General features: G+C 42.8%; 6 protein-coding genes, 1 long non-coding RNA gene and 1 other non-coding gene across 13 annotated transcripts in view; 4 read left to right on the top strand and 4 right to left on the bottom strand.

The window, feature by feature from the left end:
- HTATSF1 (HIV-1 Tat specific factor 1) overlaps positions 1–10117 on the top strand; it is a 14520-nt gene extending 4403 nt beyond the window's left edge. The window contains exons 4-9 of the mRNA XM_066559469.1: positions 1106–1260; positions 2282–2445; positions 4038–4137; positions 4672–4761; positions 5241–5378; positions 5742–10117. Coding sequence (XP_066415566.1) covers positions 1106–1260; positions 2282–2445; positions 4038–4137; positions 4672–4761; positions 5241–5378; positions 5742–6026 — 932 coding nt within the window. The 3' untranslated portion in view covers positions 6027–10117. The remainder of the gene's footprint in view (positions 1–1105; positions 1261–2281; positions 2446–4037; positions 4138–4671; positions 4762–5240; positions 5379–5741) is intronic.
- A 5015-nt stretch (positions 10118–15132) lies between these two features.
- On the top strand, positions 15133–19167 carry VGLL1 (vestigial like family member 1). Its single transcript, XM_066559807.1, has 4 exons — positions 15133–15343; positions 15932–16348; positions 18443–18502; positions 19127–19167. Exons 1-4 carry the CDS (start codon positions 15133–15135, stop codon positions 19165–19167), a joined length of 729 nt encoding a protein of 242 aa, XP_066415904.1.
- A 20147-nt stretch (positions 19168–39314) lies between these two features.
- On the top strand, positions 39315–46043 carry CD40LG (CD40 ligand). Its single transcript, XM_066559670.1, has 6 exons — positions 39315–39470; positions 41643–41780; positions 42966–43008; positions 43309–43365; positions 43643–43705; positions 45652–46043. Exons 1-6 carry the CDS (start codon positions 39315–39317, stop codon positions 46041–46043), a joined length of 849 nt encoding a protein of 282 aa, XP_066415767.1.
- A 4087-nt stretch (positions 46044–50130) lies between these two features.
- ARHGEF6 (Rac/Cdc42 guanine nucleotide exchange factor 6) lies at positions 50131–87612 on the bottom strand. 4 transcript variants are annotated; one of them, XM_066559377.1, is made up of 21 exons: positions 87567–87612; positions 79836–79920; positions 75089–75216; positions 74494–74695; positions 71892–71962; positions 70622–70716; positions 69862–69957; positions 68906–69028; positions 67477–67615; positions 65539–65598; positions 63316–63462; positions 62368–62454; positions 61306–61384; positions 60333–60466; positions 59927–60052; positions 57172–57192; positions 56279–56372; positions 55082–55171; positions 54274–54373; positions 53389–53443; positions 50131–52477 (listed from the first exon to the last, which is right to left on the bottom strand). In XM_066559377.1, the coding sequence occupies exons 4-21, from the start codon at positions 74690–74692 to the stop codon at positions 52337–52339; spliced, it is 1857 nt and encodes a 618-aa protein (XP_066415474.1). In that variant the 5' UTR covers positions 74693–74695; positions 75089–75216; positions 79836–79920; positions 87567–87612; the 3' UTR covers positions 50131–52336. The 4 variants fall into 4 exon arrangements, with proteins under 4 accessions (XP_066415474.1, XP_066415473.1, XP_066415471.1 ...); XM_066559376.1 differs by lacking the exon at positions 87567–87612 and adding an exon at positions 82854–82944; XM_066559374.1 differs by lacking the exons at positions 79836–79920; positions 87567–87612 and having other exon boundaries at positions 50131–51867; positions 52312–52477; positions 75089–75195.
- A 3962-nt stretch (positions 87613–91574) lies between these two features.
- On the bottom strand, positions 91575–96674 carry LOC136562810 (uncharacterized). The gene is made up of 2 exons (XR_010784573.1): positions 94897–96674; positions 91575–92499 (listed from the first exon to the last, which is right to left on the bottom strand). It is a non-coding gene; the product is annotated as an uncharacterized lncRNA (long non-coding RNA).
- Positions 96675–96705: 31 nt separating this feature from the next.
- Positions 96706–107048, bottom strand: RBMX (RNA binding motif protein X-linked). Of its 3 annotated transcripts, none has more exons than XM_066559819.1 (9): positions 106964–107048; positions 105599–105728; positions 105295–105401; positions 99703–99874; positions 98517–98633; positions 98051–98165; positions 97809–97934; positions 97633–97736; positions 96706–97127 (listed from the first exon to the last, which is right to left on the bottom strand). In XM_066559819.1, the coding sequence occupies exons 2-9, from the start codon at positions 105705–105707 to the stop codon at positions 96820–96822; spliced, it is 1158 nt and encodes a 385-aa protein (XP_066415916.1). In that variant the 5' UTR covers positions 105708–105728; positions 106964–107048; the 3' UTR covers positions 96706–96819. The 3 variants fall into 3 exon arrangements, with proteins under 3 accessions (XP_066415916.1, XP_066415918.1, XP_066415917.1); XM_066559821.1 differs by having other exon boundaries at positions 97633–97721; XM_066559820.1 differs by having other exon boundaries at positions 105599–105725; positions 106964–107047.
- On the bottom strand, positions 105475–105546 carry LOC136562822 (small nucleolar RNA SNORD61). Its single transcript, XR_010784580.1, has one exon. It is a non-coding gene; the product is annotated as a small nucleolar RNA SNORD61 (small nucleolar RNA).
- Positions 107049–111216: 4168 nt separating the features above from the next.
- On the top strand, positions 111217–138934 carry LOC136562657 (transmembrane 9 superfamily member 2-like). The gene is made up of 17 exons (XM_066559607.1): positions 111217–111415; positions 111790–111857; positions 113148–113241; positions 114830–114957; positions 115182–115311; positions 116264–116391; positions 117580–117691; positions 119816–119895; positions 120810–120918; positions 124091–124223; positions 125214–125333; positions 125511–125568; positions 128433–128592; positions 129236–129387; positions 130345–130456; positions 130873–131044; positions 138295–138934. The coding sequence occupies exons 1-17, from the start codon at positions 111299–111301 to the stop codon at positions 138360–138362; spliced, it is 1941 nt and encodes a 646-aa protein (XP_066415704.1). The 5' UTR covers positions 111217–111298; the 3' UTR covers positions 138363–138934.
- The last annotated feature ends 2624 nt before the right edge of the window (positions 138935–141558 follow it).

The raw sequence follows: 141558 nt of genomic DNA, 5'->3' as shown, positions 1-141558 counted from the left end.
TATATATTTTGAGCTAAAGATGGTAAAAGAGACTCATATATGTCTCTAATATTATCTATTCAATCTGTCACTTGCAAGCTGCTTAATGTTATATTCATGACTGAATAATGTCTTTGTGACCTTTAAATTGCAGATATGGGAAAGAAGTAGAATGGACAGATTCCATGCTTTTATCTGTTAAATGGGGTATTCTCTGAGCTGTGTCAGCCAAGTCACTAATTTATTCTTCTATAGGAAAAACATTTTCTGCAGGCTTTTAAGGGATAGGATAATGACAAGTTTATGATGAGACAGCGGATCAACTATATGCATCACTTAATCTATAATTTTTATTTTCTCTAATAAATAATTATTAGGTAAGAAGGAGTAAACAGTAAAAAATGTTGGGAAGAGAATGAGAAAATAATGTGAAAGCTCAAATGAAATTATCTGTGCACTTATTTATTACAGTGTTTTTCTACTTCTTTTGGATGATGGGGTGCTTTCTTTAGATGCATATACTTAGGTACACTTGGTGGTTGTGAACAGTCACAGGAGTGCACATACTTGCATTTTCACAATAATTTTCAAAAAGATTCAAAAATCTTCATGCAGGCTAAACTAGCATAGGACATCCACATAATTTCCTCATCTGCTTTGGTTTTTTCTTATCCTCAATTCAGAGTTCAGTTCTTAAAATCTTTATACATTATCAGCTACTCTTTTTATTGAGTTTTTGAGTGAAGAAAACACTTGTCTGTTTATAGGTTGTGTTCTTATGGGTTTTTTTTTGTCTCTGATACCTAGAAGTGCAGTGGGACTTCAAGCTTGGGCAGGAGGGTTACATTTGCAGAGGTCTTTGTGTCTGCTGCAGTGTGGATGATGTGTGACAAGAAATCTCTAGGTGTGCATATTAGGGAGCACAGAGTACAAGGATTTGCAGAATACTAGTATGAAGTAATGCTTAGAAGGTAAGGCCCACGGGCAGTGGTTTCTTGCAGTGTATGTAAATTGTTGTCCTTTTTGATATCTTTAGTTTAAATAAATGCTACAGGAAGATTTGTTCTAATGAGGCTTTTTTAAAAATAGACCATACTTAAGCCTTCTGTTTGAATTTATTTTGCAGGTTTACCTCCAGACATTACAAAAGATGAATTTGTACAAGTCATGTCAAAATGTGGTATCATCATGCGAGATCCTCAGACAGAAGAACACAAGATCAAACTGTACAAAGATAAGGAAGGAAATCTTAAAGGAGATGGCCTCTGTTGTTATCTGAAGGTCAGGGTGCACTGAAATGAAGTTTTCCATCACGCTGAGGGCACATATGGCCATTATTTCAGAACCACATTCAGAAGACTTGAAAATGTAAAGCACAGTTTGGAATATAGGTGTCTGGTTTAAAGATTTACACAGAAATGCCCATTAAGCTCATTTGTTTCCTCTTCCCCAACCTCATCCTCGGCCTGGAAATGGCCATAATACCTGCTGAACATGTCTCTACATGCTTCTGTCTTGGGTGCCAGAGATGATGGACTGAAACGGGAGGATTTTCACCTTTTACTTTGAAAATATGCCACTGTGTAACCAAAAATAGAGAAATAATGAGCCAGGAAGAAACATACTGTAGTCCTGTACTTAAAACTTTTAATTGAGAACTGGCTTGGTTCAAAACTGTGCTTTCATTCTTTATTAAGCCTTAAAAGTTTAGGCCGCAGTACTATTTCCTTATGTGTTGCACTTGTGAATAGTTCAGAAAGTTGGTGATTGCAAGTGCAGCCGGCTTTAGTTCTGCAAGAAGCACAAGGCAGTACTAAATCAAATGGCTTGTAGTCTGTGCTGTTTTTGCAATTGTAGTAGTTAGGACCATGGAGTGCACAAGCATAAACGCTGTCCTCACTCTAAAGGACTTTTAGGAAAACATTAAAAATTACTTAAGAGTCTCAACATCTGCTGTTCTTGGAAAAGTGATACAAGTTTTATAGGAAATCAATTCCCTGAAACCTTTTTATTCTTGCTTTTAAGTTCATCAGCTTGCTTAGATATTGCAGATTCATGTCTATGACGTATTTGAATGAAATATGCAGCTGGTTTTGGAAGTATTAATCAATTACAACAGGAGTGAAGAAATACTGGGTTTTGATCAAGAAAACAGTGCCAGCTGTGTGTCAGAAGACAGCATTATGGTTTTCAGTGACAGGGACTTGATTCTTAGCACAGTATACTTAATGACATCTTATTGGAATACAGTTTGATTTTGCCATGTGCTTTAAAGTTTGTACTGTGCTTTATCTTCAAATAGAGAGAATCAGTTCAACTTGCTTTGAGGCTTCTGGATGAAGCAGAAATCCGAGGCTATAAATTGCATGTGGAAGTTGCAAAGTTCCAACTGAAGGGGGAGTATGATGCAAGCAAAAAGAAGAAGAAATGTAAAGACTACAAGAAGAAGTTGTCACAACAGCAGAAGTTTGTATTTTTTATTTCAGTAAAATATTGCTTGACTTCTAAGTGCTATTAGTAAAGCGATGCTTTCTTTGAAATACATTGCTAAGTTTTGCAAAGGTTAAAGTCTTGTCTGACAGTGAAATAGCTTAACTACTGCACATTTGAAAGGGGCTAACTCCTAAATTAAGTGTTTATAAAATGAACTTCTTGGCGATTCATGCATTAAATTAATACACAGGGAGCAATGATGCCTTCAGATGTAGAAGAAAATACTACAACTCTGGGGAAGTAAGACTCTCTTCCTCTTCGGTGGATGAGAGTGTGCAAGTCCTGCCACAATATCTGGGCTTACTGTTGGAAGGTCATAACATTCTGGCTGCTTACATATATTTAGTGTCATACTGCAGTAGTTGCAAAGGGCAAGAAATGCCTGCTGTTAGGAGCAAATACTAAATTATCTCTGTAGGTTTCCCCAGACGTCTCTCTCTGTTATAAAATACACTGGGTTTTGAGTTGTACCTTGATTCATTTTGTCTCTTAAAAATTGTTCTTCTGCCTCTTGGAACCAAGAAAATGCAGATTAAAGAAGAAAAAACTTTGAATATTTTTGGTATTTCAGTGAAAGCAACATTCACTAAGCATTGTAAATAGTAATGCAGAAATAGTTAAGGGGAGCAAGGCTACTTGATATCTTATCAATTAAAGCCAGAAATATATCTGCCCCAAAAATACACTGATGATTCCTGCTGTAAGAAGTCTCCAGTGTGTAGGCAGGTGTATGAAAATTATGAATTAGCATTTGACAGCAATTTCTGTGAATAAAAGGACTGTGTTCCTTTTGAGTTGAATTTACTGGTATAACTACTGTCATTGGAAATCCAAGTTTTCTTCAGCTGAAGTAGCAGGTACAAGAAGAAACTTAAGATTTCCCCACCCCAGTGTATGATCTTGAGATTTAAAAGTGTAAGTAAACATGTGGGGGTTTTTGTAATAGGATATGAAGTAGGCATTTCTACAAGAAGTAAGGTTTGCTGTGAGAAGGCAAAGTCCTAGATGTGCTGGATTTGCAGCACATGTGTTCTATGTGACTAGGTTGTGTTAGTGGCTCTATACCGGGGAACAAAATACATCTTCTGGTAATACCAGTGTAAGAGTTGATGTGTTCTTACATGTTTTTAAATAAAAACAGTTAGATTTTACCTAGGGGAATAGTGGATCTCCTTTTTTCCGGAGTAAGTTAGAAAAAAATGGTAAAATACTGACATTTTAATTGCACTTGGAAACAGCTGGTTCCTTTATCTGAGTTGATATTAGGAAGGAATTAATACTTCATAAATATTTTCTCAGTGTTTTAAAAAATACTTTACTTTCAAAAATTATTTGTATTCCTTCTATGAGCCTTTAAGTACCTTAAAATCTCAAATGCTTTGTAGCAGTAGTAAACCTGGGTAATTACTGTATTTTTTAGAAGAATAACTTAACTCTTTGTGTCAAAATATATGTTAATATAGCGCAAGAAATGCGGAATTAATGATTTTTTTTTTTCAACAAATACTTGTAGAAACTGAAGAGAGCCGCAACAATATCTTCTTACTGTTGCTTCATTTCATTAGACAGCTGGATTGGAGGCCAGAGAAGAAAGATGGGGCAACTCGAATGAGGCATGAACGCATCGTCATTATCAGGAATATGTTTCACCCCAAGGACTTTGAGGTAGGAAGATGCAGTTTGCTTCTGTAGATTGTTCTGTTAGAAGTTAACATGTCTCAACTTTCTGCCATACAAATTGTAGCAAAATTCTAAGCGGATGAAAACAAAATTAAACAAAATTAAATTGCTGTTTGGGAAGGATGTTCTCCTGTGCCAAACATCTGCTTTAAATTCATTAATCTCTCTCCAAAAGCAAGGGGAAAATGTTGATAAGAATGTATTTTTCAAGTTGGGGTTTTTCACTGTCTGAAAAACCTATATAACTGACAATACTCTTTTCTGGGATGGAAAAAGGAGTAAACAACAGTAATAGTTAGAATGGAGAAATAAGCACAGAATAGCTTTATTTACAAGTAGTATTTATTAAATGCAAATGAGAGCTGTCTGCCAATTCCTAAGTAGCTTTGAAAATGTAGCATAATAGCACTTCATTTATGGACTTTTAACAGATCGACATGTGTACCACATGCTGATGGATCTAAAATAGAGCTGAGGGAAGTGAATGCTTGTCTTTAAAGCTGTGTAATTGCTTTGTAGGAGGATCCTCTAGTGCTAAATGAGATAAGAGAAGATCTGCGGACAGAGTGTGAAAAGTTTGGTCAAGTAAAGAAGGTTCTCATATTTGATGTAGGTATTTTTATATGTTGTGTTGGCAAAATTGATGTAATGTGCAAAGGGGCAAAACGTTTAGGCTGCTGTAAATATGAGTGGAGCATTCATTTGGATGTGTTTACTTTGTGGAAACTTGACTTAATCTTTCAGTACTTTAAAACTTTTAGAACTTAATGTCTAAGCACACTCCTTCAGCCAATGTGAAGGCAGCTAGCTCTTCCTAGGAGCTTGGATATATGTTACAAGTTTGAAAGTGTATGGGTACATTATTTGTAGCTAAGCTAGCTGAAATAACTTTTGTTTTGTGTTCAAAAATTGTGTTGTGTGTGCCAGTAGAACAACATATGGAAACTTGAAAACTGAACTTTTCAAACATGATTATGTATGATCAGAATGGAGCTATATCCTGATTGATTCTCTAAGACAATATAAAGGGTATTGGAATGAATGCATTAGTTAGAATATTATTAAATGCAAGTTGCCTGTCCTTACAGAGGCACCCTGATGGCGTCGCTTCTGTGTCATTTAAAGAAGCAACAGAAGCTGATTTGTGCAAGCTGACTCTAAATGGAAGGTGGTTTGGTGGCCGTCAGCTCAGTGCTGAAACATGGGATGGTGTAACGGATTATCAGGTAGCTTTTTGTGGTTCCATTTTATCCAATGTGTCTTCCAAACAGTAAACCTCCTTGAATTCTAGGAGTCCTTGGCATTCCTGTCCCCATACCCTTCCCCTGCCTGCGTTATCTTGCTTCTCTTCAAAAGCTGTAGAATGTCTCCAAAAATCATTCTCAATTACTCAACTTAGCAAAAAATTAGAGGACCTGTTTGAGTACTGAAGATGTCAGCTTAGAAGATTAGCCACTGGATATACAGATCACTGGTTCACAGTCAGCATTGAGATATTTCTGTAATATAAATATTTGTTTATTTTCATCTGTGTAAATACTCATTTTGACAAGTGTGACTAATGATGTGTATAAACACTTCTTTAACAGGTGGAGGAGACTGCAAGAGAAAGGGAAGAAAGGCTCAAGGTGTGGGAGTCATTTTTAGGGGATCCTGATGCAAAGGAGCAGCAAACTACATCTGATTCACATTCTGCATCAAGTAGTGTTAAACTGCCCGAAGGGAAACAGCCTCCAGCGGTTAATGACACACCTAAGGAGGATGCAAATGATGAAACTCATAAGAGGGAGAATAATGGTGGGGGTATTAATGAAGATGGAGCTCCATCCACAGACAGCAGCCTTGCAGGCAGTGATGGTGAAGCTGATACATAACATCTTTAATGCTTTATGAAAGCATGATTTTTAGGGTGATGTTTGAGTGTATCCCTTTCTTCAGGGTGACTTCAGGCAATATTCATATGAATATAGGTGTCATTAGAATGTCATCAACTGTATGCTTTGAAGTTTTCATTTAATGGGGGTCTAAAAGTTTGTATTAATTGGCTGTTCAGGTGAAGTTACTCAAGTTTTCAAGAGCACAGTAAAACTCATCAGGCTTCTTTTGTTCTAACTATGCTTGTCAGTGTTTCATGATGTGAGTATGAAGTATGTTCCAGCCCTTAAGTTTATGTAACTATATGTAACTTATGTAATGCGAAGCTTTTACAAGATTTGTGGATTGTACTGTTAATTTTTCTGTTAAGTTCCCTTGGAACTCAGTATTTAAATAACTTGTGTCCTGGTATGTTGGATAATTTTATGGAACATATGCCATGATCCAGATAGGGTGAATGCATTGGATTTGTTGCTATGTATTGGGTGGCAGATGAGTAGCCTCAGGTCATAAGCTTAAAGAAAGTGGTAGACACTGTTGCCACAGCAACCCTAAGGCAAATTGAGTGAAGAGAGGTTATTAAATCAGAGCATTCAGCAAATGAAGTTTTCCTTCCCCTGTTTAGATCTTCTGTTGATATTAGAGAGTGGAATTGTCTCAAGGAGACTAGCAGTGCATGAACACACATATTCTGGGACATAATAATATTGTTTTTACACTCTCATGGTCTGTATGTAGTAGGTACCAAACAGGCTTTTGATTTTTTGGTGGCTTTATTAGTTCTTGCTTTTATATTAGAGTAAGGGTTTTTTGTAAACTTCATTAGCATGTTGAATGTGAGTTCTCCTCGACATTTTCATTTAGCTCTGTATGCTCTTCACAGTGGGGAGGATTTTCTATCTTTCATAAAATTTAAATGCTTTGGCAGCTCAAACTGCAGTTTATTGTGCAAAAGTTAGAATACTTTAAAATATGCTTTCAAATAATGCTCTTATATGGAAAAAGCAAGTGGTACTCCTCTTCAAAATATTTCCAAAAGCAAGGACTTAGAATATCTTCTAACTTAAGATATTTTAGTAAGTGGCAGACTTTCAAAAATAACTGGGGGAAACTGTTTTGGGCATAGTCATTCTTAATTTAGAATTCCACTGTTTTGATAAGTACGGATAGAAGAACATGGATTTAGGCACTAAACAATTCAAAATTTATAGCATACTGTTTATATGGGTGATCACCAGTACATATTTGCAAGGAGAATCCTTTTAACTTTTTTAATTCATATTGGATTGCAGGAAACTATAGATGCTGTGTTTCCATCATGAGGTAATCAGAATACTCTGAAAATGTTATTTTCAAACCTTGTGCTCTGAGATTACCATACAGATTTTTTTCCTGAATTCTAGATGGTTTTCTAAGTTTATTTTGTTGGAGTTTTTTTAATATATAGTCAGTATGTGTGGGTGGCTATGCCAACAAGAGCATCTAAGTTAACACTGCCATTGTGGTTATAAGTCACTTCTTTTGTGACAAAAATAGCTGTCATAATTAAATTTAGGGCTTAAAAATCCGGGGGCTCATCATATGCTGATATGACAAATTTCCCATTTTGAATTGCATTATAAAGAAGAGATGTAGCTCTTGCTAGCTAAAAAAAGTCAATTTTCTCATCTTTCCAAGTGTGTGGATTGTGTGTTTCAGTAAAGCAGGTGTTTGAAGAATTCAGGGAATCTGGAACACTGCCTGGTTAGTAGCTGCACATAGTGGTGTATTCAGGCACATTCCTGGGTTGTGTTGGTTCTGCCTTAGTTATTTTTATTGGTAATAAGCACCACAGACCTTTGAGAGCTGGAAGTGTTTGCATATGAGGAGTGTAGTTTAGTGTGGTGAGTATTGCTTTCAGTGCTCCTTTTTTCTTCCAGCTTCTGGACTTCAGGCTTTAGATGTCTTTCTCTTGTGTTTTGTTTGCCTTTTTTTTAAGGGAGCCCAGTTGTAACACTACACGGTTAAATCACTTGTTTTACAGTGGAATTACACCTGATACAAGGAAACTTGTGGAAATATGTGTAAAACTTGTAAAGTTCTATGAAGTTTTATCATGGTATCAGATATGGAGAACAAGGTTAATATTAATATTTGAAATAAGACGTTGAAAAATAAGGAATTGCTGTATGTGCTGTATGTTCCTCTCTCCAATTGATGTGCAAATTTGACTGGCTTGGTGTGGAAGTTGAATGTGCTCTTAGTCCTTTCACCTTCTCCTTTAGACCTCACACTAAAGTAGAGCACCAACAAAGACTGAGACCAAATGCTTTACTGGCTTTCCTATTAACTAGGATTCTTAAGTAATAAAAGCTCTTTTTCCATGCAAATATGTTGTTCTCAAGTGTGGAATTATACTCAAACTTGTATTTTCCTTTTGTCTACCTCCATTTTCCCCAGTAAAATGTAAAAATATATTTTTATAAACTATTCATTAAGTTATTGAGGCATTTAGTAGTCCAAGGAGAGGTTAATGCAGCTGTGACTCTTTTCAGCAGATTTTCATTAAAACCAAATTCTTTAGATATTTTCCTTTTTGAAATTATTTATGAAGTTATTTTGAATTTATGAAATTTGTATAAATCAGTCTGAACAAAAATCAAGAATTTTCACAGAAGTTAAAATTGCTATTTTGAACTATGATTATGAAATTCTTAGAGTATAGAGCAGTAATGTTTAATGAGAAATTTTAACAAATCTGAACAAGCGGAGTTCCTTTTTAAACTTACATATTTTTTCTTAGTAATCAGCATCATACATAAATTTGTAAGAAATTAAAACCCTAAAGGAATTCTCACTTTATTTTTTCTTTAATTAAAAGTGTTTCCTGTTTACTTTCCTTGCTCATTAGAAGTGAAACAACAACTGTTTTGCTCAGTTTCTAAGGTTATTCTTTTAGGTCCCATTCCAGTGTTCAAGTGTACTGCATGTTGTTCCATCCCTGTGCTTTTGGTGAGAGGTTCGTTTTAAGAGAATCTGTCTCCTTTCCTCTGTATATGATAGAAACAATAACTAGCAGCAGACTGAAACAATTTGTAGATAATTATTTTTGCTCAGTTTTGAACTAGAGGAATAGATGTTTCTACCAATTTTCAGTGTAATAATATGGATGTAAAGCCACTTAAATACAATATGACAGAGTATTAACTAATCCTTCACCATAATTTGGCAGAATCACTTTCTGAACCATCCAAAATAATTGCTGAGCTTCAGGATAAATTGGTAGTTGGCTTTAAAATCAAATCTGTTCAGTGGTTTGCAGGAAGGAGTTTCTATGGAGTTACAGGTATTCACCAGACATGACATGGCTGGAGGAGCATGGCCAAGGTAGACACCTGGAGATAAAAAGCCTCAAAATAAAAGGCTTTTTAGAAGGTTTTCTCTTTTTTTGCAGGTTCTCAAATGTTCGTATACTGGTGTAAAGAGAGAATTAGTTTCATTTTGCATCAAAATGTTTATCTGTTTCTCCTGCTGGCTTTTTAAAATTTTTAAATTGAATTTCAGTCCCTTGTATAGCTTAGGTTTTGTATAAGGATTGCAATTCACTTAAAGTCTTTAATATGCTAAATGCAGTGCATTTTAGCTAAAACACGTCCTACACATTATTCAGTTAAGGGTAACCTATTAACAGTTAAAAATAATTATCTTCATTCACTTAAGAAAATTGAAGGTGTTGGATGCTTCATAGAAACCCAAACTTGTCTTTCATCAATATTCATACCTGAAATTCTTGAAACTAAACCAAACCGAATTTGAAAAAAAAAATGTATTCCTATGGATTTTATTTGGATTTTTAAATTCTTATTTCTGCATTTGCGAAAACATACTTTGCAGTATGGTAAATGAATTCTGTGAGTTGTGTATTTGTGTTGATTTGACTTGTGTGTATTGTAGTGCTCGTCGTAGCTTGACATCTTACTGTCAGAATACTCAAAGTTCTGTAAAATATTTATAGAATTATGAAATCTTTTGCAGCAAGCTGTTTTCTTGCTCATTCTGTAATATGAAAAGTATATTGTTAGATTAAACTTTTCAGTAAGTAAACTCAGAATTTTTTCTGACGGGTGATTTTTCTTTCAATAAATTAATCATTTTCATTTATCCTTTAAAAAAGCAACATTACAAAGCAAAGTGCTATTTGAATAATGTCTAGACTTGTGACAGCATCTGAGAATACCCTTTGTTTGATTTGTTTCTTAAAGGGGTTGTGTTTTATACTACCTTTTTAATAAACAAACTCATGAACAGAACAAGTCTCTGCTGATTAGTTTCAAGGTAACGTATTTGTCTTTTTTTCCTCAGTAAAAGATACCATAGCATTGGGTGTACAAGAGCTTCAGTTTATAAGCCGCATATGTTAATGTGCCAGAGCTTCCAGCTGGACCCAGTAGACAAGTTGCTGGAACTGTGAGTGGGAATATGGTATTTGTTCCCTATTTATGGATTTGGTCTCAGCCTTCTTCCTGGCTTGGGATATTAACGGACCTGCACGGAGAGAAAAGGAGCAGGAGGGATCACTGCAGACGCTGTAGTTAAAATTGAGATTGTGAAGAAGTTTTTAATAAGGACAAGTAGAATTTTAATTTTTATTCTCAAAGGTTTTTAATTTTTTTTGTTTTGACACTTTGAATGCTTCAAAAGCACTGGAAATCAGTCGTTCAATTTCTGTACTGAAGAATAGGGATGAAAATCCCATTTTACCTGGTAGTTCTTTCTAGGAGCTTTAAACTGATGCCATCTTAACCTGAGGAGAGCTTTAACTGTCAGCACAAGAGGAAGATCTCAAATAAGGTCTTGAAAAGCTTTAGCAGAAGGAAATCTCTGCCATATGAGACAGTTTAGAAAAGGGAGTCAGAGAAAGAGCAGTGGAGATGTTGAAGACTCCTGCCCTGCTGGTGGACTGGAATCCAGTCTGTCTCACAATGAAAACGTGTTTGCGCAAACAGTGTGTCAATAAAAGACTAAGCACTGTCACGGGAACTCTCCTAGCCTGGTAGTTAAGTTGTTCTGGGAAGGGCAGAGGGTGGATTCATACATATTTAGGCAGAGGGAATTGGATTGTGTTCTCCAGCTTTCTGGGTGAGTAAACAAACTCCTAAGCTACTCTATAAAAGACATAATGTCACCAGTTTGGTGACTAGTTCCTCAGTGTGTTTTTTCCAGCTGAGACTGGCAAGTTTGACCCTGTTTCAGCATTTCTGGAATGGTTGAAATTTGCTAATTTTGGAAAACTTGGTACAAAAAAACCCTCTTTCCTGCGACAGCCCTTACAGAACAAGAATGATTTTTTTTTTTCTTCCCTGTAGTTACTAAAACATCCAGCAAAGAAAAGTGAGAAAATTGATTATGCAGTTTATCTGGATTGGAAACAGGTCTTTTTCTCATATGTGTTTGTTGTTACCAATTTAAGACTGAATATTCTGTAACATAGGAAAAATCCTTTATCATCCTGGGCAAGTTTGGTTCATTGCCATATCTCGTTTATCACCCTACTCCAAACTTTTCCAAAGTCCACAGTATCTTCTTTATTGTATACACATTGTCATAAAAAAAAAAAAAAAACCCAAACAAACCTAAACCTACTTACAATCCTATTTTCCTCATTCCTGAAACCTCCTAACCTGGTTGACTCGTTGGAGTGCATTTCATGCATTCTTAGCAGATAGGCTGAAGGAAACGCCTCGTTCAGTGCAGCTGGAGGCTAGAAAGTGTGGGGAGTTCATGAACGTGGCTTGTCTTCTGCTGCAGTCGCTGCAGTGCACACAGAGCTGGCCAGGCCCAGGAAGGATCCTGACCTGCTGGACACAACATGAGTGTCCCTCATCTGGAAAATCTGACTGACAGTGAGTTAAGGTAGGACAATTCACTGACTTCCTCAAATGTTCCCTTATTTGAGGAATAAGTTGATGACAGGGAATGCCTGCTTGTTAAATTGTGGTTTAATACTTGAGAAGTGGGAGTTTTTTGTTTTTAAAATGGTTTTGAGCTACATGAAATCAAGAATGAAGAGTTCCCTGTCAGATACTCCAGTGCTGCTAAATTAGTACTGCTGGCAAGTGTGGGGAATGTGGAAAATATTGTAAAGTATTAGGTCTTGTGGTGAGCTGTCAACAGCCACCACTCTTAAGCCTGTGTTGACCATGGATCCTTGTCCACTTGAAGGAGAAATAGCTTGGACAAATACTAGCACTATTTTGCCCTTATTAACCCATTCTAAGAGGAGTGAGATATGAGCTGAGTCCATTTCATCCTGAGTTCCACTCTATTTTGCCAATGGTTTGTGTCAGTCACAAGTTGGAAGGATTTCTGCTTTTTGCAGGCTTGTGCTGGGTGATGGAATAATAGGAAGTTCAGGTAGTGAAGACTATAGTGCTACAAATTCAGGTCCTGTCTCCTGGGACGTTAGAATCCTTATGCCCATACGATCACTGAGAGGACTGAGATGTAACCTAGGTTATACCTAGCCTTCCTTTGCCTACTTGTTGGAAAGTGCAGGAGATTTTTAAGGGAAACGCTGGAAAAAAAAAAAAGAGATAAATGACCTTTTTTCCCTTAAAATACTTTATTTTTCCAGTATTTTAACTGGTCACAATCACACAAGCTGCTGCGCACAAATAAATGATGCTAAAGGAGCCCAGAATAAATGTCAGGAGCTAGTTAAGCATGTTAATAAAGTGGTACAAAGACATAATGCCTTGTACTGAGTGAAGAATGGGAAAAGTGATCCTCTGGGCCAGCACTAATGCTTCCTAAATTGTATGTTGATGTGTAGTGCTGATGCAGAGTAGGAAAAGCTGCTTTGCTTATTGCTGTCAAGATGACTTCTTGTCCTTTCTCAGGCCATCTGGTTGCTCATGTCTTTGCCAATTCTTGGATTGGAATTTTCAATGGCAAGTGTTGGCCCCTGGCTGAGCAATCGTAAAGTTCCTTAACCCAAATTGCAGGATGCTTTCTAAAACAAGGCTGGGAAAAAAACAGCATCTCTTCCTGTGCTCAAAGTCCTTCCAGTTGTGTGGCTGGGTTGTGCTAGTTCCTGCTTCCCCTCATGGGCCTTGGAAAGGTGCCTGTAAATTGGGAGGAAGTGTTTCTTTAAGTTTTCTATGTCTGGGAAAGCTGGGTTGTTGAAGTTGTGAAAGTTGTGAAGTTGTGAAAGATTGTCTTCTGAATCAGTGACCTTGCAGTCCTGCTCCCACTGCTGTGTTTAGGTGAATCTAGGAGGATGGGATAAAGCAATAGAAATTTTAAAATAAGGACTAAGGAGCTCCTGAGTTTGGATATGAGTTAGCAGTTGGTGACAGGAGATTTGGGCTGGCTGAGCAAGTGACCATGAGTCAGGGAGAATTGAACAGAGCACATGCTGGTGGGAGATGGAGGTAAACAAGCAAAACTAAATATGGAAGCAAATGATAAACAAGGACAAGAAGTTTTTAGGTGAAGGCTTAAGCATCCGAATAGGGATAGATTATGGCTTGACAGCCTTAATCCTCATGTTTCCTAATACTTTCTGAATACTTGTCTTGCAGCCTGAGCAGTTTTTTCCATGTGCAAGAAAATTCTGGGAAACCATTTGAAGGCAGACTTCACAGGCACTTCAGGGTATCCTTTGAGACACAGACGAGTGTGGTGTTTATCGGGAAGTTTCTGAGGATTAGGGGATGTATGACTAGGAAAGAAATCAGATGAATGCATTGAACTGGGTTAAGCAGTGGTGTGTATTACAGAGTTAGTTGGATGGAAACACATATCTAATGATTCATGAGGTTTTATGCAGTATGGATGGCTATTGGCTAAAGGTTGCCCTGATCTCTGAAAAGTAACAGCCTTCCTTTTGCTACCGAGGTAAATCAATTACACTATGCAGTGTCACGACCTGACAATGAGACTGGAAAACTGAATAGAAACAACAGGCACTTCACTGCATTTGTAGCCTGAGTCTAAATATGATTTTGATTAGAGCAGGACTTGTGAGCTCTGGCTGGGAAGTTGCTCCCTTGTGACCAGAAACTGTACAAATGCATGAAAATGATACTTCTCCAGGGCAAGTAGTGACATTCCTTGTCCTACTCTTACCATACCTGGCAGCAGAGATGTTTAAAGAGAATAAAAAAGAGCCTTATAGTCTTCTGTTGACTTCCTGCAAACTATTTTAGTGGAGTTCCTGCCTTAAATCTGTTGTCTTACCTTAAATTCTGGATTGTCAACCTTAAATTCTGGTTGACCCACAGTGTGTGTTTTACAGCCTTGCTCCAAAATTTTAAGCAGCTGGCAGAACCACCATGTTCCTAGGTAAATTGTTTCAAACAAGAAAAGTTTATTTGTTTTGTTGTTGTTTTGTGGTGGTTTTTTACTTGAATTGGCCATGATTTGGATTTCCAATAATTTAATCAGAATGTCGTTTTCCAACAGGTGAAGCAACTAATTACTCTTAGAAGTCTTTTTGTTTTGGAGATCTGTGCTGACAGTGATTGAGGTACTTCAGACTTTACCTTATCTAAAAATTATTAATTTCAGCTCTAATGTAGTATAGTGTGGTTTGGGGTTTTTGTTGCTCCTCTTTTGTTGTTTTTTTTTTTTTCACTTTGTCATTGTTTTTTTGAACAACACAAAAACCTAAATTGGACAAAGCATTTTGATAACTTCACCCCCCAACTTCATTCAGGGATAGTGCCACCTCTGAATTATTTTTTAAGTGTTTCAGTTCTTCCAGAGGGCACATTCGAACAGTACTACAACCTAAGCCCAGACTTACAAAGTCAGGGTGAGAAATGAAAGCTGGTGGGTAGATATGCCCATCCTGCCCAAGCAGTTCATTTTAGAAGTATCTAATAGGAAAATCAGTAAAGAAGAGGTGCATGGAAAAAGCAGAAAAACAGAGAATCTATTCCTACTAATAAGTGTTCTTCTGGCCCCTACCATTTTTGGGAGGAAGCTGGGCTCACCACTCACTAGGCACTTGAAGTTGAATATTGTCTCTTTGACCTGTCTGGTTTTCTTCGTTTGTGTTTTTGGGTTTTGTTGGTTTGTTTTTTTTTTTTTCTTTTTTGCAGGGACTGTTGGTCATTGAAAATGGAAGAAACAAGGAAGCTTTCCCCAAAGCTGAGTAAAAGCAAAGAGCCTGTGAAAACAGAATGGGAATCTCAGAGCGTGGTGTTCACCTATTTCCAAGGGGACATTAACAGCATGGTAGATGAACATTTTTCTAGAGCTCTCAGCAATGTCAAGAATCCCCAAGACCTGAGCACAAAGCACAGGGGTGAGACTGTTGTCCTGAAAAATGGTGAGCTCCTTTCCCTGTGTGGGCCTGGTGTTGGATGGGATGACTGGCTTTTACTAAGGAATTTAAGATCCCTTGAGCTTAAATTTGAAATTGTGTGCAAACAGAAAGCAAGAGAATCATACTTGTAAAGCCTTAGGCTATGTAGCTGGGAATTCCTGGGTAAATCCCTGTGATTGGTGGAGTGATTCCTAAGCTTTCCATGGGCCTGTTGGCAGGACTAGGTCATCATTTTCCAGCCAAGTGTCCCCATCACTGCTGAATGCAATAAGTGCATTATGACTTGTCATCTTCACAAAAATATATTTGTCTAAGCTTGCAGCTGTCAAAAACCTGCCTAAGTTGGTGGTAGTGTAGTACACATACTACAGTAGAAATACTTAGTAGAAAGATTGATGGTGGTGGTTTAATCTGCTTTTATTATGAATTTGTGGTTGATTTTTAAGATAAGCAGCACTAAAGTGATTTTGTGTTTCTGTAAAAATGAATATGCAATCTGGTAGCATTCCCTTAGAAGTCTGCTGGAATTTGCCTTGGGAAAAAAGTAAGAACTGATGAGACTTCAGATGCTTTTTTTCTCTTTTTAAGTAGACAGCATGTCTCCCCATCAGTGGAATTTCTCTTCACATTGCTACAAACCATATCCATCATCTTCTTCAACAAGCATGGCAACTTCTGCTCTGAATTTTTCTGCTGCTGGTGTGGTAGGCCAGTGCCAGCCATCGCCTCTGAGGAATCGTCCAGCTCAACCTGCAGATTTATGGCCCTTCCCTCCAACTGGGACTCCCAGTGTCACTGGTTCAGTGTATCCTCACACCCTCCCTGACCTGCATGCAGCCGATGAGCTGATCTCTGACAGGAAATACAGTTCTCTTCTTGGCCTTCTGCAACAGGAAAGGTGCTTAACATCCATGCAAGAATGCACCATGAAGCAACACTCAAGTTCTGCTTGTATGACTGGACCTGCGAGGTTACAAAATATGAGTCAAAGTTCAGCTCCTGGGGGAGGTAAGAAAATACTATCACTTTATTCTTTGATGACATCTGATGTAAAGTGACAGAATAATGCCATCTGTTCCTAAGCTTTTCAAGCCGGATCCAACTTCTGGCAAACTCACAGAAATCTTTTACAGTAAATAACCCTGGTATGTACTGTGGTACTTGGAATCAATTAGCCATATAGTATGCGTTAATCAAAAAATGTGCAAAAAAATGTGCCTACTCACACAATATTTCACCTCTGGCTTACATTGGAGAGACATTTTAAGTGACTATAAGCATTATTCATATTGCTATCTTAATCTCTAACAAGCGTAGGTATTAGGTGTGGTGTATACCAGATGCTCCCTCATTGGGACTAGAAAGGAGTGGCCAGGAAAGATCCCTGAGCAGCCTCTCTCACTTTGCAGGCTGTTAATTATGGTCTGAGTATAGGGTGGGAAACTGCAGCCCTTACCAGCATGGCCAGGGGTTTTTCTCCCTCCCAGTCTCTGTCTGTAGCTGGAATGGTGAGGGTACAGGGGCTGGTGGACCAGCCTTGCCTTGTCCCCTGGCTAAGAGCTCCTTGCCATGAGGTGCTGCTGCCCTGCCTGCCGAAGGCTATGTCTGCTCTCTGCAGATTTCCCAGAGCTAATGCAATTCACACAGTGATGATTGTTGCTTATTATCGACAATTGCTAGGAATCCCAATCTGAGGTACTACAAGTGCACAGCAGAAAGAAGTTCAGCCTGAAGTTCATTTATGTCCCCACAGCATCTAGATTTGCTGGATAAAATGTTCTCTTGTGAGTAATTCTGCCTTTGAGAAGGTCTCTGGGCCAAAGTGCTGATGCCTGTTGGGGTACATCTGCATTGCTGTTCCTGGGCATTCCCCAGTCAGGCAACTTGACACTGGTCTGCAAGGAAAAGGGTTGTGAAATTGTTTAGGGAGTCTGCTGGAAAAATACAGTGCGTCCTTCCTGGTTCTTCTAATCAAAAAACATCAGGCATGTGAAGAAGCAATCTTGAGGCTTAGGTTTTGAAAAATAAGCAGCTGTGAAATACCTCCTGGTTACCAAGTTTCGAAACTGCATCAACAGGAATTTGGCAGAATGTGGGCTAAAGACTGCCTGCAGATACAAGCAGGAGTTTATCTACAGTTCCTCTTTTGAGGATACAACAGATCTATGTTGTTATGAGGACCCTGACCGTAAGTGTTTTGCTAACTCATTACTGCTAGAATGTCTAATGCCTGTCTGTTCATGTTAAAGGGAGAGTGTCTGTGTCTTCAGCTGGAATGCAAACTGTCTGCTTGCGGTATATGAGCAGAGGTTTTCTGTATGTGTTGCATAGGCACTCACCCTAGACTTTGTGTAGGTAGTGAATGAGAGTTTAATTTCTTTAAAGACACTGTCTGAGCTGGGATCTCATTTAAGAACAAGCTAAGGTGCCCTCTTCCCCCAAGGGGGAAATGCGAGCCTATCAAGGCTTGGGAGCCCCAGGAACTGATTCCTTCAGAAAAAGAGCTATTTCATTAAATTAGTCTTGTGTTGATAACAGGGAAGCACTACTAACAACAGCAGACTTTTTTTCCCAAAAATTCCAAAAGAAAATGAGTGAGGAAAAAATTGAAAAAGAATTTAAACAGCCCAGTATTCTCCAGCCATTACCAATTAAAGCTGTTTCTTTCAGGATGTATACAGGGCCTTTCTGAATATTCGGGACCCTCTAAGCACCACACATGTAATGCCATCCTTGTGATTATTAAACAACACAACAAGGATCAATAAGAAATGGCTGATCCATGTTGATAGGGAGTCTTTGGCAAATCCCTAGGATGTGTACATTTAGTTCAGCTGTAGGAGTCCTTGTTTCCTGGCTCTATCTGTTAAATATACTTCTTCTTGCTCTGTGTCATGTTTAAGAACAGCTGATATTTATATTTATGGAAGTGTATGTTGCTGTGCCAGACAGCACAGAGCTCCCCAGCACCTGTGCTATAGGCTGGGCTGCAAAAGCACAAGGTTTCTTTAGTAACTATGGTCTACTTTTAGCTCTGTGCTGAATCTCTGCTCATCGCCAGTAGTTTTTGGTTTTTGTTTTTTTTTTTTTTTTTTTTTTAAGAGAGGAAAGGAAGCTCTTACCAAGGCTCAGAAAATCCCAGTGTAAGCCATGCCACTGCAGGTGAGTAAAGAAACCAGCAAGTTTAGAACAAATCAGACAGCAGTCTTGCTTATGCATGTAGTATTGAAGATCTTCCTTGTTTGCTTTTGTATTTCAAAAGCTCATTTTCTCCCCAGATAGAACCACCACCTCCCATAACTACATTAACAAAGAAGAAAAAAAACCACTACATTATATTAAAATGAGATACATGGGGATTTTTTACCCCATTCACCTTTGTTTTTGTGCTTATAGCTTCAGGCTGCCATTTCACAATGCCTGTTTTGCACTCCCTGTCCAAGTTTCAGATCCCAGAAAGATAGAACAGCCCTTGCTTTATACCTCAAGCATGCATGTGGTAGCACTGCTGCAGTTTGCACCAACAAACCCACCATACTGCTGGGCTCTAAGAAATTACTCCCAAAGCATTCAGACTTTCTTAGTTTTATTAGTCTCTTGGTACAACCAACCGTTGGTGGTTCTTTGATGTGCAATGTTTTGGGCATACTTTGAATAGGTCATTCTGGTTGTTCTAGTAAGGGTTCTTTTGCACCAATCCCAAAGGTGTGATTTTATTTGCGCAACATCTTAAGAGGTTGCAAAGACTGTGCTGTTTGACTGTCCTGATGCTGCTGTGTCTTTCAGGTATTCAGATTCATGACAGAAGACGAGATTTGTACTTCTAGCAACTGAATGTTTCTACTTTATTCTGAAAGAGAAAGTTATTTCTGTGAACTTTTATTATTTGCAACTGTGAATCAAGAAGAAATGAACTGCAGCTATCCTGTGTTTTTTCTCTCAGCTGGAAGAATACATGTACTATTTACTGTCTGGGGAATGACAAAATAATCCTTTTCTATATAGTAACTTCTATACAATAATTTCTAATGTTTGAGGTATTAACCTGGGCAATATGTTTGTTGTGGCCATATATTGTCTATTTAAGACTTTTCATGTAGCCCTCTTGAAAGGACTCCTGCCCCTTTTAATCTTTCTGTGTTTATTAATTTACCACCTCCTGATAAGAAGTGCAATTCTTATCAATGCAGTTGATAACCCGTAAATGCAGGGATGCAGTTAGCATAATTTCAATGCTGCAACTTCTTAGCTTGATTTGTTATCTCCATATTGTTTAAAACAGTCTTAGGCCACTGGCAAGAGACTTCAACCACAGGCCAGCAAAGCACATTATTTATGCTGTGAAAGTGCTGCAATTTATGACCATACTTGCAATTCCTAGGGATACTCTTCAGAAGGTATATAATATACTTATGCCTGAAGGCTCTGTTTTGTCCTCTCACTAATGTATCATCATCCTCTAGAAAGCCGTGAATTCATAGTAGCTCTGAGAGGAAACCTTGATTCTCATTGGGTGCAATTAAAATACCATTCAGCAAAAATCTGCAGGTAGGAGTGTTCTATTTTCCCAGCCTCTCTGCAGATGTAAGAGATTCCTTTTGTAAATAAGCTCTGTGGGTTTATATTTTCCTTCTCCACTGGTTATACATTAATATAATATAATAGAGCATGATCAGCTTTTTCTGACAGCTCTATGTAGTTGCTGAAGGCAATTTGACCTTTGAGATGGCAGAGCTTGTGATTTTTATAGAACAAATCCTGAACTGGTATAAATGTTTATGACTGTTATATCAGATATCTCTGCTGCCACAGCTCCAGTTATAACATCTTTTGTGTAATTTTATAAATAATATGAGTTTAGTAACATCAGGAGTTTATGGTACTAATTCACAAACTGAGATTTTTTTTAAAGGATTTATTTTTTTTAATTTTACAAGTTTGCTCTAGCAATTACATGTTATACCTCAATCTGAGATCACAAGGGGAACTGTTTTAATTAATCTAATAAAAGATACACCAATGTCCTGTCTCGCTATAGATAAGCACTGAAAAAAAACCCCACTCCTTTTTAATATTTCTACAAAAAATCCCTTTCTTCTCTTTTAAGTTTAAAAATATTTATCCAAGTAGTTTTGTTATCCCAACTCACTTAATAACCTGATTTTTAAGGCTACATGATAATATAATTTGACTTCTTCTATGAGCCATAGCAAAGATTTCCTACCTGTATTGTGTAAATCTGTCATACTGGCATGTGCTATAATTCTATTGAATTATAATTCTATTAATTAAAAATATTTTTTTTTTCCTCCCTCTTCCGTCCCTTCCAAAGGAAAATGCTTATTTAATTTCCCTGCAAGGTCTGAAAAGATAGCCTATTTAAATGGTCTTAAATGCAGCGCTTCCCTTCGGGGGCTGGGAATATTCAAGATTACTTATAAAACCCTTGTTTCTGGTGAATCAGACAAATGGGGTTGGACAGTGTGGGGGGGGAAACTCTTGTTTTTAAATGCATGTCCCTTATTGCAAGAACAGGGAGGCATCAATGGCTCTGCCTTGACAGGGTCATGCTGAGCCATTGCTGCAAGGTTTGTGTCCTCATTGTCCAACTGTCTGGCAGACCTGGGGAAAGGGAACAAGTGTCCAAATAGCCCAAAGGTCCCTGGGACCCCTTGCCAGTGCAGGCTCCACACCAGGCACACAGGTGCTTGCTCTCTTCCCTGGCTTTTAGAGGAATAAGGATGGAATAGAGGGCTGTGGCCCAGACGCTCTGCTACTCTGGCATTTTGTCTTATACCATCACAGCACCATGCACCAGTGTGTCCGGGTTTATGGCATCTCACTGCTCTTCTGCAATAAACGTAGTTAACCCATCACTGCAATTTGCCTTTAATGATTTAGTATAAGAGAGTTTTGAACATTTCACAGCAATTTCCTACATCAGGTAGGCTTTTCTTTATACATGTATAGATTAAAACAATATAGATACACATATAGGCTCCTCTAGAATATTGTTTGTCCGGAGTGGAGTGTTTCTTGCATTCAGGATGTTCAAGCCCAGGATGTTGCTGTGTTCCTGTGCTGCCCTGCTGCTGTCGTGCTCTAATGACTGTCTTCACTCCCATTCAGCATGTATTCTCCTTGCTGGCCAGGACTTGGCAACTGGGATGCTGCATCCAGCAGCTGCCATCTGGTGTAGCATGCCATGAACTCTCCCCCCTTGGTCAATCTCCAAGCCCTCAGCCTTGGAAACATTAGCCACTTACCATAGAGTCATCCCTCCCAAAGGGAAAAACAGTCTCCCCCCATGGACTTGGTGTTCCCACTTCCTCGGGTTTCTCCTTCCCTGTCACTGGCTTGGCATCCCAGGTGGCCACCCCCCTACCCCTGGAGGCCAGGCCCCTCTGCCCAGCCCTTAGCCCCGCTCCCCACCCCTTCCCCTTTATAAGCTCCTGCTCCACGTGGTTCATCCTCTCTTCCCCGGGTTTGTCCTTTGGCAGCTGTGTTACTCTGCTGGAATAAAACCTTGCAAAAGAGCCTTTCTTGCCTCTATGGCTGAGGCAGCTGCGGTGAGTGTTGAGTGGAGGTTTGACTGCATTGCCTGAATGTTAACTCAGCCTGTCTTTCAACAAGAGAGGCTTGCTGGGGACAAGAGATAGGCAGCAGCACTTACCACTTTAACACCCGCATTTTTAATCTGGTACTTTCCAGTTGTCTTCGGTCCCTCCTCTGAATGCAGCAGTCCTGGAGGTGATGGGAGAAGGGATGCTGGATGTTCCCCTTTCAACAGCTTCTGATCCCCTGAATGCCAATGGACCTCTGCCAAGACCATTATGAAGAACAGACAGGGGCCAGGTGTTACATCCTTGTAAGTGTTCAAAAAGTGTGTGGATGGGGCTCTCGGGGCTGTGGTTTAATGATGGACACAGTGATGCTGGTTAATGGTTGGATTTGATGATCTGGGAGGTCTTTCCAACCATAATGATTTTATGATTTTCTATTAATTTACTGACCCTGTGAGAAACCGCTACTTTCCTTGAATTGGGTGTCCTCTAATCCAGGAATAACTTGTTTGCACAGATAGCTTTTCTCCTGTCTTTTTCTGATGGACAGGTGAGATGCCAACTGCATGCTTTATGAGCTCTGGTCAGAGATTAATGCATCTCTGAGATGCATTACTCTCAGAGATTGAAGCCAAGCACTGGACATACCTGCCCTGTGTGCAGTCTAGGCCTTTTTTTACTCAGCTGCAGGAACAGGTGTGCATTTTTTCCACCATCTGTGTCCCAGGACACAGACACTTGAGAGGTGCCTAGCTCTGACTCCTCACATGAGCTGGCTCTGATCCTCCTCTGATGGTCAGAAAAACCTTGTGGATGGCTGGGAGCAGCAAGCTGGTTTAGCTACTCCACCCTGCTTTAGTCACTCATTAGCAGTGTTAAAAATAGCCCCAGACTGTGGTGACAAACAAGAGAGATTCTTCTGCTGTAAAAGAAAAACCTAAAGTGTTACATATATTTTTTTAAAAAATAGGAATGCTCATTGCTTTCAAAGGGAACATGAGCTTTCATTTGCTTTCATTTCTGTTCAGGTGTCAATCAATTTGTCTCATCCCAGGCGAGCAAGGGACACCTCATGTACCCATGTGGCATGTAGCCTTTGGCAAACACTCACTCGTCACTGGAATTTTTTACTCTCTTGTGGTTTTTAATCCCCTTTTCTTGCAGGTTTTACCAAGTATGATCCAGGGTAAAGGCATTGTTGTACCACTTTGTTCTGTGTTCTGTTTTCCTGCAGTGCCTGGTTTAAAATATTGCATGTTTTGGGCTCAGGGCTCTATTCCACTTAGCCACTGACCCACTGAGAATTTGGTTTGGTACTCCTTTGAGCTAGCATATATCATTACACTTGGAGGATTTCAGCAGAAAACTGGTGCAAACTGGTGGTTTTGGTGCCTTGGTATCTGGGAGGGGTTTCAGTATCACAGGCTGTGTCAGAGGGCTGTGTGTTATTGGTCTGACAATATAGCTGCACAAGCAGCTGCACTGTGGTCATATGCTACAGATCACAATTTATTTACTGAGGAGGTGCAAAACTAGCTGAGTGCTGAGCAGGCAGCAGCTGGGCTGTCCAGGAAAGCACAGAGGATGTTTTCAGGTGCCTGGAGCCATAATGGAGCTGGCTGAGCCAGTGTGAGCCAACTCAGACGTGGTGATCCACAAAACAGGGTCCAGCAGGAGTGCCCAGGGTCCCCTGTGAGACACCATGGACCTGGCTGAGCCCAATGCCAGGAATTCACTGCTGATTCATGCTGTCCGCCAGCCTGGTTTCTAGGTGGGGGTCAAGTTGGGCACAGCAAAGCCCTGAGAAAAGTGGCTGCTTCCCTGACCTTCATCCTCACCTCTTGTACCCCCATCTTCTTCCACTGCCCCAGCCCAAGATTTGCAAGCTCTGGATTTGTGTCTGACCAGGGACATTTGTGTTTTCCCCATCTATCTCTTTCTAAAAGGCTAATGCTGGAATCAGCATAGGCTTATAAAAATATTATCAAGCAGCATTTCATTCTGGAATGCAACAGTATTACAGCTCTTGCTTATGACCTTTCCACCTGAGATAGGGATAAAGTAACAGCTCTTTCCCACACAAAAATAAAATGTTTCTATGCTCAGAATTATAAAGCAATCAATTAGCTCCCAATACCATGTTTTCCCAGAGCAAGGTGTCACTTTAGATAGATCTCTCTGCCAAACAGAAAAACAAATTTAGTGGATGGGAGGAAGCTGAATGTACTGAACTCCCAAAGGGCATCTCTAGTGACTGAGCTCAGCCTAAAATAATCCTGTACCAGCTGTCTGTTGGACCCTGTCACCCTAGAGAGCAGTGCAGAAGCACCCATGCTGCATGGGCTCCATGTGAACTGCCCAAACATCATCAAGTCTCAAGCATGTGCAGGATGAATGATATGTAAGAGAAGTTGCCATGTGCAGCTCCCAGGCCAAGGAACAATATGTGCAGTCTGGGTGCTGTGCTCGACCCACTCCAGGGGAAAACACATCAGCTAATTAAAAGTGATGGGCAATGAGGAAAGTCCTCCAGCTGGACTTTTTAATGCATAAAGTTGTTTTTTTTTTCTTTTCCAAGGTAGACTAAGTCGATTCTAAGGAAAACTTCCTGGCTTTAGTTAAACTGTCACCTAACCAAGACATTTGAGGCATGTGCTACTATCACAGTTCCACCCCACATTGTTGGTGCTGGATTTGTGCCACATTTTAAGAAAAGAACAGCATGAAAACACTCTTTTTTCCCCTCCTTTCCAAGGTTGCACTAATGACTGCTGACTGCAAGTGTGCAAAGGTCAGGCATTATTTTGCTTGCAAATGACAAAGGGACTATGCTAGAAAAACAGCATTAAGGATTGTGCCACTTGTGGGTGCCCAAAACCTGAGTTTGCTGCATAGCACAAAGGTGTGTTTTACTCTGAGTAAAAGAGCAGGGGCAGGAGAGGCTGGGCCTGTTTCCACTCTACTCCATGAAGGATTTAAGCACCTTCTTGCTGACATCTGCATTTGCAAGCAGAGCATGAAATGATTACCCAACACCTGCCCTGGACAATTTGGACTGTTTTTCTGGGTTTGTTCAAATCTGTAGGACCAGGATCATGGCTGCACCACTGTTTCCTGCAAAAAAATGATTACAGAGAATTTGGTTTATTAGATGGGTTTAAGGCATAAAATCCACATGTATCACCACTAAGGTGGTGCATTGAGCAGAGTTGGTCTGTGGGACTCCTTCCCCCTGCCCCTCCCCAGGCCAGGGCTGAGCTGCTGATAGGGCATGAGTCAGGACAGGGCTGGAGGATGAGCTGGGTCTGAAGAGGAGGCTTCTAGGTCTGCCCTTCAAAACACACTGCTGTGGAGCTTGTCTTGCAGGAACACCCGTGGGATGGTGGGACAATGGGGAAGATAAGGAGGCAAAGTCACAGTGGAGGTCACAGACGTGGGCAGACAGCGAGTCAGGGATGTGCCTCATCCCTGCAAGGCATCCTGGGCAGCATCCTCCTGGCACAGGTGCAAGCAAGAGCCCCCTGCCTGCACAGAAACCTGTAGTCTGCCCACAGACTGTGGAAGCAAAAAGCAGTCGCATTTGTTTGGGGTTTGTTGGTTTTTTTTTTTTCTTGCTTCACAAGAAAGCAGCCTGAAACTACTGTTGAGAAATGTCAGTTTGGGAAGCAGCTCTGGAATCATCCTGCAGGGTGCTGATGCTGCAGCAGGCTGCCAGGCTGCTCTGATTCCAGGCAGTTTTCCCACGCTGACAGGCTGCAGGGCACAAAACAACCGTGTAACAGTGACTAATGAGAATGGCTGCCTGTTTTTATGAAGAAGTTTGGGAAGGGAGGGGCTTCAGGGAAATGAGAGCCTTCTCTATTGCTTCTCCTTGACGCAGAAAAATGCTTTCTGTGGTTTTACAAACTGGGGAGCACAAAAGCCAGATTTATACCGCTGTGCAAATCCAACCCCTGGTTTCTCATACACACAGCTGCAGCAGACACAAAAATCTGCTTTAATACATACTGAAAGCCCAGGATTTCCTGGCCTGATTCTGCCTTTTATCCTTATGAGGGCAGACACAGGCTCCCTCAGATGCAGTGGAGCATCAGGAGCTGCAGCTGTGGCAGTCCTGCCCATGCCTCTGACTTTGTTTAAGTCAATAAGAGCAGGAATGTTGCGCATCTCTGTAGGAATTATCAAAGGAAGAAATTACTGTCCCTAGTGTCTCTGGCTCAGTTTGTGCATTTCTGGGATTGTGTTCATCTTTTTTAGCAATCTTGAAAGGAGGGAGAGAAATCTATAATTAAATCAATTCATATGTAAATGAGCATCTGCCACAGGACCAGTTTTACTTCTTTGTGTAAAACATGCATTTCTATTGATGCATTACTTGTGACATATTCTTTGTATATAAGGGTGTCATTACATTGGATTTTTGGCTTGATTTAAGCAATTAAATGAGTCAAACCATTCTAAGCATTTACAGGATTTTTTAAAGCTGTTACATTGGCTCTTGATGTATTCTTGATGCTGTCTCAGCTGACAACTACTTTGGTGATTTATGATTATTCAGAAGTAGGTTTGGATGAATTATTCAGGTAATAACCAGTTTTTGGGTTATCACTGATCAAATGTGGTTGGATGTAAAACTAAGAGACCTTCTTGCTAGCCTGCATTCAGATCTGGTTTGTTTCTGAACTTCCCTTAGAGCCCTTTGGAAGCAATGGCTTCACTCACTAATTCCTTGGTGGCTCTAAAATCAAAATGCTCTACTTAATTCATCTAGCATACAGGAAAAACACTGAGAGTGTATAGTCTTTATGCCATGAAAGAAGATACTGTTATTGCCCATTTAGGAAATTAGTCTGGTCTTGCATTTTTTCTGAATGCTGAGTGCTGCTGTATAACTGAATATTCAGGGATAAATGTGATCCATTATTTTTTGTTTGTTTTCAGAGCTTTGACCTCCCTAAATCTCGCTTCAAAAAATTTGATGTATTCTTAGCTGATCTCCTTGGAAAAAATAATAGTATTGCTGATTGTGCTGTCTGTGATTATTTATTCTGCAGGGACACTCTAGGGGTTGCTGGGCTTCTGTGTTGTGCTTGGGTGCTGCTGGTGTGTGGGCAGCAAGGTCAGAGGATGAGCATCTACTCCTAACTTGGGAAGTCCAGCTGTGTCAGTACAACTTACTCAGGAAGGTTGCTTGATCTCATCCTGTTATTATATGTATTTTTCTGCAACAGGTTTTCACACGTGTGTATAGTCTTCTGTGTCATTGGATCAAGCAAATGCTGCATCTCTCTTTGCTTTCTGGGGTTTTTCTCTTTATCTCCTGCCTTGTGTTACTTCCATCTCTAGGATGGAAGGAAAACAGTCATAACAGCAAATCCAAATGTCTGACTACTTCTGCATATTCCAGCACCTGGTAATTACCACTCTGTGGGCCTGAGGGTGTGCAAAGTATTTGCACATGTGCCATCAAGTTTGCCTCTGGTTTGTGAGTGAACTCCTGGTGCTTGTGAGAGATACATGTGCAGCTCCTGGGTGACAGATGCCATGTCATGATGCTGGCATATAATTCCAAGAGACTCCACCCAGACAAGTCTCATCTGCTGTGGAGATGTTCAGAATGAAAAGATGCTCAATGAACCCAAGGACTTTGACATTTGTCACACTCTACTACTTTAAACAGTACATTGGCTGTATAACCACAAAAGACCCAAGAATTAGTAATGGTTTAGGGCAAGGAACACAAATAATATCTTTTTGCCTTTTGATAAAGGAGAAAGATATTTGGTAAAGACACCAGCAATGCCCAGTGGAAGAGGAATAACGCAAAGTTCATGCTTGCTCGAGGCACAGTGCTCTGCACATGCCTTAGTCCTTGAAAGGTGGACTCTAACAGGTTGTAGGCAAGCCAGGTCTTCTTCCTAAGGTCCAGGCTTCAACAGCTACCACTGTTTCCCAGGGAACCACGTTGTGTCCCAGAGCTGCTGTCAAGCAGTGTAGTGTGGGAGGCAAACTTTCCATCAGCTTGGAGAAGTGCCACATTACTGCACTTCATCAGTAAAACCAGCAAATTCTCAGGGCTGAGGAAATGAAAGATGTAGAGCAGCTCAGCAAGGATCAGACTAGGTGAAGCAAGGAGAAAGAGGTGTTTCTGTTGCAGTGTGTGACCAAACTGTGATGCTTCCAGCTCAGGGCTGCTGTGGGGGACAGCAGGAAGCACAGGTCTCTCTGAAATGCAACTCTCTGGGTGTAACCCCCAGTGTAGGAAGTTACAAGCAAACTTTGATGTGCACAAATCCTTAATTTCCTTGGTTATCAGCTGCTCTTGGAGATCAGAATTGCATCTTTAATCCTAATGTAGGATGGGTTTTATGCCTTGTGTCTCCTGAGCCTCCAGCTCAGGAGACTGGGCTGGGCTGGAATCATAATCCAGCCCTTGCTCCATGTGATGGTGTGTACTGAGCATCATGCAACCCCATTTCGCATCCTCTGATGCTGTGTGTGTGGACCAAAACCACGGGGCAATGTGCTACCAATCCATGTGAGAGCTCCTGCCACCACCACACCCTGCAGGAACGCAGAAATTCAGGAATTGTGTCTGGTCAGTTCTTCCTTGGCCTTAATCACATCCCAGAGCTGCAAATGCTGGGGTTTCATACTCACCAAGGCTGCACATTGGACAGATGTATGGAACCCCCAAGGGCTCCTCATTAATTTTGTACATTAATATCCCCAAGACAGCTATGGAATTTCAAGAGCTTTTAATTTCCCATGCAGGGTTCTGGCCTTTTTCCTACCTGAGGCATAATTTTATGAAGGACTCACTGCCACGTGGCCACCCAGCAGAGCCACCTCATTGCAAAGGGTTTGTAGTGGTGGTTGTTAGGGAAGAAATTTCCTCTTCATTCTGGGGTGGAGCAGAAAGTTGCCCCATCCTATGAACACAGATTATCCACAGGCTATGAAGAGGACATTGCAGTGGAGGTTTCCAGGGAATATTGCTTCTCCTGTGCCATGCAAGCAGGATGGCATGCCCCCACCTGTGTGAAGGGATTGTAAATTGTGCTTCTTGCCAGGTCTGGAGAGATATATATCAGGGTTTTGGTAAATCTGCTTAGAGCAGGGAGTGATTATCCAGTTCTTTTCTTTGTGATAGTGCCTTTGGCCATGACCAAAGAGAACCTGGGGAACCTGGTGTGGATATCAGTGGGGACAGTTTTTGGCAGCTCCTGAAATGGGCTTAAAGGACACAGTTTGTCTGAGAGATACCCGTTGCCTGCTGTCAATCAGATCTGACCCTTCCAAACAGTTCTTTCCAAGGCATCTTAGACTTCAGCTCTATTCTCCTGGGAGATGCCTGTCCTTCCTCACCACACAGGGTGGAAATTTTGCTTTATGTCTTCTCCCTGTAATCTCAGGTATGTGAATGAAGGTGCTGTGAGAGCTCTGAGTTTGTACAAAACTCTTTCAGGATTATTTGAAAACTGGGGCTCATTCTCAGAAACCTGAATCATATGCTTCTACCCTCTAGGACAAGCTCAATGGGTTTTCTGGCTATTGCAGACCAAGAGATCCTTTCTACCTAAAGTCTTCTGAGGCTGCTGTAAGCAGTAGCCATTGCTGAGAAAATGAACCTAGTAAACATTGGAAGGAGATTGTGTAATTACCCGATTTTGTGGTTTGTGATAGTTTTGCATGGGTGGGCACTCTGGTGTGAACCTACTTTCGGTCCCATTGATTTTTTTGCCCTACAAAACTTAAAAAAACCCCACCTGGCTCCTCTTTTCAAAGACCCCCAGCAACCACTGCAGAGGTTGCATGCTCTGCTGTTATGAAGGAAATTTGGGATAAATTTGGCTTCCTGCACCAAATCCAGGCTGTGACTTAGTGTCTCTGCATCATGTGTCAGTGCAACAGAACTTCACAGCTATGTGCTTGTGGCAGCACTAAGACCCAGCATTGCACTACATCATTAATAGCTGTAGTGATTCAGCTCAGTTCTTGGAAAATTAGGATGAATTCCTGGGAAAGGAAGCCAGGAAGAGCAGTGATGTTCCTCAGGAGCTGCATTGCAGAGTAGGAACTCAAGGGTAGCTCATGGGAGGGCCGAGACCTTGTGGTGGGTTGACCTTGCTGCCAGATGCCCACCCAGCCACTCAACAAGACAGGGGAGGAAGATGAAAAAATTTTGACATAAGGGCTTGGACATGACTCTGAAATTACCATCATGTCCAAAACAGACTCAGCGTTGGGGGGGGGGGGGAAAGATTTTGCTTATCCTGCAGCCTCACTTCAAGATACAATGCACTTTGAAATTATAGTGCTCTGCAGATTAGAGCTGGCATAGTGATTATTTTCTATATAGGCTGAATCTATTTGGCTGTTTATATCTCTGTTTATATCTTTACCCACAGAGATGCCTCATTTCACCAGTGATGAAACTGAGACCAGGTGACTTATCTAAGACATCATAAGCAACCAGACACAGGCAGCAAGAGAAAGTGAGTGTCCTGCCTTCCAGATCTCTCCATCTATATGCCCAGATCCCAAAGGCAAATGGGATCCACATCCTGGCTGGCCCATGGCCTGCAAGGGGATGCAAGGAGACTGATGCTGAGGACACAAATTGGGATGTGCTCTAGGTTTGCTTTCCTTCCTGTCCAACCACTGAACCCAGTTTCCGGTATGGCTTCCCCAATTACTGTCATAGAGATGACAACACAATACTTACGTGGGTAGATTTCCTTGTGGCTCAGCAAAATGGTGATTGTTGCATGTTCATCTTCCCCTCCCTGAACAGTGGGGAGAAATGGTCCTTTTTTCCCTGTCCTTAGGCTTAGTGCCAGTAGTGTTTTCCTTGAACAGGGTGTCTGGGGTTTTCCTTTCACTGTATTTTACAGTGAAGTGGCCATTCCAGCATTCAAGCCTCTCTGACTGCATCACCTCTGCATAATACTTCCCTCCAGCTGTGCAGGGTGCTTCAGGCCAAAGATTTTCCACTTTGAAATAAGGTTGCTTTTCTGCTAAAAGAGAATTAGAGCCTCTGGGGTTTGGTGACTCATTCAAGTGAGTGAGAAGAAATATGTCCAACAGCTTGGGCTTATTAGGGAGCTGCTCTGGAAAGAAAATGTGGGTTCTGAAAAGCATCTGTGTGTCCCCAGGCCAGGTCTCGTCTGCTGCCAGGGACTCTGGATGAGCCTGGGCACCAGCAAAGAAGCTGAAATCCCATGGCCCTGCAATTTGATGTGGTGATCTGGACCCATAAAGTAGCATCCACTCATGAGGCATATAGCCATGTGTCTGATTTATTGTGCATGAGTTATGTTTGCAGAAGTCTTCTCCATGAGAAACTTGTTCCTCTGGTGTGACTTCATCCTGGGGGGACCTGCATGTGGATAATCATCTCTGGCTTGGGGTTTTTTTAGCACCATCATCTCCTGAAACAGAGTGCTTGAACAACCTATGTTTCTCTGTTTTTTCTACACAATTTTTTTCACATCTTATGGGAAAGCTCTAGCAAGGATGAAGCAGCTAGGGTTTACACACTTAAGGGTTTCCAGCCACCAGCCTGCCACAGCCTGAGTATGGTGGGAGAGAGGCTGGGCATGGGGATACAAGAAGGCTGGTGTTCTGCAGATGCTACCTGGATGCACCTCTGGCCGCTGTGGTAAATATGAGATGAGCTGAGGTCTCCAAGCCTCTGTAAATAGACAGTGAGGTCCAAGAAGCACCCTCTGTCTGCCAGTAAGAGCCTCTGGTACCTAGAAATTGTAGTGGCTTTGCTCCCAGCATCAGCAGGTTGCAGGAGCTGGGGCTGCAGCATCCTCCTGGAGATGACCTGCTTTCATGTCAGAGCCTTGCTGGCTGTGATCCACCCAGGCTGGAGCCATCTCTGATGGTTCTGTAGGGTATTGTGCTGCTCAGATGTCTGTACTCAGCCTATAGTCAGGAGTTTCTACAAAAGGGAGGACATTCACTTCTGTCTGGGGGCTGTCTATGTTCCTTTGGCCATCAGCAGAACCAGCTGAGCAGGGTCAGTGCTCAGCCCAAGCCCGGGTTTTGCACCCCTTCTGGTCAGGGTGTCAGGGCTGCCAGGCTGGCTTGGGGCTGTCACCCACTCTTCCCCACTGTGGCTGCCAGTGTTTGGTCTGAGCACACATTGAGCCAGCCCTGCTCCCATGGATTGTGGGGAAAGCCATTGTAAACCTTCACAATGCACTCACCAATCATGAGGTTCCACTTCCTTGCAAAGGAAAACTGCACCTGACGTCTCTTCAGATGGAGGAATTCCTGAAACATCCATGTTTTATGGAAACCAGACTTCTTATTTTCTCTGAGGAGGTTTTGTCCCTGGCATGAGAACAAAGTACAGTGTTATGTCAGCAGCAGCTTTTGCAACTTTTGCTCTTTTTGCCTTTGCAGCCTGAACTGTGGCTACATTCCTGGGCCACTGGGCAGGTGAGGCAGGATGTGGGCTTGACTGCAGGGCTTCTCTGGCATCTCCTGCGGCATCACATTCCAGCATGGAGACCCTTCATTTTTAGCCACAATTTTCCAGATGGCTGTGTGAGGCAGCGATGGAGATGTGGATCAGGCAGGGAGAGGAGCTGGAGGAATCAGTAGATGGCAGAGTTGTTCTCTGCTCTCTCACAGAGTTCACAGGGATTTTATGGGGGGTTTGTTACCAAGATATTTGTTACCCCAGAGCCGTAGGTATTCAGCCTGGCCAAGGAGCAAGCTCAGGCTGGAGCTGGGTTGAGCATTCCCATCATCATGCCACAGCTGAGACAGGAGTGGAAGCATGTAGGGAAAGGGCTCCATGCGATGCCAACATGACCTGCTCAGAGCACCCTGGCTTACAGCTCTGAGGCAAAAGGGCTGTGTGACACCACTGCAGTGTCTAAACATGCATGGAAGGCAGCACTGCTCTGCCTTTGCATTGCTTTGCAAGAGATTAAAGACTGGTTAACTGCCTCTGACCATGCACGCTGTGTCTTGGTTGGGCTCCCTGACTGAGATGGCTGCATGTGAATTGCCACCTGCCCCTGGTGCTGCCTTCTCCATGGGGTTGGTTAGTCCCAAGTAGGGGCTGAGGATTTCCTCCCCTAAGCTCTCAGGTCAGAGCAGTGTTCCTGAGTCTGCCCCTCACACCTTTGGCCACTCACCCTTCCTGGCTCATCTCCTGCCACTGACAGCAGTGTCACCCTCTCTTGCTCACCTTGGGGCTGTGTGTGACCCCAATGGCCCAATGGGGTCCTAATTATCTAGAGGTTGGAGCACAAGCCCCCCAGGGATCCACAATCAACGAGGAGAGAGGATAAATGACAGCAAAGACTGAAAGGGGAGGAGTGAAGAGCCACAGATGTGATTCCCATAGCAGTGAAGAAAGCCCTGTGATGAGAGCCTCGTGGAGCTTGATGTGTGAAGGGTTTGGGAAAAGATGGGTAATTTGCATTAATATTGCTGTGGCAGGGGGATTGTGGTGTAATGGAGAAGAAACAGGCAAAAGATTGAACAAGTAGCTGCCAAAATCTGCCTTGGGAGATTGCTTATGTCTTGGTAAGTTTCAATCAGGATCCAGATGATTTGCTGCGGGACGTGTCACTGTGCAGCCCCAGTGGAATAACCAAGCATGGCCAGCCCTGGACTCAGCCGTGGTGAAGGCTCACTGCAAACCTCAACCTATGGAGGGAGGGAAAGGAAAGAAAGACTGAGTGGAACAACAGCTGATTCAAGTTGTGTCTTACCCACCTCCCAGGACACGAACCCCCACGAAATCCTTGTGATCCCATCCATCCCAGAGCTGCACATCTCCTGGACTTTGGTCAAGAGCTGTGAAGCTATCCATGAGACTCAATGCCTCGATCCATTAGAATGTCCCTGCTGGTGGCCAGGGACCCTTGTGGGGTGGTGGAAGCTGAGGTGGCTCTGCTGTGGCAAGTCTGGGTAGTGGCAAGGTTTGTTTGTGGAGCCCAGCAAGTGATTGGAGCCAGCTGCAGTCGTGGCTGGACTGGTCGAAGCCCCACAGTGGGGAGAGGAATGGCAGCATCCTCCCTCTCCTTCTGAGGCTTTTGTTTCGTTTGTGTGTCCCACATGGATGCTGAACAGGCAGTCCTGTCTACCTTTTTGTCCCAACGGGACAGGCAGAGAGGAAGGAGAGATGCAAAGGTGATGCTAGGACCCTCCCCACCCACCCATCGTGCCATGCTGTGGGAGGCAGCACTGGTACTGCGAGCCCTGCAGCCTCCCCGGGTTTTGTTTTCCCCCACTCCTCCCTTCTCCTTTCACAACATGAAAAGGCAGAGCCTCGCCAGGACGTTTCTCTGTGGTTTTGATGGGTGCAGGGCCCCGCACCCCGTGGAGGGAGAGCAGCTTTCACCGAGAGTGGGGGAAGGCATGGGATGTTCTGCTCCCTTCCGCCGTGACTCAGGCAGGAGGGGCTTGTTTGGCAGGGCCAGGGCCGTGGGCCTCCCCACTCCCCACACTGGGCTCTATTTTTAGGAAGTTGGGACAAGTAGGTGGAGTCTTCACAGCAAGAAATTTCTAGTGCCATTTGTGGTTTTGCAGCTACTGCAAAGCTCAGCAGTTCCGAGGCCAGGTGCTCTTTGTGGCTCAGCACAGCAAGGCTGGCATTGTCACCCAAATGTGGCATGAAAGCCACATGCCCTCCAGGGCCCTCCATCCTCTGTGGGGTCACTGGGGCTTGTTTCTTTGCTGTTCCCTGCTCTCCACCCACCTCAGTTCCCCGGGGAAAAGTCTGGCTCGGGTGCAACTGTGGATTGTACAGAAGGGCAGGGAGGTGAGTGGGTAAGGAGGGAAGGGGGCACAGGGGACAGTGACCCTTGGAACAGGGTTGCTCAGAGGGACAGCAGCCAGCAGCACCCCAGTGCCACCCCCTGTTGCTCTTTTTCTATTGTTCTTTGCTGCTCTGGATGGTGGCAGAGAAGATGTCTAGAGAGGCAGATGTTCTCTCACATCTGCAGGGAAAATGCAGTGGAGATGACACTGTACATCTGATCTGATCTACCTGCTGTGTTCACATCTGCTGGAGCTTGGAACTTTTGCTCATCTCCACATGGGTTTCTCTATGGCTGAGGACCATGGCAAGCAATGGGGTTGCAGCCTGCCATTGCCACCATGGTGGCTACAACCAGCATATTCTGCTCTTCTCTTCCACAGGGAGATGTGGCTTTCACAATGATTGACATGTTTGTCACTCCCTGAAACTGCTTCTTGCTGCTCTGGATCCCAAGAATTTTATCTTATTCGACTGAAGTAGGTAGTGAACAGAAACCGTAATGCAACCTTTCCTTCTCTGGATGCTGGTGATGTTTTCTGCAGTGCTCTGGCTATATCTGTTCCCTCTTCCTCTCTGATGGCAGGGTGGTCCTGGAAACATGAGAGCTCAGAAGGTACAGGAGAGTGAAAAATCTAAAGAAATGAAAAAGCAAATGGCAGAGAAATTCAAATTTCCCTTCTGCCCCCGGCCCTGGGCTCAAGGGACTTAATTTAGGTTTCTCTCATAGATTCCTTTCTGCATCTCTCCCATGGCATTGCAGGAAAATTCATTTTCTGACTCAGAATAAAATCTTCTTTTCGAGTGTATTGCTCTTAGCACTGCACTGCACCCAGCTTTTGTTAATTATAAAGACCATGTGGGGCAAGCATAACATTTTAAAAAGCTAGTCAAGAAACCACAGCGTGCACCCAGAAAACCCCAAAACATCACTCTCTTCTCAGCAGCTTTCACCTTGCTGCCTTCAGAGATGCTCCCAGCCTTTGACAGATCACAGGGGCAGGCAACCGGATATTTTCTCAGTAAACAAAACTCAGAACACCGAATACGAATGGAGACAATTTGCTGATCAGTGGAAATACCACAACTCGGGCAATAGGAATGCAAGCAGCGGATCACATTTTCCCATTGTCTCACCCAGGGGTTATCTGGCTGGGGGAACTGTACTAGTTTGCGTTCACAAGTGGGTGGGTATGGTTACATTCAGAGAGTTTGGGACATGAAAGAAAACCCGATCGGTTTCTTGGTGATGGGCTCATCACCAGGTGAAATGTGACTTCATCTTCCCTGGGATTACCCCATGAAGGCAGACTGTTCCTTCTGGTGTTGGGTCCTCTCTTCCTTGCCCATCATGTCTCTGGATCATGTCCCACTTTCCCTAAGACTGTGTTCCCCACTTTGCTACCCTCCCCCATGTTCCTACAGCAGCCAAACAGTCAGGGATATGTATCCCCCCCCATCCCTACTATCCATTTGAGGTGGCAATAGAGTATGTCCCAAGGGGCCGACAGCTCCACATACCCTGCAGCAGGTCCCTGGGTTGCCTGGCTCTGAACAGTCACGGTGCCAGAACGGCTCATTGGGGGTCTGCCTGCCACAGGGCTTGGTCAGCTCCTCCTGTCTGATCCAACACCCCTGCTCTGCAGCTGTGGTGGTCCAGGTTGAGCCGTAGAAGCCTCAGGACCAGGTGCTGAAAAGTGGACAGCTCACAAGGGTTGCTCCCTGCCAGTTGCAGCAGCAAGGGGCTGGATTGCTGGTGTGGAGCAATGGTTTCCTGAAGAGGAGCTGCTGCTGCTGAACCTCTGCCAGGATCCCCACTGTCATATTTTCCACCTGGTTTCTCCTATCAGGGTGCTGTCAAGGAGCAACTTAGTTTCCTGGGTTGCAGCACCGGTGGCCAACGGTGATGTTCTGTGCTGGGTACTCAAAACTGGAGCTCTTCCCCATCCTCCTCACCAAACTTGTCAGCCCATCTGAGGCTCCAGCCTCCATCAAGGAGCATGCAATGGGACCAGTGACATGTTTGGTTTTTTCAACATTTCCTAGAGGCTCTTCTCATTTCAGTGAAGCAGGTGGCTCTATAGAAATGTCTTTGGAAAGGTTTTGTCCACTGGAGAAAGCCAGGGCTCAGGAATAGCTGTGCAAAAACTCTCTGCAACACTCAGCATTGTGGTTTCACACGTTGTTGGCTGCCTCTGTCCCAACACATTCGGGCATAGTATTAAATGATGACTTGTCATGTAATTTAGTTTCACACGTAGTGACTTCCCCCAGATGCGTTAAATTTAGAGGAAATGCCAAAGAGCCCTGGAAAATGCTGCTGAGTGTGGTGGGGCTAAGGCAAAGCATGAGAACTTCGGGGAGCTGATGCTGCTCCCCACTGTGGCTTCGTGGCCCTCAGCTGTCTGGAGTATTATTGGGGATTTTCAAATGGCTTTCTGCCTATGGCAAACTTGCCATGATAGGGACAGTATGCAGGAGCTTGATGTCAGACCAGATGCCTGAGAGGAGACCAGGCTGGGCCTTTCCAAAGATTATGGCAATTTTAAGACAAAAATAAATAAAATCAGGCACTTGGCAGTGGCCCCAGGCTGTGAGTGGGCTTGGTCCTCTGCGCAGCAGAGCTGCAAGCCTGAGGGACCAGGTCCAAAGCTCAGTGATACTGAGGAGACCCTCTTTGGGGACACAACTAATGTATTCCCAGCACTGTTTATGACACCTTGTTGCCACTGGGAGGACACTCCTGAGGAGACTGGAAAGCCCTGGTGAGCTGAGCAGCAAGGCAGCCCTTGGATGGTCAGGGTGTGTGGGCAGCCCTCAGAGTACGGGCATTCAAGGGGATGGACTTCAGCAGCTACTCTCTCCTCTAGGAGGCAAGAGGGGAGCTGACCTCGGAGCTGGCAGTCTCTTCCCAAAGGATGAGCCCTACTCCTCACCGCAGAGGTGTGACAGTCCTGGCAAGCTGAAGGGTTACATGACTCCAAAGCACCAGCTAGGACCTCAACCCCAAGGCATCCTCTGCCCTGTTACTCAAATGCTGCCCACAAAGACCCTGGAGCCATCCCACACTTGTGATTAGGATGTTATATTTAGGAGCACAGTGACCTGCTAAGTTCAAACACTGATTCAGTTGCAGAGGTGTTTGTGCTTTGTTACCAGCATTTGCATTTGCAACTCATAACACTTTAACCACACAGGGCAGGATGTGGGAAAGAAGGCAGATAGGAAAAGCAGATGCTGGACTCCATCCTGCAATGCTCTAAGCAGCCCCAGAAGGCACTGTGTACCCTCCTCTCCTGGGGCTGCTGGCAAGCAGGACCTGTTCAGCATCCCCCACCAACAGGATCCAACCCTGTATTAGCTGTGTGCACATCTGATAAGAACATCTCCTCTAGCATACCACTTTCAAAACAACTCTACATGATGGTTGATGAAACCTTCAAACCAGCACTCCAGTCCTCCTCAACACATTCTTGCAGCCCCCCCTCCTCTGCATCCCAGCAAACCCCCACATTTATTCTCTTTACATGGAGAAAATGAGGTCTGTCCCCTGTTGCAAGCAATGAGGACCCCCTGGTATTTACTTGGTGTATTATTTAAGCAGCATTACATATACTCATGAATGTTGGATTCCTGAAGAGCTCGGGGGCAGGACCTCACCTCCCTGCAGGCAGCTCGAGAGGCATCAGGGTGTAGAGGGGACATGGGTTTCTCAAGGTTGCATGGCAGTGATGATGGAAGGTCAGAAGCTGGCCGGAGTATCTGGCATTCCCAACACCCCTTTTCGTGCCTAGGTACATAGATACAGGTAACAGGAATAAGTGGGGCAGGGTACGAGATGGCTTGTGCCCTTGGGTACAGGGTGAGCACCTCACTAGTGTATCAAGAAAGCGACTTAAAACTTGTCTCTGCAAACTAATAGCCAAGCACCAAGCTCAAAGTCCTATTGTCTGCTAAGGAGCATGAAAGCTGTGCCCACACCAGGGTTACAGTGTCTGTACAGATGGTCCTTTCTCCCAGATCATCCAGCCTACCCAGGCAGAGACATCATCCAGGGGTGGCACAAGGGAAAGCAGAAACCAGCACAACCCACCTGCCTCAGCCAAGCATCTTCACTGCAGAAATCATCCTTCTCTTAGAGGAAATCAAAAGGAAAAAGCTATTCTTCCCCTTTTGAGAAACAACCAAATTTCTGAGTGCTTCCCAGCCCCTGGCAGCCCACAATACTGTTCAGCAGCTCTGTATTTGTATTCAGTGTACATTTCTTTTAAGGCAATTTGCCACAAAACTTTCATCCACAACAGTAAAAAAAATCCACCGGGGAATATTTTTGAGTGATTCAAGGGCAGATATGAATATACAAAATAAGAACCTTTCTCTGTTTCTGGTAGAACAGTAGGAAAAAGCATGGAAGTGCAACAGAAAGTCTAAGCAACTTTTTTGTTGTTGTTTGTTGTGGGAGATGGTAGTGAACAAACCTACCCACTATGAAGAGCTTTTTTCCAGGAAGTGTGGGTTGCTGTACCCTGTATCCCCTGAGCAGCAGGCGCTCGCACCACAGTTCTCATGCTACTTGCAAGCAGTGCATTTGGAGGAGCCCCAGCAACGTGCACGGAGGATGAACGAACCCTATAGCCCTGAGGCACCCCGTCCTATCAGCAGCACATCCCCTGGCACCATGAAAATGTTCATGGGCTTCCTCAGTGTATTTATTGTAGTGCAGACCATTGGGACAGTGCTCTTCTGTTTGTATCTTCACATGAAGATGGATAAGGTAAGCAGAGAGAGAAAGTTGTCTCTGTCCCTGCTGGATTGCTGGCATGCTTTGACTTCAGGTCTGGTGAGATCTGCTCACCAGGAGGATGAACATGGTGGAAAATGGTGCTGACCACTGGATGGAGGCAGCAGTATCATTTATCTCATCCATGTTCTCATTTCTGCTTTAATTTGCCATGAGAATATGTGGGAGATCTGTTCCCCTTGCAAACAAAAAGAGAATGACCAATTGCCAAGAGACACCTGGAATTAATCTGCTAGCTGGTGGCTAGTCTGAGGACAAGAGGGTGTGGTTTAGGCATGCAAGTGGCTGTTTAAGGCTGGTGGTGGTTTTTTCTGATTTTGTAGCACTTATTAGCACTGTGACATTAACTGAGAGAATGAAAGGTCCAGAAAAAATTTTTTTTTCATGTTTCGGTGATTTTATCAACATCTCACTTCAGGTGCTGTCATGTAGGTTAGGGAAGAAAAGACTGGACCCTAGTACTTCCTCTGTTTTTGAAGGTACACAGTACTAGTGATCCTGTCCCATACTTGAGACAATATCTACGAAAAAGTTAAAGTCCCGAAAGACGTTTTTGAGGTTGGTATGGCTGCAGCTGCACTGCATGATGCCTAAAATCACTAATCTAAAGCTACATTCCTTCAAGCCAAAAATGACTGCCTGCTAAAGAAATATGTGCCTAAAACCCAGAATTAATTTTTCTTACCTGATACACTGATACAGTGGATGTTACTGATTTTTACATGTGTCGTTTCAACTTAAATTGATATTTAGATGTGTGGTTTCTGATCTACAAGGGTGGAGAACAGTGTTGAGCTAGAGGGGCTTTAATATTAGAGGGGTTGAAGGGGAGTTCACTGCCTGGAGGTTACAGGCTCTCATGAAGGAATGTGTAGAGGGTCTCTGGCAGAGGGAAATGTGGCTACAGGGGGACATGGCTGAGGATCTGTAGAGGCAGCTGAAATGCAGTCACAGGTGGCAAGAAGATTTCAGTTGCCTTCAGTGCTTGTGGCAGGGCTTCAAATCTGATCCTCCATATCTTGGTGCTACCTGTGCTGAACTCTCTGCCCGGCTGTGTGTCTTCATGTCCAGCTACACTTCCTCTTTACCACTTAACTGAATGTTAGATTTTTACAAGGAACAAAAAACCAACAAAAAAAACCCCAAACAGGTGTAAATATAAAAATCAGTATTTGGATGCATTTAATTATTTTCTTATTGGCTTTCTGATTTTTTTTTTCTTTTAATCTGAAGATCTTGGCACAATTCAGCCCCAACCTACATGTTGTTTTGTTTTGCTGGCAATGCTTTTAGTCAATAAGTCAGTAGAAAAAGTTTTAAACCCCTCTGAGTGGACAGGGCAGTGAGGAGCTGAGTGAGCATCCCAGCTGCCTGCTAAGGCCATTGGGGAAGGACCTGCAAAACTCCTGAGCCACCCACTGCGATTTCTTTAGGAAAAGTTAGAGATGGACATTTAAATTAATAATCAAGGTGATAGAAGATAGATCCTTATTGAAAAAGCAGGGCAAGCCCAAGGAAGGCAAGAAATGACGAGGAGGACTCCATCTTATCAGAAGGCTAATTAATTACTTTATTATACTATATTATTCTACATTACATTACATCTAAACTGAATCTGCACAAAGCACTCGACTGCACAGAATCTTGTGACTGTCTGCCAACAGTCCCGACACACACACATGGATTCAATTGGTCAATGAATCAAAATACTCACACCAGAATTCAATTACCAATTTCCTTCAGGTAAACAATCTCCCACAGTGCATTCCACTTGTGAACAACAAGAGGAGTAGCAATTGAGATAAGAATTGTTTTTTTCTTTCTTTTCTCTCACTGATTCTCTCAGGTTCAGAGAATGTGAATCCCACAGATCCTTAGCAATCCTCCTGTCACCTAGCATTGCCATTCAGGGTGAGCTCCATGGGTTCAATTCCCAGTGGATGAGGGCACAGATGCTGTGTTGTCTGGTGGGAGCTCTTGCTGCCCATGGTTTGTCTGCCCACCTCATTCCAGTGCTGAACATCTGACCCTGATCTTCCCAGGCTGGATTTGTTGCCGGTAGGAATGCAGCATGGCTCTGCTGCCAGCCGTTGCAGGTTTCCTACTAACATCCCATTGACCCTCCCTTCTCTCCTCTGTCGGCAGATGGAAGAGGTGTTGAGCTTAAATGAGGATTACATCTTCCTGAAGAAAGTTCAGAAGTGTCAGACAGCAGAAGGTCAGAAGTCGACATTATTGGACTGTGAAAAGGTTATAAAGGGCTTCCAGAACATCCAGTGCAAGGTACATGCAGTTGGGTGGATACAGATCCCACTGAAGAAGGAGAGGGGCTCCTAATCACACACAGAGCTTCACCCCAAGCTTTTTTTAAAACCATGGATGCTCTTTACTTTTAGGCTGTGAAGCACATGCCCTTTTTTATACTGTATTCTTTTTACACGATATTGATATTATTGAGAAATCACATTGATTTTTTCCTAAAATGCTCTTGATCAGAGGACATCTAGCTGCAACATGCCATGGTGTGTTTGTGCCTTGTGGTGGGCAGGATGGAGCTACAGCCACCTTGGCACTTCTCCCTGATTCCGGTCTGAAAATAATTGATTTTCTGCTGTCTGGCACCTTGCTCCAGTCCTGTGCTGGGTGGCTGTGAGGATGCTTGTGGCCACCTGCCACTGGGAACACGTTTCTGCCCACTTTGCCCAGGTGTCAATGACAGTGCAAGGCTTGGGCCAGGAAACAGCTCCTGGAAACCAGTGAGAAGGAGCATGAGGGTGCTATGCAAATTGCCACCCCATGGACTCAGGGATGGCATCTCTAGTTGGATCAGGCTCCTCACATTTGGATGCAGAAGGGCCAGTTTGCATTGCAACATGCATTGCAATGAGGTGCTCTCATCCTGCTCAGCCCTGAATTCACTGCTCAGGAGTGGCTGTGCTGGCTGGAGTAGACAGGAGAGGAACATTTCTTCTTCATTGTCACTGCCTGATGACAACAAATGCCTCAGCTAAACCTGCCTCAGCTAAATCTTCAGGTTTGCAACAGTACCCAACAGACCACCAAAAATTGTGTCTGAGATAGGCTGTGGTCAGCAGTCCTGAAAACCCCAACTGCAGGGCAGGGGTGTACATTGGCAGCACTTACATCATGGCTCTCCCACATGAAAAGAGATTTTTTCTTGTTTGTTTATCTTATTGTTTTCAATAAACTTTACCCATCATTTTAATTGAATAAAACCTAAGATGATAAACCCTATAAACTTCTTGCTGCAAACAGCCCAAGGTCATGTGTGAAGCTGGGGAAGGTACAAGAGGGACTCTCTGGCTTCAGATATGCTCTGTCACGAACTGGCAGGGCTGTTGGAGCTAAATATCACCAACCTTAGCAATGACCAGAGCATCTTTTGTATAGAAACTTTCAAAATCGTTGATTTTGAAAAAAACCCATATATTTTTGCTGTTGTAACAGGACGGACCCCCCAAGGAGCAGCCTAAGTTTGAAATGCAGAGAGGTGAGTTTCCTGGTGTAGCCGGTGCACTCATGACTTGCTGGGGCAGGGTAAGTTCCTTGGCCTGGGAAGGGGTTTCCTTCAACAGCCCATGAGTTTCTCAGGGCATGGTGTGGAGGCAGGGTATGGGTTGGGGTTTGGAGCATCCCCATGGGTGTAGGACTGAGCTCAGTGTGAGCTGGCAGAGTGGGACACTGGGCATGGCTGTCTCCCCAGGGCAGGCGGTTCTGGGTGTCTGAGAAGACAGTCTGAAGTTGTTGAAATTGAGCTCAAAATTAAATCTGTGGCCTTTTTACGTGGCAGGTCCTGAGCACCATGAGCATCCCCATGTGACACACAAGAATGAAACATCTGTGGCAGGTGAGGTGTGGGCACATCCAGGTCCTGTTCCAACGGCGGGCGAGGTGGCACCATCTCCTCCGCAGGCTTCATCCATCAGAGGCTTTACCTCAGAGGCACCTGCAGGTCTTTGCTGAGTGGAGTCCTGCCTCACTCTGGGCTGGGGGTGGAATCTAGAGATGATGTCTTTGCCTGTAGAGAAACATAAAGGGCGGAAGGTGCTGCAGTCCCTGCAGAGGAGCGCTGGGGAAACAGTGAGTGCCAAGGCATTAATAACACTGGCCTTTCTAAATTGCAGCAGAGAAGAAGGAGCCAATTGCAGTTCACCTGGCAGGTCAGCAGAGCAGCAAGGCAGGCTCAGGTAAGACAGACTCACTTGGTCCTACCTTGACCAGGGAGCCAGAGGGACACAGCAATGTGCATTCCCAGTCCTGCCCTGTGGTTCTCTAAGGGTGGGGAATGGGACAGAACAACTCCAGCACAAGAATGTGCCCCCAAAACACAGCAAACCTCCCAGTAGTCACGTCACCACGTGCACCTGTGCCATGTGGGGTTCACGCATCCTGATTGTCCTCAGTAGCCCTATGTGTGCCTTCCTAGAAATGCACCACAAGGGCTTAATCTTTCCAATGTTTTTTATGAGTGGAAAACTTTTAAGCTTTGTATTTAAGGAAAGCAACCTCCCACTTTTCTTTTGTTCTTAAAATAGATCTTTTTGCTCTCCTGGCCATCTCTTGCTGGGGTGGCTGCTGCTGGAGGGCTCTGCTTGTATTTGCATCTGCTGATTTAATCCTCTTCTCACCCATAGCGCTCCTGGTAGTAAGATGGGCAGGCTGAGGGCTTTACAGTCACAACATAGGACTCCAAACTGGTTTAGTCAAGGTGCAATTATTCACAGCCATGGCCACATCAGGTTTGAGAGAAACACCTGAGTCCTTTTGCATTTGTGCATCCCACTGTATCGGCTGTGGTTGCTCTTGCTGCTTTATCCCTCGGCTTAGCCTTAGCTTAGGGACTTCCCACAACAGCAAGGCTTACCAAAGTGAGTATGAGCTTGCACAGTCAGTCACTCCATCTGGCAAGGATTTCACAATCTAAGCACTTCTGATTTAATTCTGGAGTGACTGACAGTAATCGGCAACTGCTCTTTCCGTCTCTGATGCAACATTTCACCAGTGCTCAGTCTACCTGTGGAAAGCTTAGTGCTAGATAAGATCAGAGAAGTGAGAAACTCACTGTATTTTAAAACTCCCTGCTCAAACACTTGTTGAGCCTATAAAGCAGAGTTCAGAGAGCAGCAGTTGCCTGGAGCTCAACTCTGTGTGGGGAAATATCCCTGTGGGATGCTTGGTCAGGGCCCGTGGGCTTTGTGGCTCCTCCAGGACTACCCATGGCGCGCTGTCTCTGGGCTGGGGTAGTCAAACCCATTATTCTCCTTGGAGCCAAGTTGCTCCCCCTGGCTGTTCTTCCAGGTGTCTCTGTAGGCTGGGGAAAGCAGATGTCCAAATTCCAGAGGTCATAGCTGAGCTCAGCCCCTACAACCATGGCTTCCAGGTCTCTGTATAGGCTTATCTGCACTAACCACATGAGCTACTGTGATGACACCAAAAGTGTCCCAAAATCCATGGCATCACCTGATCTGTGTGGGCCATGGTCCTGGCAACGGGAAACAGCACTCACTGTGCTAAGCCCTTGCTTAGCACAGTGAGTGCTGCACGTAGGTAGGGATAACTCTGCACTTAGGTAGGGATAGCAACTGTGCGATGTTAATTTTTGTACTTCCTTGGTAAAGCCTTGCCATCTCCAGAGGCCAAAAGGAGGAAGGACTCTAGAGGAAAGGCAGCCCCCAGACGGGAAAAAACTGGGATGGGAGGCACTGAAGAGCAGAGTTGCAGCATATTTTGGTAGTGCTCTGAGGGTTTGGAGGGTGTCCCACTGAAGTCCATGAAGCCAGCAAATGGAAGTGACACTGTTTTGTCTGTTGTGGTAAACACAGGCAGTCGTCCTCCCCACTAAGCATTTCCACTTGGCTGGATGAAGGAAGCTAAACGTACCTCCACTCACCTATCCTGTCAAGGCTGACAAAGCCAGTGATCAGCAAACAAGGGTTAAATCTGCTCTGGCCTTGGGGAAGGGTCCCCACTCCCCTGGGCTGGGGATGGTGTCCTGGGCTGGGTATCCCACTAACTGCACCTCACAGACAGACAGAGGCTTTGAGGCCAGATGTCTGTGGGTGTCGCCCCAAATCAGCCTGCCAAACTGGAAGTCTCCTTCTCTGATCTCACCTGCCATGCTCTCTCCCTACAGTGCTGGAGTGGAGGGAGACCATGTATGGCCCCACAAACAGCTTGATATCCAACAAGGAGGGGAAACTGAAGGTGGAGGAAGCAGGGGTCTACTACATCTACTCCCAAGTCAGCTTCTGCACCCCAGATGTGTCTTTGGCACCCTTCACCCTCTATATTTATTTACATATCCCCAAGGAAGAGGACCGGCTCTTGCTGAAAGGACAAAAGACACAGACCTCCTTGAAGACACATGATGAAAAACACTTGAAGACCGTCTGTGCACTCCAGTCCATCCGTGTGGGAGGTGTCTTCAACCTCAGGGAAGATGACATGGTCTTTGTCAATGTGACAGACTCCACAAAAGTGAGGTACAGCCATGGCTACACCTACTTTGGCATCTTCAAGCTGTAGTGAGGAAAGGGCTGTCCTGAGCTGGGAATTCAGGCCAACCTTCTTGAACAAAGTGCCTTTCCCTTTTCCCATTATTTATGTTCCCCTGCCTCTCTGTTTTTCTTGTTTTTTTAATTTGTATATTTTGTTTATTTATTAATGAGGGCCAAGGGGCCCTGAGAACACAAATGGAACAAAGTTTGAAGCTGTTATTATTTGCTTTCAGTTTTTATTCTTTAGCAGCCAGTGATTTGGTACATACTGGTGTTGTGTGTCTGGGTCCACCACGCCCCACATTCCTGGCAGAGTCAATGTCCCTGTTACGTCATAAGAGCTTTGTTTTCCAAACTCTGCCATCAATGTTTCTTTCCTAAAAATGTACGATGGCTCAGGGCACTTGAGCCAAGCTGGGTTCATGCATATCTCCGGCACCAATCTGCTTACAAACATCAATGGAAAAACATTAAAAGGCTTAGGAACATCTTCTCTAAAGGAATCAGTAAGTCCAGCACTGTCATTGCATGGTAGCTGCTGGTGAGGCAATGTTGCCACTCCAGCTGTCGGCTGTATCTGGAGAACCCCCTTTTTTCCATCCATGCCTGTCAGTGAAACTCAACCAGCTTCCTCAGGATGGCACTGCTTTGGCTGCGTTCATACTTGGTGACAGTCACTCCACACCAGAGGGGTGATTGGTGGCTGAGGGAGGACTGCAGATTTCAAGGCAAAGTAGGGCACTAGTGGTGGTCTGCTCTTGGTGACCTGAATCAATTCACCAGACTGTCCTCCCACCTCTGCAGGCAGAGGAACCTTTGCCTGTGGACATTTTCACTACCCTGTGGAAGGGGCACTGGGCACCACCATCAAAATTGGAACTGCATCTTCTCCTGAGACCCCTCCTACGCAAGGAGGAGGACCAGGAAACCACAGGGGTGGCAGGACCACCTACTTCTTCCCTCCAAGACATGCGTGCAGAGCATCTTCTGACTGTCCTCAGTGAGGACGTGTCCACAGAGGCATTTTTTCTGGAGCTCCAAGAGAGCAGGACTGTGCAGATGCCCCCTTGGGCAGGGGGTACCTGGGTGACACTGCAGACTAAGGTCTTCCCAACCCTATTCTCCGGCTTGGTCTGCAGGGAAGGTGATCAGGGCACAAGGACATTGATTGCATTTTAAAAAAGGTTTGAAGATGATGCATGTGACAAGCCTGGGGTTTTTGGTTAGACAGGTCACACTTAGAGTGTCAAAGTTTGGAAATAATCTTGGACACCAACAAGTTTGCAAATGAAAGAGCTTCTAGATTTGGACAGTCTTTAGGCTTTGTTGTACTAGAGGCTGCAGGTTTAGTCCTAACATAGTGCCCAAATGCCAGCACTGGTGGTACAGAAAGGGCATTCTTTGCACAGCTCATTGCAGAGCTCGGTGCCCAGCACAGCCCCCTTCCAAACCAATAGAGCTCAGGGACTGTTTGGTTTCACTATAATTTAGTAAGTATTTTTTGGATGTTCTCCAAAATTAACTTTTTTAGGGGCTGGACCACTCTTGTCTGACATCTTGTATGAAGACTATTTATATTAACTAAACCCATCTTATATTTGTAACCAGAGAGACTGAATGCCAGAGCACTGTGCATTATGCTGTGTTTTGCAGCATAATTCAGTGCTCGTGGTTCCCCCTTCCACAGTGTGGGGTTTCTTCCACTGATCATCCCACAATTAATACAATTCATGGATTCAGACATAGGTGGCTCTGTATGTTTTGAACGCTGCTCAGCCTTCACAAATCAAGGCTGAGAATTCACAGGGTCCTGCTTGGGGGTCTGGGGACCAAGAGGGCAGTGGGGTGGCACTGGGGGGTCACAGAGGGGACAACCAGTCCCAGAAGCCTCCAGGGGCAGCCATTCCACCATGCTCCTTGGGGCATGTTGAGGTTCCAGGGCCAGGCAACACTAGGGACATTTTGGCAGCAGAAGAAAACAGAGAGCCCCTGTCCTGGGAGGGCAGTGAGACACCAAGGCTGAAGCCCCTAGCACAGCAATGAAACAGAGGGGTGGGGACTAGTTTTAATGGGATTTAGGACACCTGACTGAAAGAGGATAATTCCTGCCTGTCCTGAGGTCATGGAGCCTGCAGGGATGTCTCTGCTTCAGAGCAGAGGGATGGATGCTGTGCATGCTGTGTGCGCAGCTGGGTGGCTGCTGCCTCCCAGGGTGCCCTGTGGTAGTGTGGGTCTGACCACATCCCCCTGCTCCTGCTGAAACACAGCCAGCCCTGTGGGCCGGGCTCCTGGAGGCAGTGCTGGGCTGCCTGAAAACCACAAACCTCCACAGGGGAGGTGGAGGTGCTCGGTCATGGTGGGAGTGTGGGTGGGAGCTACAGGAGAAACCAAAAATGGTGCAAACTAGCATGGTCTGAGACGGGGGGAGCAAGTGAATGGGGAGGAGAGAGCTGTGAGGAGTGTGTGTGTGTGGCCAAAAACGAGGAGTAGAAAACCTGCTCATCACAGGCAGGGAGAAACTGTGATCAGTGCACACTTTGAAGCCTCCTGCAGCCCCCAGCCTCAGTGGCCAGGAGCACCTGCCAGAGACCTTGGGCTGGGCTGTGGTCCCCAGCCCAGATCACTGAGCAGGGATCCAGAAGCTGCAAATTGCATGGTTGAGGAAAACAAAGAGGGGAGGAGAAAAACAGTCATTAAAAAGTCCATAAATTCTGCAGCAAGGGCAGCAGATGCCAGCTGTCATCTCTCCTGCCTGTGGGTTGCCTGACCAACTCCAGCCCCTGCCCCCACGGCTGCCTTTCTCAGGGCTTTTGTTTCTTGCCTCTGTTTCTTAACTTGCCAAAAATAGCCCATGGGATTCAGATGTGAGGTAGTGTGTGAGAGGGGACGAGAGGCAATTGCTGCCATTCTGCTGTGTCCTTCTCCCCCAGCCCTGCCTGTTGCCATAGCTGGCACTGTTTGCTCTCCCCATGGAAAGTTTAAAGGTTGTCCACACATTGATTTTTTCCTTAACGTGAGGCCTCTATGCAAGTCCTCAGGCTGTGGATTTTACCGTTTCCAAACTGATTTTTGTTCTGAGTTAAGGGGTTGAGAGGGTAATGAGTTTGCAGGGCACATCAGCAGGACTGGCACAGGGGCTGATGGATGAGCAGTGCTGCCCAAGCAGCAGCATGGACATCTGCTGGGAGAGGTGTTTGTATGGTTCAATACACACTGATCTCACTAAATAGATAGATAGATAGATAGATAGATAGATAGATAGATAGATAGATAGATAGATATAGATATATACATGTTATATATATATATATATATATATATATATATAAGGTTGCTCCAAGCCACATCCAACCTGGCCTGGAACCCTTCCAGGGATGGGGCAACCACAGCTCTTCTCTGGGTAACCTGTTCTAGGGCCTCACCCCCCTCATAGGGAAGAATGAGGCTTTCTAATATCCCATTTAAGCCTGCCCTCTGGAAGTTTCAGACTTCAGTGTTTTTCCATGATGCACCCAAGGCTAGTGTTTCTTTTTTCCCTTGTTCTTTTTCCTACTCTGAAGGCTGTGTTTGGGGAAGGAGAGGAGTGTCCAGCCCTCCTGTCCTTGATCTTCCACTTCTGCTGTGGGCTGAGACCACAGACCATGGCACATCTCCACCAAAGAGTTAAAAAACTCCCAGCCTGCAGGAGACGTCTTGTCCAAGTGGTGGTAGACCAAAGGAAATCCTGTCACCACACCTAATTGCCAGAAAAAAACCACACACTAACTAAAAAAAATAAAATCTCAAACAGGCAGGAAGTCACTTATCTACAGCAACTGCCTGGTGCAGCAGAGCAGTCTGTTTTCCATAAAGCATCCTTGTGAACAGAGTGCACGTGGGGCCTGAGGGATGGAAATGCATCTCTTGCCCTGGGACCAGGTGCTCTTGGCCTACTGCAGGTATGGATGATGATGGGAGCAACAGTCCAAGTGCCAGCATCACCTTTCACACCAGTATTCCTACCAGTAAATCAGAGAGGTATGATGCTGCCATGGCATTTTGAGGAAATCAGGGATGCCCAAAGCAAGCACTGGCTTTGCTTTCATGGCAGAAACACAGGAAGCAGCTCCAAGGGCTAAGAAGTGACTTTTATCCTTTATTTGTTGAAAATGTCGATTAAAAAACTGTTCAAAATAAAAACATGTTAGAAAAGTTGAACTTGCATAAGTAGTTTACAGTAAATAAACCTACATGACAAAGATACACTGGAAGGCAGCTGACACAACATCCATCTAAAGACAGACTCACTGGAACCTATTTACAAAGCACTGTAAACAAAGTAAATATGGAAACATTGCTGTCCATCTGGCATGGCTTCTTTTCCTTTTTATTTTATTTTCTTGTCTTTTTTTGGCTTCTAGCTCTTGACAAATGCTTGATCCAAAAAGTCCCAGTGTGCTCTCCATCACATTACATCTCACAAACATGCATATGTACATAGCACGGGTTTCAACTGAGCCTGGGGGCAGCAAGGACACATTTCCACCCTCTCCCTGCAGTGTCAGTGGCCCTTGGTTTGCTCTGCATGTCAGCAGCCTAGTCCCCAGGCCAGCTTGGAGCAGGAAGCAGGGCCGGGCAGTACCGAGGGGTCTGGGTATGGCCTCCCTGAGCAGCAGTAAGTGTAGCAAAGGTCCTACTCCTGGAAAACAATTCACAAGCACAGCAGGACTTGACTGCTGACCAAATCACTCAGCTGTGTGCCCAGGGAGGGATGTGGGGAGCTGCTATCTGCTTGGGATGCTCTGGGGATGGCAAATGTAAACAGACCTCTGTTTTGCTCTAGAAATAGAATTTGCTCTCGAAACCCTTTAAAGAGGGTTTCTTGTTACACTCTTGGAGATGTTTTGGAGTCTGTATCTCCCGAAACACCATTTGCAATGTCCTGGCTGAATTTTAATGGCAAGGAGAGAGTTGTAATTATTGCCTCTGTTATGTCCTTCACAACCAACATATGGTGTGACTGTAATGAGCTGTGGTGCCTCTGCACACCCTGGGACCATGCTGCCCTGTGAGATAAATAAGACATAATTAACAGAAGGTTGTTTTTATAATGCTGTTAAGGAAGGAAGGAAGGAGAACACCAGTTCTAAACTAGGGTATAACTCCAAATAAGATAAGGAGAGCTGATACATATGCATGTTGCCTGTATGCTGTGTTCAAGGAGCTGTCCAGGGATCTGGGAGGGTGTTGCACATCCTTGCCTCAGGAGCGTTCCAGCTCTTGTCAAAGCATAAATACCTTCCCTATCTCAAGAGAAAGTTCCTTTTCCTAGCAGAAAGTCCCTGTGGGGTGATGTGGGGAGAAGTGGCCACTGGCAACATTCCCAGCCTTTGGGAAGGAGCGATGGAAAGCATGAAGTGGGCGGAAGGGAGCAGGGGACCAGCACATTTAGGGTTGTTTTTTTTTTGTCAAGCAGTGTTTACATTTCATATGGAGAAAAGCATGTCCTGCAAGAGGAAGCACAGCAAAATTATCATCTCCTAGGCTACCTGGACACTCAATGTGAAAACAAAGCAGGGGGCAGGAATTCTACATCATGCATAAGAAAAGGGATGGGGGCAGAACAGCAGTTACCTGTTGTGCTAATCACGAGCTGTAAGGAGGCAGCACTGTGCAAAATACCTTCCTATGTGCTCTGACAGGTGCTCCAGATCTGGCTTCCCCCAAGGAGTTCAAACATCTTCATGTTAATTGCACATTTTAATCAGTATCAAGGCCACACAGGAACCACAGTATTGCTGGGCTCTAGTTCGCTACAGTCAACTAATGGGGAAAAAGAAGATGGATGGGAAATCTTCCCCAGTTGTGATTATCTGAAAAGAGAAGCATGGTGCTTTTTTGGTTTCTGCTCAATACCACCTCAGTAATGTTTTCATTCGATAAATAGGTACTGGTGCTTTTGGAAAGAATGAAAGCATTAAAAAGTGCTTAAGCTTCTTCTAGGAAACTGCTGCCCAAGCCTTTGTGAGCAACAATCACTAGCAGAGTTTGTATTTGCTCCCAGTAGCAGGTACAATGAGGTATTAGTTGCTGCAGATGAATTGTGAATCATGGACTGCTTGCTTACTGGTTCTGTTGTGATTGATTGTTTCTGCTTTATTTCCTTACTGGATGGAAGAAAAACTATTTTTTCTCTATGACTTTTTTGTTTGTTTTTTTTTTTTTGGTAACAAAATACCCCAAACCAACAAAATAAGGAGCAAGAAGAGGCAAAGGATCCAGTTCCACTTCCCAAAAATACACCTGAGGTCACACACCACTGCCAGCAGCTTCTCCATGAATTCAAGCGATCAGGGATGACTTGCGCCCGGTGTCCTCCCTGCCACACTCATCTGTCTGCTTCAGCAGCCTTCTCACCAGCTTCTCCAAGTCCTTCCTGGATTTAAGCTCTTCCTCCAAACACTGTTTCATCCTTTTGTTTTCCTGCAAGGTGAAAACCAAAGGAATAAAGATGCAGTTATGCCCATGCACTTTATGCAATGAGGTACTTCCATGCATCTGCTGCCTGATGCCTCAGAGGTGATGAAATAACAGAGACATTTGATAGGAGTTTGTGAGGATGAAGAACGTAAGTGGATCAGACCACGAGTAACCCAAACAGAGTCTTACTACCTCACAGACCTGCACAGAAGTTCCCTGACTTTGGGCAGACAGAAACATCCTCCCTGAAACATAATTTTATCTTGGGTTGAAGAACCCTTTTCCCCTCTGATGGTTTCTCCCACCTCCAGACTTGGGACTGGAAGGAAGAAGACATATTTCCTCTGAGTCTACAAGAACTGGTGTCCACCAGACCCCTATAAAATGAATGGTCAAGTTGAAAGAGCTTTTGGAATAGGGGGAAAATTTTTCATGTTACTACAAAGACCAGCTCCTCCTTCCCTCTTGCTTTCTCTAGCACTCAAGCATGGAGGATGAGAGGAAGGCTGCATCAGGGAAGGTTTATGTTGGATATTAGGAAAAGTTTCTTCATGGAAAGGGTTGACAAACACTGGAACAGTCTGCCCAGGGAAGTAGTAGAGTCACCATTCCTGAGAGTGTTCACAGAATGTGTAGGTATGGCACTTCAGGACATGCTTTAGTGGTGAACATAGGGATGGTGCTGGGTTGATGGTTGGACTCCATGATCCCAGAGGTCTTTTCCAACCTTAAAGATTCTGTGATTCTGTGATTCAGGAAGGTAAACCAGAAAAACACTAATGCTCATTTAGGAATTTGCAGGATTGGACCAGCATCAGCAAGACTTTTCCTGGCACTGACCAGCTGAAAATGATCCAGCACAGATTGGCTGGCTGTCACTCAACTCCCAGCACAAACAATCCCACCCAAATTACCTGCTTCAACTCTTTGACTTCATCTTTCAGTGCATAAACTGTATCAACAAGGCTTCTGAAAAAATAAATTAAAGAAAAAAGAAATTAGAGTTGGTGTGCAGGAAAACAGTGATAGCATGGGAGGTGCTGACAGGAAAGTTGCAGCCAGATTCTGCTTCCCAAGCATCAGGCTGCTGCCTGGGAGGGGAGGGACTCTAGAAACACAGCCTAGGAGCATTTATATGCCACTGGTCCAAAACTCAGGGCTCTCTTCTCAAACCTTGATACCTTGTTCTGCTTTGAGTTATCAGCAAAGGTCTGTGGCTTTGGCTTCCTTGTTTATGCTATGGCAATAAATAACAATGACTTTAAAGGTGGAAATGCCTGAGTATCTTTTGTAAAGCAGCCTTGATTCCTTGAGGCTGTGCTGCAAAAAATCAAATGTGAAAGGAACACACTGACTGGGTTGGAAAGGGAGAGGCTCAACACAGTCACCCAGATGTGCAAGTTACAGAACAGGCTGGGAGTACTCACAGGCAGGTGCCAGGCAGGCTCCCGAGGGGCAGAAACAGCTCAATACATCAGTAGCTAAAAAAATAAGAGCCACTTGTTTGGTTCTGTTCTCACTGACCCCATTATCCTACATCTGGATAAGCCATAAAATGGGGATCCAGACTCCCAGAGGAATACAGCCATGTCAGGACAGCTGGGAGGGTGGCCCTGTCCTTAAAAGGGACAAAGTAGCCGTTGATATTGTCTGGTGGTTCTTTGCCAGAACTAAGGCAGCAGTCAATGACACCAGGCCTGCTCCTCTGTGGAGGCACAGAAAGAGAGGGTATCATTTTTAATGCCCTTCCAAAAAGTGACACAGGGATCTATCTGCAAGTGGAGACCAGCCACACTCACTTTTCCTCAGTGACCGTCTGGCCATTGCTTCGTGTCTCCTCTATGATGATTTTCTCTTCCTCAGGAAGAAGGACTTGGGGGATGGAGTCTTTACGGGAGCCTGTGTACAAGAAATATTCATGAGGGAGAAAAAGGGGTAATCTTCCCTGGTGCCCATGCTACATCAGAGACAGAAGCTCTCATTCTTCCTGCTCCACCATCAGCCTGGGGCAGACTGGAGATGTCAGCTACATCCCACTAACCCAGAGCTACAGCAGCAAGTGGAAAATTTTCAAGAGTACTTATTGCATCTAAAGTTACATCATGACTTATAAATGAAACCATTCGACTAGGGTCAAGAGCTCCCCAAAGAACCATGGCCTCCCTTTTTTATATGTACCATTATTTGAAATTTCAGAGATTTAATTGGCTGACATCTCACCAGCAATGATAAATAGTTATATTTCCAGAGGTGAAGATGTTAGATAGGTTCTTATGAAGCAGGTTGTTCTTAAACACACAGCTGATTGAGAGATAATACTCATGCTTCCTTTCTAAAGCTATAAGCAACCTGAGATTATCATCAGGTAATCACTGGTGAAATAGCAGTGTCTCATCTGCCCTCCTACCTGCTTCATTCTCTGTGTTTAGGAGAAAAACAATGGCGACTAAACCACTAGGCAGATGAAGCTTCCTTATCTCAAAGATTGAACACTACAGTTTCCTAGCACGAGTCTCGTTGCTGTATGATGCAAGATCTGTTTTTTCCCAAAGGGGTTATCGGTGTTGTGGGCAGAGTAGGAGCTAAATAATGTGTTTGTGTGCCCACCTGAGCTGAGAGCTTGCTGGAAGCCTGCCCCAGTACAGTATGCCTCAATCACCTTCAGGATCTGAGCATCCTCCTCCAGCGCAGCAGTACCTGTAAAACATTGCAAACAATAGCATGCACAAAAACCAAGGTACTCTGGCCTTGTCTCTCCCAGTCTTTGCTCCCAAGCCCCTTAAGAGATCATGCGGTTTCTTTGGCTTACTGCCTCTGGGACTTTGCCCAATCTGTTTTGTGGTCCTTTACATTTTTTGACATCAAGTACCATGAACAAATGATGTGAAAACTTATCTCTAGTTGCTCATCTTGGCAAAACTCAGGGGGTGATGCCCTACTTTGGGTGCAGGCAGCACCAGGAGATGGGCAGGCAAAGCAACCCTAGTGTGGGAGTTCTGGTACAGCAGCACCAGAGCAGGACTTGGAAACATGAAGTGTTAATTTCCAGCCTCCACCCAGTGCCATCTTCTCAAGGGAGAGAGCTAATCCTGGAGCTGTGCATGGCAGCATGACCATGGCTTGACCATGGCCTTTCATGTAAAGCCACCAAGGTGTGCCCCAAGTGGGCTCTAGGGAGTTCTCAGGACACCCCTCTTTGCAGGTGAACATCCCTATTGGGATGGGGACCTTTTTGTTTCCTAATTCCCCATGGACACTGTTCTAGGACATGCTGGCATGGCCAGGTAAGGGTTTGTCCCAGCTGTCAGACATATTTTGGTGACTCTTGATGTGCAGTTTAATGCAGTTTTTAACTACTTGGAAGTAGTTCCTTGGCTTCATACTCAGAATAAGACCACCCACAACCCCTGACCTTGTGCTAGCAATCACAAAGAGGGTGGTGGCATGTCTAGCAGTCATAACTGGGAGGGGAGGAGAAATCTGTCAGAGGCTGAGGACCCGTGCACTTCCAGAAGTCTCCCATGCTCAGGAGCATGTAGGCTCAGAGTGAGAGCATGGTGTCACATCCTGCACTGCAAGAAAGGGTGTTTTCAAAGTCCCATGGAGATCACTGAGAACACAGAAATCTCCAGAAATGAAAGAAAAATAGCATCACAGAATGGTTGGGGTTAAAGATCATCTAGTCCCAATCCCTGCCATGGCAGGGACACCTTCCACTTGACCAGGTTGCTCCAAGCCCCATCCAACCTGGCCTTGAACACTTCCAGGGATGGGGCAGCCAAAGCATCTCTGGGCAACACTTACTTTTCCGAATAACAAACTCTTCATCAGATGGTTTTCTCTCAGTTTTCCTTTTTGGAAGAAACTTCTTCATTGTTTTTGGACTTTTGCTAGAATCCTACAGAGAAATAGACTCTTGTGTTTAACCAGAACCAATGGCAGTTGGAACAGTGGAGCAGCACAGATGGATGCAGCTACCCATGCTACACACAACACTTTAGAAAGCTACAAAGCAGACAGTGACAAAGTTGGGGAAAATTATAGTTTTTTCCCTTCACATGTACCCACTGCTCCCTGGAACAGCAGTGGGAATTGCACCTGCAGGTTTGGGCCAGGACAGACTCCTCTAGTAAATGCAGCTCTTCTCGAAAATCCTTTATCCACAGAATTCAAATACATTCATAGCACTTTTAGTTGCTTACAAACTCTGTGGTCTGTGCTAGAAAACCCTAAAATGTGTCTTATTCCATTGACTTAATTACTAATATAAAAGAGTTGGCAAATAGCTCTGCTTCTAAATGCCCACAGTTTGAGAGTATAAATCCCATACACAAATATACACAGAGAAGAGACAAACACACATAAAGTTAGTGTTTGCTATGACTCCATGAGTAAGAAACACAAGTTTTTATCTTCTTCACTCAGTTAAAAGTCTTGCTGATTTGGAAAGAATTAGAGTATTAGTAGGTTACATGCGATAGGGATTTAAAGGAGAAGAGGCATGCCAGGAGGTTTAAGTACCATAACACTAAATGCTTTCTGAGAGTTATCTTAAAATATATTTGCCAGCTGCTACTGACTCTTACAATAACTTACTGATATAACGAGGCAAAATTAGGGTCATGCAAGCACAAGAAGCATTAACAGAAACAAGCACTCTGTGACACAACGAGCCAAAGAGATGTATCTACCCTTACCTTTAAGATATAAGACATCCTCTACAATGAATATGCAAAGAAAGAGAAGATGAGTGTGAGAGACTGATGATTTTTATCACCAAGTCAATTAAATCCACAATTCTAAACCACATTTCAGTGTTAGTCCTGAGATTAATGCAGCACCCCCTCTGTCCTGGTTTTAAAGCACTATCAACATGCAAAGGAGCACCATGTCATGCAAAACTAAAAATTTATATGTGAGACACAGGATGAGTGGGCATTAATACACTCTAAACACAGAGAACATGCTTTCTTGGTTAGTAGTGGGTGTCTGTAGATGTTGGTTGCCTAAACTGGTGCTTACAACTGCAGGAGCCCCATGTGCCTGGCTCCATCCAAGTCCCAGGAAGCGCTCAGGGCCTGCCCTCAACACCAATTCTAAGGGCCTCAACCCAGCCTAGTCAGGATGCCAGGACACTCTGCCCACCCTGGTGACAATCTCCTGGGACTTCATCTTCTCAAAGGGGACCTTCCATCCTGACTTCCATCCTGACTGAAGACCTGACCGTGTCAGGCATCAGCACTGCAACACCTCCCTGCTTCACTGGCAGGGACAGGGAGCTCCCTGCACATCCTGTGCAGGATTCCGTCCCTGGATCCCATCCCTGGGATGCTTGACCCAGGGAGCCACGAGGTCGGCCCAGCAAAGTCCTGAACCCTGATGTTATAAGGTCTTCACCTAATGGAAAGCAGCCAGTTAAAAAACAATAGTAGAAGAAACAATCTATAAATAATTTTCCCTTTGCTAAACTGAATCCAGACACCCACAGAACTTACCTGTTCTGTCATTTCAAATGATTACTGGAAACAGAACAGGAAAAATACCCAATTTCAATGGAAATAACAAGAGTGAGGTGCCATAGACAAGCAGCGTCTGAGGTTTCCTGAGCTGGGTACAAGGAAGTGTACAAGACTATGCCATCCTATCTTACGCTATGAGAAGACAAATAAAGTAACACTGGATGTCTAAAAATCTCAGCTCATTTAATCAAACTGTCCCACTCATTTCCCTGCAAGTAGCCTTTAAAATTTGTATTCCTTCATTACATCTTCATTATAGGAAGGTGCTTGGATGGAACTGTCAGCATTGCTTATTTTGTGCTCAGCTTTAAATTAAAAACCCTAAAATACAGTGAAATAGGGATTCTGTTTAGGGATTAAGCATCCCAGAGGAAGAAATGAGACAGATGTGGATCTGCTTGGGCCAGCAACCAAACTTATTCCCCATCTGTCATCACAGGCTTGTGTCCATGAGTCTCTCTCCAGGCTCAGGCAGGACTGAGTACCAGGCTGTGCCTGCCCAACTCTGCTGGACATGTTGGCCTTTGGGTTTCTACTGACATGGTCAGCACAGCTTGTTCCCATAGAAGCCACATTTTTGGTCCTATGACATTTTGCAGGATACCATCCAGCATCCTATCCCCTGGGACTCGCTGTGGGCTAGGCCCCTGTAGCAAAAACCTCTCCCCTGCTTTCGACACAGAGTTTAATTCCTGCTATGAGTGGCAGGGGACAAGAAACTGCAAAGGACCATGGTATTGTATCCCTCAATCTGTCGTTTTTCTCACAGAAAAATTTCTCTTTTACCTCAAGCCAATATTTTTAATCGACCACACAAGCAAGAAAGGGTTTAGCCTCCATTAGGAATTTGGAACATGCAAAGATTATGGGTCATTTTCAGTCTGCTCAGTTAGTATTTAACCAAGTTAATTCCCAAACTGAAATGTGTTACTTTACAAATTCTAAGAAATAAATGCAACGAGATGCAATGAGGCTACATAAAACCTCTACCTGCAGCAGCAGACCCACAGTTCTGCCAGCTGCCAGACTCTCCATCCCTAAGCGCTGGGAGGGCTGAGGGGATCCAAGCCCCCTCCCTGTCCCCATCCCCACTGGGGTGGAAACACTCCCAGGGCCACTGTACCAAGAAAGGCAGCTGACTCAGACCCAGAGTGCTCACTCAATAAGAGGAACGTTACCTGAGACACTGGTGAGTAATTCCAAAAATTTAACATGAGGTAGGGAAGGAGAGCACTACAGTTGTGGTGCAGGGTGACAACAGCACTAGGCTGTATTTTGGGTTTTCCCACACAAACTCCCAGCTCCCAGGCTGGGATTCCTGCAGATGAAGCCATCCCTTGGCTGCTGCCTCCCAGCAGGACCTTGCTGTGTAACACTTGGGTGGGTGGCAAAGGAGGGTCAAGCCCCACGTCCTGCTCCAGCCACCAAAACAGGGTGGAAGACACAAGAAGCATGGCCAGGCATTTTGCCTCTTCCTCATGGTGCACTATCGCTTCTCAATCCTGAACCACTGAGCTGCTGCACAGTTGGAGCTGAAACACATTCCAGCAGGGAGCAGGCCCCTGTCCACATCTCAGACCAAGGCAGGAAGGAGGAGAGAAGGCAGCTCCACCATGGCACTTCCAAAAAACAGGGCTCAATGGGACACCCAGATGTAGGACTGGTGAAATCCAGCAGCTGAGAGTGCTGGCTCTGGCAGCCAACAGCTAACATTCAGCCTGCAAACACATGTACTCATGAGTCCCGTGTAGCACAAAGCCCAGGACAGCAACCTACATCCATCATAGGACTAGGGCCAAAGTGGCAGAGTAATTTCTCTCAACATCCCCAAGAACCTACATTTCTGTGTCCTTGCTGTGGGATACGAAACCTGTACACAAGGTCTAGGGATTGTGTGAAATCGGGGTCCTGGATAGGCAGGTGGGATTATTACCTCTTTGTAACTCAGTGCTGCTGAAGGTCTGAGTGGAGGAGCAGGACGGAGGCAGCTCAAGCTCCAGGGCTTGAGGATTTTGGGGGGTTCCAGAGGCCCACGGATCTGCCCAGCTGAACTAAATGTCTGAGAAAATAGATGAGAAGCAAACCAAGACTGTTAACCACCAAACAAGGCAGAGAAGTGGAGGGGGAATGGACAAGCATTGAGATACCGAGACATCTAAGTTGCAACAAAAATAGGGCAGGATACATGTAAAATGGTACAAGCACAACATGGTTACAAAGCAAAAGGCAGGATGTGTCTTACAGCTGTCGTGTTACCTCAGAGTCAGGCTGCTGCTGAAACAGAGAGCTCAGGCAGCAGTGAGGAACCCAGGCAGCAGAGGCCAGGAGGTGACACTTACTGAATGAGGACTCCAGGACTGTGTTTTGGAGACGGTGCTGCATGTCCCTTTGGTCAGCCTTTGCAAGTGGTCAAGCCATTCGTGCAAGTCCTGGCTGGTGCTGCAGGACACAGTGATCCGCTCCATCATGTTCCCTGTGGCAGAGGGTTAAATAACTGTCTTTAGCAAGTGGTAGAGACTCAGGAGGAAACACAGGGTGAGATCAGCTCAGCACAGCAGGAAATGGCTCCTCAGTTTGCACAGTCCAGTGGCTCCAAAAAGGTTAGGGCAAAGATAGAAGCATTAATCATTAAGAATCATTAAGGTTGGAAAAGACATCTAAGATCATCAAGTCCAACCATTAAACCAGCACTGCAAGGTGCACCACTAAACCACATCCCTAAGCATCTCATCTACAATGACAATGAGACTGCCCATCCTGCTCCAGGCAACCACTGACAGTGTGGGAGCTGCAAGAAATGCTAAGGGAACAAGTAAGATGAATGTGTGAGGCTTATTTAATGTTGAAGGTCATTAAACACAATACTTCCGTGCTGAACAGGATCCTGACACTAAATACCACCAGCACAAACAGCTGCACTGCAGCCCAGGCACTGAGCATGAAATGACTTGTGTATACCTACAAGTAATGAGATACACTGAATGGGGAAATAGGATGAAAGCTCCCTCATGACCAGAACCATGTATCTGTCAATAAATGAGGTACTCAGAGCTACAAGGCATGGCTACTGGATGCAGACAGGGCACACCAGTGCAGAGCAGTGCTACTGGGGCGAGAGATTTGTCCCATACAAAGCACTATGGTCTCCAAAGGCAGCCAGAGGCAGAGCTCCAGGGCACTTGGAGGAGATTGCCTCAAGCAGGACAGAGTTGCTCAGAACACATGGTAAAAGAGCAGGAGAAAGACCAGTACTTCCAGTGGCAACTGTTGCTTGCACTGGGAGGACTGCCCCAGGCAGAGGGCCCCACTGACCTGTGATTTCAAACATGTGCTCATTCCCTTCGGCATCTTCCAGCTTTGTCAGCATCATTCCTGTCAAAGGCAGCTTTCCCTGGGAGAATTGAAGAGCAGTCAGTGTCAGCAGGTCTGCTTGTTTCTGCTGATTCCTTTCTCTTTGGAAATTGCCATTTAAAATTAATTTGTGAAGGCTTCAGACTGCATGAAGAGTCTCCTTTAATGTATGGAACTAGATTTCCCTGCACAACTAGGTCAAACCCCAGAGATGAGGCTCCCATGACAACTGAGTCATCCCTGGCTCATCTGCCACCCTTTCCCTTCGTTCAGTGCAAACCTTTTTCACAGTCAAGTCAGAAGGATCAATTTCCTCTGGCTTTTTCTGAAAGCCTTCCCCATCCCTCTGATTTGCATGCTGAACTGCCTGCTCACCTTACTCCCACCAGTGGGTCAAGCCAGAAAACCCAGCCAAATATTTCCCAAATCTTTCTCATCTTCCTTGCTACGACAATATGACACATCAAAACAAGAGCATCCTTTTCCTGGCAGTATTGATGGTTTCAGACAGCTGGAGAAAAGCCAAGCTCTCAACAGCCATTGGAGGGTATGTAAAATGGTAAAACACAAGAAATGCAGAGTTATATGTAATAGTACCTCATGGACTGGAATTTTCATGCACTCTGCAGTGGGCTTTATAAGTATTTTCCAGAGATGGCACAAAACTTGAGAGCCAGCTGGCTGGTCGAAACCCTACAGCTGGACCAGGACACCTTAGAGACAGACCCTACTCTCAAAAACAGCAGGTAGAACAACAGGTTTTGAGGTTTTTTGGGGTTTTTTTGGTTTTTTTTTGTTTTTTTTATTTCACAGCATTCACTTACCAAATGCTGCTTAACCAAAGATCAGGACAAAGGCATTGACTACGCCGGCACATGGTAAAGCCAAGCCCTGGTTCCCAGCCTGGGGTGTTTGCATCACAACAGAGAGTTCAAAGGATGCAGAGGACACAAATTTGCTAAGAACGATCTGTTTGGCACTTTTACACCGAATGCCTTGCAACTTCAAGCTAAGCAGGCCTACCTGATAGATGAACCCACTCATCCGTGGGCTTGCAGACAGCATCAGCAAAACATTGGAAAATAACAAGAAATACCGCTCCTCTTTCTCCTGGGGGGATAAGAATTTAAGTTAGTCCAGTCTGCAATGCATCACAAGCACCTGCCTCTAGCAAACTGAACCTGTTGCAGCTGGAATCACAGCCTGTGAGATCACCCCTAAACCGACTATTCTGGCTTTGTTATTCTTTACAGCATCTCATTTATGTGCCAATTTTCCCTGCAGAGATTTTTGTCTGCATGCTCCTAATCCTCTTCCAACCATTGCAGAGTGCCTCAGAAGGCCTTGTGTTCCCCAGCATCCCACATCCCAAACAAGAAAGACTTTTGGGACTAGATACTGCATGGGTTTGTTTTACAGGTCTTCCCTTCCCAGGGAAAAACTGCAACAGCATAAATTCAGTGCTAACAGATACTTTCCCACACTGAGCATGCAGCACACGTGGCTTTAGCACCACTGTGGAAGGTCTGTGTCAGGCACTGGTGCAATGCATTAGGACTAGTAGGACAAGAATCACTCCAGTTAGTTCCAAAACACAGTCAGCTCTGGGATGGGGTGTCAGAGCAGCCCCTGTGATGCAGATAGGACATTTTCTAGTCACTCTCATTTCTAAGAGTAAGTCACAGGGGAGAAAGAGGCAAATTAATGCACTAAATGACACTGAGATACTACTTCTCTTGAAAAGTGGGTCACCAAAGGCCTGAAACTAAGCCTACAGGGTGCCTGATTCACTCCAAAGACATGCACGTCCCATTGCACAGATCTTCCCAAGGTAAAATTATTTACCAGCATTATTTGTCATCAGTTTGTGGCTTGGAAGGAGAGGAACTACCACCTCACATCACTTACCCCGGGAGCAAATGGGTATTCAGACATGAAGTCTACAGCCAGCAGAAGGACCACCACACTCACCTCACTTCCCCCAGACTGCACCATAACCTGGGACATGTAGATGACATTTCCCATCATTTTTATGTCCTCTCCTTCCCAGCGCTGGATGGATTCAGAAAGGATTTGCAGCTCAAGTTGTTTCCTCTTCCTCAACTCCTGGCATTGTGACTGGGAATCACAGCAGAGCTTCGTTAGCTGAAGGGCAGAAGCCAACCCAAACCATCCCAGTTTCACCAGCAACAACTCACACAGCCCTGTGGGCTCAGAGATGGTCATGTCAGGGATCAGAAAAGCCTATTTTGGCTCCATTACATGAAGTCTGTTAAAAAATCACATCCCAGTGATTTATGAAGTAATGATTACATTCAAATGTCAAGGAAATTGCAAACTGCTCTAAGCAAACTTTTCTTTCCAAACCAGCCCTAACTCTAAGAGTTCAGGGTCACAATTTCCAAACCAAGACGGCTTCACAGTCAAATGTCTCTAATTTTGCTACTGCTTAGAGGGATTTTGCCGGTTTTGTCCAAACAGCAGAGTTGAACTTATAGCACTGCAAGGTCCCCAACAAGTCAGATAGGTGGATATTTTCCAACCAAAATCTGGGAACCCAAAAGCAGGACTAGGTGGTGCTGTAGATTAGCACAAAAAAGAATCTTCTGAAAGTGCTGTTATTCAAAAGACTGCACCACTGCTGGGCAGCTGGGGACTGGAGAAGCTCCAGGGAATGACCAGTATCACTGCTGACTGAACAGAGTCCTGCAAATCCAAGCAATACTTTCTTTAACTGACCCCTCTGCCAATGGGGAAAATTGTTGCAAAGGTAAACCAAGGCTATTTTCACCAACTGCTTGGTTTTTCCAAACCCCTTTATCTGACAGAGATTTTCCTCCTTTCCAATTCACTGACTATCCAGCTCTGCAAAGAGAGAGGCTGCACTGGGTCTAGATTGAAACCACACACATTTGAACCAAACTGGGGTTTACTCTGGTTCTACAACTATTGTATGTTTTGATGGCTCCCCAAGTGTCCGAATCCAACGTTCCCAGGATAAAAATCCAAATATAATCCACAGGAGTTCATCACAGTCTCTGCAGAGGCACCGCTGTGACTCACAGCGGCTCCTTGGTCCCTCCCCGCCTTTGCTTGGGAGCCTTCCTGGTCCTATAACAGGACCACATGCCCATCACAAGGGGCATCTCTGCCCATCTAACGTCAAATTCACACTGAACCTCTTTAGCTGTGTCATAATGACATTAAATTACTCATCACCCAAGTACACATTTCAAGTAAAACCATCCAGCGCTTACGTGATTTCCTAAAGATTAATGACACCTTGTAATTTAAATGAGTTATTCCCCTATTAGCTTCCAGAATAAATGGAAAGGGTGCTGAGTTTCTAAGTAAATGTAACACGATCGCCCTTTCCTGTTTTCTATGAACTTTCTCCTCCCCATCTTTTATCTGCACTGCTAAACACTTGCATTTTGTCACAAACAGGTGACATCTGCTATGCTAAAGGAAGGAAGCTGGACCCTATCTGGAGTGATTATAGTGAAAGGTCCTCTGTGGCTACACAGCAAGAGAGACTAGAGTTTTTTTCCATAAAAAGCTTTTCCAGGTAAAACCTTTGTGCATATGGATGGCTTTTCCCCTTCTATTTCATCTCAGTGCAGCAGGACTTTGAGGGGTGCAGGCTACAGAGTTCACAGAAATGGGTTTGTTATCTCTGACTCACCCATTCTCTCTGTTCCCCACCGACAGCCACAAATTACCACCTGGAGCCACAAATTACTGGAATGTGGTCCAAGCCTCCTGATGCCTGTGGAGCAAACCTCAGCAAAATTTCCCATTAGCACCAGCACTTGGGTCAGTGACAGCTGTGCTAACCTCTCTCTCAATGAGCAAGGAGTGGCCTAGTTTCAGGTGGAAAATGATTAGAGATTGAAGGCAACAGGACATGAAAGGGACCCTGCTGCCACCACGGTCCACACATGGCTTTCAGTAATAAAGGAGAAACTTGGAGATCCACCATCTCTGCTCTGGCACCATAGAGCCAACATGTACTTGCCACAGCCAGAGGAGGAGCAGCTCTAGGCTTGAAATGTGAAATGAAGTTTCTTTGTAACCCATCTTTTCCATTCCAAAAGACCTTTTTTCCTAATGAGGAGACAAATGTCAGGCTTGACTCATTCTTCATGAAATGCAGACCTGAAATGGAGGGCTATTTTAAGAATTGCCACCTACCACAAGGGACTTGAAGGATGCGATGGCTTTCAAAACATCTTCATGATCTGCATGCGCCTCCTAGTGAAGGAAGAGCAAATTCCTCAGCCATCAGCAGCAGCAGCAGCACCCACCCTGAGCATTAACCCACCATGAGCATCCCCCATGTTCCACTACACTCAGGGCTGAGAATACAGGCAGCATGGTCTTCAGGAGGAGGTCAAAGTCTCCCAGGTACCTTCCCCACCATCCACTTCAACATGGCATGGCAAAAGGCAGCTATGCAATTTACTGATACCAATTTAATGAGTGTGAAGTGGCCAGAGCAAGAGTAGGTATGACTGGACTTAGAACAAATCTGACTTGCAAAGAAAAATCAATGAAAACAGGCAGTGGTGCAGGGTGCACCTTCAGGAAGGAAACTTCCATTGCAGTGCCAGATATTCCAGCCACTGCCCATCAAGGGTGGAAACCCACCACCATCAAGGGGGCTTCAGCTCTGCTTTAAAGGAGGGCATGTCTAAGCAGAGAGCTCTTAGGCCAGGTAAAAGCAGAATGGTGCCCCTTATCTCTGACCCCAGCTGTATGCTAGTACTCTCCCAGAATGTTCTCCTGGATCTAAGGCCCTGCTCCTCATCACCAAGTCCTCATGCCAAGCAAATCATAAGGTGTCAAGGTTGTGATGGACCTGCCCCTGCAGCCTGGCATTGCTCATCTGCAATGTGGGACGAGTGGCTGCCCTGTACACACCTGCCCCCTCAGCAGCTCTGCAGCAGTGCAGGGAATGCTGTGGTGTACATCCCCACTGCACACAGCCATCCTCTTCCCACTGCATCACAGCTTAAACCTCAGGCCTACTGATTCATGCAACAAAACTCCCACACTCAGCTTAGAAACCAAGACAAATAGGTGATGTGTGTGTCCCCAAACCCACTGCTGAGCCGCCTGCGAAGAGCAGGCAAAGAGCACAATGCATATCCTGCAAAGAGCACATCATCCCTGCATGGGCAGGGATGGCCAGACTCAGCTCAGTCCCTGCGGCTCAGCTCAGCCAGGTGAGAGGGAAAGGTAGGTCTGGAGTGTGCCTGCCCTGCAGGCTCTCATGCCCTCTCCTATGCAGGAACATCCCTGGCTCAAGCATAGAAGTTTTAATCCTTTGGCTTGATTGTAGGTCATGGATAAATGTGCTGAATTAACTGGTAATTAAAACTGGATGAGGAGAAAAAGGAAACTTGCTTAAAAACAGACTGTTACTTCTGTTTTCTTCAGCCCCTTGCACCACCCCTGAGTTTTGCCTTCCTGCAGCTGGAGTGCACCAGCAGTGAGTAGCAGAGCTCCAGTAGCAGAGATCTCTACAGTCCTTGGGGCAAGAAATGTCCTGAAGCACACTTGCTTCTTGCCAAGGAAGTCTCTGTGCCCCTGACTGCTCTCCCTGCTCCCAGGGGCTCGCTCTCTACCCCTGTGTCTGTGCTGGTGGCCAAATCCATGTCTGTGCAGCTCTGCCTCCACCCAGGAGCACAACCCTGGGGCAAGGGGTGGGAATGTGCAGGGATGTGCCTGCGAGCCACAGGAGTGAGTGGCCAGGCTTAGGAATCTCATCAAATGATAACAAAACCACAGATTTATTCTTGGCTGTGCAAATAAACAGCAACTGTAGCCCGTCCCTAGACTCTGCTTTTACTTGTGCTGGAAATGGCCCATCTTTGAGGAAGGGCTGGGGTGAAGAACAGGTAACGTGCTTCCACAACATTCCTCAGACTCTTCCACCAGTTTCTCACTTTTAATCTGAAAGGTGGATAATGTCTGGGGGACATGGGACATCTCCTTGGAGATGTGGTTAGTACTTTTAGCCACATGATGCTCAAATACCAAGAGGCAGAGGTGTCTCTTGAAGCTCAGGGAGCAGCTCTGGCAGCATCCACAGGCAGAGCCTGCCCAGCAGCCCCACAGCCCACCGACCTCCATGTGCCGCTCCAGCTCCTGCAGCAGCGTCACGTATTTATCCAGCCTCAGGAAGGGTTTGCTGAGGCTTGTGGTCAGGATGAGAATGCCTGGGCTGGCCGCACCTTGGCTCTCCATGAACTTCTCCAGCTCATCACTATAAAAAGAGACAACAAAAAAAAGCACAAGGAGGGTTCTCAGAGCTGAGGGCTGTGTTTTGCCCATGCTCTCCTGATGGCCAGGGCTCTGCTCTGAGCTGGGCCTCCTTAAAGGCAGCACAAACTCCCCTCTGAGCACCCTCCACCCCCTCCATGGAGCAGGCAGGGAGCTTCTATCCAAGCAAGACCTTTCTCCTCTGGAAAGCAGGAGAGGATGTCGTGTGGCCACAGGTGCTGGAATGCACAGCTCTGGGGCACACTGGTGCCAGCAGCTGGTCCCCCAGCACAGCAAGGTGGCACAGGGGCAGGTATCTGGTGGATGGGGAGAGCGGGGAGGGGGCAGGGGCTGCATAGGCTGGTGCTGTGCTGGAGGAGGCTGCAGCAATGCACTGGGAGCCTGCTGGAAACTGTGACGCGGGTGTTTGCATGTACATTGCTCCAGAGAACATGGCTTCTGTGTGTCAGCACATTTGCCAAAGCTGATTCTTTGGTTGATTTAGGAAAAGGGGTCAGACTGAGGAATCACATGAATAAGTCATTTGCTGGAGCCAGGCTTGTTGTTACACTGAATTAAAGCTGGATTTCAGCAGGTAAGTAAATACACCATGAATTCCCATTGCAGAATGGGAAGACTTAAACACTATGCATGTGGTCCTGGCTTTCCCATCATTGCAGGGAAGACAGCTAACCTATATTAGTGATGACACAGTTGTAGCATCTTGGCGTGGCACACTCTTGAGCAGGACATCACACAAATTCAAGTGTCTACTCATGTGGGTCATGTTGAAGAAAGAAGTTATTACTGTGTTCTACCAATGACCCTGAAAATCAACCATTTGGTTGAATAGAAGCTCAGTGAATAAACTGGGGAACTAGGTGACTCGATGACCATCCTCCTTCTGCAGTGATGTGCTCCCCACCGTGGTGCCACAGGGGAACACTCCCATTTGTCAGTGTGTGAGCACTTGAGCAGTAGACCTGAAACAGCATTTGGGTTGTTTAGCAAGTAAAAATCACAGAAGACGCTACTACCAAAGCTGAGGTTGCCTGTTTGACCCAAGGTGGGAGTCCTGTGCAAAAAAGGACCTGTGAGATCAGCTCTGAACATGAGCAGTGTGAGTTGTCTTCATGCTGAAGTGGAAAGGTCCTGCTGAAAAGCCCAAAGTCCCAGCAGCAGGAAATAGCATTGACCTATTGTCAAAACATAGGTCAACAGCCATGCCAGGCCAAGTATTAATAACAAAAGTTAACTTTTTAAAGGAGTCTGAATCTCCTTCTCCATCACTTACCTGTGCTGTGTGAGGACATTCACTGCTGAAGGGTGGTTAGCACAGTACGTCAGGTACAGGGAGCGGAACTGGGGCATCAGGTTCATGAAACAGCCTCCCACACGCTGCTGGTTCTCAGGGAGCCTACAGACACCAACACACCAGCTATGTTAAGCCTCTGGATCTGCACCCGGCAGCTACAGCACCCTCAGGGACCTGCCCAGGAACTACCCACTGCTCAGGGACATTCCCAGGTCACCTCATAACTGCAGCACTGAGCAAAATATCCACACCTGCCATCTGGGGAGGAGGAAGAGGGGGATCCTCAGGTGGGTCTGGGTTCCTGTGATGCAGACAGTGAGAATCATAACCCATTATCAGCCTCAGACAACCTGTGACTCAACCTGTTATGTCTCACCAGCAGAGCTACAGCTGGGATGATGAGGATGAGGATGGAACTAAGGGCAGTGTGAGGGTGGGGGGGTACCACTCTCTGGGCTGCCTACAAATATGAAAAGACAGAGAAAGAAGGAGAAGCCACAGCCTGAATATATTCTCAATATTCCGTCTTTCCCCATCTCTTTTCAGCCCTTAGCTAAGGCTAATTATGTCTGTCAGCTTCCCTGCAGGAAATTATCACCTCTAATAATTTGCTCTTTGCTCCCTGGCAATTCCCATCTTCATGCCTGCCAGATCTCCCACCCTGCATGTGCCTGCATCTTTGGGTTAGGCAGACTTTTGTGTCAGTTCTAGTGACACTCATTCAGCAGATGCTTTAATACCAGTAGTCTCAGAGTTCCTTCTACCTTTCCTCCTGCCAAAGCACCGCCTGCAACCTTTCCTCAGTCCTGTTATTTTCTTCTATATTTAACAAGCCTAAGACAGCAGTCAGGAGAAATATTAATGAACATGCCTTTCTATTATTTTTAGCTACAGTTAAAAAGCTTAACAACCTCCGTGCTATGACACAAACTTACTTTGCAACTTCTTCCAAGGCTTGGTTCAGTGTTTGCTGAAAAGCAGAGATTTCTTCCATGTTTCCCAGCAATGCTGTGATGTCCCCAGTGCTGAGCCTACAAGAGCCACATCACCAGTCACCATCAAAGAGAAGTTGCTCTCAGGAGCACCCCATTTTTATTTGTCAGCAGACCTTCCAAAAAGACACAAAAATTTCTCCTTCCCCAGATACAGCATCGGACAGAACACAAAATTCATGGTCTATGAGCTACAGACCACAGTCTCCGAGAGAAGGAGTCTGCTGCCAAGGATTATCGTAATTGGATTTAAATCACTTAATCCCACTAATCTTCTCAGATCTTTAGCTGTCTAATAGACACAGACAGATGGGATTGCAGCCAGAGCTGGGGAAGGAGGTGTGTGCACAGACAGAGAGTTTTGTCTTCAGGGATTCATGCCATGGGTTTCCCTATGGGAGGAAGGTCCAACAGGTAGGGGCTTCTTTGCTCCTTGAGTGAGGTTGGGTGTTTCCAAAGCTAATGTGCCTGCTTCTGTCATCCTAAGAGTCATAACACTCTCATTTAGGCCTGCAAGGCTGAGAGCACAAAAATTTTCCCACATGAAGATTTTGGGAAGGGAGAAGTGACTGAAATAGAGAAGCCTTAGAATATGACTCTCCCATCTCTCCTGACTGGACAATGTCTAAACACGTGCCCTCTGTCCATGACACCTCAAGGCTCCCACAGTGTTCTCTCCATCACAGATGCCCTTTTATCTTACTTATCACAAGACTGGAGGGGTCTTAAGTAAGTTCCCAGGAGTGACTGTAGTTCCTTTGCATAATCTCGTTCTGTTTCCAGAATATTTTGCAACACCTAGGGTGAGAGACAGAGCTCTGAGAAGATCTTTGTACAAGCAACCTAGTCAAAAGAACATGAGACATCAGCTTCCAAGTCTGGCAAAGCATGGAAGTGTATCTTAAGTCCAGAAATTACATTTCTTAATGCAGAACCCAGAACACTCAGGGAAGTCCTGGTGGCCAAATATTGAGATTTTACTTTGCAAACTTGGGGAGGCCTGGAACGCAGGCGTTAAAGGCTGCACCAAGGATGGCTTCTGTGGCAGATCAAGCAGGGCACACTTCATTTGCCACTTCAGGGATGTAATGATCTGGATTTGGTCCTGCTAATCCATCTCAGCAGCTGGTTTGTCTCTGGCTGCACAGCAGACAGTGCCTGCACACTCCCAGTCAGCACTCCAGTTTCTTAGTGTTGATAAGCTCTGGAGACAGTGGAGGTGGTTTCCAGCTCCCTGGACATACTGCTTCTGCTTTGCTTTGCTTGATATATATTTAGACATACTGAGGAGCAGGATTCAGCTCCAGCACTGAGAGCCAGGGATGCTCACACGAGGCATCTTCACTCCCTTACACCACAGCCTTGACACAGGGGGCTGTGCTAGCTGCCCCTACTTTACCAGATCTCCTTGCTTCGGCAGCAATATGTAAAGGAGGGGATGCTTTCCTACCCCTTCTGCAGCAGCAATTCATGGCCTGGCAGGCTGCTCCAAAGCCAAGCCCAGTTACAAAGCCAGGCCATGAGCTGTGGCAGCTGCCCGTTCTCTGAGGGCTGCAGCTGCTGGCAGAAGCCTAGGACAGGCACCATGGGGTGTAACATCCCCAGCCAAACTCAAGAAAGGGGCCAGAGCCCTGATTTTGCTTGCTTACCCCATGACATTATCTCCCTATCTTTATCAACAGGAAATACTGTTTTCCCTTTTCCCCTGGCATTGATCTGAAAGCTGCCACCTCTCCTTAATTATCTCAGTTGTCTACTTCAAGTCTCTACTTTTGACACCTTGCAGCCACTTCCATTTGTGGTTTATTGTCTCAATGGCCTTGAATCAAGGGAATGGAAACAGCTGCATTTGAACACAGAGTCACATCCCCAGTTGTTGAAATTGCATCAATGATTTTTAAGGGAAGGAGCTACTTCAGAAGATTAATAACATGGTACTTATTAAAATGTATGATCAGCACTTTAAAACTTACCACAGGGTAATAATTCTTTGTCATCTGAGTGTTTTCTAGCCCTTTCAATGCTTTGGGAGAGAGTGGTTTATCTGTACAAAAAAAAACATGAATAAATTACAGTGCACAGCTCTCATTATTCCATCAGGAAAAGACACTGCTGCATTATGTCCAGCAAATATAACTTCACCCCTCTGACCACAAAATTTCAATTGCAGGGTTTGTTTCCCTGTTTCAAAAAAAAACTAGGATAAAACCAGTGGCATGCACAACACTGACAGTGGCCAAGCAAGTCACACCAGAAGCTTTGTGCAGCCTCTGCCCAACCAACGTCCAGGTTTGCTCCAAAATCCCTGGCAGCAGCCCAGTATCTGTCAATGTTTGGAACTATAGTGTTGCTTCACCTGGCCCACTAAATTTGGTTTTAAAACTGGGTGTCTGTCAGAAATGACAGGTACTATCTTTCTTAGCAGGTGATTCACAAGGCATTTGAAACCAACCCCAATGCTGACCTCCTATCCCCACAGTCACTTGTGATGCAAAATCCTTCTCTGAATGAAGGTAGATTTAAATGAAAAGCTCACAAAACCCTGGAAATCAATTCTCATTCTGCATTTGATAAATCCCTGTGGATGCCTCCAGCTCTTTACATATGCGTGCACACACAAACACACACACATGGACAAATCCCTGCTCCAATTTTCTCTCCCTAGAGAAGCCCCTTCCCTTCCAGCAGCATGGCCTTCCCAGCAACGCCATGCTCCCTCTGGACTGGGACAGGCAGGCAGTGCAAGGCTGCCCCAGCCCTGGCCACGCTGCACAGACTGAAACAGCTCTGTGCCATGTGCAGCAGCCAGGCTCTCCTGGCTCCTGCAATTGCTCACACAAGGCAATTACTTGCACACCGATAGCAGGGGAGAAACTTGAAATTGATACATTTATTCTCTTTATGTACTGTCTAAAGATCACCCTTGTGCTTCCTGTCACTTCCAGCTAAAGGCTCAGAAGAGCTCAGCTCCACAGTTATTTCACAGAATCACAGAGTATTTCTACCCAAAGGGCACACCTAGGACACAGCAGAGGTATGGACACTGCTGAAAAACAAGTAACTCCATTCAGAGCGTGTCTGAAGTCTTACACTGTGGAGGTGGGAAAAGCAGCTCCCTGCCGGCTGCAGCTCCAGCAGCATTCCTGGGGCAGGGAGGCTTTACTGATGGTCCCTCACTCCTCACTTGCAATACAGACACATCTCCTGAGCACGCACACACCAGGGCAATGAACCCTCCTGCCACATGAAATGGTGCTGAGAGAGGATCTGGAGGGAAAAGCTCTGCAGACAGAAAAATCTCATGGGCTCTTCCATCAGGACCCATGGGAGACTGGCCCTTAACTTCAGTGAGGCATTGTCACGTCACGCAGCTCCCATCTGATTTTCCCTTTAGGACTCAAGTTTGCTCTCCTTTGTTTAAAACATCTCTCTTCTCCCCTCACTGAGTAAATCAGTGATTCCTGAGTTGTGCCAGACAAGCCTTCAATCCCTGCTACAAATTCCTGCTCCAGCTCAGACATCATTTCCCAGAGGGAAACAGTGGGAGATGAGATGATTTTTTTCATTTAGAATCAAATAAAAACTGACCTAATTCTGAGCACTATATTGTGAATTTTTTTCCCCTCCTTTGCTTTATTTTTGCAAGAGTAGAAGAAAGGATGTCTAACAGGGGCTGCACATGTTGCAGCTACTTTGCAGACCCCTGCTGGCATCTCAGTGTTTGAGGCCAGAGCAGATCCTGAGCCACAGAACCAGCACCAAGAACACAATTGGTCTCTGTCTATGGTAAGTGCTCAAGGCGCACTAAGGAGTTAAGTTGCATTTTGCAAAAAAACAGTTTAATTTCACACAAAGGCCTGGACAGGGGTGAGCTGTTTGAATGGATGTGTAATGCCACAGGGCAGCTGGGCAGGGGCTTCACATCATCACCACCCTACGTCTGGGTACAAACACATCACAGAAAATGTTAAGGACACTCAAGACAAAGCTCAATAAAGGCAGATGTCATCAGACAGTTCATCCCCTCTCTCTTCCTTTCTCAACATTGCAGCAGAAGCATCTGGGGAAAAAAGTACTCAGTGAAATCAACCATCACTATTGGACCAAAACATTGACAATGCCCTGTGGCCATGCAGTTTTTATCGGATTCCACATTGTGACGGTGAGCATCCATTCCACTGATGCCTGAAAAGCCAGGATCAAACACAAATACATTGCCTGACCAAGGTCTCTAACAAGAAGTTACTTCTGAGCTCAGGCACTGACAGCTCTCCAGGACAAAGGGGACCCACATCCATCTCTGTCCTCATCCTCTGACAATCTCCCTGCTTACATGCTGCTGGGGCTCGGGGGAAGCAAGGGAAACGCACAATGTAGTGGGAAGAAGGTGAAGCAGCTCTCAAGCAATTCATCCGAAACACTGCACTTTACCCTTCCGTTCATCCTTCCATTAGCCCAGCTGCCTGAAGTACACAAACAGACCTTAATAAATAGCAGCAATTTCCCAAAGGCATGAGGGTCCTCACTGCATTATGCCACTGTCATTCAATCAGCCCTTGAAAGCAATTTGCTTACCAGTAGATTTGATTTCTCTGACGTAGTTGCTTGGGAACCAGCCTGTTTTTCCATTCAAGGTGCCTTCCCACCAGCCCCCTTCTTCAACTCGAGTGACATAAATAATGTCTCCTTTGTTAACAGAGAGTTCATCCTCATTGGTCTGCTTAAAATTGAACCTGGCCTTTACCACCAGCTGGTGACTGCCATTCTCGGTCATCTCCTAAGGAAAGAAACGTGGAAAAACATCAGTAAATAGTCAAAAAAACCAGAAACAACTAGGACAAGCCATTGTTCTTCTCTGTTGTGACAGCTGTTTTCTCAGTATTGCTCTGTATAACAACCAATAATATGTTGCTGCTGTGTAAACACTGCCTTCAGAGGACCACAAGGTCCCTCCCAAGCATTAATTTAGTTTTCCAGATAAGAATCACTCTTCTCATGTCACACAGAGAAACATTGCAGTTTGGAGAAGCTGTAGGACTCTCTCCAACTGAGACAGCAAACCCATGATGGAGATCAGGGGAGAACAACCTCTGGTGCTGACCCAGAGGCACCAATCACAGCCTCCCCCCAAGGCCACCAAACCCACGATTACACGTTAAATAAAGGGTACCACAGGCTTGGACTGCCTCCGTAACACCCTGGCTGACTGGGAAGCTGTGCTGTTGGAGTCACTCTGGGGCTCTCCAGCCGTGGAGTTAAGAGAGGACAGATGTGAACATGGCCCTTTTGACAGCTGATCTGGGGAAACAAAACAACATCTGAGTTTTACTCAGCTGTCCGCCATTCCTCCACATCACAGCAAAGCAAAGAGCCTGTAAAGAGAACAGGAACAGGTCACAACAGTTCAAAGAGCATCTATGAGAGCAAGACAGCAAGTGCATGGCATTTGCAGCATGGGTACTCCCAGTCAGCAGTGAGGGTGGTTTTCTGGGCTGGGATAACCCTTCCATCATGGAAGAAGTTGAATTGCATCTCAAGGCACTCCTAGGTTGTGCCAGCTCTGCAGCCACACATCCAACTGCAGTATTTCTTTGAAATCCCCCTTAAAACTGTAGAAAAGTAGAATAGTACTCAGTACTATGATTTCCCACTGGAGGTGTTTCTGGGATCAAAGTAAGTACTGTTGAAGGTGTGTCAAAGTTTAGCTCTCCAGTGAGTGCTCTTAGGTCACCTCTGCAGCTGCAGTGTGGGCTATCCACACTGAGCAGGGAGGAATGCTGAACAGCTGGTCAACACAATTGCTCCTCTATTTAGAGGAGTCCTTCTGGGTTCATTATCCAGCTGAAAGAGGCTAGGCACTATTTTGATTGCTGTTCATGGACTGTTGCCATCAGTCATGTGAAAGAGGGATTCAAGCCATGCCGAGGAAGGACAGGAGTGTCATCCCCAGGAGATGAACTGCTCATGGAAAGGCTCAGATCATCCCAGCAGCTCCTGGAGCTGCCTCCTTCACACTCAGAGCTCTATGCTTTGCAAACCAGTCTCTAGGCTTGTTTTTCTCCCCACCCGATGCTGGAGGCAATGCTGCTGCTCTGACACATCTGTTTTTGTAATTAGTGATTTGTTTCTATATTAATACCAAAAAAATTGCCAGAGGGTAAAAAGTTTCCTGGTCCTAACTGTGCAGAGACTGAGTCAGTAGCCTTGTTGCTAAGAGCAGTTCCAGCTCTGGCAGAATCTGGCAGTGCCGAGCCCCAGAATCCTGTTGGATGCTGCAGAGGTGTAAAAACATGGGATACAAGCCACCCAGTAATTCCCAGTGTTTCACTGCTACTCTACCGCATACCACACTGTGGGACACCACCCAGATCACCTCCTTTGTGTGTCCCATGGTGCTCAAAAGACACAACAGCAGATATCATTTCAGTAAACTGTGAAGGATTTTTAAGATTGGTCTTGTAGCTTCTCTTCAGATTTTAGGACCTTTCTGCATTCCAGTGTTGCAGTTTTCCACCTGCAGTGGGGACCACATGTCTCCATGGACCTCGAAAGCAGAACAGAGCAGTCTGCAGGAATCCCTGTGCTGGGTGTGCAAGTCCGTCGACCGTGTTTGGAATTCTGCCTTAAAAACACTGCAAGAGGAGAGGGTGATGCAGCCATAAAACGTGTGCAGAAATCAGAAAAGACAAACTGCAAGGCTGCTTTTCCTCCATTCTCCTCCAGTCTGAATGTCAGCATGGAAAACTCATTCTGAAGGGGAAGTTTGGTAGGAGTTACAGGAACTCAGCTGGGCTTTTATTCTCCTCAGAGGATTTTTATTTCCATAGGAAAATACCTCATCCTTAGATTGGACCTGGAACAACACAAATTGTGAGCTCTTGGGGAAGGGACTTGCTTTGTCTCTCTCCTAACCCTTGCACAGTGGGGACCAGGTCCTTGACTATGGCTGCCAGGTGCTGCTGCCTTACAAAACCCGGCCATGCCATACTCACACACCATCTAGTCAGTCCATGCTCCAGAGATGGACAACATCCATGGTAAACCTTGTGTGCTGTCAGTGGGTCAGTTTTCTCTCTTGTCCTGCTCATTACACAACTGCCCGACAACTGCACGGTGAATTCCCAGCTTTCTGGGCTGTGGAAACTGCAAAACCCCTCCCCATGTAAAAACCATTTGACCAACAGAGTGGGTTTTTCTCTCTGAAGCATCCTGATATTTGAGCAGAGTGGTTTTGGCTGCTCTTGGTGACTCACAGGCCAGGGGTGTGGCTGGCTGCCAGTGTGAGATATTCTTCCCTTGATTCCTTCTGAAAGGGAGGGCATAAATCCTGAGTCCAGACTTCACTTATTCAAGTCATCAGCCACAGTCCCACGGAAATTACTCCATTACTGTGGATTTTATGACTCTCCCTGCCCCTCCCAATCTTCCAAAGCTTTTATAAATATCTGCAGCAACCTAGAAACAAATGTAAAACTGCCTTTGACAGTTTGGCAGGAAAGCGTATCATTTATATCGCATCATGACAGTGTCCTATTTTATGCCTGGTCCAGCACGGAACACTGCTGCCATATGTTGCTTAAACTATGGTTAAAATAGCTGGGTTTTCTGCTCACATTCCTACACTATTTTTGGCAGATGAGCCTTGTCTGATCCAGCACAGCTGGTTTTCCTCCCCTGCCCTCTCTTGCAGACAAAAAACATCGTGATGCTTATTTGATGCTTATCTGTATTGCTGTGTTTTGATGGACAGCTGCTGAACTACAAGTATATCCACTACAAAATGATGCCTCAAGTTATTTACATAGAAAGATCCATGAAGACACAAGGAAGACACAAGGATTGGACTTCAAATGGATGCTCAGAAATACATTCCCACAACCTTTCCTTAGCTGACACCTACTTCCCCCTGCCTCCACCCAGGGTGTTGGGATGCAGCAGTGCTGCGGGTGTTGGGATGTGCAGGCATGTCAGAGCCTTGGTGACAGCAGCAACTGCAGTAGCTGGTACCAGGCTTACCCCGATGCTCTGCTCAGCCTGTGGCCCCTGGCAAAATAGACAAACCGGACCATCTGCAGTGGCAGTTTGTAGGACACAGGCTCCTCAGGAATTTGACTAAGCAACCAAAAAGTAAATGTTTGAGACATATATTTATTTTACCCTGTACTTTTCCCAAGGGTGCTCTCTGCCTGAGCAGCTAATTATATGCAGGCATTGCGCTTTTTACCATTTAAACACAGAAAGCATATGTTCAAACAGATGTTTGCCATGAAACCAAGAGGATCCCAGCTTCTCTACAGCCCCGTCAGTAAAATATGACAGGAACTACTCCCCAGCAAAGCCCTGTCCCGTGCTGAGCTGGCACATGAGTGGCTGCAAGTATGGAGCTGGGGCTATAAATAAAGGGACAGATGTGAAAATGGCATTGCAGCCTTGCCACCCTGCCAGCACACACCCCATCACACCCCTCCAGTTCAGCAACAGGCAAGGACAGAGGCAAGAGAGTTTCTCTCTCCTTTTGCTTTCAGATTAATGAAGCAAATATCAATCATAGCAGCATTTGCAGAGGCTGCTCCCAGTCAAGTTAACCTACATTATATATCCCCCATCACAGTGAACTGCAAGAGCTTCTACACAGGGTCAGCGGGTGCTGTTGGTAACTGAGGAGGCGCTGAGGCCGCACTCCCATTCCCAAACTTCTACAGAGTGAGCTGCCAGCAGAGCTGAGTCCTGGCTGCAGAACAGCATCCTCAGAACCTGAACTTCTTCAGAGCAGCATTATACACACAGACACACGCACACATATGTATGTACAAATCATAGGGGGTAGGAGGAGGTTTACAAATACATTCTATTATTATTATACATTATATATTATTATTAGACATATATTATTATATATGTTGATGTATGATATATGCACAATAAATAACACACCAGTTTATATAATATATAGGCATAATGCAATAAGCTAAAAGAAAAGCCTTCCCATGAGAGGAAAGTAATGAGTTTTCATTTTGAAATTCCCTCCTTTAAACCATCTCAAATGTAACCTGCAAGTGGGAAATGGAACTCTTCTCCTGCTGGACTTTGGTGGGTGTGCAGGAGTCTGTCCTAACATACCTCTATGACAAGAAGCTGTGAACTCTTCCCAGCACCAGGCAGACCTGCTCCTCATCATCTCAGAAAAGAGACTCTAATCCCCTCATCCCTCCCAGAGCACCACTGTGCCATCATCCCCATCCCCGCTGAACTTCTCCTTTCACAGACTATGCTACTGAATATAATTTTAAAGCAATCTGTAGGGAACAGCTACATGTCTGGGATGGAATCAGGATAAGGTGATTTGTTTTGCTTCAGCAGCCTACTCCTGCTCCCAGGGATACAGGACAAGCCATCAGCTTGCTTCTCAGATCCAGGAGGCTACTCCACAGAGCCAGGGAGAGGAGAGAGAGAAAACATCAATACAATCGACTGAGCAGCTAGCAACAACATTTATTTTGACATTCAGGAAAGGTATTATGCAGATGAAGCTGTTTTTCTCTTCAGCTTTAAAACACTACTCTTTTAAAATCTGATATTTGCATTTTGGGAGGTGCATGTTCATTTACATTGAGGATCACTTATGCTGACCTACTTTGAGGCCCCTTAATGCTTAATGCTCAAAACTGAGCAGAGGTCCCTCAGTGTAAAGTGATAATTGAGCTCTGCAGAGTTCATACAGCAACTCTGAAACATCACATTTTAACCCAGAGTTGGCAGAAGCCTGAAATGTCAATCCCGCCATCGGTGCTAGCAGCACAATTTGACAAACCTCCAGAAATCACCATAAAGTAGGAATTAACAAAAATTAAAAACCAGCCCTTCATACACACAAGAAATAGTTTGAAAGGACAACAGAAGAACCCCTTTTTTCTTACCTTCAGTAGCCTTATTTACAGCTGTTAATGTGCTCAGGACCTTGGAGAACTGATCTCCAGTGTACAAATCATGTGGATCAAACACCTGTGAAAGATGAACTCAGTCAGTCGAGCCCAAAACATCCCACACTGGCTGCTGGAGCCGCCCATGGTGCTGGAGGGTGACAGTGGTGATTGGGCAGCCCCTGTGTCTCTACAGGGAAAGGGTGATCATTCAGGGCTGACAAGTTCCATTTCCTTTACAGCCAGAGAATTCCTGGGGCACCACTGGCAGGCAGCGTGGGAATAGCAGGGGAGCCCAGAAGCATTTGGAGTGTAAGGCTGGGAACAGGGAAGGAATCAGTGCTGTCTGCAGAGCAGAGACTCCTCTGAAAATCACCAAGAAGGTTATTGCTGGCCTTGAGGGAAAGAAAGATTTTGTTGCTATTTTTGTTATCAAGAGCTGAAGAGATTGAGGCTGTACGTACAGATCTATGTATAAACACACACATATTTTCCACAGCAGAATTAACACACATGGAATTTTCTGCTATTGCAATATATAGTTTATTTACACTTTTTTACAGGAAGACAAAGCCAGTTATCTTATATAAAAAAAATTCACCCTAAAGAATTTGGTGCTGCTAATCCTCAATGGTGAAACAGAAATACACGGTTAGCAAGGGCTTATTTTCCATGACTAATAACCTGAACCTTGTACTCTTCAGAAATCACCACCAGAACACCGAGGGCAGTTTGAGTTTCCAAAACACTTCAACCCCCTCTAACACCTGAAAAATGCTCTCAACTTCATACAGACTGTACAAATCCTACCATTAATGAAGCAAAGATAAGAGTTACAAAAAGTCCCTCTCGGTGGTATCACCATGGCACCATCTGCTAATGCCCAAATACATGATTTCTTGCAGATCGAGACCACAGATACACAAATCCAATGAACAGGAAAGATGATTTTAACGCTCTCCTGGCAGACACCATCTAATTACAAACACTTCCAACACACTAATGAGTGTATCTTGCTTAATAAGGACACAAGTCTTAATTACCTTTAGGCTAGAACTGCCCTTTAAAACAGCACTTTCTTGCATTCCACACAAAGCTCCTTGAGTACGCTTGGCATATTTCAAATAGGAAGGGGACTGTCCTCTCTCACAGCCCTGGATGCTTGCAGCATCTCCTCCTCTTAAACAGACACACCAGAGCAGCACCAAAGTCCAACACAGACAGTACGAAGGCTGCTCTTTGTTGAGAATATGTTTGCAGATTGACTCAGCTACTCAATACTGGAAGACATGTTCTACCCTGAAGAAATTTAATCCATGCTTAGCATGGGGGCAGTTTGCTGTCATTACAAATATTTAATCCTGTGGCTCCTTAGCTCCAATCGCATCTACTGCTCTGCACATTCCAGGGACATACCCACCTACCTTGGGCTGTTTCTGAGCTGATCTATCACCTGCACTCACTTGGGTTTGCTCCTTTGGACCATGCAAATCCCAACCCCTCTGCCAGCTGGAGCATGGAACCAATTTTCCCGCCCTGCAGTTACAGGCAGCGTCATGCAAGCACAGCCTTCAGCCCTGAGCAGCGATGCTCCCATCTCCGTGGAAAGGGAGATGGTAACAGAGAGCCCGGGCGTGCGCTGACCCCGTTGGCAGCTGCTGCAGAATGGGACGTTACAGTTGCACAAGAGGAAAGTCAACAGCCAGGCTGGGCTGTTTGCATGCATCTCTCTGGTGTGTCATTTTTTCATCCATATCCTTTTGCTTCCACTTCAGTAATTCCAGAAAAATAAAGTCCTGCCTTGAATTAACACTTTTTTTTTCCTAAGGAGCAAAGTAGAAAAAATACATCCCAAATCCTTCAATGCAGAGAATAATGCTGTAAGCTCAGAGTCATCAGGCTGACAAAGCCCAGATGAAAATGGTAGGAAGAAAGATATGCAAAAAATTCTAGCACAAAAGCAAGTAATAACATTTAGAACTTCTTCATGGGGAAACTTTCTGGGACAGCTACTGTGGAACAGTGGCTATGTGGGGTCAGCTACTGTAATGTAAATATATTCTGGAGCTTGTTCCAGAATAAATTCCTCATACAAAAAAGTCCTCATTTATGAGCTAAAATTTACTTTTTCCAGCACAATCCATTGATAATTCCATTCATAGCTAAAAGACAAGCTGGAAAATAAATAGAGGCAGAAAAGGCTTTTTCACTTCTAACACCTGGAAGATCGGGTGAATGTAACTAAAACCCCATTTAAATCTACACCTGTCATCTGAGGATCTCCATTAAAACGCTATTCTGACTTCCAGAATCACAGACTGCAGCTCCCCTCGGTAAAACACTCTGGCTGTTTCCGTCAAGCATCGCACCGGGCAAGAGAAGCTCCGCACTGCCGCACCGCCAGCCTCCGCCACAGGCAGCGAGGGGATGAGCAGGAGCCGGTGCTTCGCGACCGGAGCACCGGCTCTTCGGGAAGGACGAGAACAGGAGACCCAAGCCCGGGTGCGGCTAGCAAGTTATCACCACCCAAAATCCCAGTCCCGCGACGGGAAGCACAGAAAAGTTAAGGAAAGCCGGGCTGCGTTCCGGGTCCGAGCTGTCCACAGCTGGACAGCCCCCAGCTGGGTGCCAAGCCCGAAGCCCGGCGCGGCCGCGACCCCTCCACACCCGAGGACAGGGGCAAGAGCCGCCCGCCGCCCAGCGATGCGGCGCTTCGGGCGCTCGCTGACCCGGCTGCTCCCACTGGACCTGCCTCTGCCTCCAGCGGGAGCGGCGGTGCGGCCGCAGCTCCGCCAGCATCGGCGAGACAGAGCCGGGCGGGCGGCGGGAGCGCCGCTGCCCCCGCGGAGCACCCGGAGCTCGAGCACCGCTCCGTCCCCGGGTGCCCTGCTCGGGTGCCGCGGTGCCCTCACCCCCTGCAGCGGGGACACCCGCGGGAGCTGGCCGGAGACAGCCCTGCTGAGCGGCTGGGACACCCGCGGGGACCCCCGGGCCACGGAGCCGGTCGGTACTCACGGCGGCGGGCGGGCGGGCGTGCAGCCCCGGGGCATGGCGGCAGCGCGGGCGGTGCTGCGGAGCGGCCGCTGTGGCTCTGACCCGGAGCCGGATCGCGGCGCGGAGAAGGGAAGAGAAGGGAAGGGGAAGTGACAGGCGGTGCCGCCGCCCCGCTCCGCCCCGCCGCTCGCTGCGGGACGCGGCGCGGCCGTGCGGCCGCAGCTCCCTCCGCCGGCCGCGGGCCGCAGGCTCCGGGAAACCCCCGAAGGAGCACGAAGCGGATAGCAAAGCGCAAAGGGATGGGAAAGGGAAGAAGAGAAAGGCCGGAGGGGGGGGGAGGGAGGAGGGAAAGGGAAAAAGTGAATAAAGGGAACGGGAAGGGGAAGGGAAGCGGAAGGGGAAGGAAAAATCTAAAAGGACAGGAAAGGATAGAACAGAAAAGGAATACCCACACTATTGGAACACTAATTGCAGCAGGTTTGCACCACTGTGAAGAGAAACACTGCAGGAGAGCCCATAGATGGCCCAGTTCAGTTGAGGCAGTGAGACTGCCTGCGTCCTCTACTGCCTGTGCCCTTTTGTTTGGGGAACATTGTTCTGCAGGGAACAGGAAAATCCTCAGATGCTTCAGCACACCAGCAGGCTGCAGTGGGGACAGGGAATGGAGCACTGCACTGATATCCAGGGTGAAGCCCAGCTGTCCCAACCCCATGCAGGGACATACCACACACCTGGAGCCAGGGGTCTCTGGTACACTGGGTCACTCTAACTGCAGACAGACCCATTCTCCAGTGCCTGTGCTGGTTAGTGCTGGGCAGGAGCTCTCGCTTCTGATGTTATCCAGGTAGGAGAGGTAATGTCACTTTGGAGTGAAGCCAAAGCAGGGCAGGTTTTAGGAGTGCATGGATGGGGAGCTAAATGGGTGATGATCTCTCACCTGTTCTTCCACACCTTCAACCCAGGTAGTTTGTTGGAGGTTGCAGGCACCTCCAATAGCACAAATAACCTCTGTGCTGCCCGTGATGGTAATTACCCTCTGCATATTCTACAATTGTTCTGGACAGCCAGGTTAATCCAGCTATTGATTTATCTTGCGTATACTGTTCCTAGTTCACAAAATTCAGACCTTGTCATAAGTTTTGTAGTTAATAACAATAAAATGCGGCTACTGAATGAGGGTCTTGTTCTTCTTCACTAACAAATGGTGCTTAGCTATTGATCTACTGTTGTTATATGCACACTGGTGTAAAGAGCAAAATCAAAGTTCCCATTTTTGTCCTCAAGAACAAGCTAGGCCAGGAGCCTTCTATGATTTTTCTCTTTAGTCATGATCTCTTCCCTGTCTTTTCTACACTAGACTCCACCTCGCCATCAGGACAAAACTCTTTGTTGTCCACTTTCCACTTCAACCCACCAGCATCCAGCTGGTATTACCTTAGCAGCGCTCATTTACTGGACCAGCTCTTGGGTCAGATACACTGCTCAGATGCTGAAGCCACAGTGTAAATGAAGCACATTCAGGATTTCTGCACTGTTCCTCAGTCCAAACCATGAAAGAATCCTCTAAGGACACCTAAGCTCCAATGAAGTGCCCATGTGTTTTGACTAGTCCTTTGCCTCAGCAGAGCTGGGCTGACTGATATTCTTAAAACCTGGATCAAATTCTAGCACTGAAAAGCTGTTGGAAAGTTTTGGACACAGTCTCATTATATCACCTCATTAAAACACTTGCCTGGTTAGAAGGATGGGGTGATTCCCCTGCTTGCCATCTCTTTTAGGACTAACACACATGAAAGAACAAAAGATTTCAGGCTTCAGTCTTGGGCTGAAGCTAAGGAACAGTTTTGTTATTTATACTCTGCCATGAGGTGGATTCTTCCAGCTCACACCGCCAGCCTGCAGAATGGCTTCATCTTAATGGAGCCAGCTCATGGCAGGAAGGTCAGTGTCCTTCTACCCCTATGTCCAAATGTTTCACTGCACCTGTAAACAAGAGAAGTTGCTGTTTGCCTCACTGTGTCTTTCTTCCACTTGCTGAGTTACCAGGACAACAAAGGGTAGGAGGGAAGTGCGTATGTGTAGTTCTGAAAGAGTAACCTCTATGCATTCCCTCCTACCGGGAAAGACTGGCAAGCAGTGTCTGTTCAGTGGGAGGTGGGACTTGAGTTTCCACCAAAAGCTGCTGGAAACCCTGCCTTCCACACTGACCACCTTTCCTGCAAGCTGGCAATGTCCAGTGAAGTGGTGTATTACATGGCAGCTGCACAAACACCCATGATAAAGGTAGAGTACAATGAAGCCAAGGGATGCCAGGATGGCATGCTAATGTCATATTTAAGATTCCCCAGGATGAGGCCCTTTTGTACAAGTCAGAGTCCAGAAAATAAGCTGTGAACTCTCCTCAAAATACCCTCTTTTGTTCACATCTGCAACAGGAACAGAATATTTGACCTTAACATACCCTTGTCAGTCTCAAGACAGAAGTGGCTCAGGTCCAACCCTAGGGTACTTCACATCTAAGAAGCAAGAGTTCACTGTGGCACTTGGAGAAGGGCAGAATTTGAGAGAACCACTGGGGTTTGATTTTCATATCCATGGTCTGGGTAAGCAGCAGGATGGCTGTCACAGAATTAAAATGTACTAAGCCCAGACCTTTCGTGATGTTACTCTTTCCTCAGGCTATGTTGCTGAGGCAAAACAGAACCCTATTCTGTGCTCATCTTCCTTTTACCTAATACCTGATCACTGCAACTTAAATGCTGATAGATCTCGGAGGCAGAAGGTTCTCTGCCTGTTCTGATGCTCCAGACACGCTTCCAGAGTTAATGTGACGCAGTAAACCCCCTCCTAAAGGGCAATGGCCCTTTCCAAGGCAAACTAGGGGTCAGGCTTGAGGGAGGATCACTGGTAGGAATGCTGCTTAGAGTCTCCTTGTCAAGATGTTCCAAACAGAGCGGCTTTTAGAAGGAACAGATGGCAGAGGCTTTGCCTGAGAGGACTCAGAAAAGCTGGCAACATGGGAGAAGAGACGGAAGGAAGCATAAGCACTCTGCCTGTGCCATGTCTTGCCCACCATCTCAGCTGTCCTACCTTGAGCCTTCTACATGAGGCTACAGAGGAACTAGGAAGAAGTAAAATTTATGTCTTGGTGTTCTAAAATGACAATATTTTGGAAAAGAAAAAAAAACCAAGAAGAAATTGTTGTCATTTCACTGCAAAATTTAAACTCGAGCTAGAGAGGCTCAAGTTTTTATCCAGCTTTTGAAGTCTCCTCTCACAGCAAACAGGAGAGGCACACGTGAGCATAAGGGAAGCTACTGAAGGCTCAGAATATTTCAAAGATGAAGTGGGTTATAAATCAGAAGAAAAAAGAAGCCAGAAAACTTGACTTTATTAAAGCCAAAGAAGAAAAGGCACATCAAGGATCAGAGGAACACCTAGAGATGGACACACCATGTTGCCTGTTCTGAGTATCTGAAAATTCTGGAGTGTGACTGCAATATTGCAGAATGAGCTTCAAAGCTATGAGATGGCACTGCACAACAGGTGAGGACTGTTCTGTCCTACCTTTTAGCTGTTTTAAGATTCCCATTTTTAAAAATACCTTCCATCACAACCATTTTATTATTAGTTTACAAATAGAAAACTAAACTCTCAGAAAAATGGAGGAAATCACATGGTCAGTACCAGAAGACTAACAACAAGTGATTTCTGATGCAATAGGCCTTCAGGGATTATAAATCTCTCTCTCTACATATATAAATGCTCCTAAGACTGCGCTGCTGCAGCAGGCTCCAAGAAATGCATCACTGGGCAACAAAAGACCAGGGAGACAGTTCTGGAATGAGCACATTTTCATGCTGCTTAGCCAAAAAGCTCTAAAGAGCAGAAAGGCCCTTTTCTTGTTTAGACCTTCAGAAGAAAAAATGCAGGAACAGAGCTATTGTGGGTTGGACTTTTCTCACTGTGGTGCATGAATATTCTGTATAATGTCCAAGGATTCTGTCCCTGCTTTCTCATCTTCAGAAAATTTTTTCCACAATCTTGAGCATATTTCAAACAAGATAGTTACAGGTTTCTTTTTTTTTTTTTTTACTGTAGGAATTTAGGTGTGACACAAAAGTCTTTAGATAGTAACAAATTTGATGGCAAAATTAATTGAACTCTGAAGTGATTCATTTAGACTCTGATCTTACAAATATGAGCTATGGTTAAGCATAAGAATCTACACAGATAGGATCAGGAACAGCCACAAGAAAGGTATCTTTTGACTTCATTAGGATTTTTCTTTTTTTTTTTTGTGTGTAAGGAACAATTTAATGTTTCGCAGAATCTTACACAACAGTTGCAGGGGATGAAAAAATAGTGCAGTATTAAGGATGCTTCACCTTCCAATTAAAGCAGGGCTAAAATGTGCAATTCCTTCTAATAATGAAAAAAAAAAATTATGAACAGGTCTAGCTTAAGTCTGTTTAGACAGATCTCCTGTTATTGCTGCATGCTTTGTCTCAAAAGATGAGAATCTGTTAAGCTCACAGTTAATACTGTGAGAGATGAGAATCTGTTAAGCTCACTGTTTCCAAATTACCCAGACTGAATATTGAATAATCTATGCTCTGATTTGTGTTATTAATACAAAAGATACCAACTTTTTCCCTCTGATATCTGGCTTCTTTTGACAAGGCTGATCAAACTGGCATGTTACAATAAAAGAAAGGATCGAAGTTGACTTACCTCCACTTTCAGAAGTGCGCAGCCTTTCAAGAACTCTTGAATATTACTGATGCAATCAGCTTCATTTTTAGGCTCCAGGCAATACTAAAGAAAGAAAATCCACTGATCTCATTGCATTGCCTGTACTGAGAAGGCCTGCATGAATATTGACATGTGCCTTTTATACTGAATTAGGGAAGCTTCTTCAGGGGGCGGGTGGGGGTGGCAGGCAAGCTGTTGAAGCAGGAAGAAAGCCACTGGAGGAAGTGATGCACACATAGAAACTGTCGGCATCTTGTTTTGAATGCCAGCATATGACAGTGCCCTAACTGACAGTGGGAAATTGATGACCTTTAACAACATGCTGCCCCAAACTACCACAAGTAAGAAAAAGATAAGGAGCTAGCAAAATTGATTTCTGCATAATGAAAGGCTCCTTTTTTATGGGGTGGAGAACCTGTTGTGTAGTTGCTTTTTAAAAGCTTCTCTTCTGTGTTGCCAGTTCCTATCTCTCATTGGACTCCTTCCCTTTTTCTTCTCCTTCAGATTCTTACACACTTCTGGACTGTGAATACACGCCTTGTCAAACTGTAACAGGAGGCATTCACATGGCTTCAGTACCAATGGATTTGCTGGTCTTGGGACAGATCAAATGGCACAATGCAAGCGTTATTTGCTTATTCCTGTTCCAATCTGCTTCTCCAGTGCATTTCCTGACTAACAAAGCATTTTGCAGTAAGAGTTTTGAAAGACTGACTATATTTACAGTTCCCATTAATTATATTGATGTAAATACTGACACAGTGCAAATCCTTCTATTTAAAATCAAGATATTCTGATCTCCGGTAGGCCAAGTATTTCCTGATGCTGACTGAACGTGGGTAAGCGAATCAACTGCAACCTTGCAGGTTTTTTTTCTGGAAGTAGAAACAAAATCAAGGAACCAAAGCTACAATCATACTTGGCTCTCAATCAGAAACTTAAATGTAAAACACCTCTCTCTGAAGCTCCTTGCTCCTCTCACCAGAGTAGCTAGGCCTCAGAATGCCCAGTGCAGGGTTTCATTGAGCAGGGCTGTCTCAACACAGCAAAATACATCAGAAAGCATTACCTTTTCTGCAGATCCCGGAAGCAGCCGATTAATGAGTTTGCAAAGCACAGTTCCATCCTTCAGAGAGGTTTTCAGGAACCCCTCTGGATCATCCACTATTTTCTTAGGGGAATTTAAGACTCCTAGTGAAATAAGCCATGTTACAATCTGTTCTTCTGGATTCATGGCGGAGAGCTCTGCCGCCAGAGCTGTTCTCCTGTACAACAGCGTACTGGAACCCACATCCGTGATTACATCTTCCTGCTGCAGTTCAAGTGTGAAACTACCTTTTTTTTTTTTTTTGGCTTAGTACAGAAACCAAATCTTAGGAACTTAAACTCTAAGGTACAAAACTGTTGTCAAAATGAAATAGTTTCTAACACTCAGCAGGAAACAGGGAAAGCAGATTGTTAACTACATCTTTGCAAAATTATTGAAAATGCAAGTATTTTGTATCAATAGTTATTACACCAAAATATCTCACATAGGGACTTCCTCCTTGTGGCAGCTAGCACCCTATCACCTAGTAAATTTAGTCCGAACTTAAGGTTATTGCCCAAAGAAATAAATTTCTTAATACTGTAAAGAACAATTCATTTCCAGTGTTAAAACAGAATTCACAATGGTGATGTTTTGGAGGAATGAAGGACTAAATAGAGATTTTCAACCTTATGTGGCAAACCTAGTTATTAAAATTGCCTTTTACAGTCGTTTTCTATTGTCTGATTTTTGAAAATAAATTCTGATCATGCACTTTATGCATGAATAATGCCTCTCTTCAACTGCTGTGTAGAGGTCCACATATAATCCAAAACGGTTATTTAGGAGATGATAATCTCTTAAAACAATTATCTGGGTAACTTCAAAAAGGTCAGGAATTTAAGTCATCCAAAGCTGAGAATAAAATTCCCCACTATTTTACTTGTCTTATTAAGATGTCCCTTTCTAATACCACTGCAGGAACTACTGAAGGTAGCTTTCCACCCTGCCCAGGCAGTATTAACCATCACTACTTATCCTAGCAAGTCAGAAAAGTCCAGTCATCTTTGTAACTGTCCTTTCACCAGAACAGATGGAAAATGAAGCAATTCTGTTGATGATGAAGCTGGAACATCATGGCTTGAAGAATCCAAGAGGAACAAAGTATCCTAGAGACCAGAATTTCTTGGTTAGTGTTCTGAGCCAATTCCTACCCTGTTACTTAAAGCAGCTTTCAAGAACCCAGTGTTACCAAACTAATGATTTAAAGGGTTGGGAAAAATCAGAGCAGCAGAATGATAAAACTGTACACAGTAAATGGGCATGGTTTTGCCTGTACTTTGCAAGTTTTATGACAGGTACTGAGACCTACCAATGGACCAATTTTAAGAGCCACCAGCAAAGGTTTAGACAAATTCTGACCTTTTTCAGGACTCTGGGATGAGTTCCAGGTCTCTGTAGTGTGGAAATATTCATAACACACGGCTGCAGGCACTGTGAATAAAGTGGGCTACAGCTCAATCACAGCTCACTGCACTTGGTGAGCAGTGTGCAAAATATTTCAAAATCATGACTAATTGGCAATTCAGTTGTTTTGGGATTTTTTCCAGTTGTCATGAGCACTGCTTTGCAGAAGGAAATACATACAGTATCCATAATTTCATAATTCTTTTTTCAAATCTGTAGGTAGCCAAGATAACTGCTAACGCTCATTTATCAAAGGGGACACGCATTTGGATGTAGAAGACACCTCAGCCACCGCATCAGAACACAGCAGTTTCTGATGTAAATAGAAGTACTTCCAACACTGGGAGAATCACACACCTGCTGCATTGAAGTCAGCGTTACAAACCTGAACACTGAAGTACTTCACCCACTCCCTCCTCTAAAGGAAACCTTTGGTATAGATGGGCAGGTCTAGTTTTATGATTATTTCACATGCAGCTGCTGCAGCCAAGATACTAATGTCTGCAACTACAATTAAATGAAAATACTTCCCACATCTTGAACACTTATTAACAGCTTGAAAAATCTGCAGATATAGATATTCACAAAGTCCAAAAATGTATGGAGTTTTTGATTAGCTACTTCAATCCCAACCTCACATCCTTTAGAGTCCTTTCTAAACACATTCCAGATTGTTTACCCACTTCCACACCAAAATTAATTCTGTGGCAAACCCAAGGTATGAAGGTAGAGCCACTAAGGAAGGAACAGTGTCTGGTCTGGTCTGGTCTTTGAAAAGACTTCACCTTTGTCTATTTGCTGACAGCAACAAATCAAGTGAATCATCAATCATCTCTTGCAGAGTCAACTTAGTTAAAAATCTTATTTACAGTCTGATTTATACCACAGTGTTATTTTTGAAGGGGGTGAACTTTCCTTTACCCAATGACCAAGTGACTCTGGCAGCATACGCATCAGAACAGCACAGCGACAGGAGCAAGGTAAGATGAGCAGTCACATATTCAGAAACCATTTTTGAGTGGTTCTTCTCAAAGTCACACATGCGTAAGTAATTCACTCTTTTTTTCCAGCAGAGGGAAAATACCACAAAGAACAGCACTGGAGTATTTGTCTGCTGCAGAATCTATTGATACATTTCAACTGGTAGCTTTCAATGAAAAGTTTGACTCTGTGCACGAGCTAATACTGTAGATCAGGGTACGTTCTCATTAAGTAGAATTTTAGGCAGGAACTGATCATACAGTAGCTGCCATTTTGGCATTACACTTTAGGAAGAATTATCCAGTTCAGCCTGAACAGCAGCGCTCAACACTAAGCTAATGCGGAAAAGTAGTACAGTTACAAGTTACTCCTTCTTGCAGAAGAGATACTGAGATCGCTTTGTAACGATAACCTTCCAAGATGTAACACTAGCGATCTTGAACACCATCCAAGTGTGTCCAAGAAGAATATGTTTTTCTTTTAAATTAGACAATAAAACCCCAAACCCATAATTCTTGTTAACAGTAAATTTATTTGCCCTGGGAAATACTGCAATTCTACCAATCTGCTACACAGATTTACTCCTAGAATCTGCAGCCCCTAACTGAGATTTAAAGTGATATCCTCACCCCAAACATAAAGTTTTAATTCTCTAGACAAGGTATGCATGCTTCTTCTTCTTCAGCCACTCATTATGGACTGAGGGTTGTTTAAATGAGATCAGTTTATGTCTATCACAGAAGTCAGTATAAATTTTATTATCCATTATTCTTTATGAGTTTTCTACATGAAATACCAATGCCTGAGGATTCCTCTCACATACACTGGCCCACCAACATGTATGTAAGAGAAGAATGCATCAAAATCAAGACAAAGTTTTGAAGGAAGCACCAAGATGTCCAGTGTACATCAAGGAACACTAATTATCCTGGCCACATCACTAACATTGTCTCAGTACAGCAATACTCCCCCCCTCTCATCCAGAAGGTTGGGACAAAACTGTTAATGTAATATAGCAGAACTTTCCGTGGTTTCTTGGTGAAGTCCTCTGTATTCAAGTGGACTAAGACTTACTTCTGTGTAAGTTGCTCTTTTTATCAGCATAAATGGCAAGCACATGTGTAAAAGGCAACCAAAGTATTTCACTGCTGTAGGATGTGTGTGCAACGAGCAATGAACCATCTCACTCTGGACTGTTGGAAGGTGCGAGCTATGGCAGACAGCAGCTGGCTTCCAGCTTTTTATGTAAATTTTATGTATGTCCAAGATATCGGTAGTGCTACTTTCAAAGGCAACTCCAGAATGCTTACACATTCCTCTAGAAAATGGTGGGCAACACTACATTCAAAAGCCAGGCTGTATCAGTTGTGATTTGTTATCCTTTGATTTTCCAATGCACATCCACTGCTGCGCTGCCACCTTCACCTTTCACCGTAACTGGAAAAAGGAAATGCAAGTTAGTACCCTCTCAGAAGCCAAGAGACAAAAATGCTAGATTATCTTTGAATTCATTTTATCCATACAGTTAATACATTTGGATTGTATTCGATCTGCTCCAACAGTATGAAACCACATCAATAGCTAACTACAATAATCAAAATGCCCCGAAGACAACTTGTATTAATGCATACTGCTTGTATAAGACTGTCTCCAGGGCAGGTACTAAGTACCACAATTCCTGGGTGAATTCCCCCTTCAAATTCTACTCACCACAAAATTCCACCAGCTCTTGATAACCTCAGCATGCTACTCAGAAGTTCTGTAATACACTGGTGTTAATCTGTAAGTAATAATGTGCTATAAATAAAATCAAACTTGTAGTCAAGGGAAGGTATAGGCCTGGCAATTCCATTTGCACCCTGATTTTCCACAAGGCTATTATTATTACCTTCCTTGCCACAAGATCTATTTACTGTCCCTTAACATTGGTACCATGCCTGCTAAGAATCTGGAAACATTTAGAAGCTGAAGACAAGGCTGATAGAGTGTGCTTTTGTCTCTAATACCTGTATTTATAACAACATGGTCACAACAGATTTACTAAACTGAAAAAAGTACTTTTTTTTTTTTTTTTTTACAAAGGGAAGCTTTTTCACTTGTCAAGAATAATTAAGCTTCAGCTTTCCAGCTAACAGAGAGAACTGAGGTGCACACACAGGAAGTTTAAAACGTTCTGACACAACCTGTATGATGATGTGTCAGTATCTTTCAAAGTCTCTTAGAACGCTGCATTTAAGACAGCATTTCATCTCTTCATTAGAGAATTTAAGACCTCCATCTGGGTCAAACTATAAATTTAAAAACTGACTCCTCGTGGTTTTTTGCAAGTGGGTGGGGAAATGAAAGGGGAAATGCTACTTTTAGACCTATTTCCCTAATCCACTTTAGTGGCACACTAGTGACATCAGTGATTTTTGAATGAAAAAGGTTCAGTTTTCTTAACCTTTAGAAACACCTATTGTGAAGTGTCCTTTCAGTAAGACTCTAATTTAAATATTTCAACACCCACATCTTAAAAGGAAAACAAAGACAAGGACAGCATTTGCTGGTTGAAATTTTTTCAAGCATCAGAAAAATAAAAAGCTGGTAGGGCAGAAGCTTCTGTTTTGCTTAACTACACGCATCCCCTGAACAGAAAACACTTGTGATGATTCTGTATTTTATCTGAAACACATTCCAGTACCCTGAACAAAGCATATTTTTCCTTTATTATCAGGGTAAGAGCAGCAATTTATCAGGAGTATTTATAAAACATTTTTAGCATATTCTGACAAAGGCATTGCACATTTATTGAATTGCTGTTACTGACACTCTATAGGGAGAATGAATTGAAGCCCAACTGAGGCTACAAACATCATGCAGTATACAACAGAACCTATCCTTCCCACAAGATAGAATCTCCCTGGTAACAGTGACCAGCTATCAGATAGACCAACTATACAAACTACAGCTTCTTCTTTTTTACCATTTTAAAGTTGGTTCTTGAAAGTAGAATTTGAAACTAGCAGCAAAGGAGGTTCTTACATTTACAGACTCAATAAAGAATTACATAAGGGAGTACACATGCTTCTTTACATAAATGCTTCTCTTGGAAAAGGTAGTTGTCCTTTTCCTTTAATCTGTACTAGATTTTGTCAAATTCTGCACACGCTCTAAGTTACTCCCATTTTTTTACTACCAACTATTTAGTAGAGAAATATTATTTTCCAGAAAGCTAGATTAACATGACAGCCACTACCACCTTTTTTCTTCTGAGTTTTCAGAGAAATAGGAGCAAGTCACACTTTCACATAAAATCCAAAGACTGCTGCTCCTCAATCTTCTTGAAAAATTATTTTAATAGGGTAGGATTTAGAGCCAAGAAACACAGCTGTTCTACAGTCTCAAACCATTCTGGAGGCATCTGAAGTCTGCAGCTTAATCCCAGGACCTCTGCAGAGATCAATTCCTAATCCAAGATTATACTCACTTTAATTGTTAATCCTGCACATTTAACTGATTAAATGTCAATACTAACATTTATTATTACAACTCTGATTTTTTATGATCTGCTCTTATAAAAATTGATGCTCAGCACTTTCTGCCACATGACTTGAAGTTCAGTTGTAAACATGTTTTTCTTTAGCCGTACCCAAATTGGCCCTGTTTTTGCAGACAAGTAGTGTCTTGCTGCCATTCCCAAACTGGCTGGTTTACAAAGCCTTCTTAAGCCTCCTCCTCCAAAACTTAAACACAAGTCAAAACAACACTTAGCCATGAAGAACATCCATTCAAACCTACGAACACAATGACCAGGGAACTTCCTTGCAGCTATTACACTGCTGTAATATTTACCTTATGTATTGGTACAGGCACCACTCACATCTGCAGTCAACAGATGAACCAGCACTATTTCAGTGGTATCTTCTAGAAGTTATCCCCCTGCAATTAAGAGAAGATACAACAAATTGAGAAAAATATGTTTTACAGCACAAGCCAACCTACAGTAATTGCCCCCATTTCAAAAAAATGGCACAAGTTTCGTTTGCAGATTATTCAGTTGCAAGTTTTTACTACTTCTTTAAATGGTGGAGGATTCACTCACTGGCTTGGAATGAACTGAAATGGCTTAGAGAAAGGTTGCATGGCTTATGGATTCTCATTCCTTTTCAATGGTGCTCTGCCATGTTAAATCCATAAGTTGAACGACAAAATTTACTGAGGACTAAACAGTAGTACAAAGGTTTTGGGTTTGTGGTTTGGTTTTTTAGTTGGAGGTCTTCATGTTTACTATATTCAAGAGTATCTTTTGAACTTCATGGCTTCACCCAAGTTATAACAACTTGCCACAGACTGTGCCACATGCATCCCTGGGTATCCCTGCAACGCAGTGTCAAACTAAACAGAGTTAGGCATCCAACTAAACATCAAGTCTGCATTTCTTGCTTCCAACTCCCGATAGTTGAGCTGATCTGTCTCAACCTAAACCAATTCCTCACTTCACAAGGCTTAAATTTTGTTAATATGCTGCATATGCAGCCTTTTTAAGCATCTTCACTGAGTGATACTGGTCACAAAATACCCCCTCCCCACACTACATGGCAATACTGCGTCTACAGTGAGCTGCATTACAGCTTTAGTTTCAAAACTGGTGCCATAAATGCTTTTATCCAAGGATTGTTGAATTTGGAGAATTTCTAATGTATTGGGGAATTTATTTTCCTTTTTTTTCTTTAATCTATACAGCACTTCCATTGCCATGACATGCAGCTTGTCTTACTGTACTAGAAGAAGGTAACTTGTTTCAATTTTGACTTAGACTGAAAAACTAGTTTGCTTTGCTTACCATCTTTGCTGTTTCACAGGCATTTGATGCTCTTAATCAGCTGTGGAATGCTGAAAGATTCACTTATTTTAGGAAGCCATAAGCCTTTCAGAAGTTGGAGAGAAAGACTTCTTTGCTTATCTTATTTTCTCCTTTGGAATCAAAGATGTTCCTTTAAAAGTGAAACACTACAGAGTTGCAAAAATTTGAAACAGTGTGAGTAAGCATCGATTTGCAGCTTCTTTGATGGAATTGGTCAATGGTTTGCGGATTGTTGTTTTTTTTAACAGTATTTTGTAGCTGACTTACATGAACATGATTTTTTTGCAGGGGAGATCTTTTTAAACTCCCCATGAAACAGTAGGAAGGCAGAATATAGTATTATCCACTTGCTTTTTTGGCTTAAGTGAATGAAATCCTCTATTTTTCTTTACACAAGGATCTGAAGGCATTTTGTACTGGGAATACTGTGACTTCAAATTCTAGGCATAACTGAGCTTTATGTGGAATCATCCCCACCACCCTCCAAATCACAAGCAATACTTTCAGAATGAGATGCTGAACATGTAGAGCAATCCATCTCCATGTTAGATGGTTGGATGTTGTGAGGAAGATCTTAAGAACAGCTTGTTCCATTCATGACGAAAATCAGATGGAAGTGTGGCATTTCAGGGAAACTTTACTTTGAAAATTACAACACTAGTACACAGCTCAAGCTTATACATTTAACATCTGCTTTCTGAAAGAAATGTTAACAATTTTGAAATGATATTAAACATTGTTTCAACTGTTTCTCACAAAAGCATAGAAGTCATGGAGGGGAAAACTTAACAGGCAACAATAAAAAAAGGTTAAAAACAACTTTTCCTTTTAGTAGTCCTCTGGTAGTAAAGATAGAACAGCTTCCACATTTGAGAAATAATCTGTCTTGGTCCAAAAGTTTAAGAGTGTTTTTAGTATCTGCTTCTGCCTCCACCTCTATCGGATCTGCTTCCACCACGGCCACCACCTCTGGGCGCCCCGCGGCTTGAACTACTGTAAGAATCCCGAGGAGGTGGATAGCCCCTTTCCATGGATGGGGGAAGACCCCTGTCTTGTCTTCCAACACGATCACGGCCACTTGAGTAGACATCACTTCTGCTGCTTGAGTAACTTTCTCGGCTTCCATATCCATCTCGTGTGCTGCCGTAATCATCATAGCGACTGCTTCCACCATAAGATGGCGGGGGCCCTCGAGCAGGTGGAGCACTACGTGAGTTACCTGCAGGGTCAACGGTCAGGTCATATGGCAACACCATAAGTTATATAGAACAATTTCAAATCTGAATTTACAGAATTGCTGTATTAAAATGTTTACTGCTACTCTTTTTATATGTATTGAGATGGTCTTAATATAATCTGCCACACTAATGGTATTTTTAAGTGGGGATTGCATATCAGGCAGTGAGTGGATTTAGAGATTTTGAAGGAATGAAGACGGTGTTTGTTTATTCAGGCAGGCTCTTTAACTGGGTATTCCAGTACAGCTTGTTATTTTAGAGAAGAAACTCAGCCATATTTTCCAGAGACAGCTGTCATTCTGAACTGTAGACTTTGCTTCTTTAGCTTACAGCTTATTAAAAAGACGTTCAAATGTTAACCAACAACTGCACTTTCACTGTAGGGGAAAAAAATTGCGCCACTTCCCCCTAAAACACAAGCAACCTAGTCAAAGTCAGATGTTATGACATCTGTACGTTTATATGGTCCTCAAAATGGATTCTTACCGTAACTCTCATATGAATCTCTGTAGGAGCCTCCACTTGGATGATCCGAGTAGTCTCTGTCACGTCCACCACCGTATCCATCACGATCGCTATAGGAGGAAAGACTACTAAGACTTAGTACAAATCACTAACATTACAGCAAAAATAAAGTGACAGAAAACTCCAACTGTAGGTACCTATATCCCCTGGAGGGGTATTCATCACGTGAACTGGAATGACCATAATCACGATATGCGTAGTCTCGTGGAGGGGGTGCGTAGTCCCGGGTATCCCTGGAACTGGGATAATCTCTGCTTGAATAACTACAAAGAACAAAAACTGCGATGTTAGCCATATGTCCTACCACAGAAGGTCTGGAATCAAGATCCTTCTCCAAACAAAAAACACTTCACTAAAATAAAACAGTAGAAGAATTTACCCGTCTTTAGTGCTGTAGCCATCATCTCTTGGAGACATGTAGACATCTCTCCGTGATGGCATTGGCTCTCTGCGCGGAGGACCACCGTAACCATCTCTTCCACGTGACACAGGAGCTTCAAAGAAACAGTCCATTTAATTAGCATTTAGCCATGCAGAACATTCAAGGCAAGTGCTAGCAAATAGCTTAAAGCAATTTAATAATATCTCCAGAGCCTACATTTAGAGCGCTTTACATTTCTGCTTGTACAGTTTGAAAGCAGCACTAGACAAAACATATCCAAATTGCACCAAATTGTTCCCAACAGCTACAAAATTATACTGGTCTGAAAGGAACCAAAGCTTAGAGAAACAGTACACCATCCCACAGCTGACTGAAGTTCGAATCAATGATTTGCACCAGTTCCTAAGGGAAGACTAAGGTTCTAGAGCTGACCAAGCAATTAATTTAGTCAGGAAGTCCTTACCTCTTCCTCCCATGCTACTGCTACGCACTGGTCCTGAAGGTGCAGATCTTTTAGGTGGAGGGCCTCCACTTCGTGGAGGTGGACCCCTCTTCATGGGAAGTGGCCCTCGAGAAGACCCTAGAAGGAGAAGCCACGAACCAATTATTATTTCTGTGATACTCACCTGCATTTTCTTAAAGCCTGAACTACAACAACCTAAACGTGCCATTATTACCACTGCATGATCAACAGTAAACCTCTAAAACTAGACCTCTCCTGTCTAAATCTCTAAAACTAGACCTTCTCCTGTTTTCTAGCCACTTCAAATGCTACTGGCAGAATTGAGAGCCAAACTTCCCACAGCCTAAATTCCTGTCAAGAACTGTCTTTTGGAACTTATCCAAAAGCTACAGGGTGTGACACAAAGGAAAAAAGACAGCTGATACCTGTAATCAGTCACAGCTTAAACGCTTAACAAGTTACTGTTCTCAGAAGAGCCACTTGGGAGGATGTACTAGAGAAGAGCCTACAGAGAGGGAACAGAGGTACTACTACCGAGTCTGCAGAACCTACTATACAGACTCTTCAAGACAGAAGTTTCACTATTTCCAGGGGTTTTTTTCCTGCATTACAGCTTTTACTGTTACACCTCAGGTACTGTTTGCTAGTTAAGTGAGTTTTGTTTTGATACTGAAAAGTCTGAATAAATAGCTGTATCTTAATGAATATCCAGTATCAAGTAATGTACTTTAGAATGCTTCAACAACTTAAAAAAGGTTTAGCTGCCCTCTCACTCTGATCTGGAAGGATCAGCCCTACAATTTTCTCAGTTTAGACCTCTTGCTATAAAGAATGAAAGGCAGTTCCCTTTCCCTGGCGGTAGCGAATCACTTTTTCAACTTGAATACCAGAAAGCTTCCTTTCTCACGTGCAAGGCAGGAGTTCTGCTTTTCTTTCATAGGCAAAAGTCAAGTGGAGTGTTAGTTGTAGAAAGGAATCTTCACATCTGAAAGCCTTTTCTTAAGGTGTACTTGCCTAATCAAAACTTTGACTAAACTGCCGAGATCGTATTTCATCATTTTAATAAAGAACAAGGAGTGCACTATTCAGGTGTTTGACTTTTTTTTTTTCCAGTAGGATTATTGTCATCTTCCAATGGGATTGTCTTGTGTTGTCGAAGTGTATAATGAGAGAGGTCAATACATACCCAAGTGACTCCCTCTTGAAGGTGGTCCTCTCGCGCCACTTCCGCCTCTTGCGCCTCTAAGGCCCCTGGGAGGACCTCTGCTTCGGGGAGGGGGCGGTGGCCCACGCCTACCACCACTTTCAAAGGATGGCTTGGTTGCTTGTTCCACTTTAATTGCCTTCCCATCTAATGACTAAAGAAGAAGCTGCTTTACTTACTGCTCAGTCATGTTTGTATTTCTTAAATCAAGCCCCTCTTGCTTCACTATTTATAGGGCTTCCATTTTATAAGTTAGAGCAATTCTAGAACTGATTTCAGTCTTCAGTATTAGTCCCCAAGTACTCAGCAGCATGTTGGGCCTAATTTCAATTTCTACAGTACTTCATTCTTGTGGTATTGATGGCAAAAAACCCACAGAGCAGCATCAGAAAGGACTTTCAGTGAAAACACAAGTGTCCAATGATTACGGCAGCCCCACGTCATTTATTCTGTAAATGAAACATGATATATGATCTACAATTTACTTTCAATTGCCATGTACTTTTGTACCAAACTAGGAGTGCACCTGTAGTTACAAGATTAAGCTGAAGGTAACTTAGCTTCAGTCGGAATTTCTGGCAATGGGGAGGCCGTTTAGCACATTTTCTTGACGTCCTGATAAAACGGTGATCGCTGAAGTATTTAGAAGCTATTTCAGCATCTACACAGCAGACTGAGTATGACAATTCACCCCTTTTTTCTAGTGTTTCAAGCTGGGTTTTCAATCAAGGTGACTGTCACAATTTACTCTATTACTTGCTTTTCCACAGGGAAGGTGCTTTGTGGTATTTTTGTTTGTGAGTTCTGTTGTGTGGTTGTATTTTTTTTTGTGGTATGAAAAAAGTAGAAGCTTTTGCTGGAATACAGATTTGCAATACCAGGAACTCTGCAGCCAATATACTTCAAACATGAGCAGGTACTAACAAGCTGAGTAATTCAACCTAGTTAATCAAATTTCTGGATGATCTTTAGATGCCGCATGTTTGGCTATTATAGTGGAATCAAGACCACAAGCCCTGCTAAAATTAGGTTATTCCATGCCTATCCTGGCAAACATGGTTTATTTGCCTTTTTTAGCAGTTAAATATTTAATTCTGCCATGACTACTAATTAATTATCAGGCAGAAAGTGTTGTTCATTGCACTTCTTTGCTGCAATAAATGAACAAACGTAACTGCTAGACTGCTAGTAATGTCTTTATCTACACTGGTATTTTATAGAAGCACTGAGTATTTTTTGTTCTCTGTCAAAATCTAGCTCTCTGAAAATTCACTGTAATGGTGGATGTATTTTGCCAGCTCAGAGTTGTAGTGATTGTTTAAAAACCTGAGTGTACATACACAGGTTCAACTTGATCCATTTTGAGGGAAAAAAAGTAAGAAATACCAGCAAAATCATATTGGTCTTGGCTTGACTTAGTGAAATATTTTACTTATGGAAGGTTTCTCAAAAAGCCTTTTGGCATGACAAACTGAAATATCCACTCTAATGACTGGAACTTCTCAGTTTGCATCATATTGATTTGCCATTGTAATTAATCTCTAAGTTTCATCCTTCTGAAGCATGAACAGAGGGCTTTGAAGCCTTAAGCTCTGCTATGGCCACTGCTGTCCTTCATTTCATGGAAGGTCTTGACAGCTTGTTGTAAGTTTAGAAAGCAAACATTGTCCCCTTCTGCTAGCATGGGTTCTGAAAACCTGGATGCTAGGTTTAAATTCTTTCATTTGTGTTAGGTAGGAGGTACAGTTTTCCTTGTAAATTCTCCTCCTGTTTTCTTCTGCCTTGCACTTAAGCATCTTACCTTGGCAAAAGATTGTTTCCTTCCAGACTGCTTTACAGAAGTAGTCTTAAAAAGCTATTCCATAGGTCCAGAAAGACCTTTCACTAGATACAAGAATGTATTTTTTGCTAACCAGGAAATATTTGTCAAAGTTAGTCCTATTTCAAAGCAGAGGGGACATTTTATGGTTTCTTAGCTCAAAGAAAGGTCTTACCTCACCAAACATAAAAGTCACACAACCCATCTCAGAATAAGGAAGTTTTTTCAATGAGCTCAAAGCACAAGCTGTCAACATGAACACTCATTAGCTTCTTTTTATAACCTTGATTCAGAGTGTTATAGAAGCATTTTTAATATGGTATGAGCACCAGAAAGTGAAGTCACCCTGGTGCTAAAAAGTATGAAAATAATTTAAGCTACAAGTAATTTAGGACAGTAATAGTTTGGCAATCAAAGTCTCCTATGTGTGGAATGAATAATCTGTACATATTTGTAAAGTGAGACAGGGAATTTTAACCAAACACAATTAGAGAACTATCCTGCAAGCTGTTCCACATTTCAACAGAAAAGATGAATGAAATTTGCTTAATTTTGGGAGCGGGGCAAGAAATCAAGTATTTCACAGAAACTGTCACAGTAACTTGCATGAAGCTGGTCCTAGCACCGCACAGGGCTTTCCTCTTCAATGGATCACTTCGCTGTTGATGCTGCAATGACTCCATTGCTCCATGTTCCTTGATGGCACATTAAGTGAGTTTCATTTTGCCATATATATCCAAGAAATGAAGATCCATTTCTCAAGAGGCCATGCTTCTGTACATTGTATCACTTCTTCCCCAAAGAACAGGAAGCACTTTCTGTCAATTAGACAATCTTCTATAGTGCTGAGTACAGTTTACACTGGAGGGATTGTAGCTTCTGCTTCCATCCTCTGAACACAGACCAGCTGGCTTGGCAGGTCTACACTGGAATAAAATCTTTGTCCTGACCCTTTGCCTAAGGTCATATCCTCTCTTTAATTATCCATTTCATCCTAAGGATGTAGAATCCGAAGGTCATGAGAACAGCCCACTGCACCAAACAACCATTACAGACTGGAGAGTATCCACATTTATGTCCAGGTAAGCATGTGCATTTTGTGGCATCAGGATGTAGACTTGACAGCCATGAATTAAGATTCTTCTTAATTCTTCAGCTGGTAAGCTGCTATTAAGTAGTTCTACATTTCTTTTGCACTGCTCAGACATCATAGCATTGATTCAATCTAGAAGACAAAGTGACTAAAGTGAGAAATCTCCATCCCAACTCTAAAATAATTATCTTGTGATCTCTTTCTGCAGGACAAACTGATCTTCAACAAGCACGCTTTGACTAGTCTATGCTTGTCCCAGTATAGGGTGAAATATAGCTGTTCACATACTACCCCTCACCCAAACTGGTGCAAAACTCTGCATATATTTTCATAAACATTTGCAAAATAAAAAACAAATGCAAATTCATTCTTGCAGAATCTATTGGAGTCAGCCTCTTCTACTGGCTACAACTTCAAATTCCTTTGGGATGACAGAATGAGCAACAGACAGGCAGTGCAGAACTCTTCCCCCGGCCAGACAGATCACCTAACTCCTTACAGACTGCTCGAACTGCAGTCTGCACAGTGCTTCTGCTGCTGCTTCTCAGTGGCATTAAAATCTCAAGAATGCTCCAATCCATCTTTTCCAAATGGACAAAGAGACCTTCAAATTGTGATTTATGACAATTGCCTCTTCTCACACCAGGCTTTAAACACTGCTCTTCCCTCACACCTTGAATGCAGAGTCTTTTTGGAATACAAGCAGTACCTGTTGTCCAGAAGGCTTCCTGAAGATGAGCATGAGAGACCACCGCATGAATATCTTTCATATCCATGGTCAAAGCAAGTTGGACCAGAAGACATTCTAGAGCAAATCCCATCTGAGAATGTTCTTTTCATATACTATTTGCCGTTCCAATTTCAAAGCAGATGACGGTACTTCTAGATTTATAGTGAAGACAAACCCATGAGAACGATGATCCACAAGGCCGTCCTTTCTAGCATTTCTTGCCAAAAATGCAGATTGTGCATTCCAGAACAAGTAGACGTAACCTCAGCCACAAACATTGCCTCATTTAGCTACTTTTCCAAGCAGTATTCTCCCAAATATTCCCAATGTGACTAAACACAGGCCTCAACATTCAGGATGTAGAACAGTTGGTGATTATTTTCAAAGGGATTTTGATTTGCAAGCTGCACTCCACAAACACACGATTAGTGACCGAATTCCTTTTAGTCTGACAATTGCCTATTGGTCCTTGAAATTACCTTATGTGAGGATTCAATGACCATTTCAGAGAAAATAAATTATTTAAGCACGGCAGTAAACAAGTCTTCAGAACTGTGGCAAACTAGACAGTGGAGAAATAAAATTCAATAAAAGGAACACCCTGACAGATGTTTAGGCTGGTATAGAAAGAACGTCATCTGAATTTGCCACTCTCTGCCTTGACAAAACTACTAGCTTGCTTAAAAGGGAAGGAAGTCTTCTAAGAGAATAACCCTAATTGTGATAAGATTGTCATGAAGCATCCAGAAACATCAGTCCATGGAGTATAAAACCCACTATCCTTCTATAACACATACCCTGCTACAACACAAATAACAAGAGGTTTTACAAACCTTGTGTTCACGAACACTACACAAAGCTCACTTTCTTATTCCTAAAGTTGTTTTACTTACTGACTGCAATAACTGACATTTTTCTTTCACTTCAACTTCTTAAACTAACAAGACAAACATACCAAAATCCCAAGTGTCAATTAATCACAATCACTTGATGTTTCTTCACTTTACTTGAATGGCATCTCAAGAGACGCTGCTTACAAGGCCAGTGCAGCGTGACCTAAACACAACCATTCACACAACGCAGGAAAACCAGAGTCTGCAATTCAAGAGACCTAAGATGGCTTTCACTGCCTGAAGAGACAGCACCTCCATAAAGATAAGCAGTTGTTCGCCAAAAAATTGCCAACGTACATCTACCTTTGCAAACACATGCCACAACAGATACAGATTACAGCAGTCTACAACTCTCTGACAAACTATCCTGGTATTATCTTGGAACTTGTGCTGCAAACGCCTATATTTTTATTTTTAAAAACATTACACATCCTATTGCTCTTAAAGCTAGACCATGGCATTTTAGGGCGTAAATGAACAAATTCGGTTGCCGGCTAACTGCAAAGCCAGTGCACATAAACTAGAAAGATGCCCCTCACACAGACCAAGCAGATCAATGATGCAAATCACAAATGCAGGAGATTATACTCAGAATACTGGATAGCTCATCAATGCTCCGGCATTCAAGGGAAATCACAGTTACCCATGCTAAAGAACAGTTACTAATTTTCAGGTAAGTCACTTCCCTGAAGTGTAATTTACACAATCCTGCATTCAAATATCATCAAAAAGGAAAATTAACCCAAAAATCATTATTGAAACATGCAAGAATGAAGAGCTGAATCCTCCATCACCGATTAAGGAACAATAAGAAAAGAGAGCATAGCTGATTGCCAGCCAGACTTCCATTTTCTATTAGCAAATCCGGGAACAGGAGAAACATGGAGACAGAGACATTTTGTCAAATTTAAAGTTACAACTTGTCTCCACGATCTTCTAATCCATTCTCTTTCCAACTTTTATTACCAGTTGATTTACCCCGAAGATTAATTGTCCTGGTCAGTAGCAACTGCAACATATAAACGGTCTTAATTCCTACCTTTCCATTCATATCTCTGGCAGCATCTTTTGCATCTGCTGGACTCTCAAACGTGACGAATGCAAATCCTCTGGACTTGTTTGTTTCCCGATCTTTCATCAAAAGGACTGCAGAAACAAAGTCACATCAGCCTTCCCTGTAATTCCCTGTAAGGAACACTTAACCTTTATTTAACCTTTTAAGCTCAGAACTTCTTAGAGGACACATAAGCACCATCATTTCAGATGATCAACGCCAAAAAGTCATCACAGCTATACTGTTGTTTGTTTTATACTATTGCTATCTTAAGAAAAGTTGTCTTTACCTTCCACAATGCGTCCATATTTGCCGAATACAGCCTCAAGGGCTTTTTCATTAGTCTCTGTGTTCAGGCCCCCAATGAACAGCTTCCCAGGACGATCTGCTTCAACCATTTTGATTCTGTAAATGACCTACTAAAAAGAATGAGGCCATTATTAACAAAACATCAGACTGCAATAGTGACTTCATGGTATATAAATTACTTCTGTCCTCAAACGTACAAGCAAATTTTCTTTAGAAAGATATTAGGTAAGAAATATGAGGTATAAAAAAAATCAAGTAATTACAATTTTTTGCAGTGGAAGCAACTCGAAGTAATATTAACAGTTCCTTCTTCACATTATATAGTGTATTTAAAAGACATTAAATAGAACTTGGAATAGTGGAACAAGGCACTGTTAAAATGAAGCAATATTGGTGAATGTGAAAATTCTTCCAGAAGTGCTGGTCCTTTTGTCCTGGACGTTTCAAGTAATTTGCTTAATATGTCAACGTAATACCAAACTGTTAACTCTTCAGAGCATCTTAGGTCAGTGTTTTTAAATTAAGTTCATTCTTTGTATTATTTAAAGTACATGAAGCCTATGCTAAAGTCCTGGCCTACACAACATGAGAGACTGAACTGACACCAGACCACCACTGCAGTTCTACACAGCAATGTCACACTTACAGTCGCGGGGGCGGGAGGGCTCAAAAAGAAAAAAGCCCAAGAGCCGAAGACAAAGCCAAACCCCCCGTGGCTGGCAGGCCGCCCGGCGCCTGCGGACAAGCGCTGCCCGCGTGTCTCCAGCGCGATGGCGGGAAGGCCCGCGCCAGCTCCGGCACACGCGGGAGCGCGGACAAAGCACCCCCGAGGGAGCCGCGGCGGGGCCGGGCCGGGCCGCACGGGGCGCGGGTTCAGCCGCGCTCCGGGCACGGTGAGCACGGGGGGCGTCGGACCCTCCGCGGGCTCAGGCACCGCCACAAAATGGCGGCCACCTCTGGCAGCGGCTCCGCTCCGGCCCCGCGCCGGCGGCCTGCTCGGCACTCACCCACCGCGCGACTCAAGCCCGTCCGGACACATCGACGCGGCGCGCCCGCCATGCCCCCTTCGCCCTCCCCCGGGATGCTCAAGAACCCCCGCACATAAAATGGCGGACACCGCGCCTCACACCGCCAGGACCCTCCTCGCCCCACCGCAACGGCGCGGGTCCCGCCGTCCTAACCGGAGCCGGGCAGGGAGGGATTGCGGGCCGGGCCCGGCTCCGCCGTGCCTCCGCTCTGCCGCGAGCGGCGCGCCACGCGGCCCCCACCCCGCGGACCTTTCGCCGCGGGTCTCCGCAGCGTCCTGCGGTGCCGCCCGCAGAGCCCTACCCGCAGCAGCGCTCACCTCCGCCCGCGCCGATCTGCAACTGCGCAATGGGGGCGAACAAAGGCGCTGCGGGCCTTTATAGCTTTACGTCACCCGCCGGACGGAGCCCCGGATGCGGCGGCACGGCAGCGCCGAGCCCGGTAGGGGGCGCCCGAGACCCCCCCCAAGGCCGGCGCGAGGCTCGCGGCCGAGGGGCAACGGGGCCCGGATGGGACGGGGCCACGGGGCGGAGAGTCCCGTCCTGCCAGGAGGGGGGAGCGGGCCGCGAGCGGCGGGAAAACAGCGGGAGCGGGCCGTGGGAAAGGAGGGGTAGAGCTTTGTTTGCCGCTGTGCCTCGTCCCGAAGGATTGAGGCCCCATGTGCAGTGCTGTGTCGTTCTGGACTCCTCAGCACGACAAAGGAGCTACTGGAGATGGTAATCATCACAATAATGATTAGATGTCTGGAGCGTCCCTCTTACGAGGAGAGACATGGAAGCTGGGGCTGTTCAGTCTAGAGAAGAGAAGAATGAGAGGGGATCTCACTAATGCATATAAAAATCCCAAAGCCAGGTGTCAAGGGGATGGTGCCAGAGTCTTTTCAATGATGCCTAGTGACAGGAGCAATTGTCATAATCTAAAATACTAGAAGTTCCACCTCAACATGAGAAAGAACTTTGGATTGAGGGTACCACAACCCTGGAACAGCTGCCCAGTGAGGTCATGGAGTCTCCCTCTCTTGAGACATTCCTGTGTCACCTGCTCCAGGTGACCCTGCCTTGTCAGGGGGATTGGACTGGATGATCTCCCAGAGATCCCTTCCAATGCTAACTGATTTTGTGAAGCAGCAGATCTATCGCTTCTTTGGAAAGAAAATCACAGTAGTATCAGTTTAACTTTGGAGTTTGCAGGAGCTTAACCCAGTTTGCTAAAGCAGCCTTAAAGGCATTTTTAATTAGTTTGATTAGTAGATGTGTATGGCAGCACCCCTTCCTTGGAGAATAACAGCAAACCAAAACAAGTGTGATTTAAAATTAAACGTGTTGATGGCACAAAGTTTTGCCATTTTTGTTCAACTAACTCAATTTGTTAATTATTTGTACTCGAAGCTCAACTGTGATTTTCTTTGGCTGGCTAAACCTGATAGTGGAAAAGATAGGAAATCTGCTCATGCAAAAATTGGCTAAACTTTCATTATTTGAACCTGTAGATTATCTAAATTTATATTAATCAGTTATCAAGGCCTATTTTCTTAGTGCCACCCAGTCTAACCACCATACAGTCTTTTAAATTCTGCCTTGCAGTTCTTGCTTGCAGTTCTCCAGACCTTCATTCCTGGGAGATGCCACAGAGTCTTTGGACTCTAAGGGCACTGCCCAGTGCTGTTACAGTTGTGCAGCTGCATAATTGCTACATTCTGATAAGAGAACATCAGACTCTCCTTATCTTCAGTTTTTCAGTCTGTCAGATACTGATATTCAGCTGCTGTTTGTGCTATGGGAAGCAGAAGGCAACGTTGCCTCAGAGAAGCTCATAGATGTGTTAAGAACACAAAAGAGGGGAGCTCTCAAGCACTACTGTAAACTCCAGTATGTACTTGAAGATGTCGCCTTACCAGTGTGGATGCTCAGTTTCTGGATGCTGTTACTGTGAAGGGGAAAAGGGAAAGATGACCTTTATAAGGAGGTGGAACAGCACTGCCTGTGATATCAATGCAGTTGCCAAAGAATGGCATTACCAGATACTCATCCAATTATCATAGGAAGAAAAGCTTCAAATTCTAGTTTCAATACAAAAGAATTTAAAGGTAGGAGCCTCCCTGGGATGGATAGTGAAAACTAAAGCAAATTGTTAGTCCTGTAAGAAATATGCTAAAAATGGCCTCCATCCAGGTGGGGTCTCTGTGCTTCTCTGACCTGTGGTGTATTTATTGACTGCCACACAACTGGAAAAATAAGCAAATGCAAACAAAAGCCTCTTTTTCTGTCACGTCTGATTTAAAGACTAAAATATTTAATTGATGACTCCAGGCTTCATTTTAGTAACATTTTGTTAACATGTACTGAACATGTGGTTAGGTGGGATTAGCATGAACATAATGACATTTGAAACAGCATTTGAACATAAATGCTGTAATTGTATCAGGGCCACCCATTGTTCTAAAAATTCTTCTGCCCGTTGTTCTAAAAGGTATCTTCATGAGGCTTCTCATCAGAACTTAGTTGCATCTTCATTGCAAACTGGAATGGTATTTTACAGTCTCTCACTACACAGTGTATGTATGGTCTTGCTCCAAATTTAGTCAGATCTTTTCCTAGAGGATTAAAGGGTATATAATTCTTTGTCACTTTCTTAAATGAATCTCTGCATGTTTAACAGTGCTGTTGAATTTACACTGCAAACTTGTTCATGCAAGTACTATGTACCATGCTCCATATTTTCATCAAACATATTGGCCTTTTACCAAGTTCATCATGCTTTGGTTTTAAACTGGATGAAAAGTTTAGGAGAGCTGAGGGATGGGGACTAATGAATACATAAATAATCTGATCACAAAAGATTCATTCAGAATTAATAAAAAACGGAATGTTATTCACTCTAGATATGCAATCAAAAACTAATAACTGAAAAATGAGCGTAATGATTTTATAACAAGGAGCAATTTTCTAGGCACTGTCAGTTGATGGGTGTTTATAGAAATTCAGGAATTTCTTCTGTAAAACTCAGACTAGAGTAGATGGGAACAGCACAAAATAACTGTTTCTGGCATGGACTTTATCAGCCATTTCTAAACTGGAACTCCTTAATGTGCTTCTCCCAAATCACTTATTTGGGATCTCATTTTCGCTCCTTTCAGTTGAGGCAGACAAGGTGGATCATAGGTCCCTAAGACATAGCTGGACCTGCCTGAAATGACAACTCTAATTTCCAGGCTCAGCTGAAAAAACACGAGAATTCCTGTGCTCCCCCTTATTCTTTTTCCTTTTGCCCATTGCTGTTCTATGGTAAGGGCAATTCACTACAGATTGATGAATTGGTTAAAATTAATGGACATGGATGTTTTGCAGGGCAATACAAATGTAGTGTCACTCTCTGGAAACATGAGTGGAAACAGCTTGCCAAAATGGAAAATACAGAGAGATTGAGGTGTTTGCTACTCAGTGATACTTTCTGTATCATTGACAGGAATGCCTTTAGCACAATGTCTCAGCTGTGAGTACCCATCTTGCCATGGTAGCACAGAGCTTGCAGCCATCACTTGCACTTACCCTGCTCCTCAGACATGTTTTGCAGCTGTCCCGGAGCACTGCTCCTGCCATCACCACCTAAACAGCTGACACTGGAGCTTGGCATCATGTTTGTGGTGACCGTGTTGTACCAAGAGGCCATGTTGTGGCTGCAAACATTACAGGCTACATCAAAAAAACCACCAAATATAATTCTTCCAGATTGCTATATGAAAACTTGGATTTCAACCCCTTATTTCTGAGCTGGTAATATCTCTTAAGCCCTTCTCACTCACTCTCAACAACTCCCTGAAAGGAGGATGTAGCCAGGTGAAGAAGATCTGACTGCTCTCAGTAACAAGTGACAGGATGAGAGGACATAGACTCGAGTCGTGCAGGGGAAGGTTTAGGTTGGACATTAGCAGGAATTTTTTCACAAAAAGGGTACTTAGACATTGGAATGGGCTAGCCAGGGAGGTGGTGGAATCACTGTCCCTGGGGGCGTTTAGAAAGACTGGATGTAGCACGCAGTGCTGTGGTGTGGTTAACGTGGTGGTGTTCAGTCCTGTGTTAAATTCGACGATCTGAGGTATTTTCCAATCGAATTGATTCTGTGCTTTTTGCTGGCGGCTAAAACTTGAAAAGAGGTTCTGGTATCATAGAATCCTGCAATGGTTTGGGTTGGAAGGGACGTTCAAAATCACCTGATTTCACTACCCCCATCCTGCTCGCCATGGGCAGGGACACCTTCCCCTAGACCAGGATGCTCCAAGCCCCCTTCAATCTGGCCTTGAACACTTCCAGTGATGGGGCATCCACAGCTTCTCTCTGCAACCTGCGCCAGGGCCCCAGGCCGCACACCCATCCTCGCAGGGAGGAATTTCTCCCCAGTATCCCGTCTAAGCCCGCCCTCTGGCAGCGGGAATCTGTTCCCCCTTGTCCTGTCGCCGCCGGTTCTTCAGAGTGCCCTCCCCCAAGATGGCGCCCGCTGCTTCCCCTTTCACCGCGCAGCCGCTGTGGCCCCGACCCGGCCGTGACGCGGCTGCCGCCACCTCCGACTGTGCTGGGGCCGCCTCCGCAAGGCGCTGCCCGGGGCGGTCGGGGCTGCCGCTGCGCCTCATGGTGCCTTTGCCCGTCCAGGCTGCAAGATGAGGCTGCTGGTTGCTGCACTCTTGCTGGTGGCGCCTCTCGGCGCCGCCTTCTACCTGCCTGGCTTGGCGCCTGTCAGCTTCTGTGAGGAGAACGAGCAGACCGAGAGCTGCAAGGTGAGAACCCGCACGGGAGGGCCCGACGTGGGCCATCCCCTCGCTCTGCCCCACGCGGGGCTCCCACGGCGAGGGGACTCCGCGGGGTATTCCCAATCCCGCTGCTCATAGGTGTCCTCCCGCGGGCGGCAGCCTCTGTCCCGGAAGACAGGCACCCCTAGCTGGTATTCCCTTTTCCCCCTGAACTTTACAGCCTAGCGCTGGGAGGACCCTTAGCTCCTTCTTCCTGGCGTGGCCGGGGCCTGTCAGCAGCCAAGGGTAATTCCGCCATGGGATAGCAGCATTTGCTAGTTAGCCTCGCGTTTCATACCGGCCGCACGTTTGTTTCTGAAAGTCCGTATTTTCATGCTTTTTCTCCTCCTTTCCCGTTTCAGTCACTCATTGAGCTTTTCGTGAACCGGCTGGACTCTGTTGAATCAGTTCTGCCATACGAATATGATGCGTAAGTACATCCCAATACTTTTCCCGAAGTGTTTGGAAAGACGATTTTCTGTTACTGTAAGGGTGTCAGTATTGTGGCTGTAGGAATGGAAGAGTGAATCCGGTGCTCAGTGGCAGGAATTAAGTACAAGAGGGTGGGAAGGATGAAGGCCACACCTGTGCCGCCTGACCGTCCTAAGTTATTGTTTAAAAAAAGGCTGCAGGGTTTCTTATGGGTGCAATTTTTTGAGCTGAGTACAAGATTTAGTGTTGACTGTTTGACATAGTTTGAAAGTTCTTTCCTGCTAGGCAAATCTAGGACATAAGATGCTTTGAGTTCCTTTTTTCCCCCGATAATTGAAAGAAACTCAGAGACCAGTCACTGTTAACTTTCCTTTTTTTTTTTTGCCAAAGCTCTGTAGCTAATTCTTGGTTTGTTGGTTTTGGTTTTGTTTAATTTTGATTCTTTTATATGAAAACTTCTACCTGCTTTTGCAAATATTTATAGGCCTACAAAGCGATGATAAACAATATGATTTGCAGTCTTGCTGCTGGGCAGAGAAAAGAAAACTTGCAGGTATTTTAGTTCTTTCCCTGGGCAGTGCAGCAGTAGAAGTAAGATGAAAGACTAGCTAAGAAATCCCCCGTCTCTATTTCCTTTAAACTTTATGGAAGCCAGTGAATTAAGACCATTGATTGAGGAAAAGTACTTATGTTCCAAAGATAAGTATGGGTTTGTTTGTTGTTATGTTGGGGTTTTTTACCATAATGTGCTGCTACCTGTGTTTAATGCAAAGCCAGAAGGGTTACATTCTCCCTATTCAGCAGTTTCGAGCTGTATGTAGCTGAAAAGAATTGGTGAATGCTGTTTGGTGGTGTGGCACTGTAAGAACAAAAACACTTTCCTTCTTTGAAATGTGTTTCGTGTTAAATGCGATTTGTAAATATTCCTTTAAGAAAGGAGTGTAGTTTTTCAGAAACTTTCTGTGTGAGAAAAGTCTGTAGCACAGTGCCTTTTTTCCCACAAAATGAAACATTCTATTGTTTGTTTAAATTGCCATTTGAAAAGGGTGGGTGAATTAACCATCGTCCATTTTGTTAAAGATATGATGGAATATGTATTGGTTGAAATTGATATTAAAATAAATATCACCTTTCTTTGCAAAGGCTCTCAGATTTTTAACTACCAGTGGCTAAACTGTTAAAAATCATGAAAACTACTAAGGACATAATTTAAGAATTTGTTTTAGGCTGGTATTTACAGTTATATGTCAATTCAAAATAAAAGGGAACCTTTGCTACTTTTTTCCAGTTTTGACTTCTGTCAAGATAAAGAAGAGAAAAGACCATCAGAAAACCTTGGACAAGTGCTGTTTGGGGAGAGAATAGCATCGTCTCCATATAAGGTTATTTTGTCCCTTGAAGTTGATCCTGTTTAAATTTGATAGTAGTTGTTCTGATGGCTGTAATCCATAGACATAGCTGAAGATTTGATGACTGGGTGATTATTTTTGTTTCTATTTTTTAATATAACCACTATGGAGTTTGTGTAATAAAACCCAATAAAACTCCTCCCAACCCAAAGGCATCTTAGGTTGGTTAATTACAGTTAGGAAACTGAGCTAGTGATCACCCTTCTTGCCTGTTGCTCTGTGGTAGAGAAGTCCAAAAACTATATCTTAGGTAGTTATTTAATACCTGGATGTAAGGTGTGCTAGATGATGTGAAATAATTGGTTTATTAAATGTAACATTGGAGACTATAAAGTGATAGTTCAGGAACTGTTTTGTATACTTGGTTTTAGTATTGGGCAATTTCCAGATGGGAAGGGGAAATTAGGTTATGGCTCTCTCGGAGCTTTTCTCTGCTTGTACATACTTATCATCTGCTGTTGGAAACCAAATTTTTCAGGGTTGATGCATATCACTTGGAACCTTCTGTACGATAAATGCATGGAAATATTTTGTGGGTTGGGTATGTGGTATTTTTCTGTATCATGCCCTGCATTAGCAATGACCAAATGTAGCATATCTAAAAAGCTGTGCCATCAACTTGGGACAGTTATTAGCAGCGGAGGAGCTGTGGTCAAACAGTGGCTCTTGGTGTTTGAGAGCTGTATGGGGTTCAAATACAGTTTCCAGACTTGGGTTTGCCAGTCAAGCTGAAGACTGTGCTATGTGTGTCTGTGACGATTGCTAGATAATCCACATCCCTGTGAGAAAAAGGGGCAGCAGTTTCTGAGTCTGCTGCTATTCAGTCTTAAGGGACCTGATCACATCTTTTCATTAGTCTGTTAAGTAGGTGATGCCCTCTCCCTTACATGAACTGCCCTTAGAAATCTCCTTGATTGTCTGAGCTAATGTAATTTTAAGTCTTATGACTAGTGGTCACAAGAAGCTTTTAAATATGTACCATGATGGGTCATTTGGACTGGATATATAATGAATAGATTAAGTGTTCTAACAGCTGTTTGAAATGGCTGTACACAACAATAATTAAGAAGTGCTGCTCCTGGTTAGCATTTGGGCCTTAATAATATTAGAATTTTCAGTCATGCTTTAAGCTCACTAACAGGTAAAGACTAACCGGGTTAGAAGTTGGAGATGCAAATTTGAGTGTGTTTGTGTTAGGTGATGTCTATGCTTGAAGCTTAGATATTGTGCAACTTGTGTTTTTGGCAGCCTTATCTGACTTGGTTGTCACGGAGAAAGCCAGCTAAAGTTAACATGAAACATTCAAGAATGGTGTAGTGAAAGTCTGTTTTAGCCCATGATGAAATTATCAAAATAAAGCAAACTGGTAAAAGAAAAAGCATTACCTTTTCTACTAATTTTCAATTTTCAGTCCTCAGGGTTTATCCTTCAGAAACTTACAGTAAGGAGCTAACGTAATTTAAAAAACCGCTTCCCTAATTTATCTGAAAATAACCACAAGTGCTAAAAGATCTTTCAAGCAAAATTGAAGTGACTTTTTTATGTGTGCTTTTTCTAACAGTTCACTTTTAAAAAGCAAGAAACTTGCAAGAAGGTTTGTACAAGATCATATGACCCAGGAAACAGTGCTGATAAAAGCAAACTGGCTTTTTTGAAGAAAGGAATGCAATTGAATTATCAGCATCACTGGTAAGCCAAGACATATGCTTGAGATTGGGTTTATTTTCTGCTTTTTGACATTTGTTACCTATGTTTTAAGTTGCTGCTTTCTTCCTTTTGTGTGATAATTGTCTCTCTACTGTGCGTCTTGTAGGCATTACTGAAAATTGTGTGCATTACATGAATGTGAAATGTCACTGTGAAGTGAGGTGCACCCCTTTCTGAGGACGTGTTCTTTGATGATTTCTGTCTAGGATTATCGATAACATGCCTGTAACGTGGTGTTATGATGTGGAAGATGGACAAAAATACTGTAATCCAGGATTTCCAATAGGATGTTTTGTTACTCCAGATGGTAGAGTTAAAGATGCTTGTGTTATAAATGTAAGTGGTGGAACTTTCTTTGTTAGTATAGGGTGGTTTCATTTGTGGTTTTACTTTCAAGCTTTGTTTTCCTGAGAAAGAACAGATGTGTTTGTAAACATGCTTAATGTTCAGACTGTGGGCACTGACAGAGCTGAGTGCTGCTTGTGTGTGCAGTGACTCACTGATACAGTTTTCAAATAAAATGTTCTTAGAGGTCTTTGACTAATATATGTTTAATAAAGGTAAAAGAATGGTGTGGGTGTTTAAAAGTCTTAAAAAATTTGAGGTTTTATTCTGAAATTTCATGTGTTTCCATCCTAGTACCTATTTAATTTTTGTCTGTCATGTTCATATGCAAGATGTTCTTTTATCAGTATCAGATAGAGGCTTTCTGGTGAAGTCCTAGAAATGAGCTCTGTGTTCTAGTTGCAAAAGTCATGTCTAGCACAGTTTACAAGTTAAATGTGTCAGGGTTTTTCCAGGTGGCTGAAGGTTTATGAACACAGCTGTGACAGAGAAAATTATGTTGACAGTTGGAAATGTGTCAGTCATCCTGCGAGATCCATTGTGAGCTAGTACAATTACAGATAGTAGTGATAGTTTTATCCCTCCTGGGTGAGGGACAGCACTCCTCTTGGTGAGGAGAGAGCTTCCCATGACTCTGCTCTACCACTTGACCTCCTGCTTTTGTGCAGTGCAGTCAGTTAATTTGTATGCAGCAGGTCTGATGCTTCTTTGAAGTGTTGCATTTATCATGCACGTTCAGTTTACTCTGTCTACAGTGACCTTCCAACTCAGTTACTCCTCAGGCTACCCAGACTGTTGAAAGTGGTCTTTTATAGGTATATTAATGTTGAAGTGTTTGCCTTTGTTGCTCCTTCATGCAACACCAGTCTCATGATAAAGTTCTTGACTTCTTGCGCCCTCTCCTGTTGGAGAAGTTGCTCAGTCTCCTGATCATGTTTTATAGTCAGAGTTTAACAAGAAGAACACTTTCTACCTCTTCAACCACGTTGACATAACAATCATGTACCACAGCGGGAAGGATGAAAACTGGCCTGGTGCAAGACTGGTAATGGCAAGACTGAGACCACAAAGGTAATTGTGCATTAAAGCATCAGGTTCTGGTACTCTGGAGTCCTAACAGCAGTTCCAGACAGAACAGTTCCTTAGAGATGTTATTGGAGTTAATAAATTCTGAGTAACTTGTTTTCTGACTTCTGGTAAAGCTTTCAGTGTGCTGGTTTATGTCCGGAGCTGTTTACAAGGACAGTTCCACAACTGTAAATGTCATTTAACTTTGCTTTTAAAGTGTCTCCCGAAGTCCCTTGTGATGGAAAAGCTACTTATACAGACTTTTAGAACCTGACCCAAACAACAGAGCCTTTTTCATGTTTTGGTTGATTTGTATCTGGGTGTGTATGTTTTCAGATATACTGAGAAACAGCCTTTCACTGAGTAACAGTTTCCCATGTCAGATCTGTTACCTGTCATCCAAATGTACTTTGGATGAATGTACAGGTGTACTTTTTCCTGTGTAAGTTTGTATAAGAGGTATAGTTGAAATACTCTGTTAACACTGCTATTCAGAATTGAATGACAACAACTAATTTCCTAGGAAGACTAACTGATTTCCTCAAACAGCAGCGGCTTAGTTTTTGTGTTGACCAGAGTGGAGGTGCAACAACTCAGAGGTCAGGAGAATACTGGAGCAACTACTTTGGCTTCTGGTCAATCTGTTCATACACAGTTCATATTTATCTATATTTGGCAATTGCTGCCCAGTTATAAAATTTCAAACTAGGTAGTTTTTTTATAGCTAAACTTTTCTCACTTTTCTATAGAGGTTAAGTAAGTTAAGAAATTACACTACTACAGTTTCTGAAGTCATACAGACATGCTTGGTACAACATGACTTGATTGTACTTGCTTTTTGTCTTGCAAAGGTACAGTGTTTTTTTAGTGAATTATACTTACTATACAAGTTTATTCCTTCCATGAGTGCCGGGAAGATTCTACCAATCTTATTATTTTTTTCATAAATGCTTTATCAGTAGCATCCTGAATGGCTGAAAAATGAGAATTTCCCTTTTCCCTGGCAGTGCAGACCACGAGGGGGCAGTTAGGTTGCACATAACCTTAATTTTGTCATTCTCTGACCAGGTGCTTTGCTTCAACCTTGAAGCTCTCCTTATGGGGAGTATTTGTGGTTGGAGCACAATGTTAAATTTTTTTAAAGAAAATTGAAGTTTTTAAAAATTTTATTTAACTTCTTTTCCCTGTTAGCTACAAGCATACAGATGAGAACAACTTAAGCTGTGAAGGCCCACCTATGGAGATTCCTGGAGAATTCACCAATAAACTGAATTTGGTTTACACCTACTCTGTGACATTTGAAGTAAGTATTAAATCTGTTACATGAATATGTAATTCCACAAAAGAATGAAATCAGAGCAATTGGATAACTTTGTAATAGCTGTAAGTGGATTACAGCAGTGTAAATTCTGTAAGGATGGTCTTGTGAAGTATTTTTCTGAAAATCTTAACAGGTTTTTTGTTCTTGTAACTTAATTGACACTATGAAAATATAAAGGAAGGCCTTTCCCCCCCCCCCGAGTTTTATTACTAATAGAAAATTAGCAGATTGTATAACTGGAAGAGTTGTCTTCCTTGAGGTAAACTCTGCTTTCAGATTTCAGTCAGGCTGCTGAGAGTCTTATGTTAAAGAACAGTTTATATTTGGGAACATTTTCTTTGTTAAATGTTGACTGTGAAGTTTTATCTCATGAAGTTGAAGGGTTTGTCTCATTTTGTGTGGTGTTTATTTTTTTCACTGGCTTTTTCTTGAGTACGTGATCGTTTATTTTTTACAATTAATACTCTAATGTATACTAACATCCTAATGCTTTATTCAGCCTGTAATGAGTTAGGAGGAAGTTTCTTTCTGGCAAATGGGTCTTTACCCCAGCATGGAAAGTGAGCCTCCTGTAGGTGTGACTATAATTTGATTCAAGGTACTTCAAATCTTGGTACCTCTGTTTGTCTGTCCTGAAAGCGTGGTTGTTTTTCTGATGTAACACACCAGTCTTAAAAGGTTTGGCTTGAGACCACAAGCTTGTTTTGTACAGACAGTGAAGCAGCCATGATATGGCAACAGCTTTCATCCTGCCAAATTGAATTTGATTTGAACCAGTGACCTTGAGGTGCAAGGCTCAGTAGCCTGTTACTTTTCCATTGAAACACCCAATCCTCTTTCAACTCTGATTTTCCTACATGAATGAGCCTTCTTTCATTAACATTTGTGTTTACATCTTGAGGTAAATTGTGATTCAGAACTTCAGTATGAACTTTGGTTACACAATGGGTGAGGTGTTTGGGTACCCACACTCTTTTTCCCTGACATGGAGCAGATAAGGCTCACATCCAGTGGGTTTGGATACTTCCAGCAGGTGGCACTTCAAAACTGCTTATTCTCTCTGTCATCCATAAGCCTTGGTTTGAAGTAATACCTTGTGTGTTTTACTTTTTATTAGTAGTTTCAAAATAACTTGAAAGTGGAGTGTTTATCAGTGAGAAGCGTTTTTAAACAGGAAAGCATCAGTTTAAGTAAGCCTGACTACATAAAGCATAAATATATAACTGTTTTGTGGTCCTTCTTAATATACTTCTGATGAAAAAGTTAGCATGTCTGCTTTAATTAACTGACATGGACAAGGCATTTAGCACTATGTGAAAAGTATGCATCGTCATGGCTCTAATGTTTAGTACACAAGTGTACAAAAATAAAAGTATGAGAGCAGTTTGGTTCTTAGCTGTGCAAACTTAGCACCTTGTGAGTAGATGAAGAAATTCAGCAGAACTTCATGCCAGTCAGGGGATAGAATTTAGTAGCAGGACAACATATGTGTTCATCCAAAGAGAACAAATAAAAATAAATAAATGGGGAGGACAAGGCTTGTGAGTCAGAGTCCTCAGTTGTAGACATGAAGGTCCATCACAGGAATATCTGGAAATGAAAGTTGTGTGCCAGGAATCAGACTGGAAAATAGTCTGTGTCAGCCAACACTATGGCAGAGAGCAAAGAAGCCTGTGCTAAATCCATTAAAAGTGATTAGAAAAACATATTTCTAGCTTTCCTTGGAATTTTTCTCTGGAGTATGTTTGACAAAGTTGAAATTTCAAGATCAGTGTGCTATGCTGGGAAAATCTTGTAGTGATGTCATAATTGTTTTTCAGCTGTTGGGATCTGCAGGCAGCTACATCCCAAATCATGGAAAGATGAGGCTTAGTGAAGCCTAATTTAAAGGTAGAAGATGATGATAGGAGATTTCAATGAAAATTCACTCTCAGAATCTCTAGAGATGAATTAATGCAAGAGAGATCTTACATCCAGGGTTGATACCAAGCTTAGAAGTGAATGCTGACTGGAAGGTTTGGGAAGAGATGTGGTATGCTTATTTCCTCTTGAGACTTCAACAAACTTGTACTGGCTTCTATTAATTACTGTTTCATTTCCTTATAGGAAAAGAATAATATTAAGTGGGCTTCCAGGTGGGACTACATTTTGGAGTCCATGCCACATACAAACATCCAGTGGTTTAGGTAAGATTTGCATTTATTCAGTGAGTAACCTTGCAGGGGAGCACAAAGATTTCTTAATTGTACTTCTAGGGAGATAGAACAATGTCTGTAGGTTTTCAGTCAAGAAAACTTTTTGCTTTCGTATGTGAATTAAGTTTTCATCTCTTGGGAGCAAATGTATTACTGCATTTTGTGAAAGGAATGCATCAACAGTATCCAAAAGGAAAAACAGCTTGCATTTTTTTACTTTATCATCTCCATTCTGGAGAAGTTTTGAGTCATTGCAGCTCTGCAGTGTTCTTTATGTTACTGTCTGGCTTTGACTGCCAAGTGAGAGGTACATATATATACTGCGTGTTTTGTACTCAGCAGCTGCTTACAGTAAAAAGGTCTTTTTTTACGAGTAAAAGATGTATGTGAAAAGCTCTTGCTTATTTTATTTCCCTCCATAGCATGGGAATTATACTAAGTAAGTATATAATTAGTGTTGAAGTGTTAATGTTTTGCAATGTAAATCTTGAAAAGGCTAATCCAAATAAATTGTTCTCTACAAAATATTAAATGGCACAAAATCAGTTTCATTGGTTGATAGAAATAAAAGTTACTTGACAGTCTGCTTTAAGAACTGTAGCTATTTCACCAGGGAAATTACTTCTCAGTTATATAAGGAGGAAAATAAAGAAAAGCAATATGTAACTGTGTTCAGAATTAGCAAGGTATCATGAAATACCGTTTTACTCACTTGTGTCTCCTAAGAAGTCACAGACTTTTAAGTCGTGTACCTTTATTTTCCCCTTCTCTGAATGGGATAATACTGAAAGGTCTGAATATCTAAGGCTTTTCCTCAGATCTGAGCTGTACATCTAGTATGAACTGATACATCTCCTGAAGCCTGAATTACTGGATTCAAAGTTTGACATTTTCTTTATCTGCAGTATAATGAATTCCCTCGTAATTGTTCTGTTCTTATCTGGCATGGTGGCTATGATCATTCTGAGGACTCTTCATAAAGATATTGCAAGATACAACCAGATTGACTCTTCTGTGAGTAAAATTTACAGTTTTTACATGAGTACATTTGTCTGTCCATAGTGATGTCTGTCTCTTAGTTTTGAGTACAGTCTAGAGAGGTGTATAAGTATGATGAGTTTGATACATGCTAATATCTCTGGGGGTTAAAAATTATTGGAGATACTCTGATTAACATAGGCTGATACAAGTTGATGTTACCTGTGGCTGGAAACTGTGGTGGAATTACTTTGTTTAGTTAGGAGATCATAATATTGCAGTTCATGGGCAACGCAACTTCTGACCTGTAGCTGTGTTAGAGCTACTTGGTATGTGCATAAATGATATTTTATTTTATTTGTAAATACAATTCCCATGGTAATCGCTGTTTTAAATTGAGTCTAGTTTGTTTAAGTTACTATCCAACTGAACCTGTTGTGAGTTCTTTTGAGATATGTACTCCTTAAAATGGAAGAGCTGCAGGTTTCCATAATGGAAGCGAATATAACTGATTGTGAGTTAGAAAGACTTGACCAGTAAACGGAGAGTAATCTTTACTCAGTCTTTTTCTCATTGGTAAAAGTGGTATCTGCAACTCAAAGATGAGAAGTAATGTCAGATGCAAGAAGGGTTTGAATTTTCACTTTTGTTGCTCTCTATCTGGTTAAAGAAATACTTCAAAATGCACAAAAATGTTTCATATTGACAGTGAATTCTGTGTGAAAATACTTCTGTTCTTGTTTGTGGTTTTAATATTGAATGTCTTTTGTTAATGGAAATCCAGAGAGTGGATTGATTTTTCTCACATCCTTTAACTGATAGTTTTTGTGAGGCTTCTATTTGATCTCTCAATTAAATTGTGTTCAGTATTTTATACTGTCTTGTCTTTATTAGTTGATCATTCTTAATGTGATAAAGAGCAAGACTTGTAGAAACTTGATTAGTTTTTATAAGTAACATCAGGGATAGGTGCGACTTTCAGAAAGCCACAGTTTTTTATTTTCTTGCCAGGTGTGAGAGACTGAGACTTAAAAATGTGTTGCAGCTCAAGGAGCTTATTTAAAAAGGTGTGAAACAATTGTGCAGAAGAGGACATTGGCTGAAGAAGATGCAGAGAAGCAAAGTAGTATCTCACATTTAGGGGATGCTGGTGATTGTACTTCAGAAGAGATCGATGCACCAGCCAGTGACTGTGGTCTTAGAATGTGCTTTAATGTTTCAGCTGATGCTAGCTGGCTTTTAGTGTGATGTGGATTTAGTGAGACATTCATTAATGAAGTGTTCAGAAATCATTAGATTACTTTTAGGGTCTTATGACTAAGAGAGGATTCCTGAACTGAAGAGAACTCATGTCAGAATGTTTTCACCTTTCAGTGAGAGGTAAAGTGGTTTTTTTGTTTGCTTGGTCTTGGTTTTTTTCCCCTAAAATCTTTGTAATGACTGCTTGAATGTAGGGGACTTGAATCTTTGTTAGAATGTTTTGAGCACTAAGCTAAATTAATGGGTAAGATGAGGATTACAGCACCTTTGAAAAGTTTAGAGTAATTTTGCTCTGATATTGTTTGAAACTCTAAAATACAGCTTACTACTTGGTTTAGCTGTATATTTCTTATCATTATGTTGTAAGGTTAGCAGTATGAAATACTGCTGAATTTTTTGAATAGAAGTCTGAAAAATACTCTGACTCTTAGCTAATTAGCCAGTAATAAAAGAACTTAATTAAAAACAAAGCTTTGAGACAAACTGTGGTGCATAGGTTTATATAGGATAAATCAAGGGTCTCAATCTGCCATACATGGTTTCCCTTTATTTCTTAAATGAAAATAATTTCCACGTAGCTCTTTGTTTTAAAGTTCCCATTAGAACCAGAAGGTGTATTTTGAGTGCATTTCCCAGATGAGTTGTTGCCAAGGATTCTGTACGAGTCATTTCAGAGCTGTAAACATACTCTGTGTTCTATCAGGAAGTGAAGTACTAAGCGTTTATTCCTGCTCAGTGTTTGCCATTTTGGAAACAGAGATTTGCTTCAGGTGGTAACCTTTGCAACTCTTCCATTCCTTACTTACAACTACCTGGGAAAAGCCTTTATTTTGTCTTACCTCAACGATTTTCTTGTTATTATCACAATTAGTTCAAGTTCAGACTTCAGTTTTGTATTTATGCTTCTTTGACCAAACAAATCTTTCTTTGCTGGAAGAACACTGATGTGTTGGAATTATGCCTGGATATCTGGTATAATTTTCTATCAGGTATAGGCTGTGGTTTTGTATTTTAATCAGTGTTATCTTGTGTTTAATAGTTTTCAATTTTTGTATTCATATATCAGCCTTCTGAGAGTAATTTCTAGCAAGCAGAGGTATCACTGTGGGGAAAGCAAAGACAGTCTTCCAGAAAAAGAAAAGTTACATCATCTGTATGTCATTCACTAGTGTGATCTGCTTGCTTTCTTTTTTTCTTCCCCTGTTTTTTGGCAAGCTTTAATTCTAGTGATAAGCAGACCTTTGAACTGAACTCAGTATTACACTGAATGGAACTTGTAGCTTTTAACTTTATGAGGAGTAGAGGGTCTTCTTGTGGGGTTGATTATCTGGTTGTGTGCGTTAGTTTTGTTGTTTGGTTGTTTTTTGTGAGGGGAGGTGTCTGTTTTGAGTGACTTTATTGAAAAGTTTTGTTCTTCAGCAGTGGTTCCTTAGAGCCACTGGACTGAGGCTTCCCCCTACCAATTCCATCCTTTCATCCATTCGCATCTGGCAGCGGGCCAGAGTGTTTGTACTTGTCCCTCATGATTCCAGGATGCAAACTTCCTTCTGGAGTACAGAGACAGTTTCATTCTTTTCCAGTATTGTCATTGAGAGCGATGGACTTGGAAATGAAAACAGAACAAAATAAATGCCTGAACTAGATTGAAGTTAAAACTAAACTAAATGCTTTGTTTTAGTTTAAATTTAGAATGATTTTCTATGGTTTGACTAATTACATTTGCTTTTTCTTGCTTTAGGAGATGAGAATTTTCTTCATAAATCTTGCCTTTTTCACTGAACCATTAGGGGGTTATAAAATCAATGAGTGATGAATCATATGCAATTAGTCTGGCTTTGGATCTTAACTGGAAGCTAATCAAAATTTAAATATGTATTTTGCATCTTGTTTGTGTTAATTCACTACTGCATTATGTATTGCTGCTAAAGACATTGTTGATTTTATACAGGAAGATGCCCAAGAGGAATTTGGCTGGAAGCTGGTTCATGGAGATGTGTTTAGACCTCCAAGGAAGGGAATGTTACTGTCTGTCTTTTTGGGCCAAGGAACCCAAATTTTCATTATGACATTTATTACTTTATGTAAGTAACTTCATTAAGATGATGTCTATGTAGTGTAATAGTAGTAAGAAAGATGCAATATTATTATATAGAAGCCTTCTTTTGGAAATAGAGTTCTTCCTTTAGTAACATAAAATATTAAGGCAATTTCATAACAGTAACTAGATAGCTTTAGTAAGGCTGTTGTAAGCGTTGTCATTGAAAACTTTGTGATATCTGGGCTAATGCTGATTCTTCATGAATTCAGAAATCAAACTTCCTTCTTACAAGTTTCTCTGGTCTGGGAACCCTTTCTGTCCAATATGTTTGACATGAGGCTGCAGCCATACAGAAATATGAGCAAGAGTGCACGCCAGTGAAATAGTACTGACACAATGTTGAGATAATGATAGCCTGCCATAAATAGCTGTATATGCATGGGACCTGTTACGTGATTCTATTTTATTATTGGTTATCTGTAAATTTTATGAGCATTCCTTTTTTTACTGTACAGTAGAATTGGAAAGTACACTGATACTTAGTACAAAAGAAGAATCTTTCAAATTTTGTTCTCCAGGTTTAACTCAGATTTTGGTCTTTCATAGGGGAGCTGCTTTTTTCTATTTATTGTATGAAACTGTAAGATTACTAGAATTTTCTTGAAAGACTTGTCTGTCATTGTTGATCACAACTGTGTATCTTGCTTAGCAATGATAGTTTCCTGCACAATCAGTTTAGTAGTATAGAAAGAAATTGGTGGCAAGAGAAAATGCTTTTGATGGATGGTGGCATTTTATTTTTCAGCGTTTTGGCTATGAGAAGTTTTCTACCTAAGAGATGAGGTGAAAATAATGCTTTTGAACGAAACAGTACCATTAGGGGATGTTTATATGATGAGGTTGTACAAGAGCTTAGGCACTCAGCCTTCATTTAAATATGTGGTAGTGAAAGGGATAAACCTTCACAGTGATCTGTGTTACAGGGATATTTTGACATGTGTCCACAAATAACTAAATCTTTTTGTTTCTTTAGTTCTAGCTTGCCTTGGTTTCCTTTCTCCTGCCAACCGTGGTGCTCTGATGACTTGTGCAGTTGTATTGTGGGTCTTACTTGGCACTCCAGCTGGTTATGTGTCTGCTAGAATGTACAAGAGTAAGTACATGCATTTATTTAATGTGACACGAAGTGTTAAAATCAGAATTGCTGGGCTGAATATATACCTCCAATTGGAGCTGGTGTCTCAGACAGTGTATCTGCTTTGTGCTGCCATTCTGCAAAACAGTTGGAAAAAGTCTTGACATTGAAATTGTTTTTACTTTTTCTCTTCAGCATTCAGAGGTGAGAAGTGGAAGACCAATGTCTTGCTTACAGCTCTGCTGTGCCCTGGGTCAGTATTGTTTCCCCTCACTCTTTCTTTTATTCTTAAGTATAAACGAATCAGAAGTGGGAAGGAGTTGGGGAAAAGCCAATTGTTACGATGCTTGTCTGTGTGACTTTGTGTATGGTACTCCCAAGCTGCTGTTCCTTTTGTGCATTGCCTATCTGTGACTATAAAGAAAAGTGAATTCTGAGGAGCTGGAGCTTGGTACAGCTGGAACACAGCTTCTTGGCTTCTTGTTTTGTTGTCAGGTGCGGGGGTAGGAGGAATGGGGCAACTCTCTCACAAGGTTGTGTCACAGCCTTTGGGAATCACTGCACCAGAACATTGGGCACAGTGCTGGGGTAATTCCAGTTTGGTACTGCAGTACTGGGTGATTCTGGTTATAATCTTCTTACATGTGAAAAACATGGTTCACTCTCCTGTAAAAATTCAGAGTATAATAGATGACAATAGGGGACAAAGACAATAAAGCAAAGATGTTATGGCTGGATGTGTCTTGGCACTCAGCCAAGAGCACGCCTGCTGTTTTTGAAAACACCCTTTATATACCATTTCTATCGCATCAGCTTGTTACATATTCATAAACAATTATGCATAGTAAACTTTTCCTCCAACTAGTTTACATATTCCAGGAACTGTTTTACATAGCCCCTCCACCTTTTTAGAGCATGCCTATTTCTTGGCTCTGGTTTTGGCTCCTTCTCTTTATCACTTCCAGTTTGGGCCTTGGTCCATGCGTTCTTCAGACTGTGAGTGCTGATAGTTGGCATATCTCTAGCAGGTGTCCTTATCCTGTGTTCATTGGATGTTATCCCATCCAAGCAGGCATTTTAACACAAGCATACTTATATCAGCTATTTCACTACTGTGACTAAGCTTAATTAAAACAGAAATAAAAACGATATCTTTATAGCAAAGTTACTTTAGCACCACACATATAGAATCCATTTTAATATTTGCAAAAAGCCAATATTATAATATGTATCTATAATGTTACATGAATGTAGGTGGTGTCCAGTTTGGGATGTGGCTGTAGTGTGTATCATACTATATAATGTGGGCAATACTGTCCTGCTTGGGAAGGGCAATAGCACTTCAACCTTTTGTTTTCTCATAGCTCTTATGACCTTTTTTTGAGAATTAGTGGGGAGAGGGAGCAGAAATTCATTTCTTCTGCAAGTCTTCCTTGTTTATTGGTTGCAACTTTGAGTACATGAAGTCATCCCTTGGCAAGTATTTTTGGCAAAAGTGGAAGAAAAGATTATAAGTTTCTTAAGGTATTTCTTCCCCCCCAAAGCCTCAGAATGAATAAAACATGACTTGGCTTCAAGTAAAGCAGAATTTCATCAAATTAAACAAGTTAACAATCAAGTCTAGTATTTCCGTGAGAAATCTTACTTCTTAACAGAATGTGCTTCGGTCTCCCTGCTGTCATTTAGATGTTTTCAGGAGAAAGAAGAAAATATATATCAATGGAAAGAATACTGTGCTAGTCAGTTACACTCCCAAATAAATTGAGTTTCACAGAGGAAGTAAAATGACTGAGGCTGACAGAATCTGAACAGATGCCCTGATTACACTGTGCTAGTTCAGTGAATTTGCATAATATCATAAACAGCCCAAGTTCTTTTTAATCTCGGTAGACTGATGGGAGCTCATATTTGCTGTATTTTTTATAATTGTGGAGGGGGTAAGTGAGGTCTCTGTTATGAGCCTGGGTAGATGATAAAGATTAGAAAGACTTTTAAAATGGATTTGATTTTTATTTTTTGTTCAAACAAGATGCTTACACCAGGGGTCGCTTGGGTGTGCTTATTGAACAAGTCTGTTCCCCCAAGCAGTTTTGGCAAGTGTCAGGCCTCTCCTAGGAAAAAAAGGAGCCTGTCTATTGCTCTAATCCTTCCTCCTTCCCTTTTCAATTAAATACAGGGTGCATGCTCACTTTGAGGTAGCTTAAATTCTATCTCAGGGACACTTTTTTTTAACAAAACCCTGACAGTGGTGCACTGTACAGGACCCTTTCTGAGGTGTTATATTTGAATCCAGAAATAACGGCAGTCAGCACAAGCTTTTTTTATATGGAGTTCCTTTGCAGAATGAACATTCTGCTTTGTTTTCAGAATGGGATATTTGAAATCTTCATCTCACCTTGATTCAGCAACACCTCGATTCTTGTCTCTGAGTTGTTTCTAACTTTTGTCCAGGATGTTTAGAAAATGAGGCATATGTGTTTAAGGGGAGAGGGAAAAGCAGGTCTGGAGACAAATCATGACTGGTGCAGTCTTTATTTATATTCTCCAGAAGCACAGGCTACTTAGTATGTGTAACTCCATGATTATACAAATATTTCTGTTGTAGAGCAGAGCTCTCTTTAATCCCCCCTTCCCCTTGTGACACAAACTGCAGCAGCACATTAGAGTCCATGTTGTGAGAATCCATGGGGCTAAATAGGAGATTTTGCTATCACTATATTTATTCAGAAGGAATTTACTATTTATAAGGGACATAAATAAAAAAAAAATTATGGTTTTAATTGGAAAGAAGGTCCAGATAAGGAGTTTTTACATTTATTCTGTATTTTTCCATTCTTTGTATAGATTTTTTCAATGGCATGTTTCTGTTACTCTTTGGTGTTATGTACAGAGTCTTTATTTAAATAATGGCTTTACCTACATTACCTACATTAGAAGTATTGGATGGTGCAGATATTTTTACTTTACCTACACCAGTGGTGAAAGAAATTGGGACTGTTGGGAAATTGGAAAATAGAAAGAAGCTACATTTATTTTAAATAATTTACATTTTGTAATACTAAGTGATATTTATTCTTTCTTGAATATTGTAATATATTTTCTGAACTTATTTTTCAGGATTGTCTTTGCTGATTTCTTCATTATGAATCTCATTCTGTGGGTGAAAGGCTCCTCAGCTGCCATCCCTTTTGGCACTTTAGTTGCTATCCTTGCTATGTGGTTCGGAATTTCAGTCCCACTAACCTTTGTTGGTGCCTATTTTGGCTTCAAAGAGAAGGTAGGGTCCTTTGAATACAGATTTGAAATACACCTGTCCTCTGTAATTGAGCCATTGAAGCAAGAGTTCTAGACAGGATCTGGTTAGATCGAAACATCTGTAATCCCATGATTGTAAAAGGATATTTTACTTCCTTGATATTGAAACAGAGTGTGTATTTGTAATGTCATACCAAACTGGTTTGCTCTGTCCATTCACTAGAATCGGGTTTTAATTATGGTCTTGGAGCTCTTACTTGCTTTTTGTGCTTCAGCAATAGTAGTAGTATTGCTGAGTTTTGAAGTAGTACTTCAGAGAGGCTTCAGTTTTGTACTTCACTAGTTTGAAGTAATGCCAGACAGCTAAGAAAAAGGCGATGTTATTGGATTTTTTTAAATTTTGTTTTGTTTTTAGTTAAGGACTGAACAGATTTATTTTGTGTTCTGCTTTGATTACTGGCCCATAGTTGGAATGTCTAAAGCACATGTGCTTTTTTCCTAGTGGTGGGTATCAAGTATGTAGGTTTTTTTGTTTGATAACGTGTGATGGCTTATGAATGAAAATATAGTTATGTTTATAAATCTTTATATGCTAATACTAGGGAAAAGTACTCTTATTTATGATGTAATAATTAATCTTTTATTTCTGTTGTTTTTTTCTGCAGCCTATTGAGCATCCAGTGCGTACAAACCAGATTCCTCGCCAAATCCCAGAGCAGTCATTTTTCACAAAGCCATTGCCTGGTATCATCATGGGTGGTATCTTGCCTTTTGGCTGTATTTTTATTCAACTTTTTTTCATTCTGAATAGCATTTGGTGAGTATCACTTTTTTTTCCTCTATTTATACAGGTTTGATAATACACATGGCGAGTTTGAACATCCCAAAGCACATAATATAAGGAATAAACCAATTTTGAAAGTTTTTGATAGTTTTGCAAATTTTATGGAATTTCTGGAGCCTTTATATTTATTTCTGTGCTTAGAATTTACAAAACTAATTCTTCTTAAGGAGAACTTCAAAGTATTATCTGAGAGTCCTATTGTCTTGTTTTATCTTTTACATCTGGCTCTGTACAGCACAAATGTGGTTGCATGCTGTTGTGGTTATGTAGAGCCTAATCCATTGTGTAACTATATTATGATTTATGAAACTAATGTGATCTAACAGTTTCAAATGTGTAGATCAGAATCAGGTCAAGATCTTGGGATTCCATGTTCTGCAGAACAAAAAATCTGCTCCCCATGAACAATCCACTCCACTCCTGAATCTTGTAAAACCCAGTCAAGCAGTGTGTGAAAATTTAAACCAGTGCAGTCTTTCATTACTTTCACAATATAAACGTGAAATGTCTAATACATTGTTGTTCAATGGGAAATATTATCCTGAAGGTGCCGGGTTTTTATGGTGTCATCTATCTACACATTTATGGTGTATAGGTTGAGAGATCTTACAGAACAGTTTTCTAAACCAGTTCTTAAATGCAAGTACATTAGATTAACTTTTTATATCAGTCCTCAAAAAATGTGTAATGTAACTGCTGAAAAATATAATCACCTGACAAACAGGTATATTGTGGACTTTCGCTTCCCTTTATCCTATGAAAGGGAAGCATGGAGGGAATATGCAACTAATACTCCCTCTGTCAAATCCTGTACTGCAGTAATTGTCACCTTCACTCAATAGACTCAGAATCTGGTAATGTGACACTGTGAATTAACTCAGAACTACAACCAAAAGTGAGACTTGTGTTTTTATTTGTTTTTAATTTTAGGTCTCATCAGATGTATTATATGTTTGGATTCCTGTTCCTAGTTTTTATAATTCTTCTAATTACATGTTCAGAGGCTACAGTTTTGCTGTGCTACTTCCACCTGTGTGCAGAGGTAAAAGTTGCAGTTCTGATGTAGATAATGACTTGTAACTGGAAGATGTTAGAAATACAGGTGAGGTATTCACATACACTGTGAAATGCTGGACACTATGAACTGATTGCATTTTCAGTCTTGGCATGCCTGTCTTAGCCACTCTTCTGAAATGTGCCTTCTGCTTCAAAATCATCTGCTGGCAACAGATAAGCAAAACCAAACAGCTTTGATCTTAGAGTAGTTTCATCTTCGTAGTGGAAGCAATACGTCTGACTTTGAAAAAAGAAAATATCTACATGCCATGTTGGAATTTTACTGAGCTATGTTTTACAGAATTAAATGTGTTCATAAGACAATGCTAATTTTTCACCATCTTATCTATACTCCATTTCCTACATGGTGATTCTTAGCAAGCGGTTTATTGTTTCTTTCAGGACTATCACTGGTGGTGGAGGTCGTTCTTGACCAGCAGCTTTACAGCAGTTTATCTCTTTATCTATGCAGTCCATTACTTCTTCTCCAAACTCCAGATAACAGGAACTGCCAGCACCATTTTATACTTTGGTTACACAATGATCATGGTCTTGATTTTTTTCCTTTTCACAGGTAAGTACAATGTTCAAACTAAAATATAGAGGGCTCTGGTTTTGAAATGAGAAACATTAGGTGAAATTTAGATTACATGAAATATTAAATACAATTTATGACTCTTTAGGTGGTGTTACTTACATGGTTTGTTACACCACACAGCATAGTAAGATTTTTTACATTTTCTTCCTAACTTGAAATTACATTTATTTATGGTAAAATTAATTTTCCTTTACTGAATATCAAGTCATTATATTTTCAAAGGCCTGTTTTTGTTAATTTTATCAAGTATTATCATTTTATGTAATATCGAGTATTTTGTTCATTTCAGTGATATCAAGTATTAACTTGATTCTGGATTTCATAATTGGTTCTAGAAGTTCTGTAGTTAAAGATGATTTCTCTCTGCATATGGAGTATGAAAGATATTTTCAGCTTTCACTATCAGCAAGTGAAGGAGGCTGGTGCTGGGGAAGAAGTGAATGTTGACAAGATAGAGTTTTAGTACTGTTAGAATTGTCTTACTTGCTCGTTAAACCACTTCATAATGATGGAAATGTACCCTAACTGGAGGAACCAATTTGAAATATGGCTCTCCAGTGTTAATTGTCCAACTCTTCTGATGTAGCTCATGCAAACAACGTATCTTCCAGAGGATTATTTTAATGTTCATAGTCACTTGACTGAAACAATAATTTTGAGGCTGATTTGATGAGAAATTTGTGCCAAATATACTATGTGTTGGTGAAATAAGAAGCTCTTGGAAGGGTACTGGCCTTGAAAAATAGCCATGAGTGTTTTATCTTGGCGTTCATCATACTGCTGCTGTTGTATATGTAGATTTAACACATGAAGTCAGATCTTTTAGGTGTCACTGCTTGGCTTCATGAAATACTGCAATGACAGAACTAGAGAAAATGCTTGTTCGCATACGATGGGCTGTTGATAAAAACAGCCATGACAGTCGCTCCAAAGACTGTAATAGAGGATTTCTCTGCGGATGGCGTGGTAGTTTATATTGGTACTTTTTAACTTCTTCTGCCTGTTTGTTGAAAGCTGCTCTGATTACATTGTGTTCACTTTGTGAAATGCATCTTTTAGTTAATTGCAGTTGAAAAAGAGTGGCTGAAATAGGTAATGAAGGTAAGTCTTAACATCAGACTTCAAGTTTGTCAGTGTAACGGGGAGAAGGACCTCTTTCATCCTTATGTATTTAATTTTCCTAGTACTGGTTGGCACAAGGCAAAAAACCCCACTCTTCATAAAAACTTGAAGAAAATTCCTGTATGTGTTTGAAAAAAGCAGTTATGCTGTAGAAATTATATTAAATAACAGTAGCTGTTGCTCATTGCTGGTTTTTGTTCTTTAGAAATGTCTCTCTCCTAAGAAGAACAATAAAAGTTCTAAAAAAAAAGCAGGGAAAAAAACTAGGAGGATTTAACTTTTCTGGTTTTTAATTGTTAGAAAGCAAACTTGGAAGTTTGCATATTACCAGTTTAACCTCTGCTTAAATTGTAGTGAAACAGACAAGCTCCAGATGTCTTCTATAATATCTATCTGTCTATCTATCTATCTATCTGTCTTTTGAAAACCCCAAAAATGATAGTCTAGAATGTTTTAATTACTTTTATGCTAAAGCAATATGTTAATATGTGTCTGAGTTTTAGCATAGGTTAGTTGCTATCCTGCCAATTTCAATATCACAATATGCAAATTGGTAGAATTAAAAATGTCCCTTTCATATATAAAATGATAATTGCAGTTGTCGTGCCAGCTGCTGAAATGGTATTCAAAGCTTCAGATATGCTCATCCTGGAGTTCTTGATATGAAGGCCAGTAAGACCCCTGAAGTACAATAATAAACTGTGCTGCAGTTATTTTTGCAGCGTCGTCTTTTTCTTTTGAAAAAACCCACAATGGTGCTCCCTGTGCTGTTTTTGTAGCTCATGAGGAAAGCTACTACATGGCCCTCCTTTTTTTTTTACATTTAATAGAATAGCTAGTCACTAGAAGGCTAATTAGTACAACAGATGCATGGAGTACGTAATAAATCCTTGCTAATGTAAAATGCTGTGATAACTTTCTTTTCCATATTTAGTTAGGTGATAGATTTTGGGCCTGAAGTGTAAGCTGCTCTAGACAAATGGCTCAAACGGTAGACACCTAACTTTGCTTTGTTTTGTAAAATAATCCTTAGCAGGCATAGTTTTAGAAAATAAGGGTTCAGTTTTTCACCGTTTCTGGAGGTGAAGGAGTTTGCTAATGTGATGTTACACATGCCTTGCATTAATAGCCTTCCAAAAATGGGACCATGATCTGTTCCACTTAAGTTAGTGCCAGGTATCTTGGTTTTTTCTATTCTTGCCTACTAGCTCTCAGCAACTCTGACAGAAATACAAGGGGCAGCGTATTGCGTTACCCAGGGCATTTCAAAAGAGATCATGAATAAGTAAATAGGAACTGAATGCTTGTATACCAACACTGACAGTAATAAAATCTGACCAGGGAAATCTGATGGTGTGCACGCCTAAACCAGACAATTTAATTTTAATGTACAAAGTGCAGCTAATCTTTGAAGAAATAACAAGTGTGGTTGGATGGGGGTAGCTACATTATTACATGTATTTTATTTGTGGAGGCAAAAAAATCCTGAACATAGTCAAAGCATGTTTCTTTACAGTGACCTCTATTTTTGAACATCATTTTCACTTGTGAGTTAATGCCATTTTCAAAATTGAGTTTTGATCTTCTGGGTAGATTGTGTTTAGAATCTGAGATTCTGAAGCACCCACCACTGTGCGGTGATTGAAACCAGTATGATACAGAGAGCTTTTAAGGTACATGAGAAGTATCAGCCAAGTGCAGAGTGCTTTTCTATTTGCTTTCTTACAATCTGCTCGTGCTTTGAATTCTTCTTTCTTCATTAAACAATAAAGCTAGAAGAGATGAGTAGAGTCTGCTTAATGTATTTTGACATTATTCTTTGCAAAAATCCTTGTTTTTAATTTTGAATTTAACCTGGTTTACTAATAACTGTCCCTTACTCAGTTAGATGCTGGCTTTGTGTATAGCATCTTGTTTCTGTGTACCAGAAAGTGAGAGTATATATATTACAGACCAGACTATTCAGCAGAATATAAAGCAGAGGACAAGATCATCAAAAAACAAAGACGGTGTCAGTGTCTCCCCACTACATATAAAGGGATTTTTGGACATATCTTGCTTCTTGGCTAAAGAAATGTCTTGAGTCACCTTCATATCTGGATTTGTGAGTTTTAAATGGCTCCTGCAAAAGATCCTTTACCTGTAGCTCCCTAGAATGGTAAATGACATGCAGTGAGCTGCTGTGCACTGGGATGGCATCACTTTCCTAGGATAGTAGGGATTATTTTAAAAGGTAGAATCTTAAAATATGCAGGTCATGTGCTTAGGGGAAAAATAAGGATCTATCCCACAACAGTGAGTTCTTCAATCAGACCATTCAGGTGTTTTTTCATGCAGTTTAAGTTGGTGAATGGTTAGGCTTGGGTAAAGTAAACACTAGCCAACTAATTTGTTATATTGGATTAAACCAGACAAACAGATTAGAAAGGCTGAATTGAGGAATTGGTATTAGGCTTGGTGCTGGGTCATTTGATAGAGATGTGCATGTGAAAGATGTAAAAAACCTCAAAATGTGAAGGAGTTCTGACTAATCAGAAAATAAATGTAATGGTCTCAACTCTTGCAACTAGTGGGGTGTTTTACACGTTTGTTTGTAGTTTTAGTTTGTTTGCTGCTTTGTTTGGGTCTTTTCTGTTGTGGTTTTTTGGTGGTTTTTTTTTAAGTACTTAGTGTTAGAATTTTTTTTAACAGCTTTTCCAAAAACGCCTTTAGGTATCTGTTCTCTGTCATGTTGTGTTCATTGGTGTCTTGAGAAAAGCCTGAGCTGCAGAGGTGTGCATCTTGTGGATAGTGCTTCAAAACTTGGGTTTCAGTTTGAATCTGTTTTGAAAGAGACAAATAAAAGCAACATCCTGGTATGGTCTTATCTAATCCTTACCTAAATACTTCTCCTGTTCTAATGAGAGGCTCATTTTAATAAGGGATGATTTTCATTTTGGTGCAAGATGAGCTTAGAAAAATGGTCAAGATTAAAGTGCTAGCTATGCTCTTCAAGAAAATACATTTCAAGGGATGCAATGTGGTATGCAAGGTTGGATTTTAACTAGTGCCACTAATAATAGCAATTCTACTGGGTAGAGGTACAGGTGTAGGAAACAGTGTGCAGTTGTCTGTGTTTTAAGATTGGCTTTAGACAAAGTAGTTAAAAAGAGAATCTGAAAACCTGTGGTACTTGTCAGCACCAGCCTAAAGATCCAGTATGAAGTGCTCAAATCTGGAACAAGTGGCAAATTTGTGAAATGGGTTAAAATGCAGAAAATGTGGAAAACATCCTGGCTAGAATTTTCAAACAAGCCACGCTAGTTCAGAAGTATTTTTTTCCCCAGTTGCTACTCCTTTGCAGATCCCTTTGACTGGAATATTTATTGCTATGTAGGAAATCAGAAACATTTTTACTGCTTTACCTTTTTTGGGCCTTGTAGTGTTCATGGAATCACAAGCATCCCAAGGGTTGAGGGGGAAAACACTGAATTTCAGTGGAACCAGGCACTGTGCTGTGGTTCATGTTCTTAAAAATAGAGGCAAAAATTGAGCTTTTTTTTTTTTTTCTTGCACTAACATAAGCAATCATGTAGGTAAAGCTACTGTTCAGGAGAACCTTATAAATAATGTTCTCTTACCTTATATTAATTTCTGTCCAGTAATACTGGTTGCAATGTCAACACAACTCTGCTGACCTGAGCCTTTAGAAGCTTCTAGTCTATTTGGCCCATGTTATTAAAAAAAAAAAAAGGCACTAAAACCACCTAGTTGATTTGGTGTGATTCATTTGCACTCCTAAATCTGCAGTTGGATTTCTAACTTAGTTGATAACCAGTTTTCAACCTAGTTTGTGCCACTACCTTTAAACTGATCTTAGAGCATCCAGTGGCTCTTTAGGAGAGGTACCTTTGATAGATGATGGGGTCTTTAGTTTGATGTTCTGGTTTTGCTATTTCTGGTCCTTAGAGCTATCCACATATGGAGTTTGTAGGATATATTTGTTCATGGGAGGGAAGAAGAAATTACAGTGCTGGTTAGCCCCAATTATTGATGTAGAGGTAGCAACAGAAGGAATCTGTGCTCACCAGAGAAGGTTCTGACTACCTAAGTCTGTGTCTTGGTGATGAGTGTTGCCTTTCTCTCCTGAATTTATGATTCAAATCTGATATCTGACAAACATCACCACTTAAAAAGTGTCTTACTCCGCTTCTAGTACATTGGCAAAATTTTTGATAAAGTTTGAAAAATAAGCAGGGTGTACTTCGTCTTTGATCTGCTAAACAGACTTTTTAGGAGGAGGAGTTGAAAATCAATGTTACTGAAACTTGTGTAAATCTGTTTATAGATAAAATGCTTGTTCACAGTGTGAAATCTTCAAGTTCTGTTATAACTGAGGCAATGTCTTATAGAAAACTGATGTGTTATAAAGATTCAGACTAACAAGGATTGGAGGAAAATATGTGGATTTAGAGTGTATTCCCATATTAAGTTGTGGCATGCTCAGAAAACTACGGTAGCTGTCATTCTTGGGACAGTTGTAATTATGATAGTACACTTTTGTTCTAGAACACAATTTTTAAGGTATCTAATGTGTTAAACATTTGGAAGAAACTCCTTTCAAAGCCATAAAAGGCTTGGAGAGAGTTATTTTATAAAAACCAGGAAGCAGAGACTGAGAACCGTTATTAGAACAAAACTATGAGAGTAAGGTTTAGAGTAACAATGCTGGTATTAGAATATTTGGCACAGTAGGAAGGAGCGGGATATGACCGTGAACTGCAAAGACTTGGTGATGTCAAGCCTACAAAGGAATCGCATTCTTTGTGCGGTTGCTGTCTCATCTCCTATCAACGGCCATAAATCTGCTGTCTCCTACTGTTTCAGAGAACAACAACTGCAAACTTCGAAGGAAAGGGTAATCTGTGGCATATAATAATAGTCTGTCAAAAAGCCTTTAACTGAAAATATACATGGAAGCATGAGGAACGTAAGAATTGGCATACAGATAATAAGCATCCCAAGATGGGTTGTTCGCTTGGGAAATGGGAAGATATAGTTTGAAAGATAGAAATGTAACTCGTAAAAAACCCGAATGCTTCATAAAGAATCTTCTAGTTATTAAGGCAGTCACAATAGTGAAAGAGATTGGATGTTAAACATGGGCTGTACAGACAGAAAAGGATAATATGAAACTGGAGGGAGCTGAGTGCATGATCTTGCGAATGCCTGCAGTGGAGCTGGGAAGGGCTGTCCCAGGGCTGGCTTGTAGCTGTGTTTTTGAGAGGGAACTCTGTGCAATTGAGATCTTCCCTTTTTTTGTCTGTTGAGGGTTAACATCTCTGTGGCAGTTTGCAACTAGTAAAAGTGTGACGAGTAATGCATTGCTTCCTTTAGAGGCTGAAGACTAAATTAATTGGAACTCCGTCTCCTTGCATATGAAGTTCTTAAAGTAATTTAAAAGTAAATGTGATGGACAGTGTCTTTGCAGTTGCCCAATAAAAGTGACTGCTGGTGAAAACGACAAATTTCTTCATCAGTTTAAAAATAGAAAATTGTTATATACTAATCTCATTCAGTGTTTTGGTTTGTCACTGCTGCTTTCACTTGCTGCTTACTTCCGGCTGCTGTAGCACTCAGAGCATTCCTTTGGCAAAAGGAAGTAACAGGATGCACAGAAGAAGAAATTTCTATTCTCAAGTATAAATAGAGCACGATGAATATAAAACTGGGACGAGTGAATTTTTTCAAGGCCTAGTTGTGTGTCATAATTCATAGGTGGCAGTGAAGTATTGTAGACCTAAAAAAATCAGGTGGGAGCTGGCTTGGCATGTTTATAAAAGTCAGTTTCTGAATTGGTGCTTGTGCCCCTGCTCATAGTGGTGGCAACACGGTCATCGGTGGCTTAAATGTACGTGAAGCAGCCTGGACCCTAAAAGTCATCTTTGATCTAAATCAATAACCTAGCTTGAGGTTGAATGTGTGTTGTTAAATTTAAGAAGTGTTTTTCTGGGTAGTTAGCTGGATTACAGTGTTATATTCTGTCCTGCTGGGAAGTACATGTTAGATTTCTCTCTCAGGGCAAGCTGGAAGATAAACTAACCATTATTATTTTCTTGTTTCAGGGACTATTGGATTTTTTGCCTGCTTCTGGTTTGTAAGTAAGATTTACAGTGTTGTGAAGGTGGACTGAAAAACTTCAAAGTGTCTTTTGAACATATCCTCCTTGCTGTTTGATAATTTTTACCATGTATTGAGAAACATCCTGTGTAATTATTCTGATTTGTAAAAGTGGAAGACCAGACCACAACAAAAAATGGATATTTTTATTGAAGAAAATGGCACCATTGCCATTTTGATATAAACAAAAATGTTTACATCAATATACTCATTGAACATGTTAATTATAGTAGTTCAAAAATTATATCCAAAATTTGATTTAGGATGAATAAGAATTCTGTGAAACAGTTTATTTGAAAAATTGAGTGCATTATGCAGTCCTCCAGCTGAATTTCCTTGTGACTGGAGTTTGGGTTTTTTTGTTACCTCTTTTGGTTACCATTTATATACCATGAAAGCCTAGGACTGTCAAGTAAATCTATGTAAAATGTGAATTTTTTAAACTAAACTATGATTGTACATATTATCCTGCACCTTCTTTACAACTAGGTTATCTTCTTACAAATGTACATGCATTTAGTGTAATGTAGACTTTATTAAAAATATCGACACTGGTTTTTGTTCAAATAAAACTGCACAACTCTAGCTGATGTGTTTCCTTTCTTGTTGATTAGGTCTTCACTACTTGGACACAGATCATATTATTTGACCAGTTGATTGGTTTTGAGTTTTATATTGTTCATAAGCAGTTTGATTATGTCTTTGGTGCAGATTGTGCGAGGACTGGTGGGTTGCTTGAATCTGTGGTTGTAGGATGGGCAGGGCTTCTGGACCTGTGTGTCATCTCTGTGCTTTCTCCAGCTTACCCCCAAAATACCTTTTGCTGGGCAATCATTGCCTTCTATCAAAGATTAACCCCCTATTTCTTCTTGTAGCCATTTGCCACATCTGTCTCCTTATTCTTCATCCTGTGAAGATTAATTGAGCTTGTTGGGAAGTTTAGACATTAATCTAGGGGGCTTGGAAATGGGTATTTCATAAGGGTGAAGCCTTTTCCTTCCTATGCAGAGCTTAGCTTCAGTGCTGGATTGCATGAGATGGAACATATTAATAGCCTCTTCAGCTATAAGATGGCAAAGGCTCTTCTCTAAGGAATGTCAGAGTTTTAAAGAGGCTCCCCAAAATCTTGAATGGCCCTGGAAGCTGAGCAGAGTCATTGCAGACGTGTAATTCCAATGGCTTTGTTACAGATGCTGTTGGAGATGAGTAGGGGGATATTCACTCAGATTAATGGGTGAAATACTCAAAGCTTATTAAATGGCATATGGAAACATTCATCACTGGAAGCTACTTTTCAGCACCTAAACCCACAATTTAACAAGACCCAAAATGACTCTGTATTTTTTCATAGTCATGTAAACACCAGGTGTCTGCAGTTAATGTTTATTATCCTTTCAATAGTGTAGTCTTTGGTATGAGGATTTCAAGTCTCTATGGAAGCTGTTCCTTCAAGGTTACTGAAATGTTGGGACAGATCACCTAGCTCAGGTGGGATGACTGCCAGGCCACATCTTTTGAACGGTGCCCGAGGAATAAAAATGAAGCTTTACACAACTTAAAAAGTGTCAAGCATTGGCATACCAGGAGGAGCTGGCTACAGTAAACATAGTTCCCAATGAGGTTCAGATATGCTCTTGATGGCAACTTGGCCTCACAAGTATTTTCCCCTCCTACCAAGAAAAACCTCTGTTTCCCTTCTGTTCCCTTGCAGAGGTGGGAAACAACAGTGTTGCTCTCAGAGAAATCAGGTTGTGGTTGGTTATCAGCTGGTTCAAGAGCACCACTCTAGAGATTTCATGCTCTTGGAATCGGTGCTGGTCTGTTTATATGGGCCCTTCCTATTAAATTTTATATTTAAAGTTGGGGGGATTTTATTGGATACTTATGTTGCATGAAGCTGCTTTTAAATTTTACATGTTCAAAGGGAAATTAATTGATGAGAGAATTTGGAGCTACAATTGCCATAAACTCCCAGCAGGAAATTTTGCCAGATTAATAAATATGCAGCTCACAAGAGGCAAAGTAAAATGGGTTGTAAAATTGTATTTGTGGTGCTTTTACTGTGACTACTACTGAGCTAAAACATAGAAAGTGTGTTGAACAGGTTTCTGAAGCTTGCCAGTCAGTCCAGAGCCAAAGTTGTGAAGTAAAATTGATTGTTCTTAAACTGTTATCAGTGAACTTTGGTGTGCATGTGTGTGAGATTTGCTACTGCTGCTGCACTCCCCCGCCAAAGAGACAACCACCCATTTTTCATCCTGAGGTCCTCTACATCTAAATACTTGTGCTGTATACTTCCCCATATCACTGATTTGTGCTGTTTTGTAGAGAATCTGAATATATGCCCTCAGAATTTTCTGACATCTTTTTTTGACTACAGAAAAGGAGCTAGCTGTCATTTGGCTTTGTGCTTATAGAGAAAGCCCCTTGGCTGTCAGCTAAATACGAATGGTTCTGAGCGCGTGTCATTTAAAGGTGGTGTAAGCCCTAGCCAGAAAATAATAGACAAATGTTAGGGGGATAGAATATAAGAAAATGAAGGTAGTGTAGAAGTAATCTTACCCCTAAGGAGCTGCAGCTGGGCCAATTATCAAAGATTAGGAACAGGCCTGACTTTAACAGGCCACAGCTGTACCCAATGAGAAGAAGATGCTATAAAAGAGTGGGTGGCTGGTTAAGAAGGGAGCTGGAGTCAGTTGCTGCTTCGTGAAGAAGAAAGAGTCAGTGCTCTGAGGAGCTGCCCACGAGAAAACAGCGAGAAGGTATGAAATTTTTGCAATAAGGAGAGAACAGTATGGAATCCCTGCAATAAGATGGCAACAGACAAAATTCTTGATTTTAATTTTATTGAGCGCAGAATGGACTGTAATGTGATTTTTTTTACTAATGATTCTTAGCACTCTTTGGGAGGTTTTCAAGCATGACGGAAGGTCTTGTCCACTTAGTGTTGAATCAGTGATGGGTTTTGAAGATGAAATGGTCATTATGGGGTCATTTTGAGTACTTAGATACCAGCAACTGATTCCTTGATATCCCTTTCATATTAATTTATGAATAATAGCTGTCACATGGAAATAACCATTCTTCATCTACTCCTGTGAGAACAATAGACTTAGTAAAGCATTCCCTACCATGTGTTTTTGTGATGCTTTCAGCAACAGATGAGGTAAAGCATCTCACACTGGAGATGCTTTTTTTTATTACCAGAT

Source organism: Molothrus aeneus, chromosome 14 (assembly GCF_037042795.1).
Source record: "Molothrus aeneus isolate 106 chromosome 14, BPBGC_Maene_1.0, whole genome shotgun sequence".
Lineage (NCBI taxonomy): Eukaryota > Metazoa > Chordata > Aves > Passeriformes > Icteridae > Molothrus > Molothrus aeneus.
This window is presented reverse-complemented; position numbering and strand designations above follow the sequence as displayed.

Bases quoted from the DNA above. Each gene is read 5' to 3' on its own strand.
- VGLL1 (XM_066559807.1), top strand. From the start codon at position 15,133: ATGGAAGAAACAAGGAAGCTTTCCCCAAAGCTGAGTAAAAGCAAAGAG. The intron at 16,349-18,442 runs GTAAGAAAATAC...TTTTTTTTTAAG, and splicing joins AAGTTCAGCTCCTGGGGGAG to AGAGGAAAGGAAGCTCTTAC. The intron at 18,503-19,126 runs GTGAGTAAAGAA...TGTGTCTTTCAG, and splicing joins TGTAAGCCATGCCACTGCAG to GTATTCAGATTCATGACAGA.
- CD40LG (XM_066559670.1), top strand. From the start codon at position 39,315: ATGAACGAACCCTATAGCCCTGAGGCACCCCGTCCTATCAGCAGCACA. The intron at 39,471-41,642 runs GTAAGCAGAGAG...CTCTGTCGGCAG, and splicing joins TTCACATGAAGATGGATAAG to ATGGAAGAGGTGTTGAGCTT. The intron at 43,706-45,651 runs GTAAGACAGACT...CTCTCCCTACAG, and splicing joins GAGCAGCAAGGCAGGCTCAG to TGCTGGAGTGGAGGGAGACC.
- ARHGEF6 (XM_066559377.1), bottom strand. From the start codon at position 74,692: ATGACCGAGAATGGCAGTCACCAGCTGGTGGTAAAGGCCAGGTTCAAT. The intron at 65,599-67,476 runs GTCGGTGGGCTG...TTCCTTCACTAG, and splicing joins AGCTGGAGCGGCACATGGAG to GAGGCGCATGCAGATCATGA. The intron at 52,478-53,388 runs GTAATTTGGGTG...TTCACCTTGCAG, and splicing joins AAGTCAAAGAGTTGAAGCAG to GAAAACAAAAGGATGAAACA.
- RBMX (XM_066559819.1), bottom strand. From the start codon at position 105,707: ATGGTTGAAGCAGATCGTCCTGGGAAGCTGTTCATTGGGGGCCTGAAC. The intron at 98,634-99,702 runs GTATGTATTGAC...TTCTCCTTCTAG, and splicing joins TTCAAGAGGGAGTCACTTGG to GGTCTTCTCGAGGGCCACTT. The intron at 97,128-97,632 runs GTAAGAATCCAT...TTGACCCTGCAG, and splicing joins AGATTCATATGAGAGTTACG to GTAACTCACGTAGTGCTCCA.
- LOC136562657 (XM_066559607.1), top strand. From the start codon at position 111,299: ATGAGGCTGCTGGTTGCTGCACTCTTGCTGGTGGCGCCTCTCGGCGCC. The intron at 117,692-119,815 runs GTAAGTATTAAA...ATTTCCTTATAG, and splicing joins CCTACTCTGTGACATTTGAA to GAAAAGAATAATATTAAGTG. The intron at 131,045-138,294 runs GTAAGTACAATG...TTCTTGTTTCAG, and splicing joins GATTTTTTTCCTTTTCACAG to GGACTATTGGATTTTTTGCC.